At 37.1% G+C, this 135,674-nt stretch overlaps 8 protein-coding genes and 2 long non-coding RNA genes across 23 annotated transcripts; 5 read left to right on the forward strand and 5 right to left on the reverse strand.

Moving 5' to 3' along the window:
• Positions 1 to 5,594: 5,594 nt before the first annotated feature.
• Positions 5,595 to 11,744, forward strand: LOC103983895 (uncharacterized). 2 transcript variants are annotated; one of them, XR_010513200.1, is made up of 5 exons: positions 5,595 to 5,775; positions 5,887 to 6,266; positions 7,212 to 7,572; positions 8,403 to 9,754; positions 11,408 to 11,744. XR_010513200.1 is itself a non-coding variant. In XM_009401236.3 (4 exons), the coding sequence occupies exons 2-4, from the start codon at positions 5,928 to 5,930 to the stop codon at positions 9,680 to 9,682; spliced, it is 1,980 nt and encodes a 659-aa protein (XP_009399511.2). In that variant the 5' UTR covers positions 5,595 to 5,775; positions 5,887 to 5,927; the 3' UTR covers positions 9,683 to 9,911. The 2 variants fall into 2 exon arrangements, 1 of the variants encoding a protein (XP_009399511.2); XM_009401236.3 differs by lacking the exon at positions 11,408 to 11,744 and having other exon boundaries at positions 8,403 to 9,911.
• A 1,534-nt stretch (positions 11,745 to 13,278) lies between these two features.
• Positions 13,279 to 19,817, forward strand: LOC135673007 (COP9 signalosome complex subunit 6-like). Its single transcript, XM_065181660.1, has 9 exons — positions 13,279 to 13,628; positions 13,794 to 13,882; positions 15,453 to 15,546; positions 18,024 to 18,085; positions 18,175 to 18,253; positions 18,373 to 18,465; positions 18,945 to 19,045; positions 19,302 to 19,357; positions 19,465 to 19,817. The coding sequence occupies exons 1-9, from the start codon at positions 13,355 to 13,357 to the stop codon at positions 19,544 to 19,546; spliced, it is 930 nt and encodes a 309-aa protein (XP_065037732.1). The 5' UTR covers positions 13,279 to 13,354; the 3' UTR covers positions 19,547 to 19,817.
• A 1,774-nt stretch (positions 19,818 to 21,591) lies between these two features.
• Positions 21,592 to 33,061, forward strand: LOC135673008 (probable WRKY transcription factor 2). Of its 2 annotated transcripts, none has more exons than XM_065181661.1 (6): positions 21,592 to 21,827; positions 22,376 to 22,857; positions 23,666 to 23,851; positions 30,900 to 31,732; positions 31,881 to 32,039; positions 32,187 to 33,061. In XM_065181661.1, exons 1-6 carry the CDS (start codon positions 21,650 to 21,652, stop codon positions 32,749 to 32,751), a joined length of 2,403 nt encoding a protein of 800 aa, XP_065037733.1. In that variant the 5' UTR covers positions 21,592 to 21,649; the 3' UTR covers positions 32,752 to 33,061. The 2 variants fall into 2 exon arrangements, with proteins under 2 accessions (XP_065037733.1, XP_065037734.1); XM_065181662.1 differs by having other exon boundaries at positions 30,906 to 31,732.
• Positions 33,062 to 35,557: 2,496 nt separating this feature from the next.
• Positions 35,558 to 36,556, forward strand: LOC135673009 (uncharacterized). The gene is made up of 3 exons (XR_010513201.1): positions 35,558 to 35,710; positions 35,783 to 36,036; positions 36,126 to 36,556. It is a non-coding gene; the product is annotated as an uncharacterized LOC135673009 (long non-coding RNA).
• Positions 36,557 to 38,565: 2,009 nt separating this feature from the next.
• On the forward strand, positions 38,566 to 45,328 carry LOC135673010 (uncharacterized). 4 transcript variants are annotated; one of them, XM_065181663.1, is made up of 5 exons: positions 38,566 to 38,653; positions 38,783 to 38,849; positions 39,860 to 40,147; positions 40,504 to 41,653; positions 42,298 to 45,328. In XM_065181663.1, exons 3-5 carry the CDS (start codon positions 40,020 to 40,022, stop codon positions 45,031 to 45,033), a joined length of 4,014 nt encoding a protein of 1,337 aa, XP_065037735.1. In that variant the 5' UTR covers positions 38,566 to 38,653; positions 38,783 to 38,849; positions 39,860 to 40,019; the 3' UTR covers positions 45,034 to 45,328. The 4 variants fall into 4 exon arrangements, with proteins under 4 accessions (XP_065037735.1, XP_065037737.1, XP_065037738.1 ...); XM_065181666.1 differs by lacking the exon at positions 38,566 to 38,653 and having other exon boundaries at positions 38,682 to 38,849; positions 42,298 to 44,700; positions 44,792 to 44,928; XM_065181665.1 differs by lacking the exon at positions 38,783 to 38,849 and having other exon boundaries at positions 38,638 to 38,653.
• Positions 45,329 to 46,886: 1,558 nt separating this feature from the next.
• Positions 46,887 to 47,675, reverse strand: LOC135673011 (photosystem I reaction center subunit V, chloroplastic-like). Its single transcript, XM_065181667.1, has one exon. It carries the CDS (start codon positions 47,525 to 47,527, stop codon positions 47,045 to 47,047), a length of 483 nt encoding a protein of 160 aa, XP_065037739.1. The 5' UTR covers positions 47,528 to 47,675; the 3' UTR covers positions 46,887 to 47,044.
• Positions 47,676 to 48,569: 894 nt separating this feature from the next.
• Positions 48,570 to 61,832, reverse strand: LOC135581751 (uncharacterized WD repeat-containing protein C2A9.03-like). 4 transcript variants are annotated; one of them, XM_065181669.1, is made up of 11 exons: positions 61,674 to 61,832; positions 61,218 to 61,314; positions 60,347 to 60,509; positions 59,983 to 60,150; positions 59,809 to 59,895; positions 57,890 to 58,024; positions 57,660 to 57,770; positions 50,015 to 50,106; positions 49,840 to 49,945; positions 49,437 to 49,523; positions 48,570 to 49,277 (listed from the first exon to the last, which is right to left on the reverse strand). In XM_065181669.1, exons 3-11 carry the CDS (start codon positions 60,482 to 60,484, stop codon positions 48,864 to 48,866), a joined length of 1,338 nt encoding a protein of 445 aa, XP_065037741.1. In that variant the 5' UTR covers positions 60,485 to 60,509; positions 61,218 to 61,314; positions 61,674 to 61,832; the 3' UTR covers positions 48,570 to 48,863. The 4 variants fall into 4 exon arrangements, with proteins under 4 accessions (XP_065037741.1, XP_065037740.1, XP_065037742.1 ...); XM_065181670.1 differs by having other exon boundaries at positions 48,715 to 49,277; positions 61,218 to 61,306; positions 61,674 to 61,793; XM_065181668.1 differs by lacking the exon at positions 61,218 to 61,314.
• A 1,972-nt stretch (positions 61,833 to 63,804) lies between these two features.
• Positions 63,805 to 67,123, reverse strand: LOC103983901 (GPI-anchored protein LLG1). The gene is made up of 3 exons (XM_009401249.3): positions 66,849 to 67,123; positions 66,693 to 66,749; positions 63,805 to 64,448 (listed from the first exon to the last, which is right to left on the reverse strand). Exons 1-3 carry the CDS (start codon positions 66,931 to 66,933, stop codon positions 64,072 to 64,074), a joined length of 519 nt encoding a protein of 172 aa, XP_009399524.2. The 5' UTR covers positions 66,934 to 67,123; the 3' UTR covers positions 63,805 to 64,071.
• An 874-nt stretch (positions 67,124 to 67,997) lies between these two features.
• LOC103983902 (phosphatidylinositol/phosphatidylcholine transfer protein SFH13-like) lies at positions 67,998 to 77,663 on the reverse strand. 4 transcript variants are annotated; one of them, XM_009401250.3, is made up of 16 exons: positions 77,504 to 77,662; positions 77,189 to 77,264; positions 76,762 to 76,829; positions 76,357 to 76,663; positions 75,927 to 76,026; positions 75,067 to 75,333; positions 73,994 to 74,071; positions 73,817 to 73,918; positions 73,678 to 73,727; positions 73,479 to 73,578; positions 73,280 to 73,378; positions 73,079 to 73,192; positions 71,612 to 71,777; positions 69,773 to 70,152; positions 69,076 to 69,150; positions 67,998 to 68,822 (listed from the first exon to the last, which is right to left on the reverse strand). In XM_009401250.3, exons 3-16 carry the CDS (start codon positions 76,766 to 76,768, stop codon positions 68,805 to 68,807), a joined length of 1,863 nt encoding a protein of 620 aa, XP_009399525.2. In that variant the 5' UTR covers positions 76,769 to 76,829; positions 77,189 to 77,264; positions 77,504 to 77,662; the 3' UTR covers positions 67,998 to 68,804. The 4 variants fall into 4 exon arrangements, with proteins under 4 accessions (XP_009399525.2, XP_009399526.2, XP_018681243.2 ...); XM_009401251.3 differs by having other exon boundaries at positions 76,762 to 76,891; XM_018825698.2 differs by lacking the exon at positions 73,817 to 73,918 and having other exon boundaries at positions 77,504 to 77,663.
• Positions 77,664 to 81,605: 3,942 nt separating this feature from the next.
• Positions 81,606 to 91,222, reverse strand: LOC108952767 (uncharacterized). 3 transcript variants are annotated; one of them, XR_001977834.2, is made up of 3 exons: positions 90,713 to 91,218; positions 83,304 to 84,435; positions 81,606 to 82,375 (listed from the first exon to the last, which is right to left on the reverse strand). It is a non-coding gene; the product is annotated as an uncharacterized LOC108952767 (long non-coding RNA). The 3 variants fall into 3 exon arrangements; XR_010513204.1 differs by having other exon boundaries at positions 81,606 to 83,417; positions 84,308 to 84,435; positions 90,713 to 91,212; XR_010513203.1 differs by having other exon boundaries at positions 81,606 to 84,435; positions 90,713 to 91,222.
• Positions 91,223 to 135,674: the final 44,452 nt, after the last annotated feature.

The following is a 135,674-nucleotide window of genomic DNA, read 5'->3' on the forward strand; positions in this document are numbered from 1 at the left end:
GCCAACAACCCTACCCACCCTCCTCTATTTGTAGATCTCGTGTGAGGGCTCACTTATAACACTCTATTCCTATTTTTATTCATATCTTATATGCATAACTCGAATAGCATGCCATCCTTTTTGTGCTTATGCTGTTAAACAATAATATAATAAAATAATAAAATTTTTTGAGACCTATTAACTTGCTAAATAAAATGATAGGATCCTCCTGTACACATAAGCATTTCATACTTTACATAAGTTATGAACACATGCTCTCAACCCACACACATGTATTTTCAACTCAAGCTCATATACATAAAAGGATGTCCATTGGTCTTTAACTATATCTACTCTAGTATGATCCATACTTACTCACCTTCTTGCCTATCACCTACATGAATTAATGGTGTTCTTACTTGCAAAATAGGATATACAATGAATTATAACTCAATAAGTATAATTTTTTAATTTAATATATTAAGATGAGTATCTATCATCCTATATATAATTGTTTAATATTCATATGCATAAGATCTTTCATTGTAACATCATGTTTTTGACGCTTCTTAATCACTTATAATATGATAACATGAAAGACGCATAGTACAAAGGCAAGCTTTTACCTCAAAGTAAATTATAATATATATATATATATATATATGCACAAGTAAATAATTATACATGCAATAGTCTCACATCACATAACATAACATGATATTTACATGCACTCCCACAACTTAAATATCTATAAATGCGTAAAACATTTTATGATAACATATCTTATGATCATTTTGATAACATATAATCCTGTAATATCATAAATACATAATAATAAAGTAAAACTTTAATTTAAAATAAACCATAATGCCTATGAGCAAGAGTAATTCGTTATACAAGCAATCAAAGCATCTAGAAACATTCATAATACGTTATATATATATATATATATATATATATATATATATACTCCCATGTTGTACTCCATGTTGAGAAACCTAGGTAGCATCACATACGTAGTAGAAAAATAGAAAAATAAAATCTCATATTTCCTAAATAAAAAGGTTTCTTACTGTCGTGCGAAGATTAGTATGCAAAAACCTGTAAAATCGAAAACTGTGCGTATATAAAAGATGTATTATCTAGAAAGATCATATATCTTTGAAAACTTATAGATTTATAAGAGAAGATGAAAAAGTCAGATGTTTTCCTCTTTAGAGATGATCTACATGGCAAATGCTATAAAGATGCTCATTAAATTACTACACGATCTTCCTCTTCATGCACACCACATGATCAAGAAGGGGTCTCCCCTTCTTGTTATCCACACACCCCAAACTGAGGCTGTCGGTTGAGGATGAGAGGAAGGGAGGAGGATAAGAAGTGGCAACCAAAATGAGTCTAGCCTATGCCCCCTTTAGTTCCCTGTTATTTATAAAAGTCCATGTTAACTTAACCATGATAAATCCTACCCTATTGAGTATTAGATCTCTATTCAACTACCTCAGTAGATTTCCATCAAATAATCTCTTATTGACTCTTATTAAATCTTATCCATAAGATCCAATAATTCATGGGCTTATTGGATAGATATCTAATAAGATAGGGGCTCTAGTGGATATCTCATATATGAACCTCTACTCGTCGTAATACCTGCAAGTGTGTGACCCTCTAGGCCTAATTATTATCTCTATAATAATTCACTCGACTCATCAACTATAGACGTACTAGGCTACTACACCACAGTCCTCAAACGATACAAGATAATCTAATCTATAGGATCTATCTGTACTCAACTACTATAGATCTATAGTGTCTCATCCATCTAATATCCTAAAGATCATATGACATATATGAAATCTACTCGAGTCTTGCTATAATCGGATTCTTCCGAAAAACTTTCTCTCTTAATCCGAATGACCGATTTGCTTAAACAATAATATATAGGATATTCCTCTCATAACATTAAGAGTGGATGATCCTCTATCGATACTCAATTGCCCTCGTAAGGTTGGCTACCACTCTTGATGATCGGTTACGCTAGATATGGAAAATCTGATCCTATAAGTCTGGTATCAAAGAGTGAAGTACTTATACAAGATATCCTTGGTGTCTCAAGCCTAAGAACCAAATACACAACTGAGATGATGAAATTACTATATGACAATGAGGTATCATCAACCATCTAGCATTCCATGAGTGGATTAATCAATGAACTCATTCTCTAATGAGTACATGCATTGTATCCTTAGTGTCCCCACACAAACAGTTATGAGATCAACCGTCTTCATCATATAGATGGGTATACAACATACTAATCTATCCCGTTATCTCGATAGATTGGTGTATTTAAAGGTGAATCTATATGACCAGGATTATTTGGGGTTTGTATTTAAAGGTGAATCAGTCTCATTATCATTATCCTATCAAGATTTGATTCCTATTACATAGATCCATGGACATCATAGTATATGCAACAGATAATATAAAGTGAAAAAAATATTAATAAATAATAATAAGTAAAAAGAGTGTGTATTGTATCACACATGCTATCACTCACGTGATTGGCTTACAAGGCACCTATGACTAGCACATCATAATATATACATACACTTCCATATTGCTTATCATAATATATACATACACTCTCAAATCGCACATCATTGTATATACATGCACACTCATACCGCATGTCATAACATAGACATGCACTCCTACACCATACATCATAATATATATGTGCATTCCTTTATCGTACGTTGTAATATATACATACACTCTCACATTACTTATCATAATATATATGTGCACTCCCATATCGCACATCATAGTGTATGCATGTACTCTCACACTGTACACTATAGTATGTACGTATACCCTCACACGACACAAAAAAATATATATGCATTTCCATACTACACGTGATAATATATATATATATATATATATATATATATATATATATTTATTTTCATTATAATTCATATATTTTCATGCTTATGCAATACATAGATTAATATTAAGTTTAGATATAGCTTAAGGTGATCTAATCACTTAAAATATGTTTTCAAACATAGATTAAGTTCATGACTATCTTATCATTCAAGACATACTTTCAAAATACATTTGAGTTCACATGATATATATAATCATTATTTTATAATAAATTAAACTTATACTTACTTGATTTAGCTTAAAATGAAGTTTCCATGAAAGGGCCTGTGTTGAAGAGCTATAAATATATCAAATTTGGAAAATAGGGTCATTATGATATTCCCAAATAAAGAAACTTACGGGCACTAATAGCTCTTCATGCAACTATAATTTTTAAGAAAATATTGGTATAATCTCCTTCCAATACACCACATTTAGCCTATGAAAGCATTCAATTTTCAAAGTCATTCCCTATCAATTCAATCTATAATCCATGACATAGTGTGTTTTTAAAGAAATCTTACTTTACTATTCATGCTAACCAAACTACCATGTATTATCGTGAAATCTTGCAAAAACTTAGGAGGTATATAAAACTAAACATACATTAAATTTTAGCTCAAAATAGAATTATTTATAAGCTAAACTACCCTCTCAATTCAATTACTGTCACTTATTTTATTTTATTAAAACTGGATTAAAACTATCTGAATTTCTAAATCTTATATCTAAGTGTATAAATCCTTTAGAAGCCTAAGAGATTCTTTTAAGGCATATTAAAATAAAAAAAATCTAATTATATCCCTAATAGGATCAATTAAGCTCGAATAAAATCTCTTAACTGAAAATAAGAGATCATGAATACCTTAAATTGGAACACTTATAACTCTGTATACTAATACAAAATTAAATCAATACCAAAGGTTTTAGAATCATAACTAATTCATACATAACAAATCTAAAAAATTAAATATTAAATTAAATTTTAGGTTATTCAAAAGCAGCTAAAAAATTTAGTTTATAATATACTAAACTAAAGTTGAGATATAGATAAAAATAGAGTTAGGTTTTCTTCTCTTTTTTTTTTTTATATGGGGTTTTTTTTGGCCTTCACAAAAATAGCAAAAAGACTAAGAGTAGAAGAGAATGTTTCATTGCTTATTAAACGATTGAAGGAGATGAGGCCAAAATAAGGTGAATACCGTGTATAAGGTACTTAAAAGGCAACCAGGAGGGTTTAGGGTTTAGTCCCATTATACCTCATCTCATGTTTATCCTTTTATTCTTTTATTAACATAATTTTAGTTTTATAATAACCTAATTTGTGCTAATTTGGTTTGACAATGATGATAAGTTTCCATCTAATTTCATCATGCAACCTAACTACCTAACTCATGAATCTTAATATTTTTAGTATAACACTTTTATTTATTTTTCATCTCTATTTAATTCTTCAGTATTTCATTCATACATAAGTAAATTATTATACTCCACATATATGATATTTAAAACTTATATTTTCTTACTTAAAATTTAATTATTGTCATTCAAGTTTTGAGAATCACTTAAGGCTAGTTATTATGTAATCACTTTTTTTAATCATTATATGTATATTTATTACTATGATTTAACCTTATACTCAAGTTTGCTAATATATTTAGGCTTATTGTTAGAGAATTGTGCCTTTTCATTAAAAAACATACTTAACATAATCATCAATACTTTTATATACCTTATTTAATATTTCGAAGAACATGTTTGAAAGCATGTATTTCAACATTAAAATCGATAATATAGATATGCCATATATTATATTTACAAAGTATAGCTATCACAAAATATATTTTTAAATGATGGTACATATATATATATATATGTATATATATATATATCATTTGTGCTTCCATTGGTATGTTGTATGTGAGAAAATTGAGCACTACACCATTATCATCATTTTCATCGTTGGTCATGGAGGGATCGTGCACTCTCGTTGTGTATCCCTTCCTCACTAACGCTATCTCCTCGTGCCTCTCTTCTTGTCACTGATTGTGAGCAAGAGAGGGCGGGAGGGGGGACGATTATGGAGGTTTGGCTAAGGGGTGGGCAAAGGGCGGTGGTCGACAAGAGCAGAATAATCATTTAAAAAAATGATATCACATTAAAATTTTCAATCTTGAAATGCTATTTAAAAAATCTCAAACTTTGAGGTTTTTTTTTTTTAAATTCACCCAATATCTGCTGCTAAATGTATAAATATTTAATTTTCTAGTATAAAAAAAATAAATCACTACTTACTATTTATAAAAAAGAAAAAATTTAAAATAATACCTTGGACAATTTAAAACCTCAGTGCCATTCAACCTTAAAAACTTTAACTTTTTATTTATTGTTAAATATATTTTGCTACTTATAAACATTTATTTTTTATTATAAATATAAAAGAGATGAAACTGTCTTGTATTCGTACTTCTTTATAAATATTTAAATTTTTTATTATAAATATAAAAGAGATGAAACTGTGTTATTTCGTTCTTATCATTTTATTTCAATATTGTATCCATATATGATTCAATCAATGACTGACCCGATCTAAAATTTGGATCCACTAATGCAAATAGATCCGATAAAGCTACCAGTCCGCGCCCATATGAACATGTTTGCGGGGTCGCAGGTGCGCCCGTACCAATCCCCGAGTTGGCTACGGAGGCACACAAATAAGCACACCTTTCCCACTCCTTTCCGCCCCTTCTCGTTCTCTTTCTGCTTCCCAAATAACTCCCCTCTCCCAAACTCTCATCGCCATCCCTTCAATCGAACGAACAAACGCCCGCTCACTACTCCCTCTCCCTCCCGCCCTATACGGTATTTAAACTCGACTCACTCACCCATCCCTTCTTCGTGCTCTCTCCGTCTCGTTAGGGTTTCTTCTCTCTCCCTCCTCTCATGGCTCCCGGTGTCTTTCCTCGCTTTCAGGTCCCCTCCTCCTCGCCGCTCGACCTCCCGCTCCGACGCGGATGGGAGACGAGGGCTCCGCCGAGACTCCGGCGACCAGGAAGAGGCCGAGGGACGTCGGGGATCTGAAGCGGGTGGCGGAGATCGTCATGGTCTTGTCGGCCATGGGCCAGATGCGGGGCGGCAGGGAGCCCGTGGCGGCCGAGAAGGCGCTGGTCGCTGAGGCGAGGGAGAGGCTCGTCACGATGTGCGAGGGTCTCAAGCCCAAGGAGCTCTTCTCCAGGGAGGCTGTCAGGGTCGTGGTGGAGGATCTGGGTCTGAATAGGTCCAAGGATCCCGTGCTGGGGTTCCGGCCGCCCAAGATGTCGATTGCCGAGAAGTTGCTACTCACCAAGAAAAAGGTATATCTGCTTGCCCTAGAAGATCTTTGCTTTTGTGTCAGTAGATGTCTTACTTGATGGCCGAAAGTTTTGGCGATCGTTGCAAATCTTCTCTTCTTGAGGGGCTTTGCGTTTTGATGAGATCAGTGCTCCGCATGCGTATGTTTACAAGGTGTTTAGGATCGTTGAGGTATGTTTGGAGCTGCTTCTCACTCTGCTAGAAAACAAAAGCATTGGATTTTTTTTGGTGTTGTAAGGTATTGGTTACCTTTAGAAAAACATTGGAGTCTACCAAACGGCTACTCACCTGTTCGAGTTTTTTGGTTGAGTCCTTCAACTCATTACGACAAATCATAAAATCAACTAGAAACGGTGTAAATTGTTAAGAATTCAAGTAGTTCTCTCATTTTCCTGCATGATGTCTCAGATGCATTCTCTTGCTAAGTTCAGAGGACCATGCCATTTCAATTTTAGTGTCTTGCTAACGTGTTAAGCGTTACCACTAGTAGTATTTATGCTACACCTTTGCTGACCTTACTATAAAATTGAAATATCGCCTACCTGCCAAATCTGTGAAGCTTGTGATATCACATATCTTAACGGAATGTTCTGAAAATATGAAATGCCGATGCAATTGTAATATACTCCTCTGATACCATAGGGGAGGTACGTGAGATCTGTCATAGTCAAACTTGGGTTCATTTGATGTCATATATGGTAACTTATTTGTTGATTGCTAATAAGTGACTTCTTATTCTCTGGCATTTGTTCCTTTTTTCTTTGAATGTAAAAGCCCCATATTAGTTTCCTTCCAGGTTTCATGGCAGGTGTTTGTTTGCATGTGAAATATCAGATTGACTTTCTTGTGAGGTGGCATTCTTGTTCTTTTGGCATGCTTACATCTTTGTAAGCTATTATTACTGGTGAGTTTACTTGACAGTATATGATCCTGGTTCAATATTACAGATGGAAGAGTCCAAGGAAACTCACATGCGCTCATCAGTTTATTCGCTTCAACATCTTCCAGTAAGCTTCGGTGCAAAATCTGAATCACATGGACCCTTGGCACATGATGCTTCTAGGTTTATGCAGGTTAAAAGTCCGATGGAGACCTCTGCTGGAGGTTTTCAAATTTCTTCACCGGTAGCACATGCTCCTGTCCTAACCTCTGCTGCCTCTTCTTTTAAGCAGTCACATATTAGTGATGTGCAGGCTGTTGTTAATCCTGTAAAACAACCATCCGGTTCACTTGAAAGGGGTTCTTCTTCAGCACATGTTAAATTGAATGCAAAACCTGGTGGTCCATCTTATCTGACACAAGCTCAAGGTTAATATTGCACTCTGGCCATTTTCATTATGTGTCTTGTGATGTGGAATTTTGGTTATAAAGTGGCTTATGTCTGTGGCTTGACCACTTTTAGGGTGTAGTTATTTTTCTTTTAGGGTGTACTTATTGTTTTCTGCAAGGATTTAAATCTTTCTGCATAACCGGCTTCAGTAAAATACATGATCAATTTTGTACTGGTATACTGGAATGGATGGTCTACTGATCCCAACCACCCAATATCATGTACTGATATCGAGACATATATTTCACCAACGGTTCTTGATCGGATTGGTACATGCCTGTCCGTACCAGCTGATGTGGTCAAGATTTAAAACCTTGGTTTATTTTGTTTGATTCCTTTTTTATTGTTAAATTAAAAAAAAAAACTTAGAAGCTAAGGAAAAAAACACTTTGATTTTTTTTTTTGCATTTCTTCTTGTTTCTGAGAAGTGTTAAACTTTTGAAATTTAAAACAATAGTGTTTTTCTATTGTTCAAAGAACAGATATCCAGACCTATTAACTCGACCAAATGCTTGATGATTAATGGAGATAAGGAGTCCACTTGATCTCTCAGACCAGGCAGATCCATTCAATTGTATAGATTAGGATACTGTTGTTGATGCATATTTTGAAGTTCAAGACTGAAGTTTGGCAATTTACTATGAATTATAAATTTGATTTTTTATTGTTGTTCTTCTTGTTTTCCTAATTCTGCCGATGTTGAAATATTGAACCTACATCTTCTATTTCCCCTATATTTCAGTTGTTTTGCTTGCACGGATACATATATGCATGTATTTTCTTTGACAGTAAATTGTTTCCTTTGTAGCAGAAAACATGCATCAGAAAATTCCAATATCTTCTGTGCAATCAACACCTGGTGCTGTGTCAAAGTTTGGCCAAGCAAATAAATTTCTGGATCATAATTCTGCAAAGTCTGAGGTTACTACTGGTGTGAATGCTGTCCAATCTTCCCATCAGGTGATGAGAAGTCATGAAATTAAGCCTTCTATAATTCAACCTGGACCAGGAGGCCTGCATATTGTCCATCAACCTCCTCAAGGCTTGGGACTTGTTCATACACCTGCTCTTTTTACGAACCATAATGACATTGCTAAAAGCGTGCTGACAATATTGCAAGCAAAGGTTTCTGATCATCCAATTTGGACTCCCCCATCAACTGAGCACATGAATGCTACTATAAATTGCCAACTATGCAAGAACATTATCATTGATATAGAGTGTTTGCTCATCTGTGATGCTTGTGAGAAAGGAAACCACTTGAAATGTCTTCAATCATATGGTAATAAAGGTATTCCTAAAGCAGAATGGCATTGTCCGAGATGCTTGGCATCAAGTAATGGAAAGCCATTGCCACCTAAATATGGTCGGGTTACAAGAGCTTCTGTTAGCGCACCAAAGACTGCTGCAAATGCGAGCGTTCATGCTTCTTCTAAGAAAACAGAAAGTTTGGACACCAGGGTTAATGAACAGAAAGCAACAGCCAATGACAATTCTGGTGTTGCTCAACAAGCCTATTCTTTGAACATGGAGGACAATCATTGCATGTCAATTCCAGATTCAAGGACAACTGGAGGGGAAGTACAAGTGATTATGACCATTATTGGAAGTAAAAGAGAGGATGACACACTTAAGGCAATTGACGTTGATCCATTAAAGGAAATAACCGGGGCTGTATGTGCCCATCCAGACATACACAGTGAGGATCTTAACAACATTGAGGATAATAGATTATCCTTGGTCGATGCTAAACCAACCTCCGTGTCTGTTTTGGAGCCAAGTCCTATGCCAAAAGATTCCTGTGAGCATGCACATGATATGGTTGTTGAAAATAATAATTTGTCTGAAGCACCATTAACACATGATTTTGACCAAGTTCAATTGTCTGGCGATGTCAATTCTTCTACAATTCAACTGGATGAAAATATCAAAACTGTCAAGTCTGAACCTGAAGCAGCACTTGGTGAAAAGAGATCACCTGAATACTTGGATGGTTGTAGTAATAGGTTAGCCAAAGAAGGCAGTTGTCAGACCTCTGATGGTGATGGATATACAATGAATCAAAGGGCTCATTTCAGCACCAGCTGATGGTGTTGGATGATATTGTTTTATATTTTATCCCCCACGACTGTTTTTTCTTCCAAGTGGTCCTGCAATTAGGTTAGTCTTTATAATGTGCATTTTCTTTTGTTGCAACTTACAGTATCAGTTGAATGTAGGACTACTTCTTGGTATCTAACTATGCATTGCAGATTTGTTTTGATAATTTCTGATTAGAAGTTAAACTGGTGGAGCAGGAAAAGTTTTAATTTCGTTTTATTATGGGGCATTGCTGATTTTAAAATTGTACAGTTGGTTGCACCATGGCAGAATGAACTGTGTAATTATGAGTCTGATTAATTTGGTGCTGACTCAAGTTTTCCATAGCTAAGCAGTTTCACAGTCATGTATATGTTGACGTTGGTCCATGTAGTTGATCTTTCATTTATTAATTGCAAGGAGAAAATAAAATGGACTGTGAAAAAAAATGTGGTTAGTGTGAAACCTAAACAGGGACCTTAGACAATTATTGATTAACATGTAGTTTTGGTACTGCCTATAAATAGAAACCACAAAAGGTTGTATTTGAGGACAACAAAACTGCAGAATCAAGATAGTTGTTGCTCTTTCTTTAAATACAAGAAATGAGATGCTAAATTTGTTGGCATTTTGTTGGTGTGAGAGTGGATGGAGTTCTCTCTCTCTCTCTCTCAATTTTTTTTCACTTGGCCAGATCTTTGGGGAAAAAGTAAGACTTGTTGTCATGTCTTTTGCTTTACCTTTTTTCCTTTTATTTCTAATTAAGCATGTGACAGGGATACAAGCACAGCTGGAACTGTTCAATACTTTAGATTCTATATGAAGTCTAATCAATTAACTTACAGAAAACAGAATCCACTTGAGGATTTTGTTTGGAGGTGGATTTTGTTTGCTTAATTTTAGTAGAGAAGCAACTTTTTGGTTGATGGTGAAGTCTGATAATGTGCACAAGGCTGGAAGATGACCAATTGTCTGCTTTTTACCTTTCCTGCACTTCAATTGAAACACTTACCTGATTGAAAGCCCTGGCATCTGGAGTATGGGTTCGGTACTAGGGTTCCAGGGCACATGCACGTTGCTTAATGGATTGGATCTCAACAATGCCCATCATGTTCACGTGCCAATTTCCCTTAATGTTCATGTGCAAATTTCATGATGAATGTTTGGAGAAACCTCACAGGAATAGACTCGTTGCACAAGAGAATATCTAAGTTGCATCTAGTGGGATTTCTGTAAATTATTTAGCTCACAAACATTCATGATATTTTTTTAGACATGTGAACATGTGCATCCAGATGCCAGGACTCTTCCAATCTCTCGAGTGGCAGTTGCCGAAGTTGATATTATAAGCAAGTTGCCGTATCGCAATATCATATAGCAGCACTTGGTGGTATTCCTTTGATGTAAATTGTGTTCTTCCCTAGTAGACTGAATCATCAAGAAAGAACTAGTAAAGTGGGCGTCCTGATGGAGGCTCCTACAGCTAAGTGCAGGACCTGAGGAGGATCCATAAAGAATTAGTGGTGATTAGCAACTATTTAACTCAAACTAGGTTTGCTTTCGTTTTTTGAGCAAAATTGTTGTTGGTCTTCTTTATTGTGCTTTAACCACTTTGCTTTAGTTGTTCTCCCTTTGTGCTTCAACCTGTCTTGAGATGCTTTCTTTCATCATTCTTTGCAAGTTTAATCTCATGTTTCTACCTATCAACTTCTCATTTTTGTTGTGGTGAAACAGGTACTCACACGAGTCACCAATCATGAAGCCAACAAAATTTGGCATTTTATGGTCATACTGTTCACCACATCTATCTTATAGTTTAGGCACCTTATTTATCTCTCTGTAACTTAATGTTTCTTAACTGGCTAACCTGTTCTATTTATTGAAATCAAAGCCTTCGTCGAATGGGTGTTGCAGTTGGTTCCTTCAACTGTTGACCTAGGATGCCCTACTCGTTCCTATTACAGAAGTGGGTCTGGTCCTTTTGTTGTAGAATGTCAGGCTGTTGCAAGGATCTCACTTTGTTTTCAGAGCATTCAATTTCATAATTGGGATCGTTGCACCTTTGCATGAAGCTTTCCAAGTTATGATGAACTGGTTATTAAAGCATCGTTATCAGGTTCTCTGGTGAAACAACACAATTAATGATATAAAGCATCATTACTTTGGATTAGAGATGTTAGTGTTTCCATAATGCAAGTGTTAGTGTTCCTCCAGAGCCAATGCTGTGATAAGCAAGCTCAAGATCATCCTTGAGAAAACCACTCAAGTTGCTGGTTTGATGCTTCCTCTTGAGGTAACGGAAGCATTCACTGTCATCCACAAACAAAGCTCAAAATCTTTGTTTAATTGTTTCTTTTTCAAAATTTATCAAATATTTAGATAGATGTTTAAAATAATTAGATGTTTGTCTTGATACTTATAATAGAAAGAGGCTTCTCTTCCTATTATAAGTTGCCTTTACCTATTTGGCTATGTTCATGTTTCTTTTCAGAAATTTACGAGGATCTAACTGCTTATCTTTTCTGTAATACACTAATTGCACGCCATGCTGAAACATATTTGACCCTGAGGAGGGAGTTTTAGATTTATCATAGTCCTATGAGATGGAAAAGACCCTTAGATGGATGCATTAAAATTAATTATGATTGTTCATGGAATTATAATATGAATGGCTACATTAAAAAAAAAATTGACAATGATTTGAGATATTAATAAGCTAATGTTTGATTCTGTAAAATGTAAAAGTCACACGTTTTGTTGATAATTATATAATTTTTTTGGGAGTCATCAATTCTTTTTGTACATAGAGAAATAATTTACTTTGAGATTATGATATTTTGGTTTAATTGATTTATTCGGATGTGGACGGACGTTTCCTCGTATAAAAAAAAGTAAGACTAATTTTTAGAAAAAAAAAATAGTTTTTGGATTTTTCTGAAAAAGTTCTTCTTTTATTTTTTACTTTTTGATCTATATCCATTTTATCATTTTTTAAAAAATATTTTCGATAAGATATGATGATAATTTTTATTTTTTTAATGAATTGATCTGTATGATGAACCGATCCGAAATAGAATGAATTGATATAAAAAATATTATAAGTCTATTGTAAAATTTTATAGTTAACATAAAATGGATCTAATTTTTATTGAGTTTTGAATCAATTTATTTCAACTATAATGTTTTCATAAACGTGTCATAGTATAAATCTTATAGGTAGAGAATTGAACGTTTTCATCGGAGTGATTTATAGGGTGGAATAATACATTCTTCCAACTATCTTGTCACGGAAAATTCCAAGGATTATGGGAAACTGAAGCGCTTTGGAAAATACGAAAAAAAGGAACGAGAAAAACGTAAAAGAACGTATTCGCCCTAAAAAGTAAGTATTTAAAAAAACAAAGAGTATCAACTGTCTGACCCCAGACATCATCCACATTTCACCTCGCCCAATTTATTCATTGGTTCCACCGACTCCAGAGGAAAACCTGAGTGGCTGATCGCCTTGAGGACAGAAGCCCATGTACCCTGTCCTGGTACACATAGCTAGTCCTCGTCGAGAAGCGTAATAGCTCTATAAATAACGAAGGCACCAAAAAAAATAAAAAGAAAATTTTAAAGGGGGAAAATTTTACTCGCGTTCCCCTCTTCCCTTCCCATTCCGTTCCCTCAGGCGCAGTCATGGCGTCCTCTTCGTCGGGCAGCGGGCTCACCTTCAAGCTCCACCCGCTTGTGATCGTCAACATCTCTGATCACCACACCCGCGTCAGGGCCCAGATCCAGCACTCCGCCTCCGCCGCCCCCCTCGCTGAAGGAGGAGGCGGCCGCGTCTTCGGCTGCGTCATCGGCGTCCAACGCGGTCGCACCGTCGAGATCTTCAACAGCTTCGAGCTCCTCTACGACCCCCTCACCCACTCCCTCGACCGCTCCTTCCTTGAGAAGAAGCAAGAGCTCTGTAATCAGAACCCTCCCCCTTGTCTCTCGAAGCCACTCTTTTTTTCCTTCGATCTATCTTGGGGCCTTCCGTCTCTCCGCTCTCCGTCTAGGATTTTGGAAGTTAGGGTTTCTTGTTTGGTTCTGTTTTGTATGTTCTAAATGATCTGTGCTTTTGACGGTGCAGATAAGAAGGTATTTCCGAACTTCTATATATTGGGGTGGTATTCGACGGGCAGTGAAGCACAGGAATCAGATTTGCAGATTCATAAAGCTGTAAGCTTCGCATTGCCATTAGAGATGTCAAATTCTTTTTGTGAATTGATTTCGTTGTTTATGTATCACGATACGAGTTATTGGTGTCTTTCCTGTTCTTATTGTCGGTATAGCTGTACTCGTGCATATTTTTTAATATTGCAAGCATTTTTTATTATTGACGGTCCATTGTTCTGGAATGCCCCAGGGGGGTCTGAAGCTTCTATGATGCTTCTGATGAATTTGATGTAGGATAGAGTCCTGAGAATTGTGTGTCTACATCTGGTTAATGCAAAAGTTATTTTAAGTGTCAAGAGACCAAAATATGCAATCAGTCAAGGACTTAGAGATAAAGAATGCACCATCTGAAATTAAATTTGGTTTCATAGAGTATGGGGAAAATATTGTTATCCTATGTTTGATATAAGTGACAAAATACCAAAGGAAATGCTGGACGAAGACAATCTTTATTTTGTATGCTGTTATCTCACCAGATGCATTAACCAATTTTCTCTTCCTGGACCTTTGTTACTGTACGGGATAAGCATCTAGGAAACTAAAGGAAAAAAGATTCTTCCGGCTACATTTACCTTGGAAGAACCATTAAGATTATAAGGGGAAGTGTATGCTGGTAGGCTAGCTCAATAGCAGACTATGGGATTAAGAGAAAGCGGAATTGGTCCTTTCCCCCTACCTACTTTCACTTCTTTTCCCATTTGTTCTGTTGTCTTTTGATTTTTGGTTTTCTATCTTGTGCTTTTCTTCTTGTCTTTCTATTTCTCTTGATACCTATGATCAAACATTCAGCTACAGCTTCTTAGTCCTCCCTAAAGTCGAGGTGGTGTTTCTCTTCAGTGATTCATCTCTGGTACATTGTCTTTACTACTCTAGTAGTACCCTTTGGTGTTGTTATGGTAAGCTGCCTGCACCAAAACCAAATAAATACTTATTAGAATACCAGAAAGTTTTGATATTGTCTTTCCTTCTAGTTTAGTTGACTCAAGTTTTAGTAAATTGACCTTTATATGAAAACAAAGATAATAGCTTATCCCCTAATTGATCATACGAGCTACATCAAGACTGCCAGAGAAATTTAAGTAATCAAATGGTAAAAGAAATAGACCTGATGATTCTCTATACTAATTATGCAATGGATCAATATTTACTGTCATTAGCGTAGTAGTTGCAAGTCAGGATTGCTCACAGAAATCTAGGAAAATCAAATAGTAAAAAAAACTGGTGGTTTTTGCTTGCCAGTTAATTTTGTACAACCAATATCGGATTGAATGTCCCCTTATTGTCGGGTTTTACATATGATAATTATTGATACAATTTAGAATTGATGTGATGTTGAATATTTGCCTATGGTGTTTGTTTGTACTTCAAATTGTCATCTATAATTTTTGTTCTTGAAATTACTCAAGTTAGAATTTTTCTCTGTACTGTTGCTTCTTAACAGCATGTAATGCTCGTGACATTTTTTGATGATTAGTTGTAATCTTTACTATCTTCTAAGGTTCTTATTGAGGATATGGTGATTATTCTATCTCTTCAAATGCTATATTCTGATGTAACATGTTTTATGGAGCAGTTGATGGATATCAATGAGAGTCCGGTTTATGTTCTTCTAAATCCTTTGATAAACCATGCACAGAAGGATCTTCCTGTGACCATATATGAAAGTGGTACATGATCTTTCCTTACAACCTTCTTAATATGTCTCTTTTAAAATCTTTATACATCAGTTAACAGTGATCCATTTAACTTTTCATTCTACTTCTACATGTTCAAGACTCAATGTACTCTGGACTTTATTCCTTTTTTTTTTTTCTGTTATAATGAACTAAGATGAAATTTTCTAAGTTAATTTGTGGGAGATAAGTGGAGAAAACTATAGAATTGTGATTGGTGAGCATTCAGACATTTAAATTTGAAGACACTTCTAGATTAGATCTAGTGATCTACGTCTCTATTTGGTTATCCTGCGATATCATAAAGGAATTAAAATAATTTTCAAGAAGGCCATTATTTTAGCCTGTGCACCTGCTTCATAAGAACCTCAAATATGCTCTAGTGTCAAACTATCTTGATTAATGTGGAGGCCAGGAAGGGTCAATATCCTAAAAAGTACCACCTCTTCAAGATTATGTATATTATGGTTGTTAGCAAATAATTTGGATGGTTGTTCCTTTTTCTACCCAGACGCTAGTATGCTTGAACAGTCTGCTGGTTAACTATAGTGGACCAAGCTTGCACTCTATTTCACCTGCAGAGTATTGCTTAATGGATAGTTTTATGTTTGATTGTCAACAACAACATAGACAAGGAAAAAGATCTTTTGAACTTGGATGGTCCTAGTGCATCATGGTATGCCTTGGTACAGTCAATTTTGCTATCATTGTAGGATTTCTGCTGATGTAGATATCCTAATTCCCATTGTGCATTATTAGTCTTTTCATGATATGTTGTAATAAACAGCTTGATCGTGGCTCTTCTCTTGGAGATAAGACCAATTTGTGTTGCTTGGTAGATTCCTCAAGTTTGTTTGGAGTAAAATCCTCTATGATGTAACATTTTGGAGTTAGAACTTTTAGTTTCCATAACTTTTGAAGTCCATGATATCCTTATTGGGACATAGTGATTTTAAAAAGCGCTAGGCTCGCCTGAGCAAAGCGAGACACACTGAAATATTAAAATATAAAAAATATATAATATAATTAAAAATATTTAAATAAAATTATGATATTAAATTAAAAATATACTGTTAATAGTATATTACTTACTATTAGTAGTAGTTAGAGGGGGAGACAAGAACTGTTAATAGTAACAAAAGGGGATAAAAGGGTCACTGATAGTGGAAATCGATGGAAAGTGGTAGCAACATTGGTGAGAAGTTGGCAACAGCAACGACGGAGGATTAGTTTAAGACAGTTGCGGCAGCACTACGGACGACAACAGAGGTAGCGGCGGAAGCTGCAGACAGCAGCAACAGCAACTGGGGACAGTAGTAGCGGTAGCGACGGAAGCTGTGGACAACAGCAGTAGCGGCGGAAGCTCTAGAGGGCATCCGTCGGTGGCAAAGTAACCTACGGAAGGAATTGTACACGGAGCAACAACGGAAGGAAGCTACGGGTTCTTGCTAGGTTGTTGGACTCGTTCATCGACGACAAAGGAAGGCTTGGTCCATTGCGTCTGCGGCGGAGGTAGCGACAGAAAGCATTAGCAGTGGAGGTAGAAGCAGCGCTAGGGTTGGCTCGGGGTTGCGTGGGCGTGAAGGGTGGCTTTTGAGGGTAAGAAACTGTGTTTTTGAACCGAACCAGACCTAAAAGTTTCGTTTGGTTCGCTTATTTGAACTGGGCGCTCGCTCGAAGTGCTCGACGCTTGGGTTTGGGCGAGCACCCAGGCGGCTTCTCATTGAAGCGCGTCGCTTGGTCCACACATGAGGTGCTTGGGCGAGCGAGCGCCTATTTAAATCACTTGTTGGGACATCAGAATGGATTTCTCTTGGTGTTATTAGTTGCCAGCAAGTTCTTTAGTTCTCCCCAATCTTAAATTATTCTGTTATTTACCATTGATATATGCAAACTTGTGCAAAATATTCATTGTAAATCATCACATATGTTGTGATTGACTTGCTTTTCAATTTCCGAACATTTTAGCTGTGTAGAAGTCATTAAACTTCTTCCTGTATGTTCTCATGCCAAATATTTCATTGCCTGCTTGACACCACAGCATGGTAAGCACTTTGTAGATTGGGCAGTGCGCCATGCCTGTGCTTGTACATGCTGGTCACATCCTACAATTGATGTAATTGCTGGCATGGCACAAGGCACGGTCAGTCATTTCTTCAACACAGCTAAGATACAATCAGTCTTTCCATCGAAACTGGTAATTGGAGCATCAATACATTTTGCACCATGGTTGGTACAGGGTATCATGACCAGTATGTGACATCCATTTATGTAACTCCGATGTAGTTTATATATGATTTTCATTTGGTCCGGTGGTCAAAGTTACATGGATATATATACAGTGAGCAACTATTTGCTTTTGATGATAAAGTTCTTCAATAATTTTTCTGCGAGTACTCTTTCTTGAAAGCATAACTAAAAATGGGTTTTTTTCTACTGCTGGAAACTGGAACGGATGATCACTATCCAAGAGTTGCACATAATTGATGGAATCCCACAGCTCATTTTTGTCAGATCAAATTATACAATTGAGGTTGCTGCTGCTATTCAATTTCTTTCCAAGTTCTAACTCTGCCAGGATTGTAACTAGTTTCACTAAAATAAATGTTTTCTTTATCTAAGACCGTCGAGGCAGAGAGAATTTCAGTTGATCATGTCGCACATCTTAAACCATCCGATGGTGGTTCTGCTGCAACTCAATGTAAGTCTGTGTAACTCCTCTTGTGACCTATTGACAAAGCTGGTAGACTTGCTTCTTGTTTTGGATTTGTGTCCCAGTTTTGATTGGAGAAAACTGACAAAGATTCATTCAATTGTTAGTGGCTGCCCATCTTACTGGCATACATAGCGCGATCAAAATGCTGAATAGTAGGATCAGAGTTGTTCATCAATATCTTGTTGCTATGCAAAAAGGTAACACACATCAAATTTCAAGATCTCTCTGAATTTTTTATTTTCTGCAAAAGTCATAATAAATCACCACCCTATCATTTCCCTCATGTGGTATTTCCTTCTAAGATGCAATTACTTTTATACGACAAGGAGCAATTTTGGCAGATACTGTTTCTCTACTATAAAATCAGTCTCTTACAATATATACTCTGTGATAGAATCTCTTTTTGAGTTTCGTTTTTGTATTTGCTCATTAACAATTATACAGATTGAAAATGTAACATTCAGATCTAGCTTTTGATAAGGACATCATAGTTGTTGATGAGTGAACAGGCTTGCAGCTCATTGGAATTCCATTTCTCAAGTTGGCAAGTTATTTTGCACTGTGTTTATGGGATACAGTTTCCTACTGTTGTGCTACTTGTATAAAACTATGGGCTTTTTGACATCATATTCACTTGACTATATGAGAAGTAGCTAATCGTTGTCTGAACATGCAGGTGATATCCCTTTAGATAACTCATTTCTCAGACAAGTCTCGAGTCTTCTGAGAAGATTGCCAGCCATGGAATCGGAGAAGTTTCAGGATGACTTTCTTATGGTCTGTTGAATGCTTACCTGATTACCTGATTTGATTGCTGCTCAAGTTTGATGCATTCAACTTCTTTTTAAGCTCAACTTTCTCTAAAGTTTTCTTTTTTTTTTTGTTCTTTTGTTCCAGAATGCATACTTTGAGATACTTAGTATCATTCATATAACTATTATTTGCTTTTTTTTGTCAGTCATTTCTTCCTCTTCTGGTGCTGAAACCCATAACCATCTGTTCCAGTCACTAAGCAGCTGTTTTCTTTTTGTAGGAATACAATGACACACTTCTTGTTGCTTACCTCGCCATGTTGACCAATTGTTCAAGGTAAGCAAAAGTACTGAAACTGCACTAGAATCTCATGCTGCGAGCAACAAGTTTATCATACATACTTTCTGCTTGTACTAAGAAAACCCATTCTAACACACGTACAGCACCTTGAACGAGTTGGTCGACAAATTCAACACCACCTACGACAGAAACAGTAGAAGAGGAGGCCGGACTGCTTTTATCTAGTTTTACCTGTGGTTTTTAGCTCGCCATATGTGCCATGGCATCTAAATCATCACTAGTTCCGTGTAGAGTTGGCATTTTGTTAAACGGAAACATGTTTCCAGAAAAAACGTTTCTGAATTCTGGGAACTTGTATCAAACCCTTCTTGTTTTGGACTCATTTACTGCTTGGGGAATTCTTGCTACTATCTCTGTTATTCATTTATTTATTTAGATGCTGTTAACTATGGTAAAATTTGGTTCTAAGAAATTTGACATTGCCCTGTTCTGCGCATTTGATTTCTAAGAAAGTTGCCCATAAGGAATTCTTGGTGAGTTTAATGGCTCTCATGCAGATGCCAGGAAATAATAAGCTGTCAGAATTAAGTTTGCAGCTTTTGTTGATCTCATTTGGCTGCACATGTAGTGGTGTGTGCATGGATATGACCCAACCAGGGGGGGAGTCTGTATTCTCCTCCGAGGCTACTTGGAATATTCTCTCTTCTCGGAAGGACAATGTTAGATTTGCACTCGAGAGTCTCCAAGACATGACAAGATCCCTGACCTGAAGCAGACTAGGAATAGAATATATGCATCACAGGTGATCAGATTTAGACACAGCCCTGAGCTCGGGAACACCTTTCTATATAGCCCGAGAGTGGCATAAAGTTTCACAGATAAGAAAGAGTATTTATTATCCAGGAAGAATGAATGTTCCATGCACGCATTGCATGCTCAAGTTTTGAAGGCCTCCAGAGCTGTAGCAATTGCTGTTCTGCATTAGTATATCTGATCATCTAAGTTCCCAAGGTTTAATGATTCGAAGAACTAAGAGTGCATAACTCCCAATCAGGAGATCATGCCCTTGTTCTTCTCATTACCCACGCATACACACACAAGCTGTCTGTCTCCACGTAGTAGGTAGGAACATTGTGCATCTCATTCTTTCGGGTGACCCAACAAAGCACCCACTAACAGGGACATAGACGTAGAAAATGTCCTGTTTTTGAGGGAAAAATATCGTGTTAATTGTCAGGTGTCAAGATCAAGCCAAATTGCATGAGAGATGCTGACAAGAGGGTCCTCGGATGGAGACATTCCCTCGGAAGAAGAAATGCTTATTCTTTTTACGACATGAAAGAGACATTTGACGACAAAAGAGATTTCTTAAGCTGCAACCAGAATTTTATATGCCATAAGATCGAATCAATCTTTCACCTGCTCTGGTTCCCAAAAAGTTGAAGAAGGTGAGGAAACCGAGTAACAATTTTCTGAGCAAAAGCAAAAGGTTTGTTCCGCGGGAACGCAAGCAGCCTCCTATAAGCAGACAAATTGAGAAGAAAGGTGGCAAATGGGGAACAGTCCACGCGCCAACAAAAAGGCAAAGAAGACTCCAATACTTCCACATCGATGCTATCCCCACATAACACGGCCACAACCCTCGAAATCTTTCTTTTGTTGATTCGGTCCTATTATAATTGACATTCGCACATAAATCTCAACAGTAGAGAAGAGAAGTGCTAATTTTGGATGTTTAGATCAGAAAGATGAAACAAGAAGACAGTGATCATCCTTTCAAGAACTTTTGATGTGTGTGTTCTTAATTCCCCTGAATATTTTCCATTTGTCCGAACTTAGATGTGCTACTTCAAATCCTTACGATCGAATTTGCTTGTATACTTCGAATTAACTGAGAACAGAGCATATATATATATATATATATGTAAGATGAATTATTCAGACAAACAGAGTATTTGGGTTTGGTCTAAAGCTGGAACAAATAGCCTTTCTCCTTAATTTGAGGAACTAAAGTCTCAAATTCTCATGTAATGATGGGTGGTAATGGAGGAGCACTTTTAGACTCATGGTTATGGCATTGGAACTTTGAGAATTTACATGCAAAGATGCTGAAATTAACATATTAGTATGCATATATGGAGATTACACAAAGTATGTCGATGTGAAAATGTGAGGAAATAACTTGAAAAATGGCCCAAAGTGTAAATGGAGAATAGAGGAATAATTTAAGATTAACCTGTAAATGTCTAAAGACTATATAAAAAGAAAGCGAGGAAACAAGGCGAAGAAGGGAGAGAGAACAAACGAAGGAGAGAGCTCTGTCTCTTGATGCCAACGAATCCTTCTTATTTCTTGGTTCCCTCGCCCTCTCTTCTCCTCGGCCCTTTATCGGTCAAACCACCTTCCCCTTCTCTTTCTCTCTTTTCTGGAGAGAAAGCAGAGAGATTTATTGACAGAATTTGGCCCTTCCGGAGGAAAAAAGAGATTTTGATGAGTTCTGTCTCATGTATGTTTGCCTCCCCTGTAGTATCTCTCTGTGCATCGGTCTGGCTTTGTCGCCTCGGAGCTCGAACAGCGCCAATCATTTGATGGCCCGGCACCTTCCGCCTCCTTTTCTTTTTTGCTGGCCATTATATTATCTTCTGTTTTGTTCTTATTTTTTTCCCGCATCAAAGACGTGACTTTGTGTGCTTTTGGCAGCTTCATTTGAGAGATTTTGTGGTCATTTGGACTTGCTGGGTCTTCATTTGTCTTGAAGTTTGTAGCTTTTTCCTGTTCCGTCTTCTATTTATGGTTCTTTTGGTTCGAGCTGAGATTATTTCACCTAAAATTTGGATTTTGTTTGATCTCAGTCTTTTTTCTATGGTTTGCGTAACTGGAAATCCTTCAAAATCTGATATTTTGCCTTTGGCTGGGCTAAGAAACGATTGTTGAGGTGGGAGTAAGCATAGGTGCCGATCTTTATCGCCATTGTCGAGATATCGGTGAATCTTTTGCTGCATTTGTTCATCTGCTTGATCCGACTGTCATGTATTCGTTCTCTTTTCTACTCAGATCCTACAGAAACTGAACCGATCATGGCTGGGACGGATGACGACAGCTCCATGATCGAGTTCTGGCCGCCTTCGAATCGCAGCTCAAGAACATTATCTCCGAGCTTATCAAATGAGGCGTTTGGTTCGGGTTCATTCTCGGATTTCTTGGCAGAGAATGGAAATGGAAATGTGGGGCCTCTGTGGAAATCTGAGACCCAAAGGATGGGCACAAACACAAATATAGAAGGGAATGAGGCTGGTGTCAGTGACTCAAATGGTTTCTCCCTGCAACCAAGATTGTTTGGATCAAGTACTCCTGGAGGACTTGCTGAGAGGATGGCAACAAGAAAAGGGTTTCAGGTGCCGAAGCTCGATACAGCTTGTATTCCCCCGGCCGGCATGGCTTCACAGTCAGATGTCGGTTTGCCTTATTTGACGATTCCGCCAGGTCTTAGTCCTACCATGTTGTTGGAGTCTCCAGTTTTCCTTTCTGATCCTATGGTAAGATATTTCACCTTGCATCTTTCAGGCAATTATAATGAGCCTTAGATAAATATCCTATGAGAGTTGAATAGATGGAAAATATAAACCAAGATGAGCAAATTAATATCGACTACTTTGCCAAAGGTATAGCTTGTTAAAGAGTGACAATGACCCTCCACAAGTTTCCTTTTGTTTTCATATGGTTTCAGGTACGGTACTTTTGAGAATTGAGCTATGAGCATTAGTGCATCTTTGTGTTCAAAGTGTTTGCCATAACAACAAACCTTTTTTTTGCAAGAAAATAATTCTGTGGATTGTTGTTTGGAACCAGTTTTCGTCTGATGCATTAAGAGCCAGAGTTAGAATCTGGTTTTAATCTTCCTTCACCATTCATGTTTTATCACCATTGAGTATGCTAACAATTCATGCTTGAGCAGACTAACGAATTATCTGTTAGTGTAGGCATGATGTACAATTCTAGCTTAAGCAAGCAAAAAATGATGACAATCATGATATTCTAGTCAACAAATACGAGATGTTGCATACTGTTGGAGCCATTTGTTTCAAGTCTTGCGTAAGTTAATATTTGTTTCCTATTGCCTACATAAACAAACAGTTGCTCGGCTGTGTGCTATCTTATGTCGGGTTAAACTCAATGTGATGTATGTAGAATAGACCGGACATGTGTTATCAGTTTATGATGTTTTGAGATTTTTTTTTGAAATCACTTTTAAGTGTTAAGGAACTCAAATTTAGCCATTTCTATGATTGAGCTCGATAACATGTGATTTAACTTGTCATGTACTTTTGATTGTCATTTTTCTAGGTTCAACTATTTTCAACTACTGGCAAATTTAAATCTGCAGAAGATGATGCTTCAAACTCGATGTTGGTCTCAAATTCAGCAGCTTCTACTAAAAGTGAAGACTATCTATTTGAAGACAATCTAGAAGCATTTGCATTTAAGCCTCCTCCAGAGTCACACTCACACCTTTCAACCTCCGGAAAAAAGGTAATGTTGCAGACACGAATTCTGTTGCTGGTATACTTTTCTCTTGAATCATCACTACACTTTTAAGCCTCCTCCACAAGTGATTTTAGTTTTTTACTTTCATCACTATATACATTACAGAAATAATCTGGATCCTCAGGTAGGATTGCAGCCTCAATCTTACTGAATCATTAGTGGGATCTTCAGAACTAAAACATACATCAGAGCAGATTCGTAGGAGAGTGATGAAGATGTAAAGTAGTTGCAAAGTAAGTAAATAGCTAAGAAGAGAACGCACACCAATTTTATAGTGGTTCGATCGTTGTGACCTACGTCTACTCTCGATTCCTCCTCCGTTGAGGCTACCGACGTCCACTAACGGTCTTCCTTCAATGGACGAAGACCAACTACCCTCTTACAACTCTTTCTCCTTTTCATAGGTTTAAGAAACAACCTTTACAAGCCTCACATCTCTCTTAGAATGATCACAAAGCTAAAGAAGGAGGACACATAGCACTTTTTTAATACTTTTACAATCAAAATCTTAAGACTTTTGTTCACACTTTTCGTGCTCTTTCATGTAGGAAAGAGTGGGGTTTTTATAGGCCCCAATGGCTTCAAAAATGGAGTAAAAAAGTGTCTCATCTCGGGTTTCCAGGGTACTGGCGGTACCATCGCCTGTAGATTGACATTGGACGGTACCATTGCCCAATTTAGCGGTACTACCACCTGATAGAGCCTCGGAGACTGGGCTCTGGTAGTACCACCGCCTGATAGGACGGTACCACCGCTTGCCAGCATTAACTGTCGACGGTACCATCGCCCAGACCACTTGGGAGGCTAAGCCTCAGGCAGTTCCACCGCATGACGTGGCTCCAAGTGGCTGCATGGGCTATACAACCGGTCCAATTCAGCTCTGTTTTGGGTCTAGTTAGCCCCTAATTGAGTTAGTAGGATTTATCCCAAAACTAACTCAAATTAAAAGTCATTTTTCTTGGGTGTTAAACCAAACGAGAAAAACCTTGGCTCTGATACCAATTGTTAGGATCAAGTCAGCACTAAGAAGAAGGTTAATTAGTGCTTTTGGAGAACTACGTCAATTATGAAAAATTTATACGATAAAACCGGATCAGAAAGATGTTTAAGCTTAAAGATGTTCGTAGGAGAGTGTTGAACATGTAAAGTAGTTGCAAAGTAAATAAATAGCCAAGAAGAGAAGGCACACCAATTTTATAGTGATTCGATCGTCGTGACCTACGTCCAATCTCGATTCCTCTTCCGTTGAGGCCACCGGCGTCCATTAACGGTCTTCCTTCAATGGATGAAAACCAACTACCCTCTTACAACTCTTTTTCCTTTTCACAGGTTTAGGAGACAACCTTTACAAGCCTCACACCTCTCTTAGAATGATCACAAAGCTAAAGAAGGAGGAGGACACTTAGCACTTTTTCAACACTTTTACAATCAAAATCTCAAGACTTTTGTTCACGCTTTTTATGCTCTTTCATGCAGGAAAGAGTGGGGTATTTATAGGCTCCAATAGCTTAAAAAATGAAGTAAAAAAGTGTCTCATCCCGAGTTTCTGGGGTGTTGGGCGGTACCACCGGCCAGTCTAGCGGTACTACCGCCTGACAGAGCCTCAGAGATTGGGCTCTGGCGGTACCACCGCCTTGACACGGACTTAGCTGGTTTTGCCTAAATCGTGCGGCACCCTTGCGCGTCCGTCCGCAAAGGTCAGCCTCCCCGAAGCCTCCCATTGTCCCTTAGGACCAACAAAAGAGAGAACGGGTTAAAAAGAACGCCTCAAACGGGATCCACAAGCAAACATGTCCGAAAAACACTTCATGGACAAAGCAAATTACAAACAGACTTTACAAGCTCTGAACAGTGGCACAACAAAGGGTAAAATGGTCCATTACAGACCGAAAAGATCTCGCACGTGTCTACATGACACAACCTTTATTTACAAGCCTAAAGAGGCCACCAACCCAACTAAAATGGGACTATTAAGCCTTCGGCCGCCCCTTTACATGTTGTACAAGGCATGAACATGCCAAACGACACGGACATACATAAGCATTACATCAAACACCTTGTTTAGAAGTTTGTCCGTGACATTCTCCCCCACTTATCCCTTCGACGTCCTCGTCGAAGCCTTTGTGAACACTGCAACTCTTCACCTTTGCTGAGTCTTCAATCTTCTGCTTTAGCTGCAATGCGCCTCCTGGCTCCCAGCTGCTCTCCGCTGCTGTTTCTGAGTAGTCGAACCTTTGATCCGCCATGCTGCTTCAACTCACCAATGACTCTTGACTCTGGTGTGGGGTTGGCTGAGTTGTTTTGATCATTGTTGATTCTTACGGATCCCCCAAATGAAGGAAAAAGACCATCCTTACTGCGCCAGTCTCTCAAAATTTCCACATGCTGCTTGAACTGGGTGGATGCTTGTTGGAGCTTTAACGAGCATCGCCTCGCAAACTTCTGAAGTTTTGGGTCCTTCCTCCACAAAATCTGCTCATTGACTCTTCTTTCAGTTAGTTGTCACATCCAAGTAGGTTCGCATCACTTCCGCTTTCGATTGGCATTTCGTTGGGAAATGAAGCGGACAATCTACTCTCAGTAGCACTGATCACCGTTGGTGAGGATTTGACAACTATTGTCTTCCATTATCTTCGAAGGGTCTTTGAACTTGTGCAGAGCTCCTCTGCTAGATAGATAAGAGAACTGGGGTACTCGGTTTCGCCCATTCTCTTAAGAGTTGAGAAGGCAAAGGTTACTTGACTTCGCCCGCCTCCTCGAGGTTGTACTTCATGCATCGAGCTGGTTACTGGCCTTCGCCTGCTCTTTGCTCACACTTCTGAAGCACTTGAAGTGTTTGCACTCCTTGCGTTGAGTTAGCTACTGTGATTCACCTTCTCAATGCCATTGAACTTCTGGAATGCAGGAAGTTTTCACCCCAACTTGGAGTAATTCTCTGATAGATGAGGTCGCCTCTGGGATTGTACCGTCTTCTCCATCAACCCTGCCGCCTACTCCACTGAGTAGCAAAGGTACAGCACCACGTACTGCCTGCTTCGTTCCTTGGTCGTGCACTCTTGCATGACCCGAAGTCCTTCACTTACGGCTATCTTGATGAGAAACTTGTTGACACCGGTCTTACGAAGTTTCTTGGCCTCTGCCCTTCAGCCTTGTCTCGGTACTTGGAGATTGCCTCTGCATGCTCCACCTCCTCGGCCCCTTTCACGACCAAGCGCTCTCCCTCCGTGAGAGCAAGGGATCAATGACTTTGACGGAAGTCCCGCCTCTGCGGTACCATGGCGCTGCCATGCCCATGGCCCTACCATCCGTCGCCTCGCATCTACATCCCTTTTCTTCACAATCAGTAGATATGCCTTCGTGACACTCCTCTGAGTCCACCTCCATTCTCACTGATTGCTTGATTTTGGGTAGCTAAGTCCCTCTGGACTTGTCGTCGCTTCCTCGCCCCTTTCGACCTCCTGCTTCAACACCTCTGTGTTCTCCAAGCAGTCTGTTTGGTCGATGGAAATACAGACTACAACTCCCATGCATGGCCTCTGCCATCACATTGTAGGGTTTGCACCGATTCTGTTCTCCTTAGCTTCCTTGGTAGCAACGTTCGCTTACTCGACCTTGTCCTCTGACTTGTCGGGCTCCCTTAAGCGAATATGAGCTCTGGAGCAGTCCAACTCTCCAGCTGCTTCGATCATACCTCTGCATGATCAAGTCCCTCTCATGGGACTCACTGGTACTTGCATTCGAACTTTTCCCTTGGTGGAACCCAGCCCCCATATGCTGATGACCAAGGTTTTCATCCGATGCAAAATTCGGTGCACGCCCGGAAGACCCGCCTCTGCGGTACCATGGCCTTCACTCCTTGAATCCATAGCCCTTCTTGCCGTCGTGTTGTTCACCAAAGCGGAGCTCCCAGTAGCTCCCGATCATACCTCCATATGATCTAGTCCCTCCCGGGACTGTGTCGTGTGTGTCGCATTGCCACGAACTGTTCCACCACGATCCGCTGCACCATGTCGCCTCCTGGTGACATCTCCATTGCATTCTGATCCTTGTGGAATAAACTCGAATTGTGAACCCTCCATGTGTGGCCTCTGCCAATACATCGCAGGGTCTCCTCCACCTTCGATTTTGTTCGCTCCTTTGGCAATCGACCTTCATCCACCCACTCTTGGGTCACACCTAGATGAAGCACCGCTCTAGGACAGTCCGTCGCCTAGAAGCTCCCGAAGTCCACCGACTTCGCTGTAAATTGTGCACCATTGCCTGGATCCTGGGCCTCTGCCCCTACCAGCACAATCTCCGCTGCGCACCGCTTCCTTCATAGCAACTCGAATGGCAACACTATGGCATATTCTTCAAGAGTACCCGCCTCTGCATCCTCTTGCCCCGTGCTAAGGCCTTCTGAACTCAATTTCGCCTCCGCAAATTGAGTCGCCTTAGTTCCTCCATCAAATGCTCCTCCGAGATAAGGTGCATGTGCCCCGAAGCTCCCTTCGTCTTTGGCACCATGCAAGATGAGTCTGCTCCGTCAGAATGAAGGACCCATGGAACAACATGATCTTACTCTTGCCTCTGCAAGAGTTCATGTCCTTGACCTCTGTCTAAGGAAAGCACTGTGCCTCTGCTCCATGTTCCAACTTCTATGCTGGCTCCCTTCAAGCGGCTTGAGTACTTCGCCAAGTTACCCCCAAGTTGCTCCGCTCCTCGTTTTTTTTTTTTTTTTTTTTTTTTGCATTGAGTTGATGGTGGCCCTCACGCCCACCATTCCACGGGTCAGCCCTCCCTTGAGTCCGATCTCCATATCGACTCTAAGTGTGCCTTCATTTAAGTTGCTTCAGGTCGCTCCCCCACTTGATCTCGCAATGCATCCACCCATGCATTCTCTCGAGCGAGATCATGTGACAACTCCTCGCTGCTTGCTCGGTCCATTGAGCTTCGTGGAGTTGTTGTTTGTGAGGTACTCCTCCTCAACATGTGAAGTCCGTCTCACATGATTCTCCCTCTGGAGAGCCGAGACTTATCCCTCCTGGATAACTGTCCCGTTGGAGCAACATCTCTCTTCGTTTCGGAGACCACCATCCCCTTGGACTACTCCGACCTACTGAACAAACTGTGCATTGTTCTGCCTCTTGCAAACGCACTTGCTAGATTGCGCCTCCACGTCAATACAGCCACCGCTGCACCCCTCCAGGCCTAGCAACATGCTGAACTCGTTGCACACTTCAGCCTCCTCCGGACGTATCCTTCGCATGCCGAAGAGAAAGTTTCAATGCTCCATGGCGCCGAGTCTCGGTCGCCTTGGGATGGCCACGAACAATCCATCGTCCGCATACAAGCCCATGCATGAGTACCGAATTCTTCGAGTTAGCAATTCCCCTCACCTCTGTGAGCTTTGCACAACTCTTTCGGTCGCTGAGCAACTCATTCCACTTTGCATGGTCTCGTCCTTTTGCCAAGCGCCTCGCTTGCCTTGAGCACCATCAAGTAAAGTTGTCAACGTTGAGCCGTAGCTCAAACTCAGCCATCCCAACCTTTGTGCGCTCCAGATTCTTCCAAGCTTGCCTGTTCTCGTGGTGCCTCTTGCGCGAAGGGTTGGCCATTCCTCTGAATGCCAATCTCAGATGCCCGCTCCTCTGAGCGACTCTTTTCCCTACATCTCCATGCCCGTTTTCCCTCAAACGATCGCGCATGTGCTGACTGCCCTCAACGCAGCCCCGCTAGGTCCCCCACGTTTGCATGTCAAGTGTTTCTATGAGTGCTTGTCCCGCTCTGATACCATATGACACGGACTTAGCTGGTTTTGCCTAAGTCGTGCGGCACCCTTGCGCGTCCGTCCGCAAAGGTCAGCCTCCCCGAAGCCTCCCATTGTCCCTTAGGACCAACAAAAGAGAGAACGGGTTAAAAAGAACGCCTCAAACGGGATCCACAAGCAAACATGTCCGAAAAACACTTCATGGACAAAGCAAATTACAAACAGACTTTACAAGCTCTGAACAGTGGCACAACAAAGGGTAAAATGGTCCATTACAGACCGAAAAGATCTCGCACGTGTCTACATGACACAACCTTTATTTACAAGCCTAAAGAGGCCACCAACCCAACTAAAATGGGACTATTAAGCCTTCGGCCGCCCCTTTACATGTTGTACAAGGCATGAACATGCCAAACGACACGGACATACATAAGCATTACATCAAACACCTTGTTTAGAAGTTTGTCCGTGACAGCCTGGCAGCATTAAATGCTGACAGTACCGCTGTCCAATCTGGGTGGTACCATCGCTCATACCACCTGGGAGGCCGAGCCTCAAGCGGTTCCATCGCATAGTCTAGGCGGTGCCATCGCCTGACATGGCTCCAAGTGGTTGCATGGGCCATATAACCGGTCCAATTCAACTTTATTTTGGGTCCAGTTGGCTCCTAATTGAGTTAGTAAAATTTCTCCCAAACCTAACTCAAATTAAAATCCTAACTACGATAGTTAAGGCTAAAACAATTATGATTACGAGCAATTTAAGTTATCCAACATGTCAATTGTTCAATTGATTTTTTGATGAACTTCCGGCAAACTCCCGGTGATCTTCCGGCGAGCTTTTGGCGAACTTCCGGCGAGCTTTCATTGCACCGTCCGATCTTTCGGTGTATCCTCTGATTCATTAGGCTCGATGCCTGATCATTGACTCCGGCCCAACATTCGATTCTTCTTTAATTGTTTTGTCTTTTTCACGATCGTAGTTAGTCCTGCATCACTTATCTCAACATATGAATTAGATCATTAATTCATCAATTGATTTCATCATCAAAATTCGAGATTCAACACTGTCTTCTTTTAATACTTCCACATAGTTAAGAAAATTAGAGGTTCTCCATCCCTTTAGAAAGGACCAATGTTAATTGCTAATGCAGATCTAAATATTATTAGATGCATGCATGGAACAGTCCATCTTCTATTAATGTTTCTATATAGTTATGCAAATCAAGATGATCTTTATCCATTCAAATCTTGTTTTCTTAACCTACTTGATAATATTGATCAGCCGCAGGAGTTACCAGGCATGGAGGTGTCCACTCAACCAGAAAAGCCTACACGAGCAGGAAGTATAGAAGCTGACAAGAACAGCATCCAAAATCAACAAGAATTTCACCTCCAGGCTGGCTTTTCTGCCCCATCTGACAGAAAAGATACTATCAATAATACTAAGTTAAACCAGAGAATGTTCAACTCCTTAGTGGCAAGTCACCATTCTCCAGCTGTTGATGACCAGCATGATGGGGAAGGTGACCTAAGAGGAGAACTTTCTGCAGCCGCTGGCACTCCAGCTGAGGATGGATACAACTGGAGGAAATATGGGCAGAAACAGGTAAAGGGTTGCGAATATCCAAGAAGCTATTACAAATGTACTCAACCAAATTGTCAGGTGAAAAAGAAGGTGGAGCGCTCTCATGAGGGCCATATCACTGAGATAATCTACAAGGGTGCCCATAATCACCCAAAACCTCACCTAAATCGCCGGCCTGGTATTCCTTCTTCTCACCCATTCAATGATGCTCAGATTGACAGCACAGAACAACCTGGTTCGCAAACAAATTGTGATGGCAAACCTGCAAAAGGAAGCTCACAGAGTGGTAATGGAGGCCAAGATTGGTTGGTGAATGGCCTGGAGGCAACCTCATCTGCCCCTGCTGCTGCTGAACAGTGTGACCCTTCTAACTCCTTGCCGCAGAACCAAGATGGTACCCGTTTATCCTCAGATGTTATTGGTGTTTCATCCACAATGTCCAATGACGAGGAAGATGATGATCGAGCAACCCATGGCAGTGTCTCACTTGGTTGTGATGGTGAGGGAGATGAGACCGAGTCTAAGAGAAGGTTAATTTCTTGTTACCACTTTAATGTTGAGTTTCTGCAGTAGTTTGAACTAGGAAAATTTCACCTGATAGCCAAACTTAGTTATTTCATTTTTTTGTGTCTGAGGACTACAATAATAAGTTGCCTGTTTCCATCTATTGTGATTCAGGAAGATAGACGCTTGTGCCATCGAAATGAGTGCAGCTTCAAGAGCAGTTCGTGAACCAAGAGTTGTGGTTCAGACGACTAGTGAGGTTGACATTCTGGATGATGGGTATCGTTGGCGCAAGTACGGACAAAAGGTTGTCAAAGGAAATCCAAATCCAAGGTACGCCTGTTACCTATGTCATAGTTCAATTGATGGCTGCACATGTAACTCTAATTCATGGGAATCCTATTTGTTTTCGTATGTTATTGGTTGGAGCTGGAGAGATCATCTGAAATACTCTCTCAAAGAAGCATTGTCTCGGTGCAGGAGTTATTATAAGTGCACCAATCCAGGATGCATAGTTCGGAAGCACATAGAGAGGGCCTCACATGATCTTAAGTCGGTGATTACAACATATGAGGGCAAGCACAACCATGACGTCCCAGTGGCTAGAAGCAGCAGTCATCCAAATTCTGCTCCTTCCTCAAATCCCAATTCAGATCCTCAACCTCATAGCCTTCTGCAGAGGTCAGAGCCAACCCAAGACAACTTTGTGAGGTTTGACGGCCATGCACCTCTTGGCACATTTAGGTTCCCTGGAAGAGAGCAGTTAGGACCAGCAACTAGCTGCTTCCCTTTTGCACTGGGACAACCAGGCTTGACCAACCTTGCTATGGCTGGATTGGGTCCTATGGCAGCAATGAAGATGCCAGTTATTCCTCCAGTTCATCCCTATCTGGGTCATCATCATCCTGCTGAAGCAGGATATATGATGCATAAAATAGGGCCAAAGGAGGAATCTGCGCCGGATTCAGTGCTGCCTGTGCCACCAAATGCAACTTCAGTTTATCATCAGATGATGAGCAGGCTACCTCTAGGACCGCACCTGTAAATAACAGAAGGAAAGCTGAATGCTTCTCTTAACACCGGGAAGAAAAAGATGCTTCTCTTAACCTCGATATCATCCTTGCTCCTTCAGACTTGCTCCTTCAGACTTGTTCTAGCGATGTGCTTCTCTAAGAGAAGACCAGGAATATAGGTAAGTGCAATATATGTTTTGTTATCGTCAACATGACCTGATAGCAGGCATATCGCAAACATCTCTTTTTATCGAATTGATAAAGATTGTTCTTCACTTGTCTTTTAGATTTTAATACATCATCTTCAGATGGTCTAGTGGAAGGACTGCAGTTTCATGCTGATGAATTTTCTTCCAGTAGAAGGATATGTGTTGAGAAGATGTCCATTTTGTTTTGGGTGATCAGTAATGAAATGTCCATTTTGTGTAATTGTTGATGCTGAGCTTCATTAACTATACTCTGTTCTCAATTATTGCAAGCAAGACTTCACCAAAGTATGCCAAGTCTTAGCAGATGAAACAACTGTTTGAAAGATGGCTTAAGAATACATCACATGAAAATTTTAATTGAGATAAACCAAAGTTGCTTCCCAAGCACAAATGTTTTGTTTTTATTTGATGGATTCTAATATATATATATATATAATTGTTACAAAGTTAAAAGAGAAGTGACATTTAATATTTATATTCATATGAGAGGCCGAGTTGGAGTTTGACGGTCCTGATGTAAGGAATTTCAAGATTTCATTCAGAGTTTTTCTTGGATAGGATCCATAACCATGTGGGGTGCCCCATAGGCGCGCGCGCGAGAGAGAGAGAGAGAGAGAGAGAGGAATCCTCATCTTCTGCCTCACTGCCGACGTTGACGGTGGAGGAGGGAAGAAGGACGAACCCCGGGGCAAGATATTGAGTGGTCCGGCCACCAGGATGCCCCCACAAGCGACTTGGTGGTACGGGAAACGGCGACCGTCGGCAAAGACGAGATCTTGCGGATGCTGGAGGAAGGCTACTTGGAGAGCGAGGCGTTTGTGGACGGGTGGTGCGACTGGATGATGGAGACGTACCTGCGTCTGAAGCAGGTGAAGGAGCCCGGGGCCATGGAGCGTGCCTCAAGGACAAGGAGAAGACAGAGACGTACCGGTTCCACAAGGACAACCCGGAGGTACACACATTCCTGGATCATGCGGCAGAGGGTGGACGCTATCCTGTGGCTGATAAAGGAGGAGGATCGGAAGTGTCTGTCGAGATGTTGCTCACCGAGTGAGTAAAAACAATGGTGAAAGCCTTTTTCTTGTATGTTCTCGATTCTGTTCTTTCAGATTCGTGATTCTTATCATTAAATGTGTTCAACATCATCTTTTGTTGCTAGTTTGGTAAATAGCTGTGGAATCTGCATGACCATGACAAAAAGACATTGGTTTATTTGGAGAAGTTCTTAGAAACTATGTGGTAGCAATGACAAAATCACTGGAACATTATTTGTTTTCTTGAGGAGATGAGACACCAAATGAAATAGATGAGAGATTAAATTGGTTGTCCGATGGAATTGGAGGTGGATAGATTTGGCAGTGGTGCTGGTAGAAAGATGGGGAAGTCGTATGAAGCACCGAGGTGCTACACAGATTGTAACAAGAGAAAGATATTGGTGACTTTCCACTTAGTGAGGTTTTTGGATTCTATTAGCATTAGAGGTTGACCTACATTGAGGTTTCATTCTTTTGATAAGTTTTATTGCTTTCATATTTACCATATGGGAACTAAAGAAGAAGCCTTTTCTTTTCGCGTGATATAATTTGAGTGATTCAGTGTGGAATGTGTGTCCTTGTGACTTCTTTTAACTTATGAAGATACTATTGGTTACAAGTAAAAGGCTAAATCTGTAGGACAATTGAAGGTTAGCTTCACTTACAGTTTCGCAAGGAAGCTTAAGAAAGAAGTATTGCACATAATATGTTATATTCTGCTGTGTGTAGTAATTTTCTAAAAGATTGATTATGTTTGGCAATTGGAAATATTTTTACTGCATCCCTTTACCTTAAAGATAAGTGCTAATAGAGATTCAGGAATTCCACCTCTGTTGGTATCGATATTGCCTCTTTAGTTGCCAACATGGATAGCATGACCTAATCCATCTGCTTAGATCAGCCTAATGCTTATTTTGGAAATAAGCAATCGGAAATATTTTTACTGCATCCTTTTTCCTTAAAGATAAGTGCTAATAAAGATTCAGAGGGTTCACCTCTGGTGGTATCGATATTGTCTCTTTAGTTGCCAGCATAGATAGCACGGCCTAATCCATCTGCTTACATCAGATTAATGCTTATTTTGGCTTTTACTACATGTAACCCTTCATTTGTCATGAATTTAGTTGCAAGTTTCAGGAAAAAAAAAAATACTATGGTGTATCAACTGGTTAATGCATCATTTTACCGTTATTCTTCAATGAATTCCACCTTAAACATAGTAAGTTCAGTGAGATTGGATTGAATGCTTTGTTTTGTAATTATTTTCTCACTGTAAACATGATCCTCTCATGGTTCAGTTCCCCCTGTGTTCTAGACATGAATGTTATTACCGGAGCCACAAGTTCTTCATTGTTTTTAGCCGACTTTGAAGGTATGGACGGACGACAACAAAGAGTTGGAGAATTTGTATGCAAGGTAAACTGAGATATCATTTATCTTTACTAGCATTTAGGTTAGCCGAAAATAAACATTTATGTCGAGGCTGAAGAATCACTTTAAAGCTAAAAGGCTTCCTAACAGAGTCTTACATATGCATAACAATTCGAGATATTGGATGAAGTTTCATGCTTATTTCTGCTGGCATACTATAGCCATTTTTTTTTATTGATTCTCACGATTACAAAATGCAGGATCTCCAGGATTAGTAATGGTCATTGCGAACTTTAGAAATCGAAGAACGAAGGGAATGACTGGCTGACTCATGGACTTGCTTTTCTGAAATGAAGAATCGACAAGGCACAATACTGGTTTGGATGCTTTTGATTTTTGTTTAAGAGCAGCTTGATACATTTACAATTAGCTCTATAATTTTCCTCCAGTTGTCTGAGGAGGTAAAATGTCACAAGCGTAGCAGGAGGCAACCAACAGAAGGATGGATCTTTGCTCTTGAGAAGTTGGGCTCCTGCAATCTTCCTCACAAATCATCCCATTATCGGAATGACACGGAGAAGATGCATCTGAATCCCATCTTTTCGCATTCCATTGCGAAATAATGTTTGATCATCATCAGGAGGAAATATTGGTTTCACTCTGCTGCACTGCTTGCAAATTTTGATCATGCACCAAGCATAATGTAAGTGAAATGGTATCTCATATTACACAGAGATTGAGCTGAATTGTTTGGTAACCGTGAATTAATTTCCAGTATCCTTGCTGTTGCAGGAACGGATAAAAAAGATGGTGGCCTCAAAACTTGCTTTCTGTCAGCAATCAGTTCATGTGATCTTCCCAGGGGTCGTGTACTGCATGCAGCCCCATCACCCTTTTCTATCCCAACACACAAGGTGGGTGGGCGCACTTCCTTGTCTCCGTCGCCGTCTCATCTCATCTGCCGCTTTGTGACTTGCAAGCAAATGCCACAATCGAAGCTTAAGATTACATTAACTCATCGAACAAGGTGTTTGCTGTTCTAAGGTCAATGCACTGAAGAAGTACAGGTCAACATACTTCCATCTGTTCTTTAAGTGATACAATTGGGATTCTTCTTCTGATCACACAACTCATCTTTGAAGGTGATCAATCAACTGCTATAATACTCGCATGCATCATGCTAACATCGATGTGAATCAAACAATCTACACTGTGTTATCAAAGGTCTTCGTAGCAGCAGAGCATGTGCAGCAATAATTTGGAGCCCAGAAGTCCACATCAATGAACACACAGATCAAGCCATACTAAGTATGGGAGTTCAGTGAGGACAGCTCCCAGGGCCTGTGCGACAGCTTCCATGGCTGGCCCATCACAAAGACCTCCCACCACGCAGAGACGCATCACCAGTTCCGCCCATCAGTCATTCCATGCTGCCGAACTCGGGTCGGATCCCCTGTAGATCAAATCCGCATCCGATGATACGTATGGACGTCCGACATTTCGGCGCTGCGGACCGAACGCAGCCCGCCACCTCACCATGTAACGACACCACGTGGCGCGGTGCACGTGCTGTCGGTCGGAGGCCATCTGCGTCGGCGGGCTCCACGCGTCCTGACCGGGGCCCGCCTCGCAACCCGGTCGTCGTGTCGTACCTCTGCTCTCTCCCCAAAGCGTCGTCGTCATCATCGTCTTTTACGTTGTGCGTGAGTCGCGCCCTAAGTCGAGGTTCGAGTTGCGGGCATACGGTTCGAGAAATCATTTACACCGAAGAACCGGTCCGATGAGCCGGTCGGTTCGAGACCGCATCGGAGGTGCCTAATCACTCTCGCTTGGACTCATTCGACTTCAAAAGACCCATAATCGACTGAAACAGGGGAAGAAATTGTCTTCTTTCACCTAATCTCTTTCTGCAATCTTATCTCACCAACCTCAAGTGTAGGCTTATGTACATGCCATTTAGCAACAACTCATAGCTCCAAATACCGAGAATTATAGGTTTATATTTATCTATCTATCTATCTATCTATCTATCTATCCTGGGTTTCTTATTATATGTCTTAATCTACTGTTAATGATGTCAGTATTGTATTGTATTGGCGCCTAGGAGAATTGTACTGCTCAATTGCAATCAATGCTTACAATGCTTGTTTATAAAAGATAGATTTAAGTTACTTTTGGAACGCTAATAATGATTATTTGTAGAGCCAAAATTTAATGCAAAAAGAGGCATCCAAATCACAGAGTATTTTGATTGTAATGAACCAAGGATTCTTTCACCGGCAAACATGAAAGAGGATTAGGATTATGCTGTTGGTCACCACCACCACCCCAAATCCATCCAAGCTGGGCATCATGCATCAGAAAGTCTCCGAGCCTTTGCAAGAGGTTGCAATTCTTTTCTGAACCCCAAAAGCATATACCTTTGCTAGTCAAACTAATCTTAGTTTAATGAATGAAGTGCCTCGCTTTGTAGTATATCCTTGCATTAAGGGGCCAGGGGCGTATCAGGGAACATCGATATCTTTTGGTCCATCGCACCATCCTTGTCTCTTTGTCTTTTGGAAAAGGAGAAGGGGGAAGAAGTGCCTTGGATATATCTCCTATAAATAAAAAGGTGGCGTGTTGGGAATCATGAAAAATTGGACACAACATTAAAGCTAGCATCTTTGTTCCATCCATGGAGTGTACTGGAAGAATTAAACTAGAAGAGGGAAAAAAAAAAAGAAAGAAGAAAGAGAACGTTTGATTTTTATTTAATGAGTACTTTCCGATGAACACCTTTACATTTGTTCATGTGCATAAAGGCAAAGATTGTGAGAATTTGTTGTGCAATGCAGGTAGGTTGGCTTCAAAGAGATCTGAGTTAATAATGATTGGGAGAATTTAAAGTATTGATTGATAGATTGCTCAGAGTTTGAAGTCTGAATGCAAACATTGAGCTTACTCACTAACCTCTTCTTGCCAGTGGGAGAGACATCAGAAGATAGATGGATGATCTCTCTTTTGCATTTTGGTCCTTGAACAAGGGCAGTTTGGCCAACTGAGGGACCATGGAAGAAAGAAGGACATCACTATGGTTTAGGAGAAAGGCAAGGTCAAAAGTTTAGCATCCTCAATTCATTTAAGTATAATGTCAGCAAAAGAAAAAGGAGAGTGAGAAGATGATAGAAAAGCTAATAGAGTTGGTACAGGATAGGACAGCTCTCTGAATACTCTCCTCCATTTACTTTGCCCTTCTCTCTCTCTCTCTCTCTCTCTCTGGAAGTTGCTGTTGATGTACAGGGCCTGCCTTTGGTGGGGAACCTGATGCCATTTGATATGTGAGTGGGTGGTGTTTTCGCTCATCTTTTATTCCCTCCTATCTGCTTACTGTGAGTGGTGGAGGAAAAAGAAAACATCCTCTCCTTTCTCTTGAGTTCCTACTTCTCTTCCTCTCTTTTGTTGTGCAGGAAACTCTACAGCAGTTGCAATCTCGAGTTTGGTTGGATCCCTTCTTCCTTGTGAGTCCAAGACTGCGTAAGGCCTGGAGACGCTTCCTCTCTCTAGTGTGATTTTTTTTTGTGTTGTATCTCCTCCTGCCATGATTTCTCTCTTCTTCGATCTCTTGCACATAATTCTTCTTGCAGAGTCCTTGAGACTCTGAGAGTCTCCATGTGGTGGGGGGGGGTACTGTTCATGTATTTTCTTTGGGTCTTGTTTCAGCCCCTGCATCAGCTTGCATCATTCACGTCCTCGTGTTGGATCTTCCATCTGATCAATCTCTCCTCCCTTCCTCGCCTCTCTTTCCTTTCCTTAAATCTTTTGCTGGATGTCTTGGATCTTTGTTGGGTTTTCTGTTACTTCTTGGGAAGAGGAGGAAAATCTGAAAGGGGTTTTCTTCAGATTTGCTAGTCATTTTTAACCAGTGAATGGCGGTGAGGAGGAAAATCTTCTTCATCATCCTTCCTTCCAAGAAACTGTAATTTCACCTACTTTATTCCCTTCCGTTCCATCCTAGGAATCCATCAAAGCGAGGCCCCAAAGATGAATGTGAAAGTGTCTCAGCCTTGATGCCCTTCATCTCTCTCTCTAAATTTCCATCAAGTTCCTTGGGTGGCTATGCTTCTAAATCTCCTTGGGTGGTTGTTTAGCTTGACGCCCAAACCTCGTGTCGTACTATGTTCTCTTTTTGTTTTGTTTCTTTTACTCATCATTTCATGTGCTTGGGTCTTCTGCTTCCTCCTTGTGATCTTTCTGTAAGCTTCCTTCCTGTACTGTTCTAGAGTGGCGTGGTCGCCCCTGTGGTTCTCCTTACCCCTTTGGTCACATAAAATGACAGCTCTGGAAGTTTCCACCCACATGACTTTTGATCTTCTCTGTGTTTGGGAGGCCTGGTTTTGAGGAGCCTCATCTACATTCATGGCACTGAGGAGCCCCAAAATCCAGTCTTAGTTCTTCTACATGAAATAATGTTCCAGAAGACTCCGCCTTCTGTCGTGGTTCCTATTTCCTCTCTAGTAAATGCTTTCTCTTTTCTCCTTTTGCAGGCATCAAATCAGGTGAGTTCTTCTTTTGAGGGGTTGCTTGGGAGCTCAAGTCCTTTGTTATGCTGGAGGCTAAGGATACGAGAAGGCCCAGTAGCAGTAAAGCTCTTGGGCTACCACTTGTGTTAGAAGATTTAGCAAGATCGGAGAAGGCCTTCTTCAGATGTTATCCACTAAAAGCCCTTCAGACCCTTCATGTTCCTTCAACCTTCCTGCACTGACAACTGATGAGAGTGCTCCCCAAAGCCTCGCCATCCCTGAAGAGACACCAACTCCTAATTTCTCCATAAGGTAACAGTTTCCTTAAATACCATTATACTGCTTCTTGAGATATTCCTCAAAAGCAACAAGGAATGGAGGACTTGATTTTATCTTTTTAGGGTTTAGTTTTCTTGATGTGATGATTAATTTTATGGGTTAAATTAACCATGGCATCCGAGAAGATGAAGTTACCCTTATGCTAAGGGCGACAGATTTAGAGGGTCATGTATTTGTATCTAGTTTTGTCGATTGATTTGCATTATGGTTTGAACTCTTTGTTATGAGGTATCAAATTCCTTAGTTGCCTATGTTTGAAATTTGAGTTATTGGAGTGGTAGCAAATACTTTGGAAGCTTATTCCCATGCACCTGTTGCTTTGATTTCAGAGACTATGTGTTTGCATCAAGGAGCAAAAGCATCGGGACGAGCTGGCCGTTTAAGCAGCATTTCTTGCAGCTTTGCTTGAAGCACGGTGTCAAAGATCTATTGCCACCTTTCGAACCTCCAGGTTTGGTGAGATTTCGCTGCTGCAGAAAGGGAATAGAACCAGGACGGCCTGTTGCATGCTCGGCGGTTGAACCGATCCTGCCTCACGTCGATGCTCAAGGGGATGACCCTGGTATCAGACAGGACCCGTGCTCACTGTTAGAGAACCCACTTCCAGATGGGAATTCGATCGCTTGTCAAGGAATTAGTCATGATCATGTTGATGCAGAAATTGGCCTGATAACAAGCGATGACCATGTTAATGTTACTTCTGGTGAGATCGGTGGACTTTCCTGCTCAGTAGCTGTAAATAGAGGTGCCTCTGAAGCACATTCGGAAATAGATATCATTGAACCAACCAAAAGACTCGAAAGCTCGCGTGAAGTGTTAGGCAAAAGGTGCAAGTTGGTAGTCAAATTGGGCATCATCTCAGAGAACAGCCGAGCAGAGGACGTAATATCTAACAGTAGCACAGTTTCAGATCCAATGGCTTCAAAGGTTTGTCCGGTTTGTAAAACATTTTCTTCGACTTCAAACACGACTTTGAATGCTCACATAGACCAGTGCCTCTCGATGGAGTCCAACACCAAGTTGGTTTCAAGCAAATTCCTAAAACCAAAAGTGAAACCGGGGAAGAAAAGGCTGATGGTGGATATATACACCACTGCTCCTCATTGTACACTCGAAGACCTTGATAAGAGGAATGGAACAAACTGGGCCGTTGAATTGGCATTTGCGACTGCACCGACTGCTGCAATTGATATAGAGACCAAGAAACGGAAGTTATTACCAACAGATTCTAGTGATGACCTAAATGAAGGGGCGGTATATGTTGATTCAAATGGCATAAAGCTCAGGATTTTATCCAAGCTTAGTGACACAGCACAGCCCAAGGAGGAACTGAAGGTTCGGATACATGAAAAAGTCACAGAGATGAGCAAGAGTATTTTTAATAGCAAGAAGAAGCATGTCACAGCAAAGTACTCAAAGAAGATGAAAATGAAGGCACAAAGTAAGAAGTTGAGTTCATTCAAACTGTTGAAAAAACAGGTATTTCTATCTTTCTTCTTCATAGGGGAATCTAATGGCTGCATTTGAGTCCATATACTAGTAAACCTTATTACATAAACTCATATTAAGCAAACTGAAGAAGTTTCAGTATTCAATAAGTTTTATACTCTTTTGGAAGTTGTTTGGTTTATTTAATCACATGCTGATTGAGTATATTAGTCATTAACATCATCTCTTTATAATTGAAGTTTGCAACATGCTTAAATTCTAGATGCACTTAAAAAGTCTAAAGGAACCTCCGATACTATTTCTTACATTCCTAGCCTTAGTAGTATCTCCTTCAGTTCCTTTTCCTCTAAATTCACTGTATTTGGAAGCTGGAACTTGTAACTGTTTTGCCCTCACTTTTTCCCAATTCAATCTCTCTCAATCATGATCTTGGCTTTAGCTTATCTCTACTTCAAATTTGCAAGATTTGATGCTTTCCTCTCTTGCAGCTTTGTACCCAACTGTTCGATTTTCTCCCTGAACTCTGACCACACTCTTCCAACATTCATCAGATGTGATTTACAATGCAAATTTCATGCAAATTCTATGTTTTCATGCTTATTTTATTATCTTAAACCTCATCCGTGTTGATCATTATGCTGATTTGATAGCATGAGATGTATTTGCTTGACCAGATTCGAACTGCATCCGAAGGAGATCATAATACAGAAACTCATCCTGACAATGTAGAATCACTTTTACATATATCAGATCCAGGAGAGCTCACCAAGTGCAGTAGGTCTGCATCTTTAAGACAGTGGATTTGTTCAAGACGATCACATGTCTCAAAGAAGCTTGTTAGGAAGAATGTCCATAGCACCACAGATGCTGCTGTACCAGTTACTAGGAGTAGGCTGGCTGAGTGTAGCCAACTGGATGCTGGCAATTCTTTTGCTGCTATAAGTCACCACTTGAAGCTTTCTAGATCGTCTGAAGACTTAGCCAACTTTCAGAAATCAAACAAAAATAATTTACAGTTTAAAATGGTTCACTCCATGGATGTTGGCATGGAAAAATCTGAAAGCTCACCTATCTCAAGTTCCGGATGGTCACCCAATGATAGTGTAGAAAATGGTCGTCTATTGAGAATATCAAAGTCATCTGTGAATTTGGTGGCTACTTCCAGAAGGAAAACAAACGAGATTCACATGGGGATTCACCATCAATCAGATAGTTTTTCTGAGAAGACAAACATGACTGCAGAGATCTGTTCTACCTCAATGAACGTTCATACTGTTTCAAATCTGAAGAAGAATAACTCACTTAGAAGATCACCCTTGAACTTGGAATCAAGAAAAGTTGATCTAAGTGAGAAACTATCTACCTGCAAAAGGTTTCGTAAGCATAGATCCATTTTTAGGAGTGGCAGAAGTGGAGCAGAATTTCAATCTACAGCCAGTGGACTGCATGGTTCCAGTGTTGATATTTTAGGAACAAGGGAATCCCCAGGATCTTGTGAACTTGATCATTCAAAGAGTGTCACAGTATCTAGAGTGAGAGAAATGATGAATTCGGAATCTCCAAGCAGGAAAGATCTCCCAGAGTCCACGGAAAGAGATGACAGAAGCACCACAGAAGAGTGGAAAAACAGTACACTGAAGAAGCCATGGCCTGGAACTGAATGCACTGGTCCTGATGTTCAAAACCTAGATATGCAAGTGGAGGTCTTGGGCAATGAAAATTATGTCAGTGAACCTTCGACAAGGGTGAATTCTGGTAATCCTCTTTCTAATGACACTGTGACTTCAGAAAACCTGCAAGCAGCCTGTGGTTCTAAATTAGAGCCTCCTCCATTGGTTGAACATGTTCAGTCTACGTCCAAAAGTGAAGTCCATGTGGAACGATTTGTACAAAGATCTGAGAAGCAAGAGTTGAGCTGTGATGACATATCCAGACAAGAGAATAACGGCCACAATATCCAAATAGCAGATAAGATGGAACTCACAAGGGGGAAAGACACCTGTGTAGTTTATCCTACAAATTGTACAGTTGACACCATGTCCATCCAGGATTCTAGTGGTTGTTTGACTAGTCATGGGGATATGGAGCCTGAAATACCCGAAAAGAGCACATCAATAACCTCAGTTAGAACAATTGAAAAGGGTGCTATGAATCTGGCTAGTGACAATGAACCATGTGGATCACCTGTCTCAACTGCCTCTACCATATCTCTTCCTTCTCCAAAAAATTCCAATTGTCGAGATTCAGTGGCTGAACCATTTGCAAGTGCTATTAATGCTCAAGATAAGTTTGGTTCAGTAGTACCAATTACTGAAAACACCATAGTAGTAGCTGAAGGAAGAGATAATGAGAGAAAGAATCAAGAACTCAAGGTGAATCTGCCAGCAAATGAACCTGATCGCTCAGTGGATGACAAACCTTTCTGTTGGTCGTGTAGGGAGAGCCTTTCAAGAGATTCTCAATTGTTAAGACAAAGTACTACACTCAGGACAGCCAGGGGAAAGCAGGTCTCCAACTTATTTGCCAGGCCAAGAGTCTCTTCTTCATTTAGCTCGTATCAGAATTGTAAATCTAATAACATGGTCAGCTCCGGCTTGCAACCATCTGCTCTATCTACTTCTGCAGGTAAGGTTCCAACTTGCAGTGACTTGGGTTCTGGTACCCCATCATCTCATTCGGAGAACCAGTCAAACTCCAACCCGATACTTAGGTTGATGGGTAAGAATTTGATGGTGGGGAACAACGAAGAGTTTGTGCGACCTCAAAGTGCAGTTTTGGACTATGCACCACGAGCAACCATCTTGTCTTCTCTTGGATATGCTTCAACCAACAATCTCTTGGAGCAGGAGAATTTTCGATGCCATCACCAGATTTTTGGTGGCTCTGCTGCCTTTGATCCAGCTGTATCAATGGGTGGGCACCAGTTTCCTGTGTTCATGCTGCCAAGCACCCGAGTGGCTGGTTTTTCAGTGACACCCCTGCACACTGCTTTTGTGCCAAGACCTGATCGGCAGACTCAACAAAAGAATGGTTACAGAAGGCCCAACACCTCTCAAGCGTCTCATATGATGAATGAGGTGATTGTGATCGATGACTCTCCCGAAACTGATAATAAACCAGTTACTAGTCTAAGAAGTCCAACAAGTACTTTGCCTTTTGCTACTTCAGGATTGAATCATTTGTCTCAAAGACCGATGTCCTACTTTTCCTCACGAAGCCACATTCGGGATCTTCCTGGTGGTCCGAGACACTTGTTACCGAATCCGTACACTGGGGTCAATGCTAGTTTGATGAAGCGAGGTGGCACTTTGGAAGGCCACAGCGGTCTACCGCCTGGCCCCTTTGTGTTCCAATCTGCTACAACAGCTCACATGAGGCCATCAGTGTGTTACTCTCGGACCCTGCGCTGATCCTACCTGTACAAAGTGCTTGTGGAATATGTTTCTTCTCCAGTTCTGCTCTGCAGCCATCTCTGCCTGATCCAATGAAACAGCAGGCACCAAGAAAGGTCTGTCTTGAAGCTGAGGTTACCTTGTCTCAGACTTCTTGATATATAGGTCTTCTTAATAACTGTGAAACATCCATCAGAACAAAAAGAATGAAACTTGTATAAGAATCTGACTGTTAGAGTTCTGAAGTCGGTTGTGTATCAAAAATTGATGTTTTAAAGACCTTGTTGGCTGCAACAGAAATACTTTCCTTCAACATCTCAAAAATCCATGCATCTAAATCATCTTTTAATTATGGCAATATGTTTTCTTCAAATTGTCATTCCGGTTCACATATATAATTTGTGCTGAATATTTGTGGAGGATTCTGCAGGTTTTACACTTCTTTTCTATTCCAGAATGATGTTATGAAATAATCAAAATTTGTAGGATGTGTGAAATATTATGTGGCAATAAGCAGTTCTAATACTTGCTTGACCTTTTGTGCATGCTACTTCACTGGTGGTTCTATCAGAAGTGATGCAGTCAAAATCTCATTGTCAGTGCATACACATTTGAAATGCAATTGCTTACCTACATATTATCGAGTTCACCAAAGTGAATGAATCAATCCGAACGGCAAAATAGAACCGCTTGCCTGATTGCATTATATACTCCATTACTAATTAACGTGTTCAGAGGATTTGAAGTACTCGTATGATCCTTAGTTCTAGTGATCCCATTGCATGTTCTAATGTTAACATTAGGAGAGACACATGAAAACATTCGTAGATTCCACTGTCACATGAAATATAGCCGTTGCATAAGCTTCAGTTTTTTGCATGAACAGTAAGAAGGTAAGCTAACAGGCAGGAGAGAGAGAGAGAGAGAGAGAGAGAGGAGAGAGAGAGAGGCTATGAAAAGTAGCAGCCGTTGATGAAGAAAAGGTTGGTGGCAAGGCGACGAGAAGTTCTTGTGATGTCACTGATCCTGAGGGCAAGCAAAGCAGTGTGCGGCGTAGAAGACACGCAAAAAGCTGTCGCCCAGTCGGATCATGGCGTCGCTCGCATGTGAGATCCATCAGCCAGTGACAGGCGTGGAGATTGGAATGGGGGGAGATGTGGCAAGTTGTGTCGGCTATCTCTGCTTTTTATCTCTTTCTTCCTCCGCTTGTGGTGCTGCTCGGCGTTATTAATGGAGGGAATGGGCATCGAGGAGCGTGCATTGCATGGAGAAAGAGAGACAACGCTCATCGGTAACGTTTAGACTCCTCGGGATTCGCGTGCCCGACGCCTGCCCCTTTCTCTCTCTCTCTCTCTCACTCTCTCTCAAGTCACATCTACCATGTTCTACAGTCAAAGTCCGCACTGTTTACATGAGACCAAGTACAGATGCCTAAGTTGGAAGCTACGTGCAGGAGGGATTTGGATAGATGAGCACAAGAGATAGAGATGGCTTCAGTGATGAAGGAGCTTGAGGCCCTTCATCACTGAAGCTTAAAGGTTCACAGTGTGCTACTTGAATCGACTTGTAAGGATTCAATGGGTATACACTATAATTAAACTAAGCTTATACATTTTACGTCAATGATTTAGGCCCAGAAGCAAATCATGGCATAAAGTCATTGCTGATTCTGGATTATGTTTGTGATTGACGAGAACGATAAACCCTGAATCGAAGGAAATTGAAGTATCTCAGACTTATTGCGAAGGATTGTCAAGTCCACAAGAAATAGCAAGCCCCTTGCTGATTTACTCAGTTAATATGTAGCGGAAATCCATTATTTGGTGTCATTCTCAAGATCTTGAGAAGAAGAAGAAGAAGAAGAAGAAGAAGAAACAAAGCTAGCAATTTTCCATTGATTAGAAAGAAATGCATCACCACCACGACCACACCACATGTTTAACTTCCCATCTTCACACCCCCAAACGATCGATCATGAGAGCAAAATGTACAACCAGAAGCCTTCTTACATGATTCAACAGCGACACCCTCAACCAAAGAACTTGGGGTCGTACCCATTGCTGGAGGTGGCAAGGATGTAGTAGGCGACGATGTGGCCGATGGATCCCCATGCAAGCACGTCCACGATGTTGAACCCCACGGGGTCGTTGGACTTGAGCAGACCCACGTACTCCTTCGCCCGGGTGTCGCCGGCCTCGAAGTGCGTCACGCCGTTCTGCTCCGGCAGGCCCTGCTTCGCCACATTCTCGCGCTGGAAGTTGAAGAAGACGAACCTGCCCAGGAAGAGGGAGAGGCCGGTGCTGAGGCTGATGACCAGCGACGGGTTCAGTTCGGCCCGGATCCCACCTGGCTTGCGGACGGGACGTACCGGTTTGATGGAGATGGCTCGGGTTTGGGGGAACTGGGAGGAGTCAGTGGGCTTCAGGGGGCGGAGGCCACGGAAGGAGGTGGAGGAGGGGGCGAGGATGCTGCCCTTTTGCATGGGATAGGTGAAGAGAGTGGAAGTAGCCATGGTGTCCTGGTTCTTCTTCCAGAGAGAGAGAGAGAGAGAGAGAGAGAGAGAGACAGAGACAGAGACAGAGACAGAGACAGAGACAGAGAGAGGGCGAAGGGGTAAGTAATAGTGGAGATGGGAGTCGGATAGCGTGAAAGATTCTGATGGAGGACAACTAGGATTGTTGTGGTGGCGGAGAGAGGGTTCGTGAGGAGGAGGATGAACGAGGAGGGAGGCGAAGATCCGAGGAGAGATGAGGTGGGCGGACGCGATTGGCCGATGGCGGATAGCATATCTAGATCACAACCCACTATCGAGACTAGATTCCTAGAAGCAAAATGACTTCTCTATCCTTATCTGGTGCTAAGCTTACCAGTGTGATTACATTTAGATAGGAAAGTAAAATATTTAATCATATATTTTCATCATATTCCTTCTCATACGGTCGATTCCGTTAATAAAAATACTAAAATATTTAATTATAAAATATCATACATATTTAGTGATAAATCAAACTGAGATAGAATCAAATACATGTGATATTTTCGAAACAAAATCGATGACATAAAAAAAAAATATTTTATTTTTTAATATAAAATTTAAAATTATAAAGATCAAAATGCTAAAAAAAATAACTAATTATAGTGAATAATCTATAATTAAACATATTTTACCATCATTCTTTTTTTTTAGATTAAAATTAAAGACACATTTGAAATACTAGGAAGATTGAAGTTTTTTTCTTAAGGTTTTATTAGTGCTTCAATAACACCATAATCAGCTTTTTTGAACCCTAATAATTCACATCATAAGCATATTGATTTCAGATTATTATATTTCAAGAGCCAGGTCATACAAACTATAAAACTCGAAAAAACCGACTCATTAACTTGATGAACATGAATCATTGATTTAATAAGAGATCCATCTAATCATATAAACCAACTCAAACCTCTTCCCATGTTGGATAGGAGATTAAAGTAGGATGTCACAGCAACAATTACACCTGAGGTCGCCCCTGGCAAAGATGATGGACTAATCTTATTACACAAGCAAGAAAGATCGGAAACGATGATATGTAAGAACCACTCAAAAGTTCTAAAAGAGAAGGCCTCAAGCACAGTTCGAGAGCTTAGCTTGATGCTTCTTTGTCTTTTGTCTTTATCTCATGCTGTCCCTAAGCATCTGTACATTTCTTCAAACACTTCCAACAAATTTATTCATATCAAGCATGATTCTCGTTGCCTCTTGATGCCAAGCGACGAAAGAAGGATGCATCTGAAGGCCCCCATTCTCTATTTGGGGCAGTAGTATATCACACAGTCACAACACTTGACACTGCTATTTGTTCATATCAAAGCAGTGAATCGAGGTACGAGTAGTTCCTGCGACGGTTGTACTGCAGCAAACTCCCATAGGTGCGATCCCATACGCCGACAAACAGAGCCTCCGTGTCGGGACTGAACGATATGCCAGAAATTTCACCGAAGAAGTCCAGCTCCTGCTGCTTGTTGTACCCACTTCCGACGTCAAAGACATGAACAAAGTCTGCAGGTTCGGCCATTGCCATAAATCGTCCATCAGACGTGAAGCGGATCGATCTTATGGCACCGAGATTGCCTCTCAATGCAGCAACAGATTTGGAGAGATTCCTAATGTCCCAAACTCGGCAGGTTTTATCCTGGTTGCCAGTGGCAAAGGTAAAGCCATCCGGATGCCAGGCTGAAGCAAAAGAGAAGTCGATGTGACCCTGAAATTCATGCACAGTCTGCAAGAACACACCAAAAAAACTCATTTTTCTGTTTCATTTTCCAAGTAGGACGTAAATCTGGTAGGGTGTTAAAACCAAATTCTCTAGGTCAGGTTTTAAACTGATTGCTGTTACCGTTTTCTCAACTTACGAGACCAGCAGTCACATCCTACTCACCTTTCCGGTATGAGAATCAACCAAAACTCCTTCAGGGTTGTCTCCCACGATGACAAGAAGCTTTCCATCGGGACTTAGTGATGTGTGCTGCAAAAGTTAAAGCAGGTAAGGAAGCCTCATCTAGTTCAACCCAATGTTGATTAGTTCCTGATACAACACCCAGCATGGAGTACATGAACAAGCAATGATTCAACTAATGAGGAAGTATATCACAGCAGCAAAATAGCTAAAATTTGGCACTTTCACTTCTTGAATTACTACTGAATAGCTTCATTATTGAATTAACAAATTCCAAACTAACGCTTAAATAACTTTAAGTTACAATTTATCCATTTAAGATTAGCTACTGAATGAAAAAAGAAGATCCAACCTACAATAATGAGCTAAAATGCAGATAGCTTACATTCACAGGCCATGGGAATGGGAAATGCTTGCAAAGCTGAAACTTCTCCATGTCAAAATCTCGAACTCCACAGTCATTATTTGAAGCCATAAAGTGAACAGCACCACTAAATAAATTTCAATATTAAGTCAAACAAGCAACAGAAAAAAATTAAATGGCCAAAGTAATCAGGTACCTGGGACTGTTATAAATTTCAACTGCGTTAGTTATTGCATTGTCTTCGTATGTTGTCCGGCAACAAAAACTGATTCCTTCTCGATCTAAATACTACATTCCATAACAAAATGACAAACAATCAAATGACCACACATCCCAAATAACAACAGTGTCTATATGGCAGGTAATTTATCTGAAGGAAACTATAATTAGTTTGTCAAAATCTTAAAAAACAAAGGTTTTAGAAATTTTAATCTGATCTAGCAAATCTCTAATAAGACCAAATACTTGCAACAGCATTGACAACAAAAAAGGGCCTAAAGACAAACTAAGGATATAACAAACTAACTGCTGTTTCAATGATAGTATCCAAAATCATAGTTGCCAAAGCCCAGTTGCCTAATTTAATAAAATAGAACACAATAAGAAGGATAAGCATCTCAAATCAAATCAAGTAGTACTAGTACAATACAAGTCTTAAGAGTAATTATGTCAAACTGTCACGAACGGTCGTCACGCACCCGCAACAACTTCGTTCAACGAACCGTTCGTCGCTTTTGCATGCTTGTACCAAGACATGGTAGTATATTTTGCCTTAGTTTTGTGTGTTTTTGCTTGTAAAAATGCATGTTCGAATAGGTTGCAGCGCTGCAGTGCGATCGCTCACCGCGCTGGGCCGAACTGCCCAAAACAGCTCCGTTTTCGTGTGCCACGGCTTCTTTTCTGCAAGCTGTAGCTGCACGCAAAACGTCAGCCTTCTCAGCACCCTGGAACCCCCCGAGTGGCACAGGGCTGGATGGGGCTTCGGTATATTGTCGGGCGTTGAAAAATCTTCACAAGTTCGCACGTTAACTAGACGGGAACATGCCTTCGCGCCCGACACTCGGTGAGCAGTTGTTTGTGGACTTGCAACTGTTCGTTCTACCTTCTAGAGTCATTGTTTTCCTCCTTCCCCTCTTTTCTCTTATGCACGCAAGGTGCTTATTGAATTGCTTGTAAAGCTTCCCTTTCCACGAGACGTCGGGACTTGTCCGTTATTCGTTTTCGAACAAATCAACTTTCTCTTTTATAGGTCCTTCGAGACCTAAGTGAGGTTGCAAATTGGCTGACCCTTTGCAGACGTATATCACAAGGGCGCGCCACGACTTAGGTCCCAACTAAGTCCGAGAAGTTGGCGCGAGGGTGCTTCGCGACTTAGGCAACTGAAGCTAAGTTCGCGTCTTTGCCCCAAAAGTGCCTCACGACTTAGGCAATTTTAGCTAAAGTCCGTGATTTTGTGGTATCAGAGCGGACAAGCAATTCGAGCAAGCAACGAAAGAACTTCGCAATTTCGCCATAACAAAGCATCGTGGCGAATCAAGCAAGACGGGGCAAGCCGGACCCTTGCCCCAAGCAGCCGCAGGTGGGCTGCAAGTGCATACTCGTTCACATGCTATTGGAGCTGCTCAGGAGGAGCGCGACAGTGAACATGATGAGTGAGAAGTTGGCTACTCTCCGCAAGCGGAGGAGGCACAATCTGAAGCGCTAACCGGGAAAAATAGTCATAAGGAGAGACTCATAGCGGAGGAAACCCGCTTGGATGTTCTTGAAGCGAGCTTGGAGGAACTCTAGCAGGGCCAACGAAGGCTTCTTGGGGTAGAGAGCTCACAAGAAGAAGCTGAATCCCGGATCGACAAGGTTGAGGCCCTAACCGATCGACTATCAGACGACACCAAAGACTCTTTGCAACATCTGCACGAAATCGTGGCGGAACTCACTTCCAAAGTGACTATGCTCACAAAGGCACTAAATGCGGGAGGGAGCAACACCCGCGTTGCGCCACCACAAAACTTGAGAGCACTTGAGCCGCATTGTTATGGGGGTGCCAGAGATGCTAAAGAGCTCGAGAATTTCCTGTTCGACATGGAACAATACTTTCGAGCTATAAGGCATGATTCTGAAGAAACCAAAGTTTCGATAGCAACCATGTATTTGAATGGGGATGCAAAACTTTGGTAGCGACCCCGTTGGGAGGAGATCCAACAAGGTCGGTGTCGGGTGGACACATGAGAGGACTTAAAGCGAGAGTTGAGAACTCAGTTCCTACCCAAGAACATAGAGTTTGTCGCAAGGAGGAAACTGAGACAACTCTGCCAAAGCATTTCCATTCGAGACTACGTGAAGCAATTTTCTACACTAATGCTGGATATACAAGACATGTCCGAAAAGGATAAACTATTCATCTTCCTCGATGGTTTGAAGCCATGGGCTCAACAAGAACTGCATCGATGGAATATCACCGATGTGATCGAGGCAATTGCGGTCGCAGAAAGGCTCACCGACTTTGTTTCCTCTGAGGACTCAGGAAAAAGGAAACAAGCTTCAGGAAATCGCCCTCCAAAATATTTTCGAGGGAAGGAGCCCGGGGGCAAACAAAGGAAGAAAAGTTCTCACAAAGGGCCAAGCTCAAAAGACAAAGCCCCAAAACTTGACGGATGCTTCTTGTGTGGAGGGCCGCACATGGTGAGGGAGTGCCCACAGAAACAAACACTCAATGCTTTAACAGCTTCAATCCACCCCCCCAAATTAGACAAGGGCAAGGCCGTCGCCCTCAGTTCAAGCAGTTCAAAATCCAGTAGCAACGATGAGGAGTCGTAAGGTCCCCGAATTGTCATGGACTTAGCTGGTTTTGCTTAAGTCGTGCGACACCCTTGCGTGTCCGTCCACAAAGGTCAGCCTCCCCGAAACCTCCCATGGTCTCTTAGGACTTACAAAAGAAAAAACGGGTTAGAGAAAGCGCCTCACTCGGGATCCACAAGTAAATATTTTTTAAAACACTTCATAGCCAGTGCAAATTACAAACAAACTTTACAAGCTCTGAACGGTTGCACAACAAAGGGTCAAAATGGTCCACTACAAACTGAGTATTTCTCACAAGTATCCACATGACACAACCTTTATTTACAAACCTAAATCGGCCACCAAACCCAACTAAAATGGGGCTGTTAAGCCTTCGACCATTCATCTACATGCTGTGCAAAGCATGAACAAACTAAAAGACATGGACATACATAAGCATTACATCAAACATCTTGTTTAGAATTTTGTCCGTGATAGAATAGAAGCAATGCATTTGTTGATTGCACTGCGGGGTCAAGTGAGGGAGAACATAAAGGCAAAGCCATTGAAAGCAGGGAGTAACGAGCTGATGTACGTGGACATTAAGCTTAATGGCCAAACAACCCGTGCAATGGTGGACACGAGCACTACCCACAACTTTATTGCCGATTGAGAAGCAAAGTGACTTGGGCTGATCTTGGAGAAGAACCCAAGTCGGATGAAGGCGGTGAACTCGGAGGCCAAGCGGATCTTCGAGCTGGCAAAGGGTGTCCCCATCAAGATTGGAACATGGAGCGGGAGCACAAACATGATGGCGGTGCCATTGGATGACTTCCAAGTGATTCTTAGAATGGAGTTTATGCACGCGGTAAAGTTGGTGCCAATGTCGTTCCTAAACTCCCTATGTATGATGGGAGGTGATGACCCTTGTGTGGTTCACGTCTCTCGGAGAGGAACCAGGGACCCCCAACAAATATCGGCATTACAACTGAAGAAAGAGGCATAAAAAGACGAATTAACATTCGTGGTTGTTGTGAAGCTAGAGCCACTCAACGAGGAGGTCATTCATGAACCTGTTGTGGTGGCGAACGTTCTGAAGCAGTTCACAGACGTTATGCCACCCGAGTAGCCGAAGACTCTACCGCCACGCAGAAGCGTGAATCATAATATCGAGCTGGAGCTAGGAGTGCAGCCTCCAGTAAAACCACCCTACCGCATGTCCCCTCCAGAGTTGGCAGAGCTCAGAAAGTAGTTAGATGAACTACTAAGCGGTGGTCTCATCTGTAGTTCTAAAGCATCATTCAGAGCTCCTGTTCTCTTCCAAAATAAACAAGATGAGAGCCTCCGACTATGCGTTGATTATCGAGCCCTCAATAAAATGACGGTGAAGAACAAGTATCCCATCCCGCTCATCGCGGACTTGTTCGACCAATTGGGCAAAGCCAAGTATTTCTCCAAACTCGACCTCCGGTCGAGGTACTGGCAGGTGCACATTGTTGAAGGCGACAAAGCGAAGACAACCTGCGTGACCAGGTATGGAGCGTTTGAGTTTTTAGTGATGCCTTTTGGCTTAACCAACGCTTCGACCACGTTCTGCACTCTTATGAACCAACTATTCAAAAAGTATTTGGATAAGTTTATGATCGTCTACTTGGACGATATCGTCGTCTACAGCCAAACGCTTAGGGAGAACACTTTGTTCGTGAAATGAGAGAAGTGCTACTTTGCTCAAACAGAGATCTTATTCTTGGGGCATTGAATCAGTGATGGCTCCATTCGGATGGACAAATCAAAGGTGCAAGCTGTTGTGGAATGACGAACTCCAAAGAAGGTGCCAGAGCTGAGATCCTTTCTTAGTTTCGTCAACTACTATCGGCGCTTCATAGCAGGGTATTCGAAGCGTACGACTCTACTGACGGAGTTGTTGAAGGAGTAGTCTTGGAGGTGGTCTGAAAAGTGAAAATGCATTTCAAGATTTGAAGGCTGTTGTGTTGGAAGAACCGATGCTCAAATTGCCGGACTATGGGGAGCCCTTCGAAGTCCATACAGATGCTTCAGACTTCGCTATTGAATGAGTAATTATGCAGGAGGGTCACCCGGTAGCCAACGAGAGCCGCAAGCTCAACAAGACCGAGCGACAGTATCTGGTGCACGAGAAGAAGATGACAACAGTGGTCCACTGTCTACGAGTTTGGCGACACTACCTTCTTAGATCGCGATTTGTGTTGAGGACAGACAATATCGCTTTGAGCTATTTCCAAACTCAAAAGAAACTCTCCCCAAAGCAAGCATGACGATAGGACTTCCTGGCTGAATTTGATATAGCAATAGAGTACAAGCCCGGAAAAGCAAATGTCGTGGCCGATGCATTGAGCTGGAAAGTGGAGCGAGTGAATGCCATACGGTTGGAGGGCAGAGGCCAAGCAAGTCAGTTGCACCCTAACTTCCTTTCCATGATGGACTGTACAGTGATCCCTAGGCAGTGACCTTGATGCAACTCATTAAAGAAGGCAAGACACGATGATTTTGGGTCTAGGAGGGAATCATTTACACAAAAGGAAATAGGATTTATGTTCCTCGAGTGGACAATTTGAGGCATAAACTCTTAAAAGAGTATCATGATTCCCTTTGAGATGGACATCCAGGTATTCACAGAACCTTGGCTCTTGTGGAGAGGGCCTTTTATTGGCCGAAAATGGGGACTGATGTGGAGGAATATGTTCGAACGTGCCTCACTTGCCAACAAGACAAGGTGGAGCAACGAAAGCCGGTGGGACTTTTAAAATTGTTGCTCGTACCAGAAAGGCCATGGGAGAGCATTTCCTTAGACTTCACATCAAGCTTGCCGGCAGTAGGGGACTCGGATCGATACTCGTGGTGGTCGATCGATTTTCAAAGAATGCAACTTTCATTGCTGCACCCCTACACTGTTCAGTAGAGAAGGCGACCAAGCTGATGATGAAGAATGTGGTGAAGTATTGGGGAGTCCCGCACAATATCATCAGTGATCGAGACGCTCGGTTCCTGGGACGATTCTGGACCGAGCTATTCAAATGTTGGGGTCTTAAGTTATCTTTCTCCACAAGCCTCCACCCCCAAACGGATGGCCAAACTGAAAGGATAAACTCGCTCCTCGGCACTACGTAAGTGCCAACCAACGAGATTGGGTGAAACTGTTGGACATAGCCCAATTCTCCTATAACTTGCAGCGGAGCTCTGCGTCCAACAAGAGCTCCTTCGAGATCAATACAGGACAACAACCGTCAACTCCTCACACCTTGGCTATTGGGTATACTGGGAGTAGTCTGTCAGTATATCACTTTGTAAAAGAATGACACCGAAATACAGATATTGCACAGGCTTACTTGGAGAAGGCGACCAAAAGATGAAGAAGTAGGCAGACTTGGGAAGGCGATCGTAGGAGTTCAAAGTCGATGATTTGGTGTTGGTAAAGCTCCAACCAGCATCACTCTAATTCTTTAGGAACAAAGTACATAAAGGATTGGTGCGTAAGTATGAAGGGCCCTTCCCAATTATCAGTAGGGTGGGCAACGTCTCCTACAAGTTGCAGCTGCTGGCATGGCTCAAAATTCACAATGTTTTCCACGCCAACAACTTGAAAGCCTACCACTCAGATCCGCAAGATGCTTCCTGAAGTGTTTCAACTCGGCCACCCCCCCCCACCAGAGCCTCTTATGAAAAGCGAGTTGAAACCATTTTAGCGAATCGCAAGATAAAGCTACCCAATGGTGCTGAACAGACCGAGTACTTGGTGAAGTGACGAAAGCTTCCCCGAACCGAAGCCAGTTGGGAGCCTGAAGACGCCCTACGACATAAAGAAGCAGTCATCAACAACTACCAACAAGCGTCGGCGAGGGCGTCGACAGTTTAAGTGGGGGAGAATGTCACAAACGGTCGTCGTGCACCCGCAACAACTTCGTTCAACGAACCGTTCGTCGCTTTTGCATGCTTGCACCAAGACATGACAGCATGTTTTGCCTTAGTTTTGTGTGCTTTTGCTTATAAAAATGCATGTTCGAACAGGTTGCAGCGCTACAGTGCGATCGTTCACCGCGCCGAGCCGAACTGCCCAAAATAGCTCCGTTTTCGTGTGCCACGGCTTGTTTTCTGCAAGCCGCAGCTGCACGCGAAATGTCAACCATCTCAGTACATTGGAACCACCCGGGTGGCACAGGGCTAGATGGGTCTTCGGTATATTGTCGGGCGTTGAAAAATCGTCACAAGTTCGCGTGTTAACTTGACGGAAACTTACCTTTGCGCCCGGCACCCGGTGAGCAGTTGTTTATGGACTTGCAACTGTTCGTTCTACTTTCTAAAGTCCTTGTTTTCCTCCTTCCCCTCTTTTCTCTTATGCACGCAAGGTGCTTGCTGAATTGCTTGTAAAGCTTCCATTTCCACGAGACATTGGGACTTGTCCGTCGCTCGTTTTCGAACTAATCAACTTTCTATTTTACAAGTCCTTCGGGACCTGAGTGAGGTTGCAAATTGGCTGACCCTTTGTGGATGCATATCGGAAGGGTGCACCATGACTTAGGCAATCCCAGCTAAGTCCGAGAAGTGGGCGTGAGGGTGCTTTGCGACTTAGGCAACGGAAACTAAGTTCGCGTCTTTGCCGCAAGGGTACCTCACGACTTAGACAATTCTAGCTAAGTCCATGACAAAACGAAAGATAAAAGTCCAAAAAGCTAAGCTAAGAATTTGTCACGAATGCACGATCCAACTGAAAAGAAAAAAATAGAAACCTCAAAATAAGCAAAATGCTAAATCTTTAATTGTTCTCATTATCAGACACACTCTGTCAACTAATTCTTCAGTTGAATAGGCGGAGGTTATCAACTTCATATCATAATTCTCCATCATGCTCACCAACAAAATGTTCATCCATTTGGCCTTCGATATGGTTCTTAAGACCAAATCCAAATAATGACAAAAACAGCCAACTAGATACAGCATGAATATCCAGTATCATTATCTCTATAATCTACAAATGTATTCTTTGGCGCAAATTTTAGCATAATTAGCAGGAGAGTGACAAAGGGAATTACTTTACAAATGAGTTCTCCCTGGAATCCACCGGCTACAAGCAGCTTATCTTTTACTGCCAATGTGCTAACTTGAGTCTGTGAAAATCCTTCTAATAAACTACCTGGGTGTTTCTGTAGCCAAAAAGACAGATTCATGGATTAATATAACAGCAGAACAATGCTGATATGTGAATCACAAAAATTAAATAATGTGTTCGAATTTTTCCAAAAGTTAACAGAAGAGCATGCACCTCACTAGGTGCTACGTGTCCTGAAACATTCATGATTTCAGACTTTTGACAACTTAATGCTGACCAATGAAGCACAGAATAGTTTGACATCAAGTAGACATCATGCTTTGAGGTTGCCCAAACCAAATTCCTCAACTGCAAAGGGAATGTTAGAAGAACAGTCAATATTAAACACAGAACCTTTACAATGAAAGCAACCACCATACTGATACAATGCAACCGAAGATACAGGACAAAAGATACAATACAAAACCATTCTTATGAACATAGCCAACCTACAAATAACCAAAGAAATTAGATGACTACTCCACTATAGAAAAATGTGAACTATGTTTAGTAATGGTTGAAATAATAATAATCTTCAGGTTGAACAAAATTGGAGTGTGATCAAGGTTCTCTAAGGTAAATATTGATTTATTTGCATTTAAATTAATTATTAGAAATGGCAACACAAAGACTGGCTAAAAGAAAATGCAACTGAATACTGGATGCCTTTGGAGAAGTTTGCTTTGCAAGAATTTTCATAATGTTAATAAAAAAATAAACTCTTTCCAAATAAATAGTTCAGAAATACTAGTTAATTACATGTTATTTATTATGAAATGTAACCATACACTTGACCGAGCTTTGTCATACATTATATTATATAGTTGCAATATCTTCCTATTGTCATATGTTATACCAAATCCTATTATTTCAAGATTTGGCATATCAGTATATCTGTATAATATCAATAGGCATCCATATTATATATTTAACAACTAAGTTAAGGGCCTATGTCTTTGATTGGGTTTAAGTTGACCTCTAACACAGCCCATCCTGCTTGAGTTGCAGCTCTAACCTGTAACCATCTATGGGACAAACCACATTCTAAACATGTTATATAAACTGTGTAGCAACATTTACCCAAGTTCACCTGTGTTCCGTAATTGTCTATTTCTTCATCAGCTTTGTTTTGTTATCTTCTATATTTTTCTTATTTTGGATTTTTCTGTTGTATTTTCCGGAGTTCATATTCTTAAAAATATTTTTTGCCACAATTCCGTTATGGTTCTGCAATCCCACCAAACCATCCAAACTTTCCAAACATAACCCTATATTTCAATAATGATCAAAATCTGATCCAGCAAACTTGGAGTATATCCAAAAATTGCAGAACATGTAATTCCCACATAAATGACTCAAAAGAATGTTAACGAGACTAGAAGGATTGAGAAACAATAGTCACTCTGATTTCTTATTGAATGGCATGTTTAACTAGACAATGTATGTAATCGGAACATACATTCGCTCGCTTAGTTATCCTTATTTTTCTTCCAAGATCTCTTTCCAGTTTCTTTCTACACTAGAAATCTTAAATGGCTTTAAATTAGTACCTTTGTTTACATTGCTAATGTATCATATTGTGCAATAGCCAAACCTGTAACCCTCCAAAATCTGATTCATGATAATGTATCGATCATATACTTCACTCATATGAGTATCCACTTTGAGCAAACGTCGATACAAAAAACCCATATTCACAACTGCGGATTAAATGTGTGGCCATATATAGTTTTTAACGCCTGCAGCTGATCCATTTTTGCCCTCTCTGTTGTTACCAGTTGCAATCACCCAAGTCAGATGTAAAAAATGATATGATCTTTTCTACCTACCTACATCTTATCTCTTGCTTTATGTTACAGAAGCAGAAATCTGTAAGTACCACCAAGATATATCCAAAATTGATCTAATTGGGCTCTCCTTTGTGGTGTGATCTCCAAATAGCAATGGATTATATAGTGCCAATAAAATTTTTGAGCTTTATTAAATTAATGTCAAAAGCTCAAACCTGAGTACATCTTGATAGTATTAACATGACAGCAATATGATATAATAAGTCTACAACTCAACTCTAGCAAACATCTGTAACTGGTCACCTGAAAATGAAGGATAGTTGATTTGACAGCTCTTGTATTTCGCCAGAATTCATAATACATGCCTCCCTTCTCAGTTGGTTTACATTCCTACACAGGAAAGTAACATATAGAAAACTTAACAAGAAGAAAAATCAAATTTAAGTAACTGAGCTGTACATTGCCAAAGCATCATGCCTTCTCTGATGCTTCTCCAGAATTTTGAACATTTTCATAATTCTTGTATTGTTCTAATCTGGTCTGTCTGTACTGTTTCCTAGTGATGCTCAGACTGTGCCATGGAATTCCTTGGATATCCTTTCCTTTCCTTGCTTGGGCTGATGTAGTATCAGTTACCCTATAATTCTGAGAAAAAAAAAAGGAAAAAACAAGAACTTTTTCTTTGTCAGAGTCTATCAAAAAGATGAAGAAAAAGTTAACAGTGATCATATGACTCTGCAGCATAAAAGAAGTACAACCATAGATGGTAGTAGAATAAATCGCTTAACGCACCCAAATGAAAGATCAACATACAAAAAGCTGTTGAACTAGATAAACATACAGATTGGCCATATTCTTCATCATCAGAATCTGAATCACCCATCCCTCTTCCACGGAGTTCTTCATCCATGTCATCCTCTCCATCACCCATTTCATAAGCGTCTGCCATTTCATCAACATCCTCATGATACCGAGACATTTTCCAATTGCAGAAGCCTAAACCTCTGTGGTACAGAATAAGTTAACTAACTCAGCAATCAAAAACCATATTAATGCAGAAAAGTCAAGCAACACAACAGAAAGAAGTTCCATGGCCCAATGAGAGCTTCAATATCCAAGAGAAAGAAGCTTAGAACTATAATGTTCTAGTTCTGGTGCTTTCGGCTAGTTGAAAAGGAATTGGAATATAGGAGGGAAAGTGTCAAAGTACGCACAATTTCCCAAAGTTCCTAAGCTGATCCATTGACAATTAGTTATACTGTAAATAAATACACCAGTGTGATGATAAACAACAGAAAAATACACATAATTAACACTTATTGGAAGCCTCTCTCAAATATTAGCCAAATGTTGGGCAATGCACTCAACAGAGTACCTTGCACATTCAATCATTTATTTTTTTTTGGAAACACCAAATCTAAAAAAGCAAACATGATTTAGAAGAACTGAATAAGAGAAGCTCCAAAAAAAATGTTCATCACAACAGAAGAAAAAAAAATCCTACCCACAAATCAAAAGAAGAAAAAACAACAGAGATTCACCAACACTAAGGGCCTAAAGCTTTCAAGAAACAACAAGATAAACAAAATGAACAATCATACAACAGCATCCAATGCAAGCAAAACCAAGGAAAAGCCAAAGGCACGAAGATAAACGATCGTACAGTTATTGGCACAAGCAAACCTATCTAAATTAAGCAATAAGCATTTTACCCGTCAATAGCAGAATGTGCCACTTGTTGGTTTAAAATTATTGCACTCGTTCTGCATAACCAGCAAATCGATGGCTATATACTCCTATTCTGCAGATCTATTCAGGAAAAGCTTCAAAATTTACTAGGGTTAAAAAAAAAAGTTTCTAACCATCATCCCACATCAAGATTGTAACCCAATCATGTCTACAAATAAATGAACACGGGTAAACTTCCACAGACAAACACCAAAAGAGAAATTATCAGTTTCCCATAGGAAAATATCAACCAAAAGAAAAAGGAGGACACTTTCAATCAAAACGCATCAGACCACTTGGCTGTAAGCAAACGCCCGAGGCGGATTGGGCTGATGCAGGATTCCCCCGATCCCGGGCTTAGATCTCGTGCCGATCGCATAAATCTCACGAGACCGAGAGCAAAAGAGAAAAGAAAGACCGGATGTTTCGTCGGCGCGCACCTCTTCCAGGAATCAACAGCCTCAGATCTCGGTGGAGGCGACGATCCGCATCAACCCCGGTCGGAATCCGAAGAACCGCAACGTCTTCCGACACGGAAATCCTATTCTAGAGTTTGAGTGGGTTTTTTTCCCCTATTATTTTCGTTTTACTTAAATACTTTTTTATTACTCTTCAAAGCGACGTCTCTCTCTCTCTCTCTCTCTCTCTCTCTCTCATCATTTCGCGAGGACGCTTCAAGAATCGAAATCATGGGCGGTTTCCCATAGCAACCCTCCTCATCCGCGAAGAACTACCAAGATGCCATGATGAGGCTTTATTGGGTCGGATTCACTACAATATGAACCTGGATTTGGTAAGGAGTATAAGATCCAATATGAACCCGAATCCGACGGTTGCCGTGTTATCGTTTGGGTATGGGTTGGATTATTGGGTTTCTTTTTAGCTCTATGAATCCAATTCTAACGATTTAATATAGTGCGCTATATTAAGTCGAATTAATTCGTATAATCAATCATATTTATTTTCAGATGAGTATCTTCAATCATACAAAATATAATCTATTAGAAAAAAGATAAATCAATTCGTCACGTTTGTTTGCATGAATCGAAACAAAAATATTTTTTTTGAATTTAATCGCTTACGATTGGGATCTCAGACTGACTATAAATAGAGTTTCTCCGACAAATTGATAATCAAATTGACATTATGATTTATTATCATTATTATTTGACTCGAGAGGGGAATTTCTTTTTAATTAGTTAAAGATTTAAATAAATTCACTTTTGTTTGAAATTGAGGATTTAATTCCTACTCGACATAATGAATGATGATTTGAAGTCTTTCATTTCAAGATGATAGATAGATAGATAGATAAAATGGCTCTTATTTCTGTGTAGGAATCCAATCCAAGTAGCTGCTTACCCAGTGGAATGGTTCAGCTTGTGAATAGGAGGGAGTTGGAAGGGCTATTTCCGGAAGGGAGTGGGAAGATATGCTCGAGTCGTAGGGACCATCTTAAAAGAAGAAGAACAAGTGTTTCTTGAGGTGATCACAAAGTCTCAAACAAACACTTGTTTGCAGGGGGGATAACACTCACTGTCTGATCCAAAAGCATTGATGACTCTCCACAGGACCCATGGATTGCATCTTCCTCGCACCAGCTGTTTGTTTGCCTGTAGCCCTTCTCATGATCATGCCATTAAGTGTTTCTTTACTAGCAAATATCATTGGGAATCTATAGGTATCCTTTTTTTGCCAAAGAAATTATTGTACCTTTCGTACAGGTTTGTAGAAACTGCCGTGGACTGGAATTGACGATTAAGATGGAAGAATATGTCATAAATAATGTCTTAAGAATAGAAAAGGACAAGTCAACTATGATATGTACCACGCAATATATTAACATGCTTTTATCATGTCTCCATGTTTGATTTCTACTAAGAAACAATTTTTTTTTAAATTTTGATTATAATATTTTTAATTAAATCATAAAAAGAGGATGATTTTCTTATTTTGTTCATATATATATATATATATATATATATATATATATATATATACAGTGAAGTAAATTTTTTGGCTCCACTGTTGTGGAATTAGCCTATAACAAATAAGAAATAAAACAACCCTTGAACAATAAGAAGGTATAAATATGGACAATGGTTTAATATCCTAGGGATCAGACAGAAGAATATTGCATCATAAAAAGCATGATCAATAATTTTAGCTTTTCCAACTGAGATGGCCACAGTTTGATGGTAGTTTATGCATGGTTTAATGAGCAGACGCAGAATTAAATGATTTTTTTGGAGGGGCTAACTGATAGCATACAACCTCATATAATCCTTAGATTTGCTTCAGTTGTTCAAAATATTGCCACACTATAGATTTCAGCATTCACTTTCTGGATTGAGACAAAGTGACATCATAATTCTTGAATAATTCTTCCTTGGAAAAAATAAAATACATTATTCAAACAGAAACAAGAAAAATTTTGTGCTTGACAGTATAGCAAGCTGGAAGGATCTAATGATCTCTGATTTAGCTGTCCTGTAGGAGTCACTACCTGCATGAATACTTTTGGCACAAAATATACAATATTTTGTTGTTTCATATTCTGTGTGATATTAGTTGAACTTTAAAGAGTTGAATAAACATGGATTGCACAATCATCAATGCAACAGTTAAACAATAGATGGGAGTTACAACCTTGAGTACCCCTGTTGGAAATGGAAAACTCAACCCATACTAAGGTTCAGAATAAGGATACAAAAGTCCATAACTATGAATCTAAGTTCCTCACAAGTTGACCAAATTAACTCACCTGAACACATAGGAAAATAGGTTACAGCAAGAGATTGTGATCATGCAGGTTTCAGAAATGTACACCTTCCACCTTTAAGAAAACAGAAATTGTAGAGCTATTCCGCACACAAGGAAGAGTATGGAAATGAGGCTCGTATGTATGTGGCCGGAACTCGAATCATTCTGTGACCTTGAGACATTCTCTGACTGTGGGGCATTAGCAGGACAGCTAAGCCCTTCCTTGCCTTCTCGGCACTCACTGGCAAACAGACCTGGAGGGTACCTCCCATAGAGGTTAATGTAACTGAACATGGTTGATGCACAATCATTCGTCAAATCATTCAATTCCTCAGCATATGGACATGCAAATTCCTTGAGAGCTTCACAGCAGAATTTGGCAGGGTACTGGGGGCCCTTGCACTTGCTTGTGATGATTGTGTAGTTCATAAATTCAAAGTTCACAGGGCAACCTACAGAATTATATATGATAGAGTTAAGATGTCAACTTTAGGTCAAACAGAGAACTATATAACAACCAAAATGATATACATGCTCTACTTTCCATTTTAATGATCTGTTTTCATGTTAGAGAATATTTTCATCACAAAGCTGTAGAAAATTGACAATTGGAACTCAAACTGTGCTAGTGTTTCAATACGAACAGTCTTGCAATTAATCACTAGTTTGTGACCTTGATCCACTAAGATCTTTAACCTTATATGTGGTACCTATCTGAAATTACACGTGCATTGGAGTTTGCTTTTTAGGTAGTATGGTTTAGCTTAAAATACTAATATGAATAGACCCAGCTGTATCCTTGATAATTCATTGCCAAGTTCTTTATTTTTTCTAACGGCCCCCAATTTAACATGCTCAAATTATTATAATCATCCATTTATTGATGAATGAACCAGCAATCATGCTTAAATTCTCACATTTGCGACACTCTTCTTGTACATCATATTCCCATGATTGCAAGTTTAATTCTTCAAGTCTTCAGTTCCTTTCCTCATATGACTCCTTTAAAGATATTTAAGATCAACTTTGTTCTTTAAGCAAAATATACCGTAACAATCTCAAGCAAATCCAGATAAAAAATGCAAAAGAGAATATTGCAAATTATAACCTTATTTGATGAGACAATTACTGAGAATCCTCAGTTGCCACAAATCACATTTAGGGCTACTCTGCCTTAGCTTTAATATAAACTTTTCCAAATTCTTCACCATGCAAGAATATGTAGCCAGTTTAAAAAAAGGTTCTACTTATAAATCTGATCTTATGACATCAATTAGAAAACAATTAATCAAATTTTTGAAGAAGCTTGAGCAAAGTGGTGCTGCTCATCTAGTATGAGGCTCCAGTGCCGGTTGATAACTTAAGTAATTTTCATGGAATTTCATAACTCTTAACAAAAAATCAAATGATGTTGTTACCATATGCAATAGCAAAGAAGTTACTAACAATATAGTGTTTAAGGGTTTATGACATCCCAATTAAGAATTATGATCTTTGGCGCCTATCAAATCCCAGCCATTTTTGCCTACCTCAACACAACACTAAAGGTCAATTTTATTCTTGCGCGATCAGGTGTTCCATGTAATCAACAGAACCACTCCATCTGTTGGGAACTTGTAACTTCATCATGTATCCATAGTTAATAAGATCTGTGAATCCTGTTCTGAAGTTAATTTTAGACTGTAAACCACATGTAGGGACGAATGATAACTCCTGGTGTTGCGCAAGTTGTAAGAGTAGGATCAACATTCTCTCATTGCCACAAATCTTATTTTTTTTCAATGTAACCACCACTCTTTACTGGCTCAAATAATCAGAATCAACATATCTGCAATACCATAGCAGATTAACAATGCAACAACAAGACCATTGACGATCCTGGAGTATGTGGTTTGGTTTTTCTTGCTTTTTTATTTTTGCTTCAGAAACACTTAGAATTATTTGACCGATGCTATATAACAAATTAACAATGCATTGCAACAACAACAGCATTGATGATCCTGGAGTTAGTTGTTTGGATTTTCTTAATCTTTTTCTTTTTGTTTCGGAATCACTTCTTACAGTAATTTTGATCATCCTTTTAGCTGAAGTGTCTTGTATTTCTTCAGCCTAAGTACCGATGATGGGGCCTCTCAGATGCAGAGGAGCCCTCTTCAAGTTTCCATCATGGTTCAGGCCAATCCAGAGGCTTGGAGGCGACGCATGGAGGAATTATTCCCTTCCTAAAGGTGTGCCATTGATCTGAATTTTTGGCCTGAGTTCATATAGCAGCTACGCATATGTTCGATGTTTAGATTTAGGACTCCATTCTGTCTCAACCAACTGTTGAATTGTGGAGGAATTGTTTTCAAGAAACTCTTCAAGCCATTTGTGTGCCTTGTTCCATGAAGTGGAAGCTAAGTAAGCCTACTCAACATCCTTTCATGTTTGACTAAATTCCACATGTCTAATATCAGTTCGATCAATCTTACGGGAAGATCTATCAAATAGAGGGAAAACAAACATGCAGGAAATAAATCTAACAATTCAACCAATAATCGAAGAGCAAACCCAAAAGGACGAGAAGAATAAAAGTTCCATTTTGAACCTTCTTCAGCCATCGAAGACAAATTCACAACAAAACCCAAAAGACGAGAAGGAAAAGAAAAAACAAGGAACGAAGATTTCATTTAATGAGCCAAAGGAGCGAATCTAACTCGTCTTCGCCTGTAGCAAGCTCCGGCCGCCAGATCCATGCGACACGAATGCATCACCTATACCAGAACACCAAACACTTGTTTAACTTCGAAACCCCCCCCTCGTAAAAGGAATCAAGCTTTCGCGACAAAATCAAAGCTTTACAGACGATTCACCTGAGATGAAGCTCGAAGCAGCTGCCCATCCAACAAAGGCTGCAAAAAGAACCGCCTGCAGTGGGATTTTCCGATTCAGATCCATCTCGAAGTCCCCCCCCCCCCGCCGCCTCCGATCCACTGAAGGAAAGGAAAGGAAAGAGGGAGACAGAGAGACAGAAGAGGAAACCGAATCAACAAGCTGAGCGCAAGAAACGGACGAAGAGGGACGCCACGAGCTCGGTGTTCCGTCACCGCGTTCGCTCCGACCAAAATATTGCAGAGAGTTGGAGCTAAAAAAAGACGCAGACGAGCAGAAAATAAAAGAACGCGGTTTGGGCACCGGTCAGTTCTTAGGACCCGATTTGACGGCTGTGATACTCAAGCCGGCCACGGGGTCCATAGATCGAACGGCTTTCGTTCAGCTTCATGATATGAGTACCGTGGGGCCCAATCTCAAGCTGGATCTCGCTGGAAAAATGGAATCCAGCCGTGCGTTGGGTGGGATTTTTATTTATTTTCTTTCTTGCGTATGTGACTATTACAAGAAGCGGTAGCTAACATTAAAATCCTTCAAAATCTAAACTACTTGAAAGGTATATAAGAATTTTTTGATCATTTTATACTTTTATATAATTTAAAAACTTAAAATCTATTGATGCTAACCACTGTTTAGTAGGTAACCTGAGTTTTCTTTAAATAAATGTTAATTAAAGAGTATATATGGATAATTATCATATATATATATATATATATATATATATATATATGTGCTAGATTACAATCAACAATATTATTTCCCAAATTTACAAGGATAAATATGTAAAAAATATTTATATAACAAAAAATCTTCAAAGTCATGCTGATGCATACTAGGAGTGCAAAGCAAGCAGTAAAAATAGGATAAATATTTCAATTTTATGAATAATCCATTAGTTTGGATCAGTTTCAAGGATTTAACTCTTCCTCTATTTAGATCATTTAGATTAATGATTGTTATAGTTTCAAGATGACTGCAAGATACGTTTCAGGTCTAGAGAAATTAATTTATGAGCACAAATTAACTCTAATTGATTAGCATGAAGGAATCAATGTTCACTCCAATATGCACAAGATATTGATATGAAGAGGTTCAGATTTGGACTACCTTCTAGTGACTCCAAATCAATATAAACTTGAAGCAAAGCATACTAAGAAATCTTTGAGAAAAATTTCCACTAAAAGACACTAATCCAGTGGTCAAACATTGGTCAGACATGGCCATGTTGCATGCCAGAAACAGAACAGTACTTTGACATAGTTTGCAATGTTCTTAAGCTTAAATAGCCACAAGTCAACAAAAAAAAAAAAAAACGAGTACATATAGTTCTGATCAAAGATGGTTAAATAAAACCTTGAGCTTCATATCCTTGTTCAATGTACCACAATCCAAAGTGTCATGCTTGCTTCAAGCTATGGGTCAGCTCTCAAGAGTCATCACATTGGTTGAGGATTAGAAGACTAGGACTTTCCCTGGTAGGGAAATAGATGACCCAGCTTCAAGTATCAAACTGCAGCATCACATAAGAATTCCTCTATTTTGTCCTAGATATACCAAAAGAACAAATAGACAAGCTCAAAGTAAATTAGAAACGATGAAAAACCAAAAAAAAAAAGATGATGTGTGTGTTATCTTTGGTACTTGCTCTCTATTTACTGTTAGTGTTTCTCCCCCTTTACTTCAATGCAAGGATATTGCCTTTGGTTTGATGTGCCGAACAATCAGCTCATTACAGCTTTTGTGCATTTTCATCATCATCCCCCTCCATCCCTCTGTTTTATTGTCTTTTCTCCTCCTAAGAAGAAAACTATATATATATATATATATATATATATATATATATAAAGATATACCACAGGAAGTATATCATTTTGATTCCAACCCCAATTTCGAAGTATCTCTTCTAGACATCTGATTGGATAAAGATACTTTAAGTATCAACAAAATTTCCTTCTCTGCAAAAGAGCCAAATAAAGGCCAATTAGGATTTGCTTACATAAACATAAAATTAAAAGATTTTTTATTTATTATAGGAGCCATGTTTATTTGTCTTCACATTCAAAAGAAAAGCCACAATTCAGCAGTTAACAAGGACAGATGCAGTAAAGCTTGCCAAGCTGCTTCTCAGCTTTCCATGAGATCTTCATAAACTGAACTTATGGTTGAATATCAACTTACTATCCATGATAATTGTGTCAATTGACTTACCCCAATACTTTTGCCGTTTAAAGTTTCTAAAGTTGCCTCAATCTCCAATTGCTTCATCAGAGTTGCCTGCAGGACCTGGATAGTTTTCCATATTAAAATTTGCAGCCAAGACACTATATAAAAATTACAAAGAAAATATATGAGCAAGATAAACATCATTAGATATTGGATGGCAAGATCTGGAAGAAATGGATGAGCCAGCCTAGGCATATAGCCAAACTATCATGTGGTCATTCTTAAATATATATAGGTTAGCAACCTCATGTATAATATTGTGTATAAAACTAGTAAAACATATATATTTCCAAGGGAAGAAATTTAATTGGTAATGACATTCAATCAAGTTGGTCATTTTGTTCTAGAATATTGAACCATGATTTAATCTGCAAACCTAGATTGACAGCATGAAAAATGAAGATATGATGGAATGGATGATCCAAAATGCAATGAAAGCACTGCACCAACTATGTCAAGAATTCAACTATATCACCACACAGAATTAAAAAGGCATCCAACCAGATCTAAGAATTGAGTCACAACATTTGCGATGTCTAATAATCTCAAGCAATAAATTATCTAAATAATTGCAAAAGCATTCATCTAAAGATCTTGGTTTTGTTAGCTGACTTTTAAAACTCAGTTTCCTGTTTAAACTACTATAAGTTACACAATATCTTCTCAAATAAAGGAGACCTACCTTATTTGTCTTGTGAAGATCAAACTCAACACTTTTAATCCTGTTCATTGATTCCCGAATTGCATGCTCTTTCTCCTGTGGAATCTCTGCAGGTTTTCTACTGAGTTCATTCAACATGGACTCGAGCTTCTCAAGACGTTCAATCAAAGGAGTGACTTTATCTTCCTTGGCAGCTTCCGTGGTCGAATTGTTATCAGGAATCAAGCTCAATGCATCTGATGGATGAACATTTTCCAATCTCCTGTCTGGTCTAGATCGGAAGATGTGAAAGAAGGATAGAACTTTTATCAAAAATGCAATTACTGCCCTAGCAAAATATTGCAATTTTCCTTCTTCTAAAGCATCTTTGACAGCATTGTGCCCATCAGTGGAGAATTTTCCTGGAAGACCAAAAACAAACATAAACTCAGCCCAGATATTTTTGTTTCAAAAGAACTATCATGTCAAAAGAGAAAGACAGGGGTGCTTCACATCGTACAAAGTTATATTCAGTAATCTCACCAAATGGAAGCAGATAAGTTATGTATACCGAGTGCATAGAAACGTTGTCAACTAGTCTTACAGAAATGAAAGACCAAAATGAAACGAAAACTGCCACAACTACAAGGGAAAATCCTAGCTTCATGGTAGCTCCAATAAGCAGCACAGAAGATTTTACTACAAAAGTTAATTGATATTTGTTGGCCTTCAATATTTAAAAGAAGAATATGTTTTGTCTCCCAGTATGGAACTCAAAATCTTCCATGAATCTGTGTCCACCACTTGACAAACTCCAGTAGAAAAGCTATCTTTCTTCTTATTAATAGCCGTTGACTATATCTTATACTCTTGTGCCAAAAATCCAGGATGGCAAGGTTCAGTCCATCACAGTGGACTAATCAAAACTCCCACTCCCCACATCTATTGCCGGTAAACGATTGTTTTCTGTATTAAACATTCTAATCCAGATATGGTGAAATGAATGAAGATTATGGTCTTCATAAATTCGCTTTGAGTTTTAACATTGGTCCAAACCAGCCCAAGCTTGATAATGCAGATAGAAATCAACTATATGGCTTTGTAAAATTTGGTCAATCCAAACCAATTGAAAATCCAATTTTAAAGAAAATGTTTTATGGTCTATACTTATTCACAAGAAACCTCACACATTGACTTTCATGAACTATTAAGGAGAAACTCAGTGCACTTGGATCCTTCCAATGTGGGGTTTGGGAAGGTTCAATGCAACCCTCCATCAAATAAAACTGTTGAAGTCAGCAAAAGTACTAAATTCTAAAATGTCCAGAGGGCTCAAGACTTGAATAAAAATGTACAACTATAAACTATGTCGTAAATGTCAAAGAATCATGCCCTCACCCTTGCATATTCATACTTAAGAAATATAGCTCAGATAGTAGAACAAACTGGTACTTATTGTTCCAACCTTTCAACATATTCAGGATAGCAGTCCAGGAAAGGAAGAAGAAGGTTCAGGATCAAAAGCAAATGAAAAGGTTAAAACATGCAAGTACAAATGTTATGTGTGTATGTTATATTATCCCTGTTTTCTCCATTGAATTTGGAACCTGTTTCAGAATTACGGCATACTAGTATATACCAACATACCATATAAATCCATGGCCAACAGATTTTATCTTCAAGAATTAGAAAACTGTTGACTTTAATGAAAATATAATATCATCGGGCTCCTATTTTTGTGCATTTATGAATAATAGATTAAACACCAATCAAACCGTTTTCATTACCAAAATATGATCTTCATCTATAATTAGAAAAAAATCTCAGTACCAGAGAACTTTAATAAATGAAAATACTGCAGCTGAATAGATTAACTAATACCTGGTGAATGTAATTTTATGGTAGCAAAAGCACAACAATGATCTTTTACTTCATTGGATGACATCGCAGCATATCTTTCTCCTTCTCCACCAGATTCCACAGGTGTAGGAACTGACACAAAATGGTCATTGCAATTGTAGTAAGCGGTGGAATCTGCTGCTCTGACCTGTGAAGACAATTATAGAAAATGCAGTAAGTTTCACTAGTACTTGTTACAGCTCTACAGAAATATTAATTTATCAATATTGATTTTTGTTGTTTTTCTTCAGTAACTAGCAATCATTAAAATACTAAGCATTTCATTGGAGCAATTAAGACAAGCTACACCTGAGATGACAAGGCAGATTGAAGTGTAGATAACTGTAATGATAAGTATTAAAATGACATGTATATGCAACTGGTAGTTAGACTGTTAAAACATGACGTGTTTTTTCCCATCCTTGTCAGAATTTTGCACGGGTTATTTGATCAACAGCCCTTCACATTCCCAACATCCTCTAAGCCTAAGCTGTCTCATCTTAAATTTATTAAGATGGGATTCATCAAAAAGGCACAATAGTTGTATGGTGAACAATTCACATAAAAGAGAAAATAAACAGCCAACAAATAATACAAGGACTAGATACAGTATAAAAAGAAAATGAACAGTCATATGGTGTATCCAAGGCAAGTAGAACTGTAGGACTAGGGAATAAAAAATTAGTGTATGTGAGTATGATTACAGCTTACAACTAATAATACCAGGACTAGATAAGATGGTTTATTTTGTAACACTTTGTGAAATAGCTCAGGTAACAAAAAGAAGTTTTAAAAAATGGATGTTGTGAAACCCACAAATTCAACCAGCTCCATAAATGAAAGAGATTGACCAGGAAAAGAGATACAAAAATTATGATCGCAATTTGTACTGTTCTAACTTCTAAGCATGTCACAATGCTCCAGCTTATAGTAAATTAGGCTTAAAACTTAGTAACCTTTAAAAGGATATTTACCATTTTAATACATCATAAAGAAAAACAATAGGCTGAAAATAGAGACAAGTCATGTAAAACTATGGGAAGGAATAGGAACTCTTATTAAGATGGAAGTCCCTAAAATGGCAAACCAATTAAAAATTTGAAGAACTCTTATTTCTGCAGGAAATCTAGTTTTTCTTTTCAAAACAGAAAAGGTAGAATTGTGCGAATAGAAAATGGATAATCTTTGACAAAGCAGATAATATGCATGAGAATTACTTCAAAGAGAAAACATCAACTAAGGAAGAATGACATGCCAATAAGAGCTAGGACAGTTTCTTAAGGTACAATTAATCTAGATATCCTTGTCACATTGCATACTGAAGCATTGCATTGATATTTTTTTTAGCAACTACCATGCTTTCCATAACAAACATGTAATAGCACAAAATATTTCCCTAGATGCTTACAACAAAAGTATAATATTTATTAATTAGAAAATTAAACTCACTTCTTCATGAACCGGAGCTAAATGTGTATATTCAGAAGTTCTAGAAATGACTGGAGAACCAAGATCATCAGCGTCAGATCCAGAATCAGCTGTTGATGTATCACTATTTCTTCTCTGCCATTAGATAATATGGCAATAAGGTGAGACAGATCATTTACATAATCAATTGGAGTAAAAGGTAATAGCAACTTGTTATTTTGCCTTTAATGGATGTCGCCTGGGATAAGAGGCATTGGTCTGTTCTCCATCGGGTACCTGCCCAATTTCCCAAGTAAATGCTGCTCCAACACTATTTACAATCTACAGTGAAAAGGGCTCATCAATCTCTTATTTCATCAGAATACTAATGTTACTGAAAAAGCATAGCTTGGCATCACAAATTATGAGATGGACTTCCTACCTTCATGATAACTGGGTCATTCCATGGTCCTTTATTAGACCTGAGACATCCTCCCTCATTGTAGCAAGTACATGAACCACCTAGGAATTCTGGCAATTGGCTGGAAGTAAAAGACATAGTTCTACATGATTAATCTGATAGGTGCCCCAAAGAGCATGAAAAGTAATTGGCATTATAAGCTAGAGAACTTATAAGAGACCTTGAGTCAATTGCTTCAAGAAGTTTACTCTGATATCTTGTGCCTAGTACCTGTACACAAACATTAATTATATTTGTCAGTCACCTAGGATTTAAGAAGAAGACATAATGACATGATTGTTCAGAAGAGTTGAGCCTACATGCATCTTTGAAGTTGTTTTGGGATCAAGGAATCCTTTTACAGTGTTCCAGAGAAGCTTAAAACCATGGCCAGCATTAACTATGAACATTTGGTGTAGTGTCTGAACTAAGTTAAAGTTAGAAACTTCCTCAAACATTATGAGATATGCAAAAAGAGCTATATTACATAATTCTACCTCAGGATAGTAATCACCATCTATCTTATGCATGTGGAGCAAGAGATCCCTTGCTGTCTTGCTGAAATTCTTCAAGCCCTGCAATCCACATAGAGGCAACAAAGATCAGAGTGCTCTAAACAGAATTCAAAAGAAATGATTCAATCCATGGTGGCAGGAGAACCATGCAGGGGTGGGCATTACAGCTATACTTATTTCAAAAGGACACAACTAGTCATAACTTCTCATCATAGCAGTTAAACATAAGAAAAATTTAGGAACACATTACAGAAGTGGTGATTTTGAGCAATTGCAATGAAAACCAAAAGACTATAATAACACACAGTCGCCCAGTCCAGCATACCTCTTGATTTCAGTTCTAGCTATAAGGTATCTAATTGGCTCACATTTATAAATAGTAATGTCAGAGCACAATAAATTGCAAAGTAGATATTTATCCATTGGCTCATGATAACTTCACAAATTGACATTTAATTTATCATGTTGGTGGATATTGAATTTTTTCATTAGGAAGAATAATTTCAGTTCTAACTGTAAGCTCTCTAATTGTCTCACATTTATAAATGGCAATGTCAGAGCATGATAAATTTCAGAGTAGGTCCTTATCCATTGGCTCATGATAACTTCACAAATTGACATTTAATTTATCATGTTGATGGATATTAAAAAATTTTCATTAGGAACAATAATTTCCTGAATAAAAGTGAAACATTTTATTTGCCATCCAAAAACAGTTTGTCCTCATTGACTCCTACTCTTTCCCATTACTTTCATATTCTCAAGATAGTCCTTTATTAATCCTTGTGAGAGCAATTAAAATGATTATATTTCAGAAATATCACGTGGTAAAACTAAAAGATAGCACATGATAATCTTCCAAAATATATTCCTCGTCATCTTCTGGTAAAACTACAAGTGAAAAGTGTAGGTAGAAAGTGCTCCATTTCATCATCCTGACACAGACTATATTAAAGTGACAAAAATTGTGAAAAGCATAAATGGAATACGTAGACATTGTGGTTTTATCTGCAGCACAACTACAAAAATGATAGGAAGACAAACTAACAACATACCACACCATGTACATCTAATATTGTCGTCGATGAACCAATATGCCGTTTGGCAGCAATAGAGCATGCAGGAAATTTCTCATGCAGGGCTCTCTCAAACTCTTGCACATGATATCTTAAGTAGCGATCTATTGTAGTTATTTGCATAAGCTTATTGGGCTCAACTTTCCCAAGCCTCTCAATATAGACAGGCCTTCCCTCCTTGTCAACTCCATGGTAACCCTGAGGATAATAGTGCAAAACCTCCTCCAACTCTTCGAATATAAAGTCCTTCAATAAAAAGAAATTTGAGTGTTATCAGCTTCTCACATAGATTTCTAGGTAATCTTAACTGAGTATAAGTAAAATAATATAGCTTTAACTATCAACTCCAAGAGAGTTCCAGTTAATTTGGTTCATGCTTTTTACAACAGTGGTTGAAGCAATACATGCATTATGAACATTGCTGACATACCAAAATGCAACACAAACATTTAAATGAAGTAATAGATTAGTGTTATGTGATTCACTCAATTTTAAAAATTATATGTTAAATTTTGGTTTCTTTTTCTTATTAATATTTGAAAATTTGGTTTTTAAGTAGCATGTCATTGATTCCTCTGGAAGGAATATTCAACAAACGAGCTGAGACTTTTGTGATACATGATGTGAGCAGAACTCGTATGGGAATCTAGTGGATTTGATGGATGGGTTTCTTAATTTGTTAGATGCTACTCACCTACAAGCTCAACTACCACATATGGGTCAAACACATATCTAGATGGTTTTTATAAGAGAATTACATTGAAGTCTCACTTCTGGTAGTCATGTATATTACTTGGGATATGCAAAAGATGATGCATGGTATGTGAAGATGACTTTACCTCCAGAATTGAGTCTGTTCCAAATTCCTCTCTCCATTGAAGCATCTCAGCCCACATCTGCATTGCTTTCTCAAAGTCAAATTTCCTAGCTTTGAGGAATCTGCATGAAATAAAAAATATTTAATCACGATGTGAAATTTAATATACCACAGCATTATATAAAGAACCACATTCTACTCTATGTATAAAATAATATTGAAAAATTCAAGCTGTTAAAAAATTCAAAGGAAGGAATTTAATATTGATCTGGTATCAATCTTGGTAAACTATTAAACCAGCATGGTACAGGCATACCAAATAATACATCATGATATCACTCAATAAAATAATACAAAACTAAAAATGGTTGGTATATGTACTGGTTTTGAGTTACATATTTCAATACTAGTACTTGGTCGGACAATCAGTGTTTAGAAATAGTATAACTAACCTGAGCAACGTATGATAATCATCATGTTTTTTAGGCAATATAGCGTTGGCAATGAGTTCTTGGCGAAACGAATGGACTGCTCGCTCCTCTTCAGCATCTCTGACATCCTCAATTGAAAATGAAGCACCCCTGTAATCAACTTTCCTCTTGCCTCGTTTCTTTAGAGAATGAGTGAATTTAGTGGAGGCATGCAACGCTTTTTTCCTAAGAGATCCAATTTTCGTTCTCCTCCTCTCGTCTTCAGAATTCTCTACATCAGATCTCCTTTCTTTCCTCTCATCATATCTAAAAGACCCCTCACAACATTCTGCATGGAAGAACATTGCACGGTAAGAGAGATTGGAGAAAGCAATCGATTCCATGTTTTCATTTGAGGTTTCTGCATAATCTTATTAGCCAGCCTACCAGCCATTTTCTCACAATTTATGAAAGAAATCCTCGTATCTCAGACCTCCGGCTTCAAAGGCAAACAACTGCAATTGATACGGTCAAAGAGAATCAGAAGTCCACGTAGTGTCGCAAGCCTCAGAACAAACTGAAAGAGAAGACTTTTATAAGAAAGGAAACAAATCCGAAGAGAAAAAGAAAATTAAATAAAGAATAAAACATGAAAACCGAGATCCACAGATAGCTCAGCTCATTAACCATGAAAGCTCCTAGATTCGTTAATTACCTTATTGATATAACAAGCAATTGAATAAAAAAGTTGTCCTTTTGTCAAAAAAAGAATCATGTTTCAGCTCAACATATCAAACCCACGATAATCCAACAGATCGAAGTGAAACATAGAGATGGAATCGATCTTACAGAAACAAGCCAAAGGAAGATTTACCTCGGCGACAGCTCCAACATTGCAAGATCCAGCACCAATGAAACCGAAGTTGCCACCAAAACAAGGTTCCCGGGCCCTGCATTCATTCAGCGGTTACTCAAGTCGACAAATAAATCCCCTTCGCGAAACGACACCCGCCGAGCACATCCATAACCCTCACTAAAGACCCAATAAAACCCGACAAGCACATCCCATAAGACCAAAATCAACCGAAACCGCTCAAGCCATATCCCAAATCAAGAAGCGAATCCCCCTCCAAGTCCCCGTCTTGTCAATCCGGACACCCCCGGAACCGAAAGGATTCTCGATCTTTACCTCTCCGAAACCTTCGAACCCAGCAGCGATAACCGAGATCTGAGGTCGTGAAAGAGAGCCGAATCATCACACGAGAACAAGAACGGAGGAGCGCGATCGCCTTAAGGCTGTCGGAATCGAAGGACGACTTAAATCGTCGATCTCTTTCGTTGGCGCTGCGTACCGGCAGAAGAGTGTGGTGTCATGTTATTATTGTACGCAGAGAACTTTCTATGCGGCATATTAAATATATATATATATATATATATAATTTACTTCATGTAATTAATTATTTTTGACCTTTTTTAATGTATTTTCATTTTTCCAACAAAACATCAAAAAATTAAATTCAACAAAAAAAAAGGATTTATCCTCCAAAGTGAGAACTCTTCCATTTTATAATCATAGAAAAGATGAAAAAGGAAATTTGATCGTATTGCTTATTTGCGTCTTACGATATATAAAGAAAAAAAAATGTGATATATAAATACACATGATTGTGCTGGGAATGTTGTGTATCCATCAATCGCGACCGTCGGATGTCTGGCTCCAGTGGGATCATACGGCTCTTCCGAGAGATTCTCTTCGACAACCGCATAAGAAATAGGTTGGGATGCAGCAGCGGGAGGAAGAGTACTAGGAATGTGAGCAGTGCTCCTGCTACCTACACACCTGCAAAGCAGTGTTCATCAATAATGGCGTCCCCGAGACACGGTTGGTTGTCCATGCATTTTTAATGGGGCTGCTTAATGGAAGAGCTTCCAGGTTATGAAGTCTGATGGTGACGCTCACTCACTCATCAGCAAATTATTGAAGCATTTAAGATTCGGGAGTTCTTGAGACCTTTTGCAGACCCATCAAGGTGCATTGATTCCAGTGGCAGGGAAATCAATCCGCAGTAGCAGAAACCTCCATGGGGTGTTTGTTGAAGCACAGCTCACAGGAAGAAGAAGGTCACGTCGTGCTCTGCTTCACGCTTCTGCAAGCAATCTACATGTTGGGAAAGTCTCTAAGAAGATGTGCAAAGGCAAACAAAGTTTATTCTTAGCTTTTTTATCTTTCCTTAATGGCATAAAGGAGACTATTGAGCTCCGCGAAGCAAGATTAATGTGTTGTAGAATTTCTCCATGCTTTTTATTTTCATGATTAATGCTTGCAAGATTCATTTGATGAGCGTGAGTTTGGTGGGGGGAATGCTTGAAGTGATGCAAACTGATATAAGGTGAAAAGGTGATCTTTAAGCTGTGGATCTAAACAACTCTGGAGAGGAAGAAGTAGAAATGTCAAGGTTTAATTGTTGTAATAATTAGCTTTTGTATAAAATAAAATTGAAAATGCAGTAGATTAACCATGCATCTAATCATTTCTCACTTTTGTTTAATGAGGTTTTTAGTTCTTAGGAGATGACTCTAAAATATATGTGGATTAATTTCAACAAAAATTACAATATTAAAAAGGAAATCATGGAATCACTAATTTGTCATGGATGTTATAAACAAAGAGATTTCTTGAGTTTTTTTTTTTTTGGTTACTATAATAACATCTTATTGGCCCAAAATTGTCATCATTTTTATTTATTTTTGTCCTAACAATCTGTAAAAGTCAGTGTTCTTTTAATCCACAAGCACATAATATGCAAATAAGTACAATTTATGAATTGTTTCTGTTTATCATAACAATTTATTAAGATTTTGATGTGGTTCAATACACCTTAGCAGTAGCTCCCTACTTTGTAGCATGTTAACATTCTTACAATGGCAAGGAATAGAAAGCCATGCTTTGGCATCATGCAGTAGGATGAGGCCTGTGAAGGCTTGTTCTTGAGTTGGATGGAAGGGTAGAGAGCTACAGAAACCTATGCTGCATATTCTGAACAAAAGTAACAGATCACGATCACATATTTTATTGCTGTAGAGTGCATCGTTCTGGTTAAAGAGAAGTCGATCCAAAGGTGCAGCTCTGAGTTCATCTTGCTTTTTGGACTCAGTTTTTTCTTGGTCCTCCACAGTGGGAAGAGGAATCTGTACCATCTGTACCGTATGCCCGGAAATGTCCAGAAGACAACTCATCATCTGCAATGCCTTTAATATGCTCGAGGAAAACACCAAGCCACCGCTGCCTCCACCGACTCTGGACTCAGTAAAGTAACACAGACAAGAGACAGAGTGTTGTAATCCTCTGTTTAATGATTGTCTTCATCCACAGCCTTAATTTCTTTACCTCTCTCTCTCTCTCTCTCTCTCTCTCTCTCTCTCTTCTCGCTTCTCTCTTCTCTGGCTTTGCTGCAGGAGGACAAGAGATGGACAACACAGCAAAAAGGAAAGGAAAGAATCGTATATATACTGTAGTAAGAAGATGGCAAGGAGGTGGACGAGAGGTCACTGTCTCGCCCTCACCGCCGTCAGGTCGCTCTCCCCGGCCCAGCTCTCTCGTCTCTTCTTTTTCTGCTGTACTTGGTATTCACTGCGTTCCACCGGAGACATTCCGATGGCTTCGTCGTTACAAGGATGCGACCAAAGATCGAGTAAAGAACACTTCCTCATCGTAACATCATACGCACAGGGGAGAAGAGAGAGAGAGGGAATCCAAGAAAAATGTAGGAATCTGTTGACTACTTCAACAAAACTATTATGTGTACATTACGGAATTAGAGTCTGAGTCATGTCGTTATAGTGTGTGCTCCAGGAGCATGCAGATCTCTCATGGAAGGATTGTCCTACTCTACCAAGACAATGTCTGCAAGGACCTTGATGACTGAAGGGTAAGCTAATGCTCTATCTTTTGACCTCTCAAACGCTCATTGGACTTGCAGTGCATGCATGAGATCTGTGCAGATTTTGAAGCTGTGTACAGCAGCATCTCAGTTCATCTCCCCAACTGGTGCTGGTAACTGAGCGAGGGAGTTCCCCAGTGCCCACCCCAAGCTCTTCAGTCCACGAACTCCAAAAGAAATCATGGTTGCTACTGTGCCTCCATGAAAAGCTGATTGATGTCAGGACCCAAAGGTCTTTGTTCTTGCAACTGAAGGGTCTTAAAGGGGCTGAGATAAAGTGGGGGGGACAGAGAATGGGATTCTGAAGAGGCACAAGGTGCAACAGAAGGTACATCGAGCGTCATAAACGCAAGAGACATGTTTCCATTTGTAGCCTTGTGTAGTTTAGGAGAAAACCCATTGACCTGTGTACGTCAACTTCTCATAGATTTCCTCATCTTGCCTGGATGAACAGAGAGCCATTAGAGCCATTAAGGCTATTTTGTTTACTGGAAAGGTGGGGATTATTATAAAGGATTATGTCAGGGAAACATCACAAAGGAAGGCCCTATGGAGAATGTGAGGTTCATAAATGTTTTGCTCACTATGGGCACCATGTTTCAAGGAGGTCACATGCATCTCTCGCTACACTTTGGCAATTTATGTCAGTCAGATGTTTGACATGCTGAGGGTCGGCACCAGTGCTTGTCACAATTAATCTGTGACATGTTGGACAAGCGACTTGTGTGAGCAGCTGAAGTCCCCTTATCCCCATCAAACTTTTCATGTGATCCCTTGAGAGGTATAGGATTAAGAACAGTATTAGTATTACAGCTAGTCATGAGGAGAAGACAGTATCAATTCATTTCAGTGCAGAAGCTCTAAACACAATTGCTGCCTTTGTTAAAGAAAAAAAAGGCCGTCATTAGAGAATCTTGATGAGCTTATGATACATGGGAGAGCCAACCTGATGTGACACAAGGTAGAAGAGCCCTATAAGAGGGCACTGAGAATTCATGGAGCAAAAAGATGGGAGTTCTGCTATCACAACGGTGATAAAAAGGCCACATGATGCTTGGAGTAGATATTTTTCATCTGCTTTCAAGCAACCATGAGGAACTCTTGGATTCATCATGCAGATGCAACATATGCAAACAACTATTTTGGTTCTAGCATAAACATGAATTAGGATGCCTGCAATATGCAGTTGATGTCAGATGAAAGGATTCAGATTCTTGCAAAAGGTTTCAGGATTCAATATATCATCAGACAATCAATTACATTAACAACATGCTTCTCACAATGAGAGATTTTAACTTTGCCACTGAATCAACAGAAAATATAATCTGTAGAATTTATAGGCAATAAACATTGAATTTATAGGAACTTGGCATGCAATCTTTATGTAGAATTTTAGCTGCTGGAAGTCATGTTTCGTGTCCACAACTGAGACTACTGATTTTTACAAAAATATATTGCACCACAAAACAATTTGTCTGACCTGTTAATACAAATACACTTCACACAGTAAGAAAAAAAAAATAGTTACACTTGCTAAGTTCTTCATTTTCTCTACTCAATCATCTCGGGGCAATAGCATTTTGAAAGGACTTCCACTTGTTTGCAAAAATGCTTTTCATTTGATTCCACCTCTTTCAACAAATTTCTTTCTAGGACAAAAAAGAAGATACAATTGCCTTCTAATCTAGGATGTGTCAACTAGAATAATGATCAGAGAATGCAAAGACACTAGAAATCAAAGGAAAACAAGAGAATAGCTCAGATTAAAGACCTGATTTAGCATGTTATTATTGTTTCAAGAAGTAGCACGAACAAAAAAGCCCATTTTAAATACACCTCTAATAGGTGAGAATGGCTCAATGGCATCACAACTTCAAAATTCCAGCAGTAATTAGCAAGGAATTAAAAGCAAAAGGCTATTATTCATTGAGTAGATTTAAGATTACTTGACTACATACAAATCAAGGTTTTTTCAAATTGCATCGGGTTGTACAATTTAACTAATACAAAACCATCCATTTATTTCAGCATTTTGGCAAGAAATGCAACACAAGTTGGAATAGTTGGACAAGCAGGAAAATGAAACTACTCCCCCAGATGGAAGGACTATCAACTTTTTCCTACATAAAATTGAAATATGTATCTAGCTTTAGGGGTCTATGACAGAAAATGGTTCAAAATGATTCACCAAGAAGAAGGAACATTTAGCACAGACTACTTTAACTCTCTAAATTTACAAGGACAAACCAATCTTCGACAGAAAATGGTTCAAAATGATTCACCAAGAAGAAGGAACATTAGCAGAAACTTCTTTAACTCTGTAAATTTACAAGGACAAACCACAGGGTGTACTGAAAAAATAATGTGTTCTGAAATATAACAGTTATTCCTGACACAGCAACTAATTTGTGGTTACAACAGTAAAGAAATTATAAGACCATGCCGAGAAGTCATATTACCTCTTGTGCTTGTCAGAGGCATGTGGAAGATTTTGAGTGACTACTTGTATGTGATCAAAGGCATTTCTTGTGCTTATCAGAGGCATGTGGAAACAGTTAAGCACAAGAAATGCTTCTGATAATTGTTCTTCGGTCTACAGATTGAAGAACAATTATCAGAAGAATTTCTTGTGCTTATCAGAGGCATGTGGAAACAATTAAGCAAAGTCTACATAAACTTTAATTTAACTGGTTACACTAGAGCCTTTTGTAGTCTCTAGTTTATAATCCCTCAGCTGTCATGTCCATCTCCTCTCAGATCTCTAGACTATCTACAAGAGTCAAGTGTTCTCTTATCCTCCCAGTTTATACAGGACTCATCTTAGATTGAAAACAAAAGGTATAGCCAGCTCTTCTAATCAAAGACGTGCACCATAGAATTTTCAAGAGCATGGATGATAATAATCTGACATTTAGCATCATATCTAAGAAAATAATCCTTCAATACCATAATTCAACTGATTTCCTCTAAGCTTTAGGTTGCCTCTGAACATTACGTATGAGAAATTGAGCATATGTTCAATCAGAAAATCAAGAAATATAAAGTTACCTTAGACATTGAAGAGCAGGGCTGCCCTGCTCCTTAAGGATGTCAAGGCAGATGCTCCTGTTGCTGTTAATATTTGGATGAAATACATCTTGCTAAGAAATATTGAAATAAGACCTGAGAAAAAAAGGGGGTTCTGTTGAGAAATCTCCTTTGTAAGAATCAGCTTTCCTTTCTGAATATGTTATCCTCATTTTAGTCTAACAAAATGTCGTGATGACATGAGTTCAAAATAAGCTTGTCATTACAAGAAAGCAGGGCTAGACTTGAGTGTAAGATTGATTGCGAAAAAGTTGCACAGCTCCCATTCTTTTATGTACGATGGTGAAAACCACCAAAGTACCATGCTGTCTTAACTCTCATGCACACCACAAACACACTGTGTACAAGAGCAGGATGGGGTGCTTTATTCATGCCACTGCATTCATCCAGTGCATAATGGCAAGTACCCGTTGGTTTATTAGATATGACTTGGTGCTGATGGACATGTTGAAGCACAACAATAACAATAACAAAGTCGCAAGTCGTAATACTAAAATAACATGGCATGATGCATGCGACCCATAAATGACATCCACTTGGCAAATAATATGAAGATTTAATACAAACTAGCTAGGCAATTAATAACCGTTCGATTATTGCTAAAAAAAGGTGAATGAACCGAAACACTCGAAAAAAAAAAAGAGAGCAAACAAAGAAAGGTAAAAGGCCAACCATATAGTATACTACTCCAAAACTATTTACTGCTCCCATATGCAACCATTCTGACTGAAATTACCTGGGATATCTCGGAAAATTGAACACAGATCCTATATCAGATTTTCATGTGATAATTAGAAAAGAGAAAAAGACAGTCAACGATAAAAAGCTACAGTCAAAAGGAACAGGAACAGCAATGTGAATTGATCTTCTGGCATCAATATAATCACAGAAGTAACAAATTTATTGGTTATGGCATAATTTCACAAATAAGCACATCAATTGACAGAGAGAAGGAAGATTGTGACCTTGGGTGGCTTGAAAGGGTAATCTGGTGGAAAGTGAATATTCACTAAAAATATGCCTCCTAAAAAGGGGCTGTCAGCAGGCCCTGTAATAGTTGCTTGCCAGTGGAACATATCCTCACCAACAGGGCCTATAAATGTTAATGAACAAAGATAACAAGGATCAATAGAATATACACTTTAAGTTATAAACAAATATTCTAAAGAATGCTCAACATTATAACTTTAGCACCAAACAACACCATCATGGGGAAAAAGTTGGTTTATGCATCAACAAACTACTTATGATGCAAGTCAAGATGCCTCATTGGATAGTTGGTGCTGGTCTAACCAGGGGAGATCACTTCAAATATCATGCAAAGGTGACAAATAAAATATAATCAATCAATTAGAGTGTAGATGGAATGTTACTGGGTCACAAATAAAAAAGATCAAATATGCATCAGATACAAATAAGGAGATGAATACCAAAATTTGATATTCTTCGAACCATTATGCCATGAAAGAACAAGCACAAATCAACAGCAATTTCATACTGCCAAGATTATGTTGAATCTCGTATTTTGATGATGAAACCAATTGATAGTATTTATGATTTGATCTGTGTTTTGAGTGACGCAGGATGCTTCGATCAATATGAGACAATTAAAGCAGGAAGAATCATGTTGGGCCGGTGGAACATGTCAGAAGATTGGACGTCTAGCTGGAGGATCGGATGACGTATCGACAAAATACTTCGAGCCATGGATTCGGGCATTGGCCCAAGAAGAGCGGATATTGCGCCAAGAATCTCAGAGTTGCGGAGGTCAACTGGCCGATTGGGCAATAGGCCGCAAGAGAGGACGATGCGACGAAGAATCGGACGAAGCGTCAATGGACCAATGACATGCCGGACAACATGATTCATGCTTAGTAATAATTGTCTAGATCGAAGTGTGTTTTACATGTGCAGAATTAATTACGATAGCAAGGCATGAAGCAAAATGAAGTCCCGGAGTCAAGGACGCGATTTCGTTGGGAGTTCGAGAGTTCATCGGAAGTCTAAACGTTCGTCGGAAGTTCTACAGGAACCAACCGAGAAGTCCAGGAGCTTGCCGGAAGAAGCTCGCCAAGAAGATCGTCGTGAAGTCCAGGAGCTTGCCGGAAGTCCGTTGGAACATTGCCGGGAGATCGTCGAAAGTTCGCCGGAAGCTCACCGGAAGAAACCAAGACCTAAGGACTCGTTTAGCTTAAGTATGCCTTAGATTTTGTAATTAGCACATAATTGGGATTGGATTTGGACTAACTCAATTATGGGCCAGTTGGGCCCATGTAAGGACTGTGTTGGGCCCAATGAAAGGCCCAAATAGTGACCCAAGAGATGGCACAGTCTTTGAGACTGTGTCAGGCGGTGGTACCGCCCAATGGCATAGTGCCAAGCGATGGTACCGCCAGACTGGGCGGTGGTACCGCCCAGTGCAGTGTCAGTGTCAAGCTGACACTGGCGGTGGTACCGCCCGGACCTAGGAAACCCAGGATAAGATGTTTTTAGGCTCAAAGTTTGAATCAACTTGAAGCCTATAAATACCCCTCTCATCCCTGGTTAAAAGACACAAGCATAGAGAATTTAAAGAGGGAAAAACGCTGTTGTAATCTCTTGTGAGAATCCTCCTCTTCTAGTCTAGGTGATAGAATAGTTTGAGAGAGGAGTGAGTGCTTGTAAAGGTTGTCTCCTAAACCCGATAAATGGAGAAGAGGGGTGTAAGAAGGAGGTTGATCTTTGCCTATTAAAGGAAGATCGATAGTGGATACCGGTGGCCTCGACGGAAGAGGAATCGAAGGAGTGGATGTAGGTCACAACGATCGAACCACTATAAATCGATTTGCATTTTTGTTTTGCTATTTATCTTAACTGCAAACTGCCTTCCTTGCTTTACATCAACTACACTTCCATATGTTTTCAATTTAAAGATCTTTCCGAAACGGTTTTTGTCGAAATCAGATTTTATCGTACGAAGGTTTTTCAAATCAACGTAATTTTTACCGCTGCACTAATTCACCCCCCCCCCCCCCCCCTCTTAGTGCCGACTCTTTTCCTAACAGTTGCTATCAAAGCCTCGTTTTCTCATTTGGTTTAACACCCAACGAGAAATGACTCTTTTTGGCTTTCAAGAGGGTCACTCTTTCATTTGTCCTCCCTTATTCAATGGGACGAACTACACTTATTGGAAAACTCGAATGAGACAATTAAAGCAGGAAGAATCATGTTGGGCCAGTGGAACATGTCAGAAGATTGGACGTCTAGCTGGAGGATCGGATGACGTATCGACAGAATGCTTCGGGCCATGGATTTGAGCATCGGGCCAAGAAGAACGAATATTGCGCCAAGGATCTCGGAGTTGCGGAGGTCAACTGGCCAATTGGGCAATAGGCCGCAAGAGAGGACGATGCGCCGAAGAATCGGACGAAGCGTCGATGGACCAATGACATGCCAAAGAATCAGACGAAGCATCGATGGACCAGTGTAACATGTCAGAAGATTGGACGTCTAGCTGGAGGATCGGATGACGTATCGACAGAATGCTTCGAGCCATGGATTCAGGCATCGGGCTAAGAAGAGCGGATATTGAGCCAAGGATCTCGGAGTTGCGGAGGTCAACTGGCCGATTGGGCAATAGGCCGCAAGAGAGGACGATGCACCGAAGAATCGGACGAAGCGTCGATAGACCAATGACATGCCGGACAACATGATTCATGCTTAGTAATAATTGTCTAGATCGAAGTGTGTTTTACATGTGCAGGATTAACTACGATAGCAAGGCATGAAGCAAAATGAAGTCCTGGAGTCAAGGACGCGATTTTGTTGGGAGTTCGAGAGTTCGTCGAAAGTCTAGACGTTCGTCGGAAGTTCTGCAGGAACCAACCGAGAAGTCCAGGAGCTTGCCGGAAGAAGCTCGCCAAGAAGATTGTCGTGAAGTCCAGGAGTTTGCCGGAAGTCCGTTGGAACATTGCCGGGAGATCGTGGGAAGTTCGCCGGAAGATCGTCGAAAGAAATCAAGACCTAGGGACTTGTTTAGCTTAAGTATGCCTTAGATTTCATAGTTAGCACATAATTGGGATTGGATTTGGGCCAACCCAATTATGGGTCAATTGGGCCCATGTAAGGACTGTGTTGGGCCCAATGAAAGGCCCAAACAGTGACCCAAGAGATGGCACCGTCGTGGCATAGTCTTCGAGACCGTGTCAGGCGGTGGTACCGTCAGTCTCGGTGGTGGTACCGCCCAATGGCCCAGTGCCAAGAGGTGATACCGCCAGACTGGGCGATGGTACCGCCTAGTGCAATGTTAGTGTCAGGCTGACACTGGTGGTGGTATCGCCTAGCACAGGCGGTGGTACCACCCGGACCCAGGAAACCAAGGATAAGATGTTTTTAGGCTGAAAGTTTGAATCAATTTGAAGCCTATAAATACCCCTATCATCCCTAGTTACAAGACACAAGCATAAAGAATTTAAAGAGGGAAAAACGGTATTGTAATCTCTTGAGAGAATCCTCCTCTTCTAGTCTAGGTGTTAGAATAATCTCCTAAACCCGATAAAAGGAGAAGAGGAGTGTAAGGAGGAGGTTGATCTTCGCTTATTAAAGGAAGATCGATAGTGGATGCCGGTGGCCTCGACGGAAGAGGAATAGGAGGAGTGGATGTAGGTCACAATGACCGAACCACTATAAATCGGTTTGCATTTCTGTTTTGATATTTATCTCAACTGCAAACTGCCTTCCTTGCTTTACATCAACTACACTTCTATATGCTTTCAATTTAAAGATCTTTCCGAAATAGTTTTCGTCGAAATCAGATTTTATCGCACGAAGATTTTTCAAACCGACGTAATTTTTACCGCTGCACTAATTCACCCTCCCTCTTAGTGCCGACTCTTTTCCTAATAGATTCATGGACCATTGAAGGTCTCAGTAACTCTTTAGTATTATCTTGTCAAGATATTTCGACTCTTAAATTAAATATACTACATGCTCAAATTTAGAAATTAGAGATATTGAGAATCAATATAATTCTAACATCACTAACCTTTTCTCTGTTGATTCGTATTTAAATTGTGATGACTAATGTGCAAGAAAAATAATCACAGACTTTGTATAATTCATCTTCAAACTTCCAAACTCTACTCCAAGTACTTTCTAACTTCAACTCACACCTTCGTAAGTCTCTTGAAGAATTAACCAAGCCTCATGCCATGTCTGAGCTTTAATGATCTTCTCTAAAATATTGAGTTCTATTGCTTGACTAAAAAACAATTTAGAGTTATTTTGTCTTTTTTATAATTTTCAACTTGACCTTCTCTACTACAGTGAGAGAATGTTCTTCATTTCTAGGTTCTCAAAAACCTTTATCAACAATATTCTATACATCTTGAAATTTAAATATACATTCATATAAATACTCCAACGATCATATTTTTTTGTCAAAAATGCATAAGATTGAAATATATCGAAAGAAGTCATGGCAATCATGTCGACGATATTGAGATGCTCATTGTTAATTGTCCATGGGCAGCATCTCACAATCTCCAATAATTTCCTTCACTTGTTGATCATACAAATGTATGACCTATCAATAGAGACATTAACATACTCTTGCTAATGTGACCTTGACAATACTAACCTTAAACTAGTGTTTTTAAAAGTGCTAGGCATCAAGATTCCAAAATGCCTAAGGTACTAGGTGCTCACCTAGGCACCCGCTCGAGCGAAACGAGACGCTTTAGAATATTAAAATTAAAAATATATATTACGATTGATAAATATGATCATAAAAAAAAAAAATTCACATCAAATTGAAATCATATAAAGTATCAATATGATCATAAAAATAAAAATGCCACATCAAATTGAATTCATATAAAGTACGAGTGCCAAACAGGTTCTACTTATAGAGACCTATGCTAAACAAGTTTCTAACCAGTGTCAAACAATTCTAAAGAGTGGATCAATATGGTGCTAAACAGTTCTAACCAGTGCTAAATAGTCTTAAAGAGTGGATCAATATAGTGTTAAATAGTTCTAACCAATGAAAAATAGTTCTAAAGAGGGAATAAAGAAGAGAAGTAACCAACGGCTATTAAGGAAGGTGGGGGAAGGAGAGGGCGACGGACAAAGCTACGGAAAAAAGCGATGATGGCAAACAAAGCTAAGGACGAAGGCAGCGACAGATGGAGCTGCGAACGAAGTTGGCGACTATGGACGTAGGGTTTCATTTCAATGACAAATTGGTTCGAGAACTAACTTGCTCATTTAATCGAACCAGGCACGAACCTAGACCCATCTCCACTTGGGCGCTTTCCCAAGGTGCCCGACACCTGGGCTCAAGTGAGCACCCGACCGACACTTCATCAAAACGCCTCGCCCGGAGGTTTTGCGAGGTGCTTGGGCCTCACCTTGCCTCGCCCATTCACCTTTTGAAAACATTGCTTTTAGCTTTTCTTATTGTTTTCATTACCAAATCTTATTGTCAACTAAGTTAACTTACTCCTTCACCAACTTGATTAAGTAGGTTTCAAACAAAATTTAAATTAAGGGAGGATGTCAGAGCATTTAATTTAATTTTTGTTTCAATTTGACTTAATCAAGTTGGTGAAGAAGTCGATTAACTTATCTATCAACGAGAGTGGATACTCTCAAAACAAAAAAGAAATATTTAAAGTCAAATTTATTAAATTTATAATGATAAGAATCAATTAATGTCTCTATATATAGGCTCTATGTCTGTATTGTTACAAGTAAAAAAGGATTTCATATAATTGAGAAAAATTAACACATCAAAATTTTTTGTACATATACTCTATCCAAATGTATTCTTCATTTATCAAGCCACAACAGCCATAAATAATGGGAGGCTAAATATGATTATATTTCAACTTAATTTTATTCGGAAGACAACTAAATACACTCAATACAATTAAAGTTTGTTTTCTATTTCTCTTATACCTCTTTATCCTTGTGAAATGCTTGGTCTGAACTTTGCTTATTGGTTAACACCAATGCACATATGAGATGCCTAAGATATGTGCAAAGAAGGCCATAAGTACAAACATAGCCACAAGAAGCAGAGAAATGTTCATAGAAGCTGATTTAGAAACATGTAAAAAGCACCACATGTCAGTAGGATTATCCGAGGACGTAGAAACATACGAAATCAAACAGAAGACAAGTTCATAGCTAAGACCGAAAATGCTACGACTCACCTTAAAGGCGTTATCACTTGTTTTTCTTAAGTTAAATATGCAATTTTATGTGATTCAAAAATAATTTCACAAAGTTCTTAGCAACTAACAACTAAAAACTAAAATAATGTGAGAAAGCAAACAAAAAAGGTTCCATTTTCATCAAGAGGAAGCCGACAACAAAATAGAGTTAACCTGTACTGCAGGCAACCGAAGGGTCGCTCTCCAAGTCCTTCAACTCCTTTTGGATCCTCTTGGTAGCCATCAGTGACCAATCCAATTTCTCAACTGAGATCGATCATAAACATAGGAATGCACGATCAGACTACCGAAACGATCAAGCAAAAGGCAAAGTATTACACACGGATAAACAAACTTTCTGGGACGAAATCCCAAGAACGAAGAAAAGAGATGGCTAAACGCAAAACAACCGACACCCGTTATCTAGATAGATCATCAAAACCCTAACAATCCAGGAACGGAAGGCTACTGGCCGGCTTCAAAATGCATTGCAAGCGGAAGCCGATCGATCGAGTCCGTGGTCACCTCGGAAGCAACGAAGAGGGCGACTCCCACGCGCACGCGCGCTAGGGTTTGGTGGTTGCCACCTGTGAAGCGAACCTTCTCTCTTCGATCGCGCGAGCTCTCCGTATTCCGGGGAAGTGGAGATCGCTCCGTCGCTATTCACGCGCGATGTAGCACACGATGATCTCATCATTGCCGTCCATTATGGTACGTGATTCCCGATTAAAACATATCGGGAGAATTCCTTTTTATTAAGTTTTTTTTCAGAAAACATTTCTATTTCCAAAATTTTCAAATAATTCATAATATTGCTGGAAACTCTATAACATAATGTAAAAATATTATAAACATAAGATTTTTTATAAAATTATAGAAAATATATATTACGTTAGGATATTTTTTGGTATTTCTAAAAATACTGTAACATAATATAAAAATATTATAATTGAAAATTACTGAAAATACTGCAGTACTACGGATCGAACCATAGGAAAAAGGAAGAAAAAGGGTATTCTAGGTATTATCATAATATACTGTAACGCAAAACAAAAATATTATGATATAATATATTTTTTTTAGTAATACTAAAAAATAATATAATATAGTATAAAAAGATTGTACCATAGTGTAAAAACATTATAACATAGTCTAAAAACTTTATAACTAGACAGCACTATGCCACAATATTTTCCTAATATTATTGAAAGCACTATAATATAATCTAAAAATATCGTAACCATATGGAGTGGCCTATAGAAAAAAAAAAACGAGGACAAATTTAATTGTTTATCAGTAATCAATAATAAATTATGATTCATATTTAACAAATGGAATTGTTCTGTGTTTATATTAGTATTTATTTTAACATTATATTCGTTCAAATTTGTTAAAATATCTATATATTTAATTTTAATAGTTATATGATTTCATTAGACTTAAGATGATAATAACCAATTGTTCCAACCTTTTATTCTTTAGAATTTGAACTTGGAAGATGATATATGAAACTTGTTAAATTGGACATCAGTCCAATCTACCATTCTCTTTGTCCCTAAAGGTTTAAATTTTAAACTCGTAGGACTTTTTATCCATGTGTACCTATTGCCACTATTCATCTTAATTCAATCATAACCATAACCTTATTAGGTCAATCTTCCATTTTTCTTTTGTCCGAAGTGTTTTTAGATTAAATTTTATCGTCCGATATCTAAATATATATCATACCAAAATTTGAAACACAAAACAAAAGACTTAATTATTTGATTATGGTGCTATTCTATTAGTTCATCTCATTTCATCTCACATATATAACTATTTCCGACACAATGGCATCATGTATGGTTCATTTTCACTTTATATGTGACAAAAAAGTTAAAGACTTTAATTATACGAGACACCAACAAAGCTTACAAAGTTCATAAATTATCGAGGCAACACTTTACGAAGGTAGAGGTTGTTTACATATTCAACATAGGCCAAGAATAGGATAGTGCAATGGCAAACCAAAACTTGTTTGTATCCTTCTCAACCGCAAGCATATATAAATAGCAAGTTGTTATTAATTAGTGGTCAAAAATTGCCTAATAAATCTGGACATGTTGACTTCTTGGGAAGAAATCTCTTGCATGCTCTGACTATAAATGGTTGCTTAATTCAGAATATTGACAAGCACACACAAGCACCGATTCAAATAATACATCGATCGAGGAGAGGACTCTTGATAATGGGTTTAGAATTAAGTATTATTGGGATTAGCTTGTTGTTCTTCGTCTTAAGTGGTGCGGGTGCAGACACAATTGTCGGTGTTTACAATGTGAAGGATTACGCAGCCGTAGGAGATGGCCAAACCGACAACACAAAGGTAACTTTTCATGTTTAGTATAGGTTATTACTACTACAAATAGTTTTTGTCTTTGATCCTATGAATTTAAACATCTTCATGAACTTGAATCGTAAAAAGTTTGAGTGGAACATAGGACGAACATAAGAAACGTTTTGTATTTGTTATCACAAGAACTCCATACTTACGGTTGTAACAATTATGGATACGATAGGCTTTTGAATCGACATGGAGTGCGGCATGTGCAGTGGAAGGGACAGCAACAATAGTGATCCCAGAGGGAGAATACTTGCTTGGTCCAATAATCTTTAAAGGGCCTTGCAAAGGCAAAATGGTGATGCAAGTGAAAGGGCAGCTATTGGCATCCACCCATCTCGAAGCTTACACACAAAACTGGCTCGATTTTCAGTACATTAATGGATTGGTAATCTCAGGTGGTGGAATATTTCATGGACAAGGAGCTTCTGCATGGCCTTACAACCAATGCCCCAAGACACGCAAATGCAAACTCCTACCCGCGGTATTCTAGCCCTGTCTTCCTTGCTCTAACCAAGCAAAATTTATCACTAATTCATTCTCACTTTGACTTGCACTAACAATCCCTGCAATGTTACTCTATAGAACTTGGTGTTCAGTTTCGTGACGAATGCAACCATCAGTAGCATTTCTTCTATCGACAGCAAGTTATTCCACATGCAAATCTTTGAATCAAGAGACATCACCCTTGATTCCATCAAAATCAGTGCTCTGGAGACAGCCCTAACACTGATGGCATCCACATAGCCGACTCGACCAATATCCAGGTTGCCAACTCGGTCATCGGCACCGGTGATGACTGCATCTCCATCGGCCCAGGTTGCACCAATTTGACCATCTTTAATGTGTTATGCGGTCCCGGCCACGGCATCAGCGTCGGTAGTCTCGGCAAAAATGCCAATGAGAAAGATGTCAGTGGGTTGACGGTGAGGCAATGCACTTTTACCGATACAAGTAATGGATTGAGGATCAAGACATGGCCATCTTCTCCATCCAGTTTGAAGGCCACCGGTTTTGTCTTCGAAGACATCATCATGAATAATGTCTACAATCCCATCATCATAGATCAGAACTATTGCCCCTATGCTAATTGTCCCGAAACGGTATACCTCCTTACTACTACTACTACTAAATATATCATCAGAGTTCTCAATTGGACTCAAAGTCTTCAAATTTGTGCATCCTCCCTCTCTTCATTTAGGATCCTTCTCTGGTTAAGATCAAGGACATCAAATTCAGAAACATCACGGGGACCACTGCCTCGCCAGAAGCTATAAAACTAGTCTGTAGCAAGGCTGTTCCATGTGAGGGCGTGGAGCTCAACGACATCAGCTTGAAGTGCAATGGCGACGACGAGCAAGCCAAAAATATGACGTCTACTTGTGTTCATGTCTATGGTAGCTCCAATGGCAATGTGAAACCAGACTCCTGTATCTAGTTTCTCATTGTTGGATTGTGAGGCAAAAGTGATGAACTATTCCACACGAGAGTTCCTCTCCCTTTTTTCTTTCTTCAACCTCCTTGTATCAGGGAAAAAAAATGTACTGCATGCAAATTGGCATCCAATGCATGGAAAATGGATATCTCAATTTTGTTTCATATTTTTTTGAAAAATATACGTTAAATTTTAGTGGCATCATAACTACAACAAATAGTTATCAATATAACCGAGAAGTGATTCAACTAAGCCCTCGGAGATAGGTTGCATCAACAAGTCAGACTACATGTTTAATTATGAAAATACCTTAGAACATATAAATAATTCAAAATTTTATATAGCAAAAATCTAAAATATCATAATTAATAAAAATTAAAAAATATTAAACAAATAAAAATAAAACATCAATCACATAAAATATGATAAAACTAATCTCATCAACTTATATTGTAAACATAAACCTTCACGCACATTAAATAACACAAGATAATATATAAAATATTACAAGATAAATATTAAATTCAGTTGCTTAAGCACGAATGTCGACATAGATATAACTTACATAAATGATGATAGAATAATATTTACTTTAATAACTAAGGTACAATAATAATAAGAGTTGATAATGAGAAAATGATCTTAGAAGAGACAACGATCGATGGCAAAGGGGCAGACAATCCATTACCAATGGAAGAGAAACGAAAAAAATATAGAAAAATAATAAAAAGAAGAGGTGGTTGGTAGGAGAGGAGATGAAGAGAATATATGAGAGAGGAGAGGTGGAAAGAGAGTAATGGTGGAGGAAGATGATCATGTGAAGCGCAAAGATGGCGAGAAGAAGAGAGGGCGATGAAATGAGAGTGATTCATTGATAAATATTATGTTATTTCTCATTATAATATTATTTAAAATTAACATAAATACCCTCTAAAACAAACAACAAGAAAGATCCAGAGTTAAGAGTATTTAAATAATATTAGTTATTATATAAAGGTCAACTAGTTTATTTTGGTTTTTAATATAACCCATTGAATGCACGACTAATTGGTCATTCTAGGTTTTTCTAGTTCAACCATTTATTTCTCTTATTTTGACAATTGCCATAAGCAGATAATTAATGAGAAATAATAATACTTTTTTTTTTTGAATTGTTCAAATCTTACCATATCATTATCATTGGTGGAATTTATTTATAATAGTAAGTATTAAGAAGCATTAAAATAATCCAATAAATTTTTATACGATAGAAATTATATTTCATCATTATATTGAGATGATTTTAGTGAAAGAAAAATTTGGACCTAATATAATTAAAAAAATAATTCAAAACATTTGGTTGATTAAAAAATCATTATTATCGATTATGCAAAAAAAATTGATACGTTGATCGGAAAAAATATGGCATAGTATTCCTAGTTGAAAATTAAATTTTCTTAAAAATTTCTTTACTCAAAGTATCAAGTGATTTAAAATATATAACAAATCGATATTTTGATTTATTAAATCTATCAATATTTTCAAAAAGGATTGGAGATGTAACTTATACATCTGTACTTTGATTTGAGTCATGATATATTTCATATTTTCATCTTAAAAAATTCAAAAATTATTTTATAATTAAATTTATACCATTATTAATTGGAAAGTGATATGTCATACAAGGATTAAAACATTATAGTATTGATTAATCATTTCGTATGTTGAAGCACAATACATAAGTCAAGTTTAGAAGGAAAGGACCGAATATCCAAGTTTTATTTAATAATCTAAGAGTATAATATAAATCAATATAAGGTCTACAATATATAAATATAAACAACACACTCTTACAATGTGAGCCAGAAGAGAAAGTGAGGGATAGGAGAAGAAAAAGAAAAGTATTGAAGATATATTTTATTACAGATTTATTTTTATTAAAATAATAAAATCATATCAAGAAAACACTTGATTCATTATATTTTTAAAATTTTGAGTCCTTTTATTAATAATAATATTGTATGGTACTAGAGATTAATTAATTTTGATATTTAGTCACATTGATAAAGTTATATAATAGTTAAATTCATTATTAAATGTAAAGAAAACATTTGGAAAAAAAGAAAAAAAAATGCTCTCGTGATAAAGAGAATGAAGGGATTAAAGAAAAACAAAAGTAAACATGAATTATATGAAAATGGAGTTTGCATAGAGCATTTAAGGACCATTGGTTAACTAATTTTGACTTTCCCTATTTAATATGATCTTATATGATATTAGATAATAAATTTAATTCTAGATTAAAGAAATATAGTCTTAAATTGATGGTGATGGAGGAAAAGTAAAAAATAAAAAAGAGAGAAAATATAGAATATTTTAATTATATTTGGTTATGTATTGAATTACCAATAGAATTTTAAAATTTTCATGTTGATTTGTGCTATCCGAATGATCAAGTAAACGGAGGTATGAGAATTATATGTTTTTATCTAATATATATAATAAAAAGTATATGATGATTTCAGCAGGTCTATTCATAAAAGTAACAATATATGTTTTCAATCAATGTATATGTGTGCAATTTGTAGACGTGCGTCGGATACACAATTATTTGTTAGTTTATAATTTATTTTATTGGTAAAAAAATGATAAAATACTATGTTTATCAGTAATCAATAATAAATTATGATTCATATTTAACAAATGGAATTGTTCTGTGTTTATATTAGTATTTATTTTAGCATTATATTCGTTCAAATTTGTTAAAATATCTATATATTTAATTTTAATAGTTATATGATTTCATTAGACTTAAGATGATAATAACCAATTGTTCCAACCTTTTATTCTTTAGAATTTGAACTTGGAAGATGATATATGAAACTTGTTAAATTGGACATCAGTCCAATCCACCATTCCCTTTGTCCCTAAAGGTTTAAATTTTAAACTCATAGGACTTTTTATCCATGTGTACCTATTGCCACTATTCATCTTAATTCAATCATAACCATAACCTTATTAGGTCAATCTTCCATTTTTCTTTTGTCCGAAGTGTTTTTAGATTAAATTTTATCGTCCGATATCTAAATATATATCATACCAAAATTTGAAACACAAAACAAAAGACTTAATTATTTGATTATGGTGCTATTCTATTAGTTCATCTCATTTCATCTCACATATATAACTATTTCCGACACAATGGCATCATGTATGGTTCATTTTCACTTTATATGTGACAAAAAAAGTTAAAGACTTTAATTATACGAGACACCAACAAAGCTCACAAAGTTCATAAATTATCGAGGCAACACTTTAGGAAGGTAGAGGTTGTTTACATATTCAACATAGGCCAAGAATAGGATAGTGCAATGGCAAACCAAAACTTGTTTGTATCCTTCTCAACCGCAAGCATATATAAATAGCAAGTTGTTATTAATTTGTGGTCAAAAATTGCCTAATAAATCTGGACATGTTGACTTCTTGGGAAGAAATCTCTTGCATGCTCTGACTATAAATGGTTGCTTAATTCAGAATATTGACAGGCACACAAAAGCACCGATTCAAATAATACATCGATCGAGGAGAGGACTCTTGATAATGGGTTTAGAATTAAGTATTATTGGGATTAGCTTGTTGTTCTTCGTCTTAAGTGGTGCGGGTGCAGACACAATTGTCGGTGTTTACAATGTGAAGGATTACGCAGCCGTAGGAGATGGCCAAACCGACAACACAAAGGTAACTTTTCATGTTTAGTATAGGTTATTACTACTACAAATAGTTTTTGTCTTTGATCCTATGAATTTAAACATCTTCATGAACTTGAATCGTAAAAAGTTTGAGTGGAACATAGGACGAACATAAGAAACGTTTTGCATTTGTTATCACAAGAACTCCATACTTACGGTTGTAACAATTATGGATACGGTAGGCTTTTGAATCGACATGGAGTGCGGCATGTGCAGTGGAAGGGACAGCAACAATAGTGATCCCAGAGGGAGAATACTTGCTTGGTCCAATAATCTTTAAAGGGCCTTGCAAAGGCAAAATGGTGATGCAAGTGAAAGGGCAGCTATTGGCATCCACCCATCTCGAAGCTTACACACAAAACTGGCTCGATTTTCAGTACATTAATGGATTGGTAATCTCAGGTGGTGGAATATTTCATGGACAAGGAGCTTCTGCATGGCCTTACAACCAATGCCCCAAGACACGCAAATGCAAACTCCTACCCGCGGTATTCTAGCCCTGTCTTCCTTGCTCTAACCAAGCAAAATTTATCACTAATTCATTCTCACTTTGACTTGCACTAACAATCCCTGCAATGCTACTCTATAGAACTTGGTGTTCAGTTTCGTGACGAATGCAACCATCAGTAGCATTTCTTCTATCGACAGCAAGTTATTCCACATGCAAATCTTTGAATCAAGAGACATCACCCTTGATTCCATCAAAATCAGTGCTCCTGGAGACAGCCCTAACACTGATGGCATCCACATAGCCGACTCGACCAATATCCAGGTTGCCAACTCGGTCATCGGCACCGGTGATGACTGCATCTCCATCGGCCCAGGTTGCACCAATTTGACCATCTTTAATGTGTTATGCGGTCCCGGCCACGGCATCAGCGTCGGTAGTCTCGGCAAAAATGCCAATGAGAAAGATGTCAGTGGGTTGACGGTGAGGCAATGCACTTTTACCGGTACAAGTAATGGATTGAGGATCAAGACATGGCCATCTTCTCCATCCAGTTTGAAGGCCACCGGTTTTGTCTTCGAAGACATCATCATGAATAATGTCTACAATCCCATCATCATAGATCAGAACTATTGCCCCTATGCTAATTGTCCCGAAACGGTATACCTCCTTACTACTACTACTACTAAATATATCATCAGAGTTCTCAATTGGACTCAAAGTCTTCAAATTTGTGCATCCTCCCTCTCTTCATTTAGGATCCTTCTCTGGTTAAGATCAAGGACATCAAATTCAGAAACATCACGGGGACCACTGCCTCGCCAGAAGCTATAAAACTAGTCTGTAGCAAGGCTGTTCCATGTGAGGGCGTGGAGCTCAACGACATCAGCTTGAAGTGCAATGGCGACGACGAGCAAGCCAAAAATATGACGTCTACTTGTGTTCATGTCTATGGTAGCTCCAATGGCAATGTGAAACCAGACTCCTGTATCTAGTTTCTCATTGTTGGATTGTGAGGCAAAAGTGATGAACTATTCCACACGAGAGTTCCTCTCCCTTTTTTCTTTCTTCAACCTCCTTGTATCAGGGAAAAAAAATGTACTGCATGCAAATTGGCATCCAATGCATGGAAAATGGATATCTCAATTTTGTTTCATATTTTTTTGAAAAATATACGTTAAATTTTAGTGGCATCATAACTACAACAAATAGTTATCAATATAACCGAGAAGTGATTCAACTAAGCCCTCGGAGATAGGTTGCATCAACAAGTCAGACTACATGTTTAATTATGAAAATACCTTAGAACATATAAATAATTCAAAATTTTATATAGCAAAAATCTAAAATATCATAATTAATAAAAATTAAAAAATATTAAACAAATAAAAATAAAACATCAATCACATAAAATATGATAAAACTAATCTCATCAACTTATATTGTAAACATAAACCTTCACGCACATTAAATAACACAAGATAATATATAAAATATTACAAGATAAATATTAAATTCAGTTGCTTAAGCACGAATGTCGACATAGATATAACTTACATAAATGATGATAGAATAATATTTACTTTAATAACTAAGGTACAATAATAATAAGAGTTGATAATGAGAAAATGATCTTAGAAGAGACAACGATCGATGGCAAAGGGGCAGACAATCCATTACCAATGGAAGAGAAACGAAAAAAATATAGAAAAATAATAAAAAGAAGAGGTGGTTGGTAGGAGAGGAGATGAAGAGAATATATGAGAGAGGAGAGGTGGAAAGAGAGTAATGGTGGAGGAAGATGATCATGTGAAGCGCAAAGATGGCGAGAAGAAGAGAGGGCGATGAAATGAGAGTGATTCATTGATAAATATTATGTTATTTCTCATTATAATATTATTTAAAATTAACATAAATACCCTCTAAAACAAACAACAAGAAAGATCCAGAGTTAAGAGTATTTAAATAATATTAGTTATTATATAAAGGTCAACTAGTTTATTTTGGTTTTTAATATAACCCATTGAATGCACGACTAATTGGTCATTCTAGGTTTTTCTAGTTCAACCATTTATTTCTCTTATTTTGACAATTGCCATAAGCAGATAATTAATGAGAAATAATAATACTTTTTTTTTTTGAATTGTTCAAATCTTACCATATCATTATCATTGGTGGAATTTATTTATAATAGTAAGTATTAAGAAGCATTAAAATAATCCAATAAATTTTTATACGATAGAAATTATATTTCATCATTATATTGAGATGATTTTAGTGAAAGAAAAATTTGGACCTAATATAATTAAAAAAATAATTCAAAACATTTGGTTGATTAAAAAATCATTATTATCGATTATGCAAAAAAAATTGATACGTTGATCGGAAAAAATATGGCATAGTATTCCTAGTTGAAAATTAAATTTTCTTAAAAATTTCTTTACTCAAAGTATCAAGTGATTTAAAATATATAACAAATCGATATTTTGATTTATTAAATCTATCAATATTTTCAAAAAGGATTGGAGATGTAACTTATACATCTGTACTTTGATTTGAGTCATGATATATTTCATATTTTCATCTTAAAAAATTCAAAAATTATTTTATAATTAAATTTATACCATTATTAATTGGAAAGTGATATGTCATACAAGGATTAAAACATTATAGTATTGATTAATCATTTCGTATGTTGAAGCACAATACATAAGTCAAGTTTAGAAGGAAAGGACCGAATATCCAAGTTTTATTTAATAATCTAAGAGTATAATATAAATCAATATAAGGTCTACAATATATAAATATAAACAACACACTCTTACAATGTGAGCCAGAAGAGAAAGTGAGGGATAGGAGAAGAAAAAGAAAAGTATTGAAGATATATTTTATTACAGATTTATTTTTATTAAAATAATAAAATCATATCAAGAAAACACTTGATTCATTATATTTTTAAAATTTTGAGTCCTTTTATTAATAATAATATTGTATGGTACTAGAGATTAATTAATTTTGATATTTAGTCACATTGATAAAGTTATATAATAGTTAAATTCATTATTAAATGTAAAGAAAACATTTGGAAAAAAAGAAAAAAAAATGCTCTCGTGATAAAGAGAATGAAGGGATTAAAGAAAAACAAAAGTAAACATGAATTATATGAAAATGGAGTTTGCATAGAGCATTTAAGGACCATTGGTTAACTAATTTTGACTTTCCCTATTTAATATGATCTTATATGATATTAGATAATAAATTTAATTCTAGATTAAAGAAATATAGTCTTAAATTGATGGTGATGGAGGAAAAGTAAAAAATAAAAAAGAGAGAAAATATAGAATATTTTAATTATATTTGGTTATGTATTGAATTACCAATAGAATTTTAAAATTTTCATGTTGATTTGTGCTATCCGAATGATCAAGTAAACGGAGGTATGAGAATTATATGTTTTTATCTAATATATATAATAAAAAGTATATGATGATTTCAGCAGGTCTATTCATAAAAGTAACAATATATGTTTTCAATCAATGTATATGTGTGCAATTTGTAGACGTGCGTCGGATACACAATTATTTGTTAGTTTATAATTTATTTTATTGGTAAAAAAATGATAAAATACTATGTTTATCAGTAATCAATAATAAATTATGATTCATATTTAACAAATGGAATTGTTCTGTGTTTATATTAGTATTTATTTTAGCATTATATTCGTTCAAATTTGTTAAAATATCTATATATTTAATTTTAATAGTTATATGATTTCATTAGACTTAAGATGATAATAACCAATTGTTCCAACCTTTTATTCTTTAGAATTTGAACTTGGAAGATGATATATGAAACTTGTTAAATTGGACATCAGTCCAATCCACCATTCTCTTTGTCCCTAAAGGTTTAAATTTTAAACTCATAGGACTTTTTATCCATGTGTACCTATTGCCACTATTCATCTTAATTCAATCATAACCATAACCTTATTAGGTCAATCTTCCATTTTTCTTTTGTCCGAAGTGTTTTTAGATTAAATTTTATCGTCCGATATCTAAATATATATCATACCAAAATTTGAAACACAAAACAAAAGACTTAATTATTTGATTATGGTGCTATTCTATTAGTTCATCTCATTTCATCTCACATATATAACTATTTCCGACACAATGGCATCATGTATGGTTCATTTTCACTTTATATGTGACAAAAAAAGTTAAAGACTTTAATTATACGAGACACCAACAAAGCTCACAAAGTTCATAAATTATCGAGGCAACACTTTAGGAAGGTAGAGGTTGTTTACATATTCAACATAGGCCAAGAATAGGATAGTGCAATGGCAAACCAAAACTTGTTTGTATCATTCTCAACCGCAAGCATATATAAATAGCAAGTTGTTATTAATTAGTGGTCAAAAATTGCCTAATAAATCTGGACATGTTGACTTCTTGGGAAGAAATCTCTTGCATGCTCTGACTATAAATGGTTGCTTAATTCAGAATATTGACAGGCACACAAAAGCACCGATTCAAATAATACATCGATCGAGGAGAGGACTCTTGATAATGGGTTTAGAATTAAGTATTATTGGGATTAGCTTGTTGTTCTTCGTCTTAAGTGGTGCGGGTGCAGACACAATTGTCGGTGTTTACAATGTGAAGGATTACGCAGCCGTAGGAGATGGCCAAACCGACAACACAAAGGTAACTTTTCATGTTTAGTATAGGTTATTACTACTACAAATAGTTTTTGTCTTTGATCCTATGAATTTAAACATCTTCATGAACTTGAATCGTAAAAAGTTTGAGTGGAACATAGGACGAACATAAGAAACGTTTTGTATTTGTTATCACAAGAACTCCATACTTACGGTTGTAACAATTATGGATACGATAGGCTTTTGAATCGACATGGAGTGCGGCATGTGCAGTGGAAGGGACAGCAACAATAGTGATCCCAGAGGGAGAATACTTGCTTGGTCCAATAATCTTTAAAGGGCCTTGCAAAGGCAAAATGGTGATGCAAGTGAAAGGGCAGCTATTGGCATCCACCCATCTCGAAGCTTACACACAAAACTGGCTCGATTTTCAGTACATTAATGGATTGGTAATCTCAGGTGGTGGAATATTTCATGGACAAGGAGCTTCTGCATGGCCTTACAACCAATGCCCCAAGACACGCAAATGCAAACTCCTACCCGCGGTATTCTAGCCCTGTCTTCCTTGCTCTAACCAAGCAAAATTTATCACTAATTCATTCTCACTTTGACTTGCACTAACAATCCCTGCAATGCTACTCTATAGAACTTGGTGTTCAGTTTCGTGACGAATGCAACCATCAGTAGCATTTCTTCTATCGACAGCAAGTTATTCCACATGCAAATCTTTGAATCAAGAGACATCACCCTTGATTCCATCAAAATCAGTGCTCCTGGAGACAGCCCTAACACTGATGGCATCCACATAGCCGACTCGACCAATATCCAGGTTGCCAACTCGGTCATCGGCACCGGTGATGACTGCATCTCCATCGGCCCAGGTTGCACCAATTTGACCATCTTTAATGTGTTATGCGGTCCCGGCCACGGCATCAGCGTCGGTAGTCTCGGCAAAAATGCCAATGAGAAAGATGTCAGTGGGTTGACGGTGAGGCAATGCACTTTTACCGGTACAAGTAATGGATTGAGGATCAAGACATGGCCATCTTCTCCATCCAGTTTGAAGGCCACCGGTTTTGTCTTCGAAGACATCATCATGAATAATGTCTACAATCCCATCATCATAGATCAGAACTATTGCCCCTATGCTAATTGTCCCGAAACGGTATACCTCCTTACTACTACTACTACTAAATATATCATCAGAGTTCTCAATTGGACTCAAAGTCTTCAAATTTGTGCATCCTCCCTCTCTTCATTTAGGATCCTTCTCTGGTTAAGATCAAGGACATCAAATTCAGAAACATCACGGGGACCACTGCCTCGCCAGAAGCTATAAAACTAGTCTGTAGCAAGGCTGTTCCATGTGAGGGCGTGGAGCTCAACGACATCAGCTTGAAGTGCAATGGCGACGACGAGCAAGCCAAAAATATGACGTCTACTTGTGTTCATGTCTATGGTAGCTCCAATGGCAATGTGAAACCAGACTCCTGTATCTAGTTTCTCATTGTTGGATTGTGAGGCAAAAGTGATGAACTATTCCACACGAGAGTTCCTCTCCCTTTTTTCTTTCTTCAACCTCCTTGTATCAGGGAAAAAAAATGTACTGCATGCAAATTGGCATCCAATGCATGGAAAATGGATATCTCAATTTTGTTTCATATTTTTTTGAAAAATATACGTTAAATTTTAGTGGCATCATAACTACAACAAATAGTTATCAATATAACCGAGAAGTGATTCAACTAAGCCCTCGGAGATAGGTTGCATCAACAAGTCAGACTACATGTTTAATTATGAAAATACCTTAGAACATATAAATAATTCAAAATTTTATATAGCAAAAATCTAAAATATCATAATTAATAAAAATTAAAAAATATTAAACAAATAAAAATAAAACATCAATCACATAAAATATGATAAAACTAATCTCATCAACTTATATTGTAAACATAAACCTTCACGCACATTAAATAACACAAGATAATATATAAAATATTACAAGATAAATATTAAATTCAGTTGCTTAAGCACGAATGTCGACATAGATATAACTTACATAAATGATGATAGAATAATATTTACTTTAATAACTAAGGTACAATAATAATAAGAGTTGATAATGAGAAAATGATCTTAGAAGAGACAACGATCGATGGCAAAGGGGCAGACAATCCATTACCAATGGAAGAGAAACGAAAAAAATATAGAAAAATAATAAAAAGAAGAGGTGGTTGGTAGGAGAGGAGATGAAGAGAATATATGAGAGAGGAGAGGTGGAAAGAGAGTAATGGTGGAGGAAGATGATCATGTGAAGCGCAAAGATGGCGAGAAGAAGAGAGGGCGATGAAATGAGAGTGATTCATTGATAAATATTATGTTATTTCTCATTATAATATTATTTAAAATTAACATAAATACCCTCTAAAACAAACAACAAGAAAGATCCAGAGTTAAGAGTATTTAAATAATATTAGTTATTATATAAAGGTCAACTAGTTTATTTTGGTTTTTAATATAACCCATTGAATGCACGACTAATTGGTCATTCTAGGTTTTTCTAGTTCAACCATTTATTTCTCTTATTTTGACAATTGCCATAAGCAGATAATTAATGAGAAATAATAATACTTTTTTTTTTTGAATTGTTCAAATCTTACCATATCATTATCATTGGTGGAATTTATTTATAATAGTAAGTATTAAGAAGCATTAAAATAATCCAATAAATTTTTATACGATAGAAATTATATTTCATCATTATATTGAGATGATTTTAGTGAAAGAAAAATTTGGACCTAATATAATTAAAAAAATAATTCAAAACATTTGGTTGATTAAAAAATCATTATTATCGATTATGCAAAAAAAATTGATACGTTGATCGGAAAAAATATGGCATAGTATTCCTAGTTGAAAATTAAATTTTCTTAAAAATTTCTTTACTCAAAGTATCAAGTGATTTAAAATATATAACAAATCGATATTTTGATTTATTAAATCTATCAATATTTTCAAAAAGGATTGGAGATGTAACTTATACATCTGTACTTTGATTTGAGTCATGATATATTTCATATTTTCATCTTAAAAAATTCAAAAATTATTTTATAATTAAATTTATACCATTATTAATTGGAAAGTGATATGTCATACAAGGATTAAAACATTATAGTATTGATTAATCATTTCGTATGTTGAAGCACAATACATAAGTCAAGTTTAGAAGGAAAGGACCGAATATCCAAGTTTTATTTAATAATCTAAGAGTATAATATAAATCAATATAAGGTCTACAATATATAAATATAAACAACACACTCTTACAATGTGAGCCAGAAGAGAAAGTGAGGGATAGGAGAAGAAAAAGAAAAGTATTGAAGATATATTTTATTACAGATTTATTTTTATTAAAATAATAAAATCATATCAAGAAAACACTTGATTCATTATATTTTTAAAATTTTGAGTCCTTTTATTAATAATAATATTGTATGGTACTAGAGATTAATTAATTTTGATATTTAGTCACATTGATAAAGTTATATAATAGTTAAATTCATTATTAAATGTAAAGAAAACATTTGGAAAAAAAGAAAAAAAAATGCTCTCGTGATAAAGAGAATGAAGGGATTAAAGAAAAACAAAAGTAAACATGAATTATATGAAAATGGAGTTTGCATAGAGCATTTAAGGACCATTGGTTAACTAATTTTGACTTTCCCTATTTAATATGATCTTATATGATATTAGATAATAAATTTAATTCTAGATTAAAGAAATATAGTCTTAAATTGATGGTGATGGAGGAAAAGTAAAAAATAAAAAAGAGAGAAAATATAGAATATTTTAATTATATTTGGTTATGTATTGAATTACCAATAGAATTTTAAAATTTTCATGTTGATTTGTGCTATCCGAATGATCAAGTAAACGGAGGTATGAGAATTATATGTTTTTATCTAATATATATAATAAAAAGTATATGATGATTTCAGCAGGTCTATTCATAAAAGTAACAATATATGTTTTCAATCAATGTATATGTGTGCAATTTGTAGACGTGCGTCGGATACACAATTATTTGTTAGTTTATAATTTATTTTATTGGTAAAAAAATGATAAAATACTATGTTTATCAGTAATCAATAATAAATTATGATTCATATTTAACAAATGGAATTGTTCTGTGTTTATATTAGTATTTATTTTAGCATTATATTCGTTCAAATTTGTTAAAATATCTATATATTTAATTTTAATAGTTATATGATTTCATTAGACTTAAGATGATAATAACCAATTGTTCCAACCTTTTATTCTTTAGAATTTGAACTTGGAAGATGATATATGAAACTTGTTAAATTGGACATCAGTCCAATCCACCATTCTCTTTGTCCCTAAAGGTTTAAATTTTAAACTCATAGGACTTTTTATCCATGTGTACCTATTGCCACTATTCATCTTAATTCAATCATAACCATAACCTTATTAGGTCAATCTTCCATTTTTCTTTTGTCCGAAGTGTTTTTAGATTAAATTTTATCGTCCGATATCTAAATATATATCATACCAAAATTTGAAACACAAAACAAAAGACTTAATTATTTGATTATGGTGCTATTCTATTAGTTCATCTCATTTCATCTCACATATATAACTATTTCCGACACAATGGCATCATGTATGGTTCATTTTCACTTTATATGTGACAAAAAAAGTTAAAGACTTTAATTATACGAGACACCAACAAAGCTCACAAAGTTCATAAATTATCGAGGCAACACTTTAGGAAGGTAGAGGTTGTTTACATATTCAACATAGGCCAAGAATAGGATAGTGCAATGGCAAACCAAAACTTGTTTGTATCCTTCTCAACCGCAAGCATATATAAATAGCAAGTTGTTATTAATTTGTGGTCAAAAATTGCCTAATAAATCTGGACATGTTGACTTCTTGGGAAGAAATCTCTTGCATGCTCTGACTATAAATGGTTGCTTAATTCAGAATATTGACAGGCACACAAAAGCACCGATTCAAATAATACATCGATCGAGGAGAGGACTCTTGATAATGGGTTTAGAATTAAGTATTATTGGGATTAGCTTGTTGTTCTTCGTCTTAAGTGGTGCGGGTGCAGACACAATTGTCGGTGTTTACAATGTGAAGGATTACGCAGCCGTAGGAGATGGCCAAACCGACAACACAAAGGTAACTTTTCATGTTTAGTATAGGTTATTACTACTACAAATAGTTTTTGTCTTTGATCCTATGAATTTAAACATCTTCATGAACTTGAATCGTAAAAAGTTTGAGTGGAACATAGGACGAACATAAGAAACGTTTTGCATTTGTTATCACAAGAACTCCATACTTACGGTTGTAACAATTATGGATACGGTAGGCTTTTGAATCGACATGGAGTGCGGCATGTGCAGTGGAAGGGACAGCAACAATAGTGATCCCAGAGGGAGAATACTTGCTTGGTCCAATAATCTTTAAAGGGCCTTGCAAAGGCAAAATGGTGATGCAAGTGAAAGGGCAGCTATTGGCATCCACCCATCTCGAAGCTTACACACAAAACTGGCTCGATTTTCAGTACATTAATGGATTGGTAATCTCAGGTGGTGGAATATTTCATGGACAAGGAGCTTCTGCATGGCCTTACAACCAATGCCCCAAGACACGCAAATGCAAACTCCTACCCGCGGTATTCTAGCCCTGTCTTCCTTGCTCTAACCAAGCAAAATTTATCACTAATTCATTCTCACTTTGACTTGCACTAACAATCCCTGCAATGCTACTCTATAGAACTTGGTGTTCAGTTTCGTGACGAATGCAACCATCAGTAGCATTTCTTCTATCGACAGCAAGTTATTCCACATGCAAATCTTTGAATCAAGAGACATCACCCTTGATTCCATCAAAATCAGTGCTCCTGGAGACAGCCCTAACACTGATGGCATCCACATAGCCGACTCGACCAATATCCAGGTTGCCAACTCGGTCATCGGCACCGGTGATGACTGCATCTCCATCGGCCCAGGTTGCACCAATTTGACCATCTTTAATGTGTTATACGGTCCCGGCCACGGCATCAGCGTCGGTAGTCTCGGCAAAAATGCCAATGAGAAAGATGTCAGTGGGTTGACGGTGAGGCAATGCACTTTTACCGGTACAAGTAATGGATTGAGGATCAAGACATGGCCATCTTCTCCATCCAGTTTGAAGGCCACCGGTTTTGTCTTCGAAGACATCATCATGAATAATGTCTACAATCCCATCATCATAGATCAGAACTATTGCCCCTATGCTAATTGTCCCGAAACGGTATACCTCCTTACTACTACTACTACTAAATATATCATCAGAGTTCTCAATTGGACTCAAAGTCTTCAAATTTGTGCATCCTCCCTCTCTTCATTTAGGATCCTTCTCTGGTTAAGATCAAGGACATCAAATTCAGAAACATCACGGGGACCACTGCCTCGCCAGAAGCTATAAAACTAGTCTGTAGCAAGGCTGTTCCATGTGAGGGCGTGGAGCTCAACGACATCAGCTTGAAGTGCAATGGCGACGACGAGCAAGCCAAAAATATGACGTCTACTTGTGTTCATGTCTATGGTAGCTCCAATGGCAATGTGAAACCAGACTCCTGTATCTAGTTTCTCATTGTTGGATTGTGAGGCAAAAGTGATGAACTATTCCACACGAGAGTTCCTCTCCCTTTTTTCTTTCTTCAACCTCCTTGTATCAGGGAAAAAAAATGTACTGCATGCAAATTGGCATCCAATGCATGGAAAATGGATATCTCAATTTTGTTTCATATTTTTTTGAAAAATATACGTTAAATTTTAGTGGCATCATAACTACAACAAATAGTTATCAATATAACCGAGAAGTGATTCAACTAAGCCCTCGGAGATAGGTTGCATCAACAAGTCAGACTACATGTTTAATTATGAAAATACCTTAGAACATATAAATAATTCAAAATTTTATATAGCAAAAATCTAAAATATCATAATTAATAAAAATTAAAAAATATTAAACAAATAAAAATAAAACATCAATCACATAAAATATGATAAAACTAATCTCATCAACTTATATTGTAAACATAAACCTTCACGCACATTAAATAACACAAGATAATATATAAAATATTACAAGATAAATATTAAATTCAGTTGCTTAAGCACGAATGTCGACATAGATATAACTTACATAAATGATGATAGAATAATATTTACTTTAATAACTAAGGTACAATAATAATAAGAGTTGATAATGAGAAAATGATCTTAGAAGAGACAACGATCGATGGCAAAGGGGCAGACAATCCATTACCAATGGAAGAGAAACGAAAAAAATATAGAAAAATAATAAAAAGAAGAGGTGGTTGGTAGGAGAGGAGATGAAGAGAATATATGAGAGAGGAGAGGTGGAAAGAGAGTAATGGTGGAGGAAGATGATCATGTGAAGCGCAAAGATGGCGAGAAGAAGAGAGGGCGATGAAATGAGAGTGATTCATTGATAAATATTATGTTATTTCTCATTATAATATTATTTAAAATTAACATAAATACCCTCTAAAACAAACAACAAGAAAGATCCAGAGTTAAGAGTATTTAAATAATATTAGTTATTATATAAAGGTCAACTAGTTTATTTTGGTTTTTAATATAACCCATTGAATGCACGACTAATTGGTCATTCTAGGTTTTTCTAGTTCAACCATTTATTTCTCTTATTTTGACAATTGCCATAAGCAGATAATTAATGAGAAATAATAATACTTTTTTTTTTTGAATTGTTCAAATCTTACCATATCATTATCATTGGTGGAATTTATTTATAATAGTAAGTATTAAGAAGCATTAAAATAATCCAATAAATTTTTATACGATAGAAATTATATTTCATCATTATATTGAGATGATTTTAGTGAAAGAAAAATTTGGACCTAATATAATTAAAAAAATAATTCAAAACATTTGGTTGATTAAAAAATCATTATTATCGATTATGCAAAAAAAATTGATACGTTGATCGGAAAAAATATGGCATAGTATTCCTAGTTGAAAATTAAATTTTCTTAAAAATTTCTTTACTCAAAGTATCAAGTGATTTAAAATATATAACAAATCGATATTTTGATTTATTAAATCTATCAATATTTTCAAAAAGGATTGGAGATGTAACTTATACATCTGTACTTTGATTTGAGTCATGATATATTTCATATTTTCATCTTAAAAAATTCAAAAATTATTTTATAATTAAATTTATACCATTATTAATTGGAAAGTGATATGTCATACAAGGATTAAAACATTATAGTATTGATTAATCATTTCGTATGTTGAAGCACAATACATAAGTCAAGTTTAGAAGGAAAGGACCGAATATCCAAGTTTTATTTAATAATCTAAGAGTATAATATAAATCAATATAAGGTCTACAATATATAAATATAAACAACACACTCTTACAATGTGAGCCAGAAGAGAAAGTGAGGGATAGGAGAAGAAAAAGAAAAGTATTGAAGATATATTTTATTACAGATTTATTTTTATTAAAATAATAAAATCATATCAAGAAAACACTTGATTCATTATATTTTTAAAATTTTGAGTCCTTTTATTAATAATAATATTGTATGGTACTAGAGATTAATTAATTTTGATATTTAGTCACATTGATAAAGTTATATAATAGTTAAATTCATTATTAAATGTAAAGAAAACATTTGGAAAAAAAGAAAAAAAAATGCTCTCGTGATAAAGAGAATGAAGGGATTAAAGAAAAACAAAAGTAAACATGAATTATATGAAAATGGAGTTTGCATAGAGCATTTAAGGACCATTGGTTAACTAATTTTGACTTTCCCTATTTAATATGATCTTATATGATATTAGATAATAAATTTAATTCTAGATTAAAGAAATATAGTCTTAAATTGATGGTGATGGAGGAAAAGTAAAAAATAAAAAAGAGAGAAAATATAGAATATTTTAATTATATTTGGTTATGTATTGAATTACCAATAGAATTTTAAAATTTTCATGTTGATTTGTGCTATCCGAATGATCAAGTAAACGGAGGTATGAGAATTATATGTTTTTATCTAATATATATAATAAAAAGTATATGATGATTTCAGCAGGTCTATTCATAAAAGTAACAATATATGTTTTCAATCAATGTATATGTGTGCAATTTGTAGACGTGCGTCGGATACACAATTATTTGTTAGTTTATAATTTATTTTATTGGTAAAAAAATGATAAAATACTATGTTTATCAGTAATCAATAATAAATTATGATTCATATTTAACAAATGGAATTGTTCTGTGTTTATATTAGTATTTATTTTAGCATTATATTCGTTCAAATTTGTTAAAATATCTATATATTTAATTTTAATAGTTATATGATTTCATTAGACTTAAGATGATAATAACCAATTGTTCCAACCTTTTATTCTTTAGAATTTGAACTTGGAAGATGATATATGAAACTTGTTAAATTGGACATCAGTCCAATCCACCATTCTCTTTGTCCCTAAAGGTTTAAATTTTAAACTCATAGGACTTTTTATCCATGTGTACCTATTGCCACTATTCATCTTAATTCAATCATAACCATAACCTTATTAGGTCAATCTTCCATTTTTCTTTTGTCCGAAGTGTTTTTAGATTAAATTTTATCGTCCGATATCTAAATATATATCATACCAAAATTTGAAACACAAAACAAAAGACTTAATTATTTGATTATGGTGCTATTCTATTAGTTCATCTCATTTCATCTCACATATATAACTATTTCCGACACAATGGCATCATGTATGGTTCATTTTCACTTTATATGTGACAAAAAAAGTTAAAGACTTTAATTATACGAGACACCAACAAAGCTCACAAAGTTCATAAATTATCGAGGCAACACTTTAGGAAGGTAGAGGTTGTTTACATATTCAACATAGGCCAAGAATAGGATAGTGCAATGGCAAACCAAAACTTGTTTGTATCATTCTCAACCGCAAGCATATATAAATAGCAAGTTGTTATTAATTAGTGGTCAAAAATTGCCTAATAAATCTGGACATGTTGACTTCTTGGGAAGAAATCTCTTGCATGCTCTGACTATAAATGGTTGCTTAATTCAGAATATTGACAGGCACACAAAAGCACCGATTCAAATAATACATCGATCGAGGAGAGGACTCTTGATAATGGGTTTAGAATTAAGTATTATTGGGATTAGCTTGTTGTTCTTCGTCTTAAGTGGTGCGGGTGCAGACACAATTGTCGGTGTTTACAATGTGAAGGATTACGCAGCCGTAGGAGATGGCCAAACCGACAACACAAAGGTAACTTTTCATGTTTAGTATAGGTTATTACTACTACAAATAGTTTTTGTCTTTGATCCTATGAATTTAAACATCTTCATGAACTTGAATCGTAAAAAGTTTGAGTGGAACATAGGACGAACATAAGAAACGTTTTGTATTTGTTATCACAAGAACTCCATACTTACGGTTGTAACAATTATGGATACGATAGGCTTTTGAATCGACATGGAGTGCGGCATGTGCAGTGGAAGGGACAGCAACAATAGTGATCCCAGAGGGAGAATACTTGCTTGGTCCAATAATCTTTAAAGGGCCTTGCAAAGGCAAAATGGTGATGCAAGTGAAAGGGCAGCTATTGGCATCCACCCATCTCGAAGCTTACACACAAAACTGGCTCGATTTTCAGTACATTAATGGATTGGTAATCTCAGGTGGTGGAATATTTCATGGACAAGGAGCTTCTGCATGGCCTTACAACCAATGCCCCAAGACACGCAAATGCAAACTCCTACCCGCGGTATTCTAGCCCTGTCTTCCTTGCTCTAACCAAGCAAAATTTATCACTAATTCATTCTCACTTTGACTTGCACTAACAATCCCTGCAATGCTACTCTATAGAACTTGGTGTTCAGTTTCGTGACGAATGCAACCATCAGTAGCATTTCTTCTATCGACAGCAAGTTATTCCACATGCAAATCTTTGAATCAAGAGACATCACCCTTGATTCCATCAAAATCAGTGCTCCTGGAGACAGCCCTAACACTGATGGCATCCACATAGCCGACTCGACCAATATCCAGGTTGCCAACTCGGTCATCGGCACCGGTGATGACTGCATCTCCATCGGCCCAGGTTGCACCAATTTGACCATCTTTAATGTGTTATGCGGTCCCGGCCACGGCATCAGCGTCGGTAGTCTCGGCAAAAATGCCAATGAGAAAGATGTCAGTGGGTTGACGGTGAGGCAATGCACTTTTACCGGTACAAGTAATGGATTGAGGATCAAGACATGGCCATCTTCTCCATCCAGTTTGAAGGCCACCGGTTTTGTCTTCGAAGACATCATCATGAATAATGTCTACAATCCCATCATCATAGATCAGAACTATTGCCCCTATGCTAATTGTCCCGAAACGGTATACCTCCTTACTACTACTACTACTAAATATATCATCAGAGTTCTCAATTGGACTCAAAGTCTTCAAATTTGTGCATCCTCCCTCTCTTCATTTAGGATCCTTCTCTGGTTAAGATCAAGGACATCAAATTCAGAAACATCACGGGGACCACTGCCTCGCCAGAAGCTATAAAACTAGTCTGTAGCAAGGCTGTTCCATGTGAGGGCGTGGAGCTCAACGACATCAGCTTGAAGTGCAATGGCGACGACGAGCAAGCCAAAAATATGACGTCTACTTGTGTTCATGTCTATGGTAGCTCCAATGGCAATGTGAAACCAGACTCCTGTATCTAGTTTCTCATTGTTGGATTGTGAGGCAAAAGTGATGAACTATTCCACACGAGAGTTCCTCTCCCTTTTTTCTTTCTTCAACCTCCTTGTATCAGGGAAAAAAAATGTACTGCATGCAAATTGGCATCCAATGCATGGAAAATGGATATCTCAATTTTGTTTCATATTTTTTTGAAAAATATACGTTAAATTTTAGTGGCATCATAACTACAACAAATAGTTATCAATATAACCGAGAAGTGATTCAACTAAGCCCTCGGAGATAGGTTGCATCAACAAGTCAGACTACATGTTTAATTATGAAAATACCTTAGAACATATAAATAATTCAAAATTTTATATAGCAAAAATCTAAAATATCATAATTAATAAAAATTAAAAAATATTAAACAAATAAAAATAAAACATCAATCACATAAAATATGATAAAACTAATCTCATCAACTTATATTGTAAACATAAACCTTCACGCACATTAAATAACACAAGATAATATATAAAATATTACAAGATAAATATTAAATTCAGTTGCTTAAGCACGAATGTCGACATAGATATAACTTACATAAATGATGATAGAATAATATTTACTTTAATAACTAAGGTACAATAATAATAAGAGTTGATAATGAGAAAATGATCTTAGAAGAGACAACGATCGATGGCAAAGGGGCAGACAATCCATTACCAATGGAAGAGAAACGAAAAAAATATAGAAAAATAATAAAAAGAAGAGGTGGTTGGTAGGAGAGGAGATGAAGAGAATATATGAGAGAGGAGAGGTGGAAAGAGAGTAATGGTGGAGGAAGATGATCATGTGAAGCGCAAAGATGGCGAGAAGAAGAGAGGGCGATGAAATGAGAGTGATTCATTGATAAATATTATGTTATTTCTCATTATAATATTATTTAAAATTAACATAAATACCCTCTAAAACAAACAACAAGAAAGATCCAGAGTTAAGAGTATTTAAATAATATTAGTTATTATATAAAGGTCAACTAGTTTATTTTGGTTTTTAATATAACCCATTGAATGCACGACTAATTGGTCATTCTAGGTTTTTCTAGTTCAACCATTTATTTCTCTTATTTTGACAATTGCCATAAGCAGATAATTAATGAGAAATAATAATACTTTTTTTTTTTGAATTGTTCAAATCTTACCATATCATTATCATTGGTGGAATTTATTTATAATAGTAAGTATTAAGAAGCATTAAAATAATCCAATAAATTTTTATACGATAGAAATTATATTTCATCATTATATTGAGATGATTTTAGTGAAAGAAAAATTTGGACCTAATATAATTAAAAAAATAATTCAAAACATTTGGTTGATTAAAAAATCATTATTATCGATTATGCAAAAAAAATTGATACGTTGATCGGAAAAAATATGGCATAGTATTCCTAGTTGAAAATTAAATTTTCTTAAAAATTTCTTTACTCAAAGTATCAAGTGATTTAAAATATATAACAAATCGATATTTTGATTTATTAAATCTATCAATATTTTCAAAAAGGATTGGAGATGTAACTTATACATCTGTACTTTGATTTGAGTCATGATATATTTCATATTTTCATCTTAAAAAATTCAAAAATTATTTTATAATTAAATTTATACCATTATTAATTGGAAAGTGATATGTCATACAAGGATTAAAACATTATAGTATTGATTAATCATTTCGTATGTTGAAGCACAATACATAAGTCAAGTTTAGAAGGAAAGGACCGAATATCCAAGTTTTATTTAATAATCTAAGAGTATAATATAAATCAATATAAGGTCTACAATATATAAATATAAACAACACACTCTTACAATGTGAGCCAGAAGAGAAAGTGAGGGATAGGAGAAGAAAAAGAAAAGTATTGAAGATATATTTTATTACAGATTTATTTTTATTAAAATAATAAAATCATATCAAGAAAACACTTGATTCATTATATTTTTAAAATTTTGAGTCCTTTTATTAATAATAATATTGTATGGTACTAGAGATTAATTAATTTTGATATTTAGTCACATTGATAAAGTTATATAATAGTTAAATTCATTATTAAATGTAAAGAAAACATTTGGAAAAAAAGAAAAAAAAATGCTCTCGTGATAAAGAGAATGAAGGGATTAAAGAAAAACAAAAGTAAACATGAATTATATGAAAATGGAGTTTGCATAGAGCATTTAAGGACCATTGGTTAACTAATTTTGACTTTCCCTATTTAATATGATCTTATATGATATTAGATAATAAATTTAATTCTAGATTAAAGAAATATAGTCTTAAATTGATGGTGATGGAGGAAAAGTAAAAAATAAAAAAGAGAGAAAATATAGAATATTTTAATTATATTTGGTTATGTATTGAATTACCAATAGAATTTTAAAATTTTCATGTTGATTTGTGCTATCCGAATGATCAAGTAAACGGAGGTATGAGAATTATATGTTTTTATCTAATATATATAATAAAAAGTATATGATGATTTCAGCAGGTCTATTCATAAAAGTAACAATATATGTTTTCAATCAATGTATATGTGTGCAATTTGTAGACGTGCGTCGGATACACAATTATTTGTTAGTTTATAATTTATTTTATTGGTAAAAAAATGATAAAATACTATGTTTATCAGTAATCAATAATAAATTATGATTCATATTTAACAAATGGAATTGTTCTGTGTTTATATTAGTATTTATTTTAGCATTATATTCGTTCAAATTTGTTAAAATATCTATATATTTAATTTTAATAGTTATATGATTTCATTAGACTTAAGATGATAATAACCAATTGTTCCAACCTTTTATTCTTTAGAATTTGAACTTGGAAGATGATATATGAAACTTGTTAAATTGGACATCAGTCCAATCCACCATTCTCTTTGTCCCTAAAGGTTTAAATTTTAAACTCATAGGACTTTTTATCCATGTGTACCTATTGCCACTATTCATCTTAATTCAATCATAACCATAACCTTATTAGGTCAATCTTCCATTTTTCTTTTGTCCGAAGTGTTTTTAGATTAAATTTTATCGTCCGATATCTAAATATATATCATACCAAAATTTGAAACACAAAACAAAAGACTTAATTATTTGATTATGGTGCTATTCTATTAGTTCATCTCATTTCATCTCACATATATAACTATTTCCGACACAATGGCATCATGTATGGTTCATTTTCACTTTATATGTGACAAAAAAAGTTAAAGACTTTAATTATACGAGACACCAACAAAGCTCACAAAGTTCATAAATTATCGAGGCAACACTTTAGGAAGGTAGAGGTTGTTTACATATTCAACATAGGCCAAGAATAGGATAGTGCAATGGCAAACCAAAACTTGTTTGTATCCTTCTCAACCGCAAGCATATATAAATAGCAAGTTGTTATTAATTTGTGGTCAAAAATTGCCTAATAAATCTGGACATGTTGACTTCTTGGGAAGAAATCTCTTGCATGCTCTGACTATAAATGGTTGCTTAATTCAGAATATTGACAGGCACACAAAAGCACCGATTCAAATAATACATCGATCGAGGAGAGGACTCTTGATAATGGGTTTAGAATTAAGTATTATTGGGATTAGCTTGTTGTTCTTCGTCTTAAGTGGTGCGGGTGCAGACACAATTGTCGGTGTTTACAATGTGAAGGATTACGCAGCCGTAGGAGATGGCCAAACCGACAACACAAAGGTAACTTTTCATGTTTAGTATAGGTTATTACTACTACAAATAGTTTTTGTCTTTGATCCTATGAATTTAAACATCTTCATGAACTTGAATCGTAAAAAGTTTGAGTGGAACATAGGACGAACATAAGAAACGTTTTGCATTTGTTATCACAAGAACTCCATACTTACGGTTGTAACAATTATGGATACGGTAGGCTTTTGAATCGACATGGAGTGCGGCATGTGCAGTGGAAGGGACAGCAACAATAGTGATCCCAGAGGGAGAATACTTGCTTGGTCCAATAATCTTTAAAGGGCCTTGCAAAGGCAAAATGGTGATGCAAGTGAAAGGGCAGCTATTGGCATCCACCCATCTCGAAGCTTACACACAAAACTGGCTCGATTTTCAGTACATTAATGGATTGGTAATCTCAGGTGGTGGAATATTTCATGGACAAGGAGCTTCTGCATGGCCTTACAACCAATGCCCCAAGACACGCAAATGCAAACTCCTACCCGCGGTATTCTAGCCCTGTCTTCCTTGCTCTAACCAAGCAAAATTTATAACTAATTCATTCTCACTTTGACTTGCACTAACAATCCCTGCAATGCTACTCTATAGAACTTGGTGTTCAGTTTCGTGACGAATGCAACCATCAGTAGCATTTCTTCTATCGACAGCAAGTTATTCCACATGCAAATCTTTGAATCAAGAGACATCACCCTTGATTCCATCAAAATCAGTGCTCCTGGAGACAGCCCTAACACTGATGGCATCCACATAGCCGACTCGACCAATATCCAGGTTGCCAACTCGGTCATCGGCACCGGTGATGACTGCATCTCCATCGGCCCAGGTTGCACCAATTTGACCATCTTTAATGTGTTATGCGGTCCCGGCCACGGCATCAGCGTCGGTAGTCTCGGCAAAAATGCCAATGAGAAAGATGTCAGTGGGTTGACGGTGAGGCAATGCACTTTTACCGGTACAAGTAATGGATTGAGGATCAAGACATGGCCATCTTCTCCATCCAGTTTGAAGGCCACCGGTTTTGTCTTCGAAGACATCATCATGAATAATGTCTACAATCCCATCATCATAGATCAGAACTATTGCCCCTATGCTAATTGTCCCGAAACGGTATACCTCCTTACTACTACTACTACTAAATATATCATCAGAGTTCTCGATTGGACTCAAAGTCTTCAAATTTGTGCATCCTCCCTCTCTTCATTTAGGATCCTTCTCTGGTTAAGATCAAGGACATCAAATTCAGAAACATCACGGGGACCACTGCCTCGCCAGAAGCTATAAAACTAGTCTGTAGCAAGGCTGTTCCATGTGAGGGCGTGGAGCTCAACGACATCAGCTTGAAGTGCAATGGCGACGACGAGCAAGCCAAAAATATGACGTCTACTTGTGTTCATGTCTATGGTAGCTCCAATGGCAATGTGAAACCAGACTCCTGTATCTAGTTTCTCATTGTTGGATTGTGAGGCAAAAGTGATGAACTATTCCACACGAGAGTTCCTCTCCCTTTTTTCTTTCTTCAACCTCCTTGTATCAGGGAAAAAAAATGTACTGCATGCAAATTGGCATCCAATGCATGGAAAATGGATATCTCAATTTTGTTTCATATTTTTTTGAAAAATATACGTTAAATTTTAGTGGCATCATAACTACAACAAATAGTTATCAATATAACCGAGAAGTGATTCAACTAAGCCCTCGGAGATAGGTTGCATCAACAAGTCAGACTACATGTTTAATTATGAAAATACCTTAGAACATATAAATAATTCAAAATTTTATATAGCAAAAATCTAAAATATCATAATTAATAAAAATTAAAAAATATTAAACAAATAAAAATAAAACATCAATCACATAAAATATGATAAAACTAATCTCATCAACTTATATTGTAAACATAAACCTTCACGCACATTAAATAACACAAGATAATATATAAAATATTACAAGATAAATATTAAATTCAGTTGCTTAAGCACGAATGTCGACATAGATATAACTTACATAAATGATGATAGAATAATATTTACTTTAATAACTAAGGTACAATAATAATAAGAGTTGATAATGAGAAAATGATCTTAGAAGAGACAACGATCGATGGCAAAGGGGCAGACAATCCATTACCAATGGAAGAGAAACGAAAAAAATATAGAAAAATAATAAAAAGAAGAGGTGGTTGGTAGGAGAGGAGATGAAGAGAATATATGAGAGAGGAGAGGTGGAAAGAGAGTAATGGTGGAGGAAGATGATCATGTGAAGCGCAAAGATGGCGAGAAGAAGAGAGGGCGATGAAATGAGAGTGATTCATTGATAAATATTATGTTATTTCTCATTATAATATTATTTAAAATTAACATAAATACCCTCTAAAACAAACAACAAGAAAGATCCAGAGTTAAGAGTATTTAAATAATATTAGTTATTATATAAAGGTCAACTAGTTTATTTTGGTTTTTAATATAACCCATTGAATGCACGACTAATTGGTCATTCTAGGTTTTTCTAGTTCAACCATTTATTTCTCTTATTTTGACAATTGCCATAAGCAGATAATTAATGAGAAATAATAATACTTTTTTTTTTTGAATTGTTCAAATCTTACCATATCATTATCATTGGTGGAATTTATTTATAATAGTAAGTATTAAGAAGCATTAAAATAATCCAATAAATTTTTATACGATAGAAATTATATTTCATCATTATATTGAGATGATTTTAGTGAAAGAAAAATTTGGACCTAATATAATTAAAAAAATAATTCAAAACATTTGGTTGATTAAAAAATCATTATTATCGATTATGCAAAAAAAATTGATACGTTGATCGGAAAAAATATGGCATAGTATTCCTAGTTGAAAATTAAATTTTCTTAAAAATTTCTTTACTCAAAGTATCAAGTGATTTAAAATATATAACAAATCGATATTTTGATTTATTAAATCTATCAATATTTTCAAAAAGGATTGGAGATGTAACTTATACATCTGTACTTTGATTTGAGTCATGATATATTTCATATTTTCATCTTAAAAAATTCAAAAATTATTTTATAATTAAATTTATACCATTATTAATTGGAAAGTGATATGTCATACAAGGATTAAAACATTATAGTATTGATTAATCATTTCGTATGTTGAAGCACAATACATAAGTCAAGTTTAGAAGGAAAGGACCGAATATCCAAGTTTTATTTAATAATCTAAGAGTATAATATAAATCAATATAAGGTCTACAATATATAAATATAAACAACACACTCTTACAATGTGAGCCAGAAGAGAAAGTGAGGGATAGGAGAAGAAAAAGAAAAGTATTGAAGATATATTTTATTACAGATTTATTTTTATTAAAATAATAAAATCATATCAAGAAAACACTTGATTCATTATATTTTTAAAATTTTGAGTCCTTTTATTAATAATAATATTGTATGGTACTAGAGATTAATTAATTTTGATATTTAGTCACATTGATAAAGTTATATAATAGTTAAATTCATTATTAAATGTAAAGAAAACATTTGGAAAAAAAGAAAAAAAAATGCTCTCGTGATAAAGAGAATGAAGGGATTAAAGAAAAACAAAAGTAAACATGAATTATATGAAAATGGAGTTTGCATAGAGCATTTAAGGACCATTGGTTAACTAATTTTGACTTTCCCTATTTAATATGATCTTATATGATATTAGATAATAAATTTAATTCTAGATTAAAGAAATATAGTCTTAAATTGATGGTGATGGAGGAAAAGTAAAAAATAAAAAAGAGAGAAAATATAGAATATTTTAATTATATTTGGTTATGTATTGAATTACCAATAGAATTTTAAAATTTTCATGTTGATTTGTGCTATCCGAATGATCAAGTAAACGGAGGTATGAGAATTATATGTTTTTATCTAATATATATAATAAAAAGTATATGATGATTTCAGCAGGTCTATTCATAAAAGTAACAATATATGTTTTCAATCAATGTATATGTGTGCAATTTGTAGACGTGCGTCGGATACACAATTATTTGTTAGTTTATAATTTATTTTATTGGTAAAAAAATGATAAAATACTATGTTTATCAGTAATCAATAATAAATTATGATTCATATTTAACAAATGGAATTGTTCTGTGTTTATATTAGTATTTATTTTAGCATTATATTCGTTCAAATTTGTTAAAATATCTATATATTTAATTTTAATAGTTATATGATTTCATTAGACTTAAGATGATAATAACCAATTGTTCCAACCTTTTATTCTTTAGAATTTGAACTTGGAAGATGATATATGAAACTTGTTAAATTGGACATCAGTCCAATCCACCATTCTCTTTGTCCCTAAAGGTTTAAATTTTAAACTCATAGGACTTTTTATCCATGTGTACCTATTGCCACTATTCATCTTAATTCAATCATAACCATAACCTTATTAGGTCAATCTTCCATTTTTCTTTTGTCCGAAGTGTTTTTAGATTAAATTTTATCGTCCGATATCTAAATATATATCATACCAAAATTTGAAACACAAAACAAAAGACTTAATTATTTGATTATGGTGCTATTCTATTAGTTCATCTCATTTCATCTCACATATATAACTATTTCCGACACAATGGCATCATGTATGGTTCATTTTCACTTTATATGTGACAAAAAAAGTTAAAGACTTTAATTATACGAGACACCAACAAAGCTCACAAAGTTCATAAATTATCGAGGCAACACTTTAGGAAGGTAGAGGTTGTTTACATATTCAACATAGGCCAAGAATAGGATAGTGCAATGGCAAACCAAAACTTGTTTGTATCATTCTCAACCGCAAGCATATATAAATAGCAAGTTGTTATTAATTAGTGGTCAAAAATTGCCTAATAAATCTGGACATGTTGACTTCTTGGGAAGAAATCTCTTGCATGCTCTGACTATAAATGGTTGCTTAATTCAGAATATTGACAGGCACACAAAAGCACCGATTCAAATAATACATCGATCGAGGAGAGGACTCTTGATAATGGGTTTAGAATTAAGTATTATTGGGATTAGCTTGTTGTTCTTCGTCTTAAGTGGTGCGGGTGCAGACACAATTGTCGGTGTTTACAATGTGAAGGATTACGCAGCCGTAGGAGATGGCCAAACCGACAACACAAAGGTAACTTTTCATGTTTAGTATAGGTTATTACTACTACAAATAGTTTTTGTCTTTGATCCTATGAATTTAAACATCTTCATGAACTTGAATCGTAAAAAGTTTGAGTGGAACATAGGACGAACATAAGAAACGTTTTGTATTTGTTATCACAAGAACTCCATACTTACGGTTGTAACAATTATGGATACGATAGGCTTTTGAATCGACATGGAGTGCGGCATGTGCAGTGGAAGGGACAGCAACAATAGTGATCCCAGAGGGAGAATACTTGCTTGGTCCAATAATCTTTAAAGGGCCTTGCAAAGGCAAAATGGTGATGCAAGTGAAAGGGCAGCTATTGGCATCCACCCATCTCGAAGCTTACACACAAAACTGGCTCGATTTTCAGTACATTAATGGATTGGTAATCTCAGGTGGTGGAATATTTCATGGACAAGGAGCTTCTGCATGGCCTTACAACCAATGCCCCAAGACACGCAAATGCAAACTCCTACCCGCGGTATTCTAGCCCTGTCTTCCTTGCTCTAACCAAGCAAAATTTATCACTAATTCATTCTCACTTTGACTTGCACTAACAATCCCTGCAATGCTACTCTATAGAACTTGGTGTTCAGTTTCGTGACGAATGCAACCATCAGTAGCATTTCTTCTATCGACAGCAAGTTATTCCACATGCAAATCTTTGAATCAAGAGACATCACCCTTGATTCCATCAAAATCAGTGCTCCTGGAGACAGCCCTAACACTGATGGCATCCACATAGCCGACTCGACCAATATCCAGGTTGCCAACTCGGTCATCGGCACCGGTGATGACTGCATCTCCATCGGCCCAGGTTGCACCAATTTGACCATCTTTAATGTGTTATGCGGTCCCGGCCACGGCATCAGCGTCGGTAGTCTCGGCAAAAATGCCAATGAGAAAGATGTCAGTGGGTTGACGGTGAGGCAATGCACTTTTACCGGTACAAGTAATGGATTGAGGATCAAGACATGGCCATCTTCTCCATCCAGTTTGAAGGCCACCGGTTTTGTCTTCGAAGACATCATCATGAATAATGTCTACAATCCCATCATCATAGATCAGAACTATTGCCCCTATGCTAATTGTCCCGAAACGGTATACCTCCTTACTACTACTACTACTAAATATATCATCAGAGTTCTCAATTGGACTCAAAGTCTTCAAATTTGTGCATCCTCCCTCTCTTCATTTAGGATCCTTCTCTGGTTAAGATCAAGGACATCAAATTCAGAAACATCACGGGGACCACTGCCTCGCCAGAAGCTATAAAACTAGTCTGTAGCAAGGCTGTTCCATGTGAGGGCGTGGAGCTCAACGACATCAGCTTGAAGTGCAATGGCGACGACGAGCAAGCCAAAAATATGACGTCTACTTGTGTTCATGTCTATGGTAGCTCCAATGGCAATGTGAAACCAGACTCCTGTATCTAGTTTCTCATTGTTGGATTGTGAGGCAAAAGTGATGAACTATTCCACACGAGAGTTCCTCTCCCTTTTTTCTTTCTTCAACCTCCTTGTATCAGGGAAAAAAAATGTACTGCATGCAAATTGGCATCCAATGCATGGAAAATGGATATCTCAATTTTGTTTCATATTTTTTTGAAAAATATACGTTAAATTTTAGTGGCATCATAACTACAACAAATAGTTATCAATATAACCGAGAAGTGATTCAACTAAGCCCTCGGAGATAGGTTGCATCAACAAGTCAGACTACATGTTTAATTATGAAAATACCTTAGAACATATAAATAATTCAAAATTTTATATAGCAAAAATCTAAAATATCATAATTAATAAAAATTAAAAAATATTAAACAAATAAAAATAAAACATCAATCACATAAAATATGATAAAACTAATCTCATCAACTTATATTGTAAACATAAACCTTCACGCACATTAAATAACACAAGATAATATATAAAATATTACAAGATAAATATTAAATTCAGTTGCTTAAGCACGAATGTCGACATAGATATAACTTACATAAATGATGATAGAATAATATTTACTTTAATAACTAAGGTACAATAATAATAAGAGTTGATAATGAGAAAATGATCTTAGAAGAGACAACGATCGATGGCAAAGGGGCAGACAATCCATTACCAATGGAAGAGAAACGAAAAAAATATAGAAAAATAATAAAAAGAAGAGGTGGTTGGTAGGAGAGGAGATGAAGAGAATATATGAGAGAGGAGAGGTGGAAAGAGAGTAATGGTGGAGGAAGATGATCATGTGAAGCGCAAAGATGGCGAGAAGAAGAGAGGGCGATGAAATGAGAGTGATTCATTGATAAATATTATGTTATTTCTCATTATAATATTATTTAAAATTAACATAAATACCCTCTAAAACAAACAACAAGAAAGATCCAGAGTTAAGAGTATTTAAATAATATTAGTTATTATATAAAGGTCAACTAGTTTATTTTGGTTTTTAATATAACCCATTGAATGCACGACTAATTGGTCATTCTAGGTTTTTCTAGTTCAACCATTTATTTCTCTTATTTTGACAATTGCCATAAGCAGATAATTAATGAGAAATAATAATACTTTTTTTTTTTGAATTGTTCAAATCTTACCATATCATTATCATTGGTGGAATTTATTTATAATAGTAAGTATTAAGAAGCATTAAAATAATCCAATAAATTTTTATACGATAGAAATTATATTTCATCATTATATTGAGATGATTTTAGTGAAAGAAAAATTTGGACCTAATATAATTAAAAAAATAATTCAAAACATTTGGTTGATTAAAAAATCATTATTATCGATTATGCAAAAAAAATTGATACGTTGATCGGAAAAAATATGGCATAGTATTCCTAGTTGAAAATTAAATTTTCTTAAAAATTTCTTTACTCAAAGTATCAAGTGATTTAAAATATATAACAAATCGATATTTTGATTTATTAAATCTATCAATATTTTCAAAAAGGATTGGAGATGTAACTTATACATCTGTACTTTGATTTGAGTCATGATATATTTCATATTTTCATCTTAAAAAATTCAAAAATTATTTTATAATTAAATTTATACCATTATTAATTGGAAAGTGATATGTCATACAAGGATTAAAACATTATAGTATTGATTAATCATTTCGTATGTTGAAGCACAATACATAAGTCAAGTTTAGAAGGAAAGGACCGAATATCCAAGTTTTATTTAATAATCTAAGAGTATAATATAAATCAATATAAGGTCTACAATATATAAATATAAACAACACACTCTTACAATGTGAGCCAGAAGAGAAAGTGAGGGATAGGAGAAGAAAAAGAAAAGTATTGAAGATATATTTTATTACAGATTTATTTTTATTAAAATAATAAAATCATATCAAGAAAACACTTGATTCATTATATTTTTAAAATTTTGAGTCCTTTTATTAATAATAATATTGTATGGTACTAGAGATTAATTAATTTTGATATTTAGTCACATTGATAAAGTTATATAATAGTTAAATTCATTATTAAATGTAAAGAAAACATTTGGAAAAAAAGAAAAAAAAATGCTCTCGTGATAAAGAGAATGAAGGGATTAAAGAAAAACAAAAGTAAACATGAATTATATGAAAATGGAGTTTGCATAGAGCATTTAAGGACCATTGGTTAACTAATTTTGACTTTCCCTATTTAATATGATCTTATATGATATTAGATAATAAATTTAATTCTAGATTAAAGAAATATAGTCTTAAATTGATGGTGATGGAGGAAAAGTAAAAAATAAAAAAGAGAGAAAATATAGAATATTTTAATTATATTTGGTTATGTATTGAATTACCAATAGAATTTTAAAATTTTCATGTTGATTTGTGCTATCCGAATGATCAAGTAAACGGAGGTATGAGAATTATATGTTTTTATCTAATATATATAATAAAAAGTATATGATGATTTCAGCAGGTCTATTCATAAAAGTAACAATATATGTTTTCAATCAATGTATATGTGTGCAATTTGTAGACGTGCGTCGGATACACAATTATTTGTTAGTTTATAATTTATTTTATTGGTAAAAAAATGATAAAATACTATGTTTATCAGTAATCAATAATAAATTATGATTCATATTTAACAAATGGAATTGTTCTGTGTTTATATTAGTATTTATTTTAGCATTATATTCGTTCAAATTTGTTAAAATATCTATATATTTAATTTTAATAGTTATATGATTTCATTAGACTTAAGATGATAATAACCAATTGTTCCAACCTTTTATTCTTTAGAATTTGAACTTGGAAGATGATATATGAAACTTGTTAAATTGGACATCAGTCCAATCCACCATTCTCTTTGTCCCTAAAGGTTTAAATTTTAAACTCATAGGACTTTTTATCCATGTGTACCTATTGCCACTATTCATCTTAATTCAATCATAACCATAACCTTATTAGGTCAATCTTCCATTTTTCTTTTGTCCGAAGTGTTTTTAGATTAAATTTTATCGTCCGATATCTAAATATATATCATACCAAAATTTGAAACACAAAACAAAAGACTTAATTATTTGATTATGGTGCTATTCTATTAGTTCATCTCATTTCATCTCACATATATAACTATTTCCGACACAATGGCATCATGTATGGTTCATTTTCACTTTATATGTGACAAAAAAAGTTAAAGACTTTAATTATACGAGACACCAACAAAGCTCACAAAGTTCATAAATTATCGAGGCAACACTTTAGGAAGGTAGAGGTTGTTTACATATTCAACATAGGCCAAGAATAGGATAGTGCAATGGCAAACCAAAACTTGTTTGTATCCTTCTCAACCGCAAGCATATATAAATAGCAAGTTGTTATTAATTTGTGGTCAAAAATTGCCTAATAAATCTGGACATGTTGACTTCTTGGGAAGAAATCTCTTGCATGCTCTGACTATAAATGGTTGCTTAATTCAGAATATTGACAGGCACACAAAAGCACCGATTCAAATAATACATCGATCGAGGAGAGGACTCTTGATAATGGGTTTAGAATTAAGTATTATTGGGATTAGCTTGTTGTTCTTCGTCTTAAGTGGTGCGGGTGCAGACACAATTGTCGGTGTTTACAATGTGAAGGATTACGCAGCCGTAGGAGATGGCCAAACCGACAACACAAAGGTAACTTTTCATGTTTAGTATAGGTTATTACTACTACAAATAGTTTTTGTCTTTGATCCTATGAATTTAAACATCTTCATGAACTTGAATCGTAAAAAGTTTGAGTGGAACATAGGACGAACATAAGAAACGTTTTGTATTTGTTATCACAAGAACTCCATACTTACGGTTGTAACAATTATGGATACGATAGGCTTTTGAATCGACATGGAGTGCGGCATGTGCAGTGGAAGGGACAGCAACAATAGTGATCCCAGAGGGAGAATACTTGCTTGGTCCAATAATCTTTAAAGGGCCTTGCAAAGGCAAAATGGTGATGCAAGTGAAAGGGCAGCTATTGGCATCCACCCATCTCGAAGCTTACACACAAAACTGGCTCGATTTTCAGTACATTAATGGATTGGTAATCTCAGGTGGTGGAATATTTCATGGACAAGGAGCTTCTGCATGGCCTTACAACCAATGCCCCAAGACACGCAAATGCAAACTCCTACCCGCGGTATTCTAGCCCTGTCTTCCTTGCTCTAACCAAGCAAAATTTATCACTAATTCATTCTCACTTTGACTTGCACTAACAATCCCTGCAATGCTACTCTATAGAACTTGGTGTTCAGTTTCGTGACGAATGCAACCATCAGTAGCATTTCTTCTATCGACAGCAAGTTATTCCACATGCAAATCTTTGAATCAAGAGACATCACCCTTGATTCCATCAAAATCAGTGCTCCTGGAGACAGCCCTAACACTGATGGCATCCACATAGCCGACTCGACCAATATCCAGGTTGCCAACTCGGTCATCGGCACCGGTGATGACTGCATCTCCATCGGCCCAGGTTGCACCAATTTGACCATCTTTAATGTGTTATGCGGTCCCGGCCACGGCATCAGCGTCGGTAGTCTCGGCAAAAATGCCAATGAGAAAGATGTCAGTGGGTTGACGGTGAGGCAATGCACTTTTACCGGTACAAGTAATGGATTGAGGATCAAGACATGGCCATCTTCTCCATCCAGTTTGAAGGCCACCGGTTTTGTCTTCGAAGACATCATCATGAATAATGTCTACAATCCCATCATCATAGATCAGAACTATTGCCCCTATGCTAATTGTCCCGAAACGGTATACCTCCTTACTACTACTACTACTAAATATATCATCAGAGTTCTCAATTGGACTCAAAGTCTTCAAATTTGTGCATCCTCCCTCTCTTCATTTAGGATCCTTCTCTGGTTAAGATCAAGGACATCAAATTCAGAAACATCACGGGGACCACTGCCTCGCCAGAAGCTATAAAACTAGTCTGTAGCAAGGCTGTTCCATGTGAGGGCGTGGAGCTCAACGACATCAGCTTGAAGTGCAATGGCGACGACGAGCAAGCCAAAAATATGACGTCTACTTGTGTTCATGTCTATGGTAGCTCCAATGGCAATGTGAAACCAGACTCCTGTATCTAGTTTCTCATTGTTGGATTGTGAGGCAAAAGTGATGAACTATTCCACACGAGAGTTCCTCTCCCTTTTTTCTTTCTTCAACCTCCTTGTATCAGGGAAAAAAAATGTACTGCATGCAAATTGGCATCCAATGCATGGAAAATGGATATCTCAATTTTGTTTCATATTTTTTTGAAAAATATACGTTAAATTTTAGTGGCATCATAACTACAACAAATAGTTATCAATATAACCGAGAAGTGATTCAACTAAGCCCTCGGAGATAGGTTGCATCAACAAGTCAGACTACATGTTTAATTATGAAAATACCTTAGAACATATAAATAATTCAAAATTTTATATAGCAAAAATCTAAAATATCATAATTAATAAAAATTAAAAAATATTAAACAAATAAAAATAAAACATCAATCACATAAAATATGATAAAACTAATCTCATCAACTTATATTGTAAACATAAACCTTCACGCACATTAAATAACACAAGATAATATATAAAATATTACAAGATAAATATTAAATTCAGTTGCTTAAGCACGAATGTCGACATAGATATAACTTACATAAATGATGATAGAATAATATGTACTTTAATAACTAAGGTACAATAATAATAAGAGTTGATAATGAGAAAATGATCTTAGAAGAGACAACGATCGATGGCAAAGGGGCAGACAATCCATTACCAATGGAAGAGAAACGAAAAAAATATAGAAAAATAATAAAAAGAAGAGGTGGTTGGTAGGAGAGGAGATGAAGAGAATATATGAGAGAGGAGAGGTGGAAAGAGAGTAATGGTGGAGGAAGATGATCATGTGAAGCGCAAAGATGGCGAGAAGAAGAGAGGGCGATGAAATGAGAGTGATTCATTGATAAATATTATGTTATTTCTCATTATAATATTATTTAAAATTAACATAAATACCCTCTAAAACAAACAACAAGAAAGATCCAGAGTTAAGAGTATTTAAATAATATTAGTTATTATATAAAGGTCAACTAGTTTATTTTGGTTTTTAATATAACCCATTGAATGCACGAATAATTGGTCATTCTAGGTTTTTCTAGTTCAACCATTTATTTCTCTTATTTTGACAATTGCCATAAGCAGATAATTAATGAGAAATAATAATACTTTTTTTTTTTGAATTGTTCAAATCTTACCATATCATTATCATTGGTGGAATTTATTTATAATAGTAAGTATTAAGAAGCATTAAAATAATCCAATAAATTTTTATACGATAGAAATTATATTTCATCATTATATTGAGATGATTTTAGTGAAAGAAAAATTTGGACCTAATATAATTAAAAAAATAATTCAAAACATTTGGTTGATTAAAAAATCATTATTATCGATTATGCAAAAAAAATTGATACGTTGATCGGAAAAAATATGGCATAGTATTCCTAGTTGAAAATTAAATTTTCTTAAAAATTTCTTTACTCAAAGTATCAAGTGATTTAAAATATATAACAAATCGATATTTTGATTTATTAAATCTATCAATATTTTCAAAAAGGATTGGAGATGTAACTTATACATCTGTACTTTGATTTGAGTCATGATATATTTCATATTTTCATCTTAAAAAATTCAAAAATTATTTTATAATTAAATTTATACCATTATTAATTGGAAAGTGATATGTCATACAAGGATTAAAACATTATAGTATTGATTAATCATTTCGTATGTTGAAGCACAATACATAAGTCAAGTTTAGAAGGAAAGGACCGAATATCCAAGTTTTATTTAATAATCTAAGAGTATAATATAAATCAATATAAGGTCTACAATATATAAATATAAACAACACACTCTTACAATGTGAGCCAGAAGAGAAAGTGAGGGATAGGAGAAGAAAAAGAAAAGTATTGAAGATATATTTTATTACAGATTTATTTTTATTAAAATAATAAAATCATATCAAGAAAACACTTGATTCATTATATTTTTAAAATTTTGAGTCCTTTTATTAATAATAATATTGTATGGTACTAGAGATTAATTAATTTTGATATTTAGTCACATTGATAAAGTTATATAATAGTTAAATTCATTATTAAATGTAAAGAAAACATTTGGAAAAAAAGAAAAAAAAATGCTCTCGTGATAAAGAGAATGAAGGGATTAAAGAAAAACAAAAGTAAACATGAATTATATGAAAATGGAGTTTGCATAGAGCATTTAAGGACCATTGGTTAACTAATTTTGACTTTCCCTATTTAATATGATCTTATATGATATTAGATAATAAATTTAATTCTAGATTAAAGAAATATAGTCTTAAATTGATGGTGATGGAGGAAAAGTAAAAAATAAAAAAGAGAGAAAATATAGAATATTTTAATTATATTTGGTTATGTATTGAATTACCAATAGAATTTTAAAATTTTCATGTTGATTTGTGCTATCCGAATGATCAAGTAAACGGAGGTATGAGAATTATATGTTTTTATCTAATATATATAATAAAAAGTATATGATGATTTCAGCAGGTCTATTCATAAAAGTAACAATATATGTTTTCAATCAATGTATATGTGTGCAATTTGTAGACGTGCGTCGGATACACAATTATTTGTTAGTTTATAATTTATTTTATTGGTAAAAAAATGATAAAATACTATGTTTATCAGTAATCAATAATAAATTATGATTCATATTTAACAAATGGAATTGTTCTGTGTTTATATTAGTATTTATTTTAGCATTATATTCGTTCAAATTTGTTAAAATATCTATATATTTAATTTTAATAGTTATATGATTTCATTAGACTTAAGATGATAATAACCAATTGTTCCAACCTTTTATTCTTTAGAATTTGAACTTGGAAGATGATATATGAAACTTGTTAAATTGGACATCAGTCCAATCCACCATTCTCTTTGTCCCTAAAGGTTTAAATTTTAAACTCATAGGACTTTTTATCCATGTGTACCTATTGCCACTATTCATCTTAATTCAATCATAACCATAACCTTATTAGGTCAATCTTCCATTTTTCTTTTGTCCGAAGTGTTTTTAGATTAAATTTTATCGTCCGATATCTAAATATATATCATACCAAAATTTGAAACACAAAACAAAAGACTTAATTATTTGATTATGGTGCTATTCTATTAGTTCATCTCATTTCATCTCACATATATAACTATTTCCGACACAATGGCATCATGTATGGTTCATTTTCACTTTATATGTGACAAAAAAAGTTAAAGACTTTAATTATACGAGACACCAACAAAGCTCACAAAGTTCATAAATTATCGAGGCAACACTTTAGGAAGGTAGAGGTTGTTTACATATTCAACATAGGCCAAGAATAGGATAGTGCAATGGCAAACCAAAACTTGTTTGTATCCTTCTCAACCGCAAGCATATATAAATAGCAAGTTGTTATTAATTTGTGGTCAAAAATTGCCTAATAAATCTGGACATGTTGACTTCTTGGGAAGAAATCTCTTGCATGCTCTGACTATAAATGGTTGCTTAATTCAGAATATTGACAGGCACACAAAAGCACCGATTCAAATAATACATCGATCGAGGAGAGGACTCTTGATAATGGGTTTAGAATTAAGTATTATTGGGATTAGCTTGTTGTTCTTCGTCTTAAGTGGTGCGGGTGCAGACACAATTGTCGGTGTTTACAATGTGAAGGATTACGCAGCCGTAGGAGATGGCCAAACCGACAACACAAAGGTAACTTTTCATGTTTAGTATAGGTTATTACTACTACAAATAGTTTTTGTCTTTGATCCTATGAATTTAAACATCTTCATGAACTTGAATCGTAAAAAGTTTGAGTGGAACATAGGACGAACATAAGAAACGTTTTGTATTTGTTATCACAAGAACTCCATACTTACGGTTGTAACAATTATGGATACGATAGGCTTTTGAATCGACATGGAGTGCGGCATGTGCAGTGGAAGGGACAGCAACAATAGTGATCCCAGAGGGAGAATACTTGCTTGGTCCAATAATCTTTAAAGGGCCTTGCAAAGGCAAAATGGTGATGCAAGTGAAAGGGCAGCTATTGGCATCCACCCATCTCGAAGCTTACACACAAAACTGGCTCGATTTTCAGTACATTAATGGATTGGTAATCTCAGGTGGTGGAATATTTCATGGACAAGGAGCTTCTGCATGGCCTTACAACCAATGCCCCAAGACACGCAAATGCAAACTCCTACCCGCGGTATTCTAGCCCTGTCTTCCTTGCTCTAACCAAGCAAAATTTATCACTAATTCATTCTCACTTTGACTTGCACTAACAATCCCTGCAATGCTACTCTATAGAACTTGGTGTTCAGTTTCGTGACGAATGCAACCATCAGTAGCATTTCTTCTATCGACAGCAAGTTATTCCACATGCAAATCTTTGAATCAAGAGACATCACCCTTGATTCCATCAAAATCAGTGCTCCTGGAGACAGCCCTAACACTGATGGCATCCACATAGCCGACTCGACCAATATCCAGGTTGCCAACTCGGTCATCGGCACCGGTGATGACTGCATCTCCATCGGCCCAGGTTGCACCAATTTGACCATCTTTAATGTGTTATGCGGTCCCGGCCACGGCATCAGCGTCGGTAGTCTCGGCAAAAATGCCAATGAGAAAGATGTCAGTGGGTTGACGGTGAGGCAATGCACTTTTACCGGTACAAGTAATGGATTGAGGATCAAGACATGGCCATCTTCTCCATCCAGTTTGAAGGCCACCGGTTTTGTCTTCGAAGACATCATCATGAATAATGTCTACAATCCCATCATCATAGATCAGAACTATTGCCCCTATGCTAATTGTCCCGAAACGGTATACCTCCTTACTACTACTACTACTAAATATATCATCAGAGTTCTCAATTGGACTCAAAGTCTTCAAATTTGTGCATCCTCCCTCTCTTCATTTAGGATCCTTCTCTGGTTAAGATCAAGGACATCAAATTCAGAAACATCACGGGGACCACTGCCTCGCCAGAAGCTATAAAACTAGTCTGTAGCAAGGCTGTTCCATGTGAGGGCGTGGAGCTCAACGACATCAGCTTGAAGTGCAATGGCGACGACGAGCAAGCCAAAAATATGACGTCTACTTGTGTTCATGTCTATGGTAGCTCCAATGGCA

The sequence above is a fragment of the Musa acuminata genome, chromosome BXJ1-5, assembly GCF_036884655.1.
Source record: "Musa acuminata AAA Group cultivar baxijiao chromosome BXJ1-5, Cavendish_Baxijiao_AAA, whole genome shotgun sequence".
Lineage (NCBI taxonomy): Eukaryota > Viridiplantae > Streptophyta > Magnoliopsida > Zingiberales > Musaceae > Musa > Musa acuminata.

Bases quoted from the DNA above. Each gene is read 5' to 3' on its own strand.
- LOC103983895 (XM_009401236.3), top strand. From the start codon at position 5,928: ATGGGAGACGAGGGCTCCGCCGAGACTCCGGCGACCAGGAAGAGGCCG. The intron at 6,267-7,211 runs GTATATCTGCTT...TCAATATTACAG, and splicing joins TGCTACTCACCAAGAAAAAG to ATGGAAGAGTCCAAGGAAAC. The intron at 7,573-8,402 runs GTTAATATTGCA...TTTCCTTTGTAG, and splicing joins TTATCTGACACAAGCTCAAG to CAGAAAACATGCATCAGAAA.
- LOC135673007 (XM_065181660.1), top strand. From the start codon at position 13,355: ATGGCGTCCTCTTCGTCGGGCAGCGGGCTCACCTTCAAGCTCCACCCG. The intron at 13,629-13,793 runs GTAATCAGAACC...TTGACGGTGCAG, and splicing joins TGAGAAGAAGCAAGAGCTCT to ATAAGAAGGTATTTCCGAAC. The intron at 19,046-19,301 runs GTCTGTTGAATG...TTCTTTTTGTAG, and splicing joins TTCAGGATGACTTTCTTATG to GAATACAATGACACACTTCT.
- LOC135673008 (XM_065181661.1), top strand. From the start codon at position 21,650: ATGCCAACGAATCCTTCTTATTTCTTGGTTCCCTCGCCCTCTCTTCTC. The intron at 22,858-23,665 runs GTAAGATATTTC...TCATTTTTCTAG, and splicing joins TTTTCCTTTCTGATCCTATG to GTTCAACTATTTTCAACTAC. The intron at 23,852-30,899 runs GTAATGTTGCAG...AATATTGATCAG, and splicing joins TTTCAACCTCCGGAAAAAAG to CCGCAGGAGTTACCAGGCAT.
- LOC135673010 (XM_065181663.1), top strand. From the start codon at position 40,020: ATGTTATCCACTAAAAGCCCTTCAGACCCTTCATGTTCCTTCAACCTT. The intron at 40,148-40,503 runs GTAACAGTTTCC...CTTTGATTTCAG, and splicing joins ACTCCTAATTTCTCCATAAG to AGACTATGTGTTTGCATCAA. The intron at 41,654-42,297 runs GTATTTCTATCT...TTGCTTGACCAG, and splicing joins TCAAACTGTTGAAAAAACAG to ATTCGAACTGCATCCGAAGG.
- LOC135673011 (XM_065181667.1), bottom strand. From the start codon at position 47,527: ATGGCTACTTCCACTCTCTTCACCTATCCCATGCAAAAGGGCAGCATC.
- LOC135581751 (XM_065181668.1), bottom strand. From the start codon at position 60,484: ATGTCTCGGTATCATGAGGATGTTGATGAAATGGCAGACGCTTATGAA. The intron at 58,025-59,808 runs GTGACCAGTTAC...TTCCCTTTGCAG, and splicing joins CAACTATCCTTCATTTTCAG to TTGAGGAATTTGGTTTGGGC. The intron at 57,771-57,889 runs GTGCATGCTCTT...TTTTGGCTACAG, and splicing joins GACACGTAGCACCTAGTGAG to AAACACCCAGGTAGTTTATT.
- LOC103983901 (XM_009401249.3), bottom strand. From the start codon at position 66,933: ATGGATCTGAATCGGAAAATCCCACTGCAGGCGGTTCTTTTTGCAGCC. The intron at 66,750-66,848 runs GTGAATCGTCTG...GTTCTGGTATAG, and splicing joins TGCTTCGAGCTTCATCTCAG to GTGATGCATTCGTGTCGCAT. The intron at 64,449-66,692 runs GTTAGATTCGCT...ATAATTCTGTAG, and splicing joins CTTGCTACAGGCGAAGACGA to GTTGCCCTGTGAACTTTGAA.
- LOC103983902 (XM_009401250.3), bottom strand. The intron at 73,728-73,816 runs GTAGGCTCAACT...GTTTGTGTACAG, and splicing joins AAACAACTTCAAAGATGCAT to GTACTAGGCACAAGATATCA. The intron at 73,579-73,677 runs GTCTCTTATAAG...TTTTACTTCCAG, and splicing joins CTTGAAGCAATTGACTCAAG to CCAATTGCCAGAATTCCTAG.